At 49.8% G+C, this 143,236-nt stretch overlaps 1 protein-coding gene across 2 annotated transcripts; it reads left to right on the top strand.

Annotated features, from left to right (window-relative positions):
- Positions 1-42,053: 42,053 nt before the first annotated feature.
- On the top strand, positions 42,054-129,997 carry ST3GAL1 (ST3 beta-galactoside alpha-2,3-sialyltransferase 1). Of its 2 annotated transcripts, none has more exons than XM_061172273.1 (8): positions 42,054-42,350; positions 86,672-86,726; positions 112,850-113,758; positions 119,476-119,672; positions 120,835-121,014; positions 122,321-122,366; positions 123,490-123,609; positions 125,529-129,997. In XM_061172273.1, the coding sequence occupies exons 3-8, from the start codon at positions 113,447-113,449 to the stop codon at positions 125,700-125,702; spliced, it is 1,029 nt and encodes a 342-aa protein (XP_061028256.1). In that variant the 5' UTR covers positions 42,054-42,350; positions 86,672-86,726; positions 112,850-113,446; the 3' UTR covers positions 125,703-129,997. The 2 variants fall into 2 exon arrangements, with proteins under 2 accessions (XP_061028256.1, XP_061028257.1); XM_061172274.1 differs by lacking the exon at positions 42,054-42,350 and adding an exon at positions 42,911-42,987.
- The last annotated feature ends 13,239 nt before the right edge of the window (positions 129,998-143,236 follow it).

The following is a 143,236-nucleotide window of genomic DNA, read 5'->3' as shown; positions in this document are numbered from 1 at the left end:
AAGAAACTGTCCCTCCTTGAAGTCTCATTTGCTTCCAGGATTGGGCAGCTGGACAAGTTCCAGGGGCAGCACCTGGAGACCTCAGAGTGCCTTCTCCAGATTGAGTAATACCCCGAGGTCTCTTTCCAATTAGCGGCGTTAGAGCTTCCCTCCCAGGTTAATTGAAGGACAGAGTGGTGAGATGAAGTTTGAAGGTCAGTTCTGGAAGACCTGTCCTGGCCTTGAGTAGCTCTGAGACCTCAGGGAAGTTATACAGTCTCTCTGAGCCTCAGGGTCTCCATGTGGAAAATGGGGATGGGAGGAGCAAGATGCCTCGTAGAGTCGGTGTGAAGATCAAAGGACCAAGGACCCAGTAGCAGATGGGCCCTCAGGAAGGTCTTGTCTCAATGAGCAAAGTGTGGCTCCATCACTGTCTTCTGGACACACCTGCTTTGGAAATACGCTCCCTCCTGGTTCAAATCTATAGCAGAGTAAGCAGGTGTGTCTCCAGTGACCTGGGGCTGGGTCTCTGTGCTGCAGGAAAACGAGGTCTTCCATCTCTCTGCCAGGGGAGCCACTCCAAGAAGGAAGTACCAGACATCAAGGGGAGAGCCCATAGGATGCTGGCTAGACTCTGCTCTTTGATTTGGTCCAGCAAAGGCACAGATGACAAATAAAGCCCACCTGTAAACTGTGCCAGGATATTTTTACAGATCATCACATATTGGGGTTCTGTAGCAGCCACTGTCAGGGCTCTGCCCACATCCCCCAGGAAAACTTAACCATCTCAAGACCCCTGGCTCCTAGCATGTTTCCACTCCCAACAGCACCTGTGTCCCTCCATCACTTCCTTGGAGGGCTGCCCCGAGGCAGCTGGAGCCCACTTTGCTGGTCTGCGTAGAGAGCAGAGTGTCTGAGAAGAGTTTGAAGTTCATGGGTGCTGGAGTATCAATACTGCAGCTCCCTGGCCCCTGGGCTGGACAGCTCTAAAGGATGACCTGCACTGTCCCCAGAGGTCTCCTGCAGAGCTGAACCGAAGTCATGCTCTGTGGGACTTTGCTTTGGCATCACAGCTTTATCTGACCTCCTCCCTCCACAGATCCACTTCCCCACAACCACACCAATGTTTTTATGCAAACACTTCCTAATACACCACTTTCACATGACTTATTCCAAGGTCTGCTTCTGGGGAACACAAACTAAGACAGAATCAAATTCAGATGCTGAGTATTTAGCACCTATTCTGTGCTAGGCACTGAGTTAGGAAGGTTTGGGGTTTTGTTTTGCTTTTGGATACATTATCTCATTTAATTGTCACAATTAACTTTGGGGATATTAGAGGTAAAGAAACTGGGACTCAGAGATTTTAAGCCACTTACTCCCAATTGCACACCTGGCAAATGATGAGCTTCTGCACCTGGGAGTCCAGTGCTCTTACGTCTGCCTCTTCTACATGATGGTGGGGGCTGGGAATGGGGAGGTAGGAAGGATAAGAAGGTCACCAGGTCTACTGAAACCACATGGCAAAACTTTCATCTGTTCTAGATACTGAAGGGTCCATAGAATATTTTATTTTCAGTGGAGATTCTGTCTAAAAAGAGCAAGTTGAAAACCATTGCCTTATATCTTCTCTGTGGGATAACTATAAAGATTAAATGAAATAACGTATGTAAAGGGCTTAGCACAGAGCTTGGCACACGGCATACAGCTGACAAATGTCAGCAGACAGGATTACCTATTTATAACCTGCACTCCCAATTTATGTGTGCTTGTTATATATAAATATGCCACCTATAATTTAAGAAAACAAATAATTGATACCTTTTCAGTGGCTGCAAATAGTACTCTCAATGTCTAGTTAGTAGAAATAAATTATAGAAACATACATATATGCATTATTTCTATGTATAGATTTAGAGTGCGCGGATACAAATGATTTAACGCCAAGCTGTAGGCGTATGGTTTCTGGGATACATCTCCTAAGAAAAGTGTGAAAAAGCATGGCTATATGTATATGTATAAATGAATCACTTTTGCTGTACACCTGAAACTAACACAACATTGTAAAATCAACTATACTCCAGTATAAAAAAAAATTAAATTTAAAAAATTTTTAAAAATTAAAATCTTAGCACAGCAAAAAAAAAAAAAAATTAGTTTGATACTCCCACCCCATCCCTACCTCAACCCTACCCCCAATTCCACCCCCATTGTCTGCTGTCTATGTATTTGTCAGGAAGTGAAGGGAATTCGGCTCGCCGTGATCAACTCATCCCAGCCCTTTGCTGCTGGGCATCAGCAGAGAGGACCCATGGACAACTATCGCTGCCCATGCAGAAGCCAGGTGCAGGCGACCCATGCACCAATCCCAGAGCTGCCCTTCCCATTCATTCACTGCAGAGCAAATACTTGGGAAGACCTACTATACATGCCAGGTTCTGTGATAAGCTCTGGGACAGACACAGTGGAGAAACAAAAACAACGATTAAACAGGCATGACCCCTGTCCCCATAGTGAGGAAGAGTCACACTAGTGTATAAGTATATACTTATTTGTATATTTCTACACAATTATACAAATAAGTGTATACGGCCAACTGTGATAATGCTACTAATGCTCTATAGAAAACTGCCTCAGGAATCTGAAAAGACAGAGAAGGTTTCTCTACAAAAGGGAGATGTGAGATGAAATCAACAGGTGTTAGTCAACTAAGTGAGAGAATAGTCGGGTGGGAAAAGTCCCAAAAGCTAAGACTCTAAGATGAACAGAGCGCATAGACTTTTCTGGGCAGTGAAAATATTACAAGGGTGGATCCGTGACATTATGCATGTCTCAAACTCATAGAATGTACAACACCAAGAGTGAACCCTGTGATAAACTATGGACTTTGGGTAATTCTGATGTGTCAATGTAAGTTCATCCTTGGTAAAAATCTCACCATTCTGAGTGAGTGATGTTGATAATGGTGCAGGCCATGCATGTGTTGGGCAGGGGGCATATGGGAAATCTCTGTACCTTCCTCTCAATTTTATTGTAAACCTAAAATAGCTTTAAAAAATGAGGTCTGTATATTTAGAAAAATCAGTTATCTCTTGTAACTGAATTAGGAGGCCTGTACTTATTAAGAGAAACCATTCCCTTTGGTTGCCAGGGCTGCTCTGCGTGCTCTTAAACAACTTCATCTTGAAGGGCCCAGAGTTTGAGTGTCCTCGCCCGGGTAACAAGAGCTGGGGTGTTGAGATCATTAGCCACACCTCTGCCCACAGGAGCCCATAGTCTAGTGAGGGGGATGGATCGTGTTCAACCAGATATTTGCCCATTGGGTGTGCTGGGCACTCTGGCTCCCCACGTCCCTTGATGATTTCCGACACCATAGCTCTGGCCATACTGCTCTCTAACTGCCCTTATTTATTGCTCTTGGAGTGAGAACAGTCGTTCTCGACTATATCTCTATCTCAGTGTCAAGCTGTTTTCAATAAATATTTGTCAGGGAGATTAGGGGCCGTTTGGAGACGGGTAGAGGTTCGAAGGTGAGAGAGAGGATAGACAGATGGAGATGAGCACAATGTAAGTTGAGTATATTCAGTGTGCCTGGAGAGGTCAGAAAACACATCCTAGAGAAGGGGATATTTGCAATGGCTCTTACAGATTGAGTAAGAGTTTGCTGACCAGAGAAGGAGAGAAATAGTGATCCAAGCCGAGAGACCGGCGTGTGTCACTGCAGAAGCCTGAATAACCATGAATTCTCTGGGCAAGGGATGTGGGGAATGGCTAGAAATGAAGCTAGGTGGGACGCAGGCCGCGGCCAGCTAGGGAAGACATCGGTAACATAAGTATGAAAGCTGGGACTCCAGCCTCCAGCAGCGGGGGCCAAGAAGGATTTGCAGCAGGACACTGATGGCTGCCAGCGAGCTAATTAGGTTAGCAGGTCCAGGAGTTAATAGGGATAAGTCAGGCCATAATCCCTGAGGCTGAGGACAAACCCAGGCCAGTGTACACTGCCTTTACAGTTGAACAGTTCCCAGGTGCTCCCAGAGACAGGCAGGACCAACCAGCTCCTCTTGCTGTAGGCTTAACAGTTCTCTCTCCCTGCTGCTAGCAGACTAATCCCTAATGTTTATGTGAATCAATTACAATAGAGAGAAATCCCATGGGCGGAGAGGGGTCTTAGAAGTCACTTTCCAGGGCAGTGTTCTACCTGACCAGAGTCTAGAGGCTCATGATTTTGCCAAGAACACACAAAGCGGGTGGCAGAGCAGAGGTTGAAACCCTGTCTCCAGATCTCTACTGCAAGGGTCCTAGAGCTCTTGCACCATCCCCTGTCCCAGCCATCTGTGCTGGGACTCTTAGAAACAACTCTTTGGACTTCCTAGGCACAGGGAAGGTGAGGGTGAAGGGCTGGGGCTGCTCCCTCCCCGCGAGAGAAGGGACAGCTGATGGTGTTTTCTGCCTCTTTCCCCCAGAGGAATCATTCTGCAAGGAGTAGAGGATGCCCTGACTCTGAGACCTGCTAAGTCTTGAATTAATTTCAAGTTCCTCTGGAGGCTGTTGATATTCTTGTGCCCCTGCTGGACTAGGCTGGGAACGGGAATGCCAGGGACTGAAAATGGAGCCATCTGCCCATCAAGCCATGGGAAGATGGGAAGGATTCCAAGCCAGGAGCTGCCCATTGCTGTGTTGCTCAAAACAAGACAGGCTCCCCCATCACTTTCTCATTGATCTACGATTTAGGAGACTGAAGCCCGCCCCTGAAGCATTAAACAATACCCACCCTCCGACCTCCCCCCGTCCAAATATAATTCGCTGATTGCCACTTAGGCCATGTGAACAAGTATTAATAAATTATTCCCCCACTCCCAATTTTCCTTTCATTATGCTTTGAAAAATAAAATCAGATCCAGAATATGGAACAGCTTATTAAAAACATAAACTCTCTCTTTGACTCTGCGTGTTTGAAATAAAAGGTATTTTTTAATCCAAAGGAATTTCTAATTCACTGCAGGGCTCAGTTTGCTGAGCTTAATGTTTGAAATGCCACTTCTCTAAACAATGTGGGCTGGGGTCTGGTAGAGAATAAAGCAGCCATCTCAGCCTGTTCTGCATCGGCTTTTCGAGAAGTCACACGCACTTGGAAAGACATCAGGATTGGAGAAGTCTGCTGAGGCCCCCCAAAAATATTTGAGTTAGATATGTTTGAAAATAGAAGAATACCTAAAGGAAACTTACCCAGGGGAATGAAATGGGCTAATTTCATTCATTCAACTGTTCATGCAACAAATATTTATTGGGTACCAGCTATGTACCTGACTTTGTTTTAGGTATGGGATGTCTAAGAATGACTCATGTGTGGCCCTACCCTCAAGGAATGCCCCGACCGGTGAGGATTGGACAGGCCGATAATACATGACAACACAACGATGAGAGCCACCAAGGAGAAATATGCAACGTGCAGAGCAAGAGAGGAGAAAGAATGAACACCTCGTCTTCCAGGAGGATCAAGGGAGCATTTTAACTGAAACTAGTCACAACTCTTTCTGTTGCAAGGGGCTTAACTCAACTTGGCTTAAGCAAAAGAGAGATTTCATTGGCCCGAGTGAACACGTAGAGATGCAGGTAGAGGTAAAGATTCAGGTATGGATGAATCCAGGAGAGTTAACAGGAAGAAGAGCTTCTGTAAAGGCCCTGAGGCAGGTTTCTCTCCATCTCTCAGCTTTGCTTTGCTCACCAACCTTTCTCCTTGGGCCCGTTTCCCTAAGTAACAGTAAAATGGCCTCCTTTAGCTGGGAGCCCATATGTTGTCAGTTCAGCACCTCCACAGAAGAAAAGAGCTTCTTTCCCTGTAGCCCCTGGGCTGACTCTTACTGGCGTGACCAGGGCCTCGTGCCTCCCTGGGCTTATCCCTGCTTCCAGCGGGTAGAAGATGCTGCCTGGTTAGGCAGGCTTGGGTTACCTGCCCATCCCTGGAGTCGGAGGGATGCATCAGGCCTTTCCAAACTACATTCATTCCAGAACATTCATTCAGGAACACTGTGACCTAAGCACTGCTCTGACAGATGAGGATGCATCAGGACAAACAAAAAAAAAGAGAACTCCCTGTCCTCAGTGAGCTTTCAAATAAGAACACATCCGGGCAGATGCATAAGTGCAAATGCTGGAGAGCAAAGTAAACCAAGGAATGGGGGTGTGGTGCCTGGGGGAGGGGCAGCGGCTGCTACATTAAAAAGGTTGTCTGGGGAGATTCCCCCCCCCCAAAGAAAGAGACAACGTTGTACAGAAGCCGAAGTTGCTGAGGACTAAGCCGAGCGACTCTCTCAGGTCAGAGGGAACGCAGCGGTGGGAAGAGCCTCCCCGAGGCCCTGGGCAGGGATGGACTTGACAGCTTTGAGGGACAGCACCTGTTCCGCAGCTTGACCCTATTGAGTGATGGTGAGGAGAGCCCGTCAGAGGAGGGCGGGACGTGAGAGCTAGCGAGACCTGAGGAACCTCGGTTAGGACCTTGGCTTCTGTGTCGAGGGCAGCAGGAGCGGCAGGGGTAGAGCACGCGCCCCAGGTGGTGCCGGAAAGGAAGATCGGGACCCCGTTGATCAGAGAGCTGAGGAGGGATCCCAGGTGAAGAGGACCAGAGACGCCCTACTCAGAGTCCGGGATGGAGTGTGAGTGGACCCGGGGGATGGACCAACCCTGAGAGGCAGAATGGCACGGAAGAAGGACAGACATAAAAGGCACCAGCCGCTGTGTAGGCTAGAACATTCGGAGAAAGAGACTACGTCTGGGTCAGAGCCACCACGAAGAAGGCACAGGAGAGGGACCTAGGGTGGTCCAGGCCCAAAACTGGACGGTGTGGGTGTTCAAGAGTATCTCTATGGAGACAGTAGAAGCCTCACAGAGTCAATCACTCCTCCTAATCTTCCTCCCGGGAAACTTGCAGATATTAAAATGACCACTCAAGGGGAACTGGATTTGACTTCAGGTTTAATTGAAAGGCATTGTGCAAATGCGGAGACTGAGAGAGGGAAAAGAAATGTTTCCTGGAGACGGTTTAATTTCCATTTCTTTTTAAAAATACAGCAAACTGCCTATTAAAAATGTTAGATAAAGGATGTTGCAAACAACCATTCCTCTTCCTTCCTGGGAAAGGAGAGATGACATTTGGGATGCCCGTAGCAGACGATAATATTAGCGAACACGGGTGAAGCTCGAAAATTGGCAAAGCACTGTCCACATGTGCATATCATGAGCACAGCAGCTGCAGCGAAAATGTAATGTGGAGTTTCACTCCACATCGAGTGTGGAGGCCTAAAGTCTTAGGAAATCAGTCCCACCTGGAAGACACTTATGCAACTCAGCAAGCACACAGGGAACCCCATCAATGTGCCACATGCTGAACCAAGCTTGGGTGTGACCTGGCTTCTCTTATGTGTCAGGATGGTCTTAGAAGCCAGAAGACATGGACCCAGACAACCATGACAATGAGTACAACCATGAGCTCTGACCTTACCTTTGTGCTCTTCTCACGTACTAATCCTTCTTGCACTCACAGCAACGCTGTGCAGCAGGAATTAAGCCAGATCTATATGACTTCGGTGTTTTGGTGGCTAGGACTTAGTCCTTGTCTTAAAATTCTGGACCACCCCATAAAGTACCTCCTTCTACCGGCTTTCTCAGCTTCTACTCTTGGGCTAAGAGCTGTATTTTGCATACACTTAATTCTCAGCATAGCCTACAAAGTAAGTCCTGTTACTATCCCTATGTTCAGATTAGGACACTGAGACTTAGGTTAAATGAAGTGCTTCAAGGTCACTGCCTAGACTTGACCCCAGGCAGCCTGGTTCAGGAAGCCACACTTAAGCACCCAGCTCTGTGCCTGGCATCAGAGGTCAAGGAGGGTTGAGTGTGAATATGGTTTCACAGTAGAAGATTATTTTTAATCCTCAGTGCAATCCCTGAAAGCTTTTGTCATAGCCCTATTCTCAGATGTGGAGATGGAGACTTGGAGACGCCAAGCCAACCCTGATGTCTGGGCTTCCTCACTTAGGAGGTGCCAGAAGTGGGATCTGAACCCAGCTCGGCCCCAGTCAATCCACTGAACCTGTGTGCCTCCACAGGACTTGTCTCCTGCTAAAGGTTCATCACGGTACCTCTCGATTCATCCTGACCTTTCTTCTCTTCCCCTCTGAGAAAACCCAACGGGTACATCCCTGAAGCTTCCACTGGGGCAGTGCAGGTGGAATTCCGGCCCCCGACTTCCACTGCTGCTCCTTGACTCCCACCAGGACCCCCAGAACCTGAAAGATCCTGGGAGAGATGAGGTCATCAGGATTTCTACACCTGCACACGCACAACCAGTCTGACCACAGTGCAGCTAAATGGGTCCAGTGGTCAATCAAGGAAATGACAGCTGAAGGGCTGTGTGAGCAGCCAAGTTAGGGTAAAATCAACAATGGTTTGAACAACCAGTCCGTTCTGTCAGGGCGGGGGACTTTACTGGGGTGAAAAGGACACGGGACACAGAGCCGGGGCATCTGGCTCCCATCCTGGCCATGATACTTGTTTGCCCAAGTAACTGGACCCCTGCTTCCTCAACTGTAAAATGGCCATCACCCACCCTGACGGAGGTCATGAGGCCTCAGCAAGGACAAACAGGGGAAAGCACCTAGAGTTCCATTTGCTCGTAGTGTATGCTCACTAAACACTCGTTAAATATACCGGTTGTGTCTGGATGTAACGTTAGCTCATGAGGGAACACGTATCAGAGTGGCTGGATAGATAAGAGAAGCAGTTAAACGTATTTTTTTCTGTCCTTGGCCATCCACGTTTTCAGAGGGGCCTCGTAAAGCCCAACTTTGCAGTGGCCTTAGCAGCCCCTGGGGCAGGGGGGCCATGTATGCTGTTGGCTTGTATCTCCTGCTTTGAAATCCACAAAGAAGCTCCATGGCAGCGATCCCAGAAGCCACCTGAGGATTTTCCACTTCCCAGTGCACAGCTGCTAGGAAGGAGACCCAAAGCGCCCCAAGCTGAGTGCTGGGAGCTTGGGACCAGGGGAGACAGAAAACTCCCTCTTTCAGTAAGTGGCTGTTTGGCTTTCAGAAGCCACTTTCTCTTCCCTTTGGGCTTCCTCAGTGAGTGGAAGACTTGGGTTAGAAATCTCTCCACCACAGTAATTAATTAGAAGGGGAAATACTTGCTGGGCTCAGAGGAGCCCATCGTGGTCTTAAACATGTAGCATTCACCATCTCCTCTGATCTTCACGACCACCCTACAGATTTCGTGAGCTGCCCCATTTTACAGACAAGGAAACCAGCAGGGAGATGAAATAGCAAGCCCACCATCACAGGGAATGAAGTGGCGGAGACCACCCGGGGGGGCTGATCCGACAGGGTCCAATGTCTGAACACTTAATCACCTCCTCCTGGTTCTTTGATTAGGACCATCTCTGAGCGTCAACTCGGACATATTAGCTGGTGTTTCTCAGCCAAGCTTGAATCACAGTCTCTGCAACGCTGAACACACTTTCTTCTGCCTTCCAAGACAAGCATCAAGCTAACCTTCTGGGAATTTAATTTCAGTGTTTCCATCCAAGTCAAGAGGAGTTTAGGAGGCCAGGGAGGATACGCCCTGCTCCCACCTTCTCTCCCAGCAGGACCACGCCCCTGCTCCCACCTTCTCTCCCTCTCAGAGCACGGCCCCCCGATCCCCCGCCTACCCAGTCAGAGACCCAAGGTCTGCCCCATGCCTCCCTCATTCCCCCCAGATCCAATGAGCCCCCCAGTCTTTCCCACTGCCCGTGGGAGGACCCAGCTCCCCACCTCCACTCTCACGGGCTCTTACTGGTGTTCCCTCAGCAACTGCCCTGCCCCTGGTTTGCCCCTATAAACACATGCTCCCCACCCACCGTCTCCAAGTCTCCAAGGTATTCATTCAGAAATGTGCATTGGATATTACTGTGCCCCCACGGAAGCCCACCGGCTGCTCCCCAAAGCCGCAGAGTAGGGGGCCAGCTCCCAGGAGAGCTTCCAGGACCCGCCATGATCCGCTGCCCCCTCCATCTCCAGCCCTATCCCACCACCCACCCCACGCAGGGCGATGCTGGGCTGCCCCTCTCTGCAGGCCCCGGGGCTTCCCGCTGCCGCCCCTGTTCTTCCACTTCCCAGAACTCTCTGTTCACCCTGGTCACATGCTCACAATGCTTCATCTGCCAGCTCCTCCTTGACCTTCAGACTCAGCTTGGCATCACCCTCCCCGGGGTGCCTTCTCTGAGCCCTGGGTTGGGAGGCACCTCCGCTGTAGGTGGTGAGGACCTGAGGACCGCAGGTAAGGCACCTACCCCATGGTGATGCCCCTGTATTTGCCTGGCTCGCGCACCCGCAGTGACTTTGAACTCAGCATTGCCACTAAGGCTTCTGGGGTGGAGCCCCGGAGTCTGTGCTTTTGGCAAGTGATCCTTGTCTCCTCTGGAAAGCATTGTTCTAACCTCGCTTTGCCTTCCCTGGTTTAGACCAGGGTTTGGCTGAAAATAGGTTCTCAGCGATGAGTCGTGAACAGGACTGAATCAAAGTGTTAAATCAGAGTCTCTTGGGGCCCCTACTACTTTGCACTTCTGCTGTACCAGTTCTTTGCCATTAAAAAAGACTGCGTGTCATTCCTCAGGCCCAGTTTTCTCCTTCCAGTACACAGTTCCCGTTGAAGGGGCAGAGAGTGTGTTGGGAGACTTTCTGCTGTTCGTTCCTGGTATTTCTTGTTATTCTTGTTGTTCCAGGAGTTTCCAATGCCCACAAACCCTCCCCTCATAGAATCAAGAGGGCGACGGAAAGACAGCAGCCACAGGGCCTTTGGGTAACTTTAAAAGGGTGACTCTTTTTAGAGATTTGATGATTTGAGGAAGGAGAATGCTGCTCTGTGGCCACAGAGATGCCTGTGACTAATTGTCTTTTGACAAGTCTGAAACAGCAAGGTCAAGTGGAAAATATCTCTGGCAAAACTTTTGGTGCCATGCGGAAAAAGAAACAAGCATTTATCAAAGACCCACTCTGTGCTGGCCGTGGGTTCTGTACTTGACACACACTGTTTCATTGAATCCTCTCAAATGCTCCCATTTCAGGCATGAGGAAACTGAGTCTCAGAGAGGAAAACACGTTGCCCAAGACGGTATGGTTGTTACCTAACAGCAGCAGGGTTAAAGGTTGGTTGCTTAAGGCCTCATGCCTGTGGGCTTTCCACCGATCATATCTGAGCTGGGATGGGGGCCAGGGAACAAGGGTCTAGAGCAGGGTGCACCGTCCTAACTGTGGAGCCAGGGCCCTCGGGCCACCTCTCTGGACCACAGTTTCTTCCCTTGCCAGTTGTGAGGCTGGATTTCCTGGGTGCTTTCAGGAAAAGAGCCTTGTTCTAGGGAACAGGAGCTTGGGGTTTTCTGCTCAGGTTATGGCAGGTCACTTGCCCTCACTTTCCACCTTCCAGGTGAAGTTTTCTGACGATGTTCCTAGGAAGTCCTGAAGCACCATGGAGGCTGTACTGGGGCTCAAGGTAGTTGAAGGGGGTGGGGTCCTGGCCAAGAGGTGAGGTCCTGACTCCACTTTGGATGGTTTACATATGGCGATTACATGTAAGAGTTCTTATGAAGAAAGATCCACGGCTACATATGAATGAGTGTAGAAGTGAGTAAAAGAATGAATACAAGGGCTTCCCTGGTGGCGCAGTGGTTGAGAATCCACCTGCCAATGCAGGGGACACGGGTTCGAGCCCTGGTCTGGGAAGATCCCACATGCCGCGGAGCAGCTAAGCCCGTGAGCCACAACTACTGAGCCTGCACGTCTGGAGCCTGTGCTCCGCAATGGGAGAGGCCATGACAGTGAGAGGCCCGTGCACCGCGATGAAGAGTGGCCCCCGCTCGCCGCAACTGGAGAAAGCCCTCGCACAGAAACGAAGACCCAACACAGCCAAAAATAAATAAATAAATTAATTAATTTAAAAAAAAAAAAAAAGAATGAATACACATAAAGCCCGACGATTACAAAGTCTCTATGGCCCCATCTCTCTCAAGTTCAACAGCCGGGTGTTTTACTGACCAATGGCAAGCTCTACGCATGACTGTGGTGTCAAGAGTGGTAATGTCTCCACCCAAAGCCAACACCTCCCACGGATTTGTAGAGCCCAAATGTACCAACATGCAAGTTACTATTACTCTGCTTAGTCATCTCATTGGTCATCCACAGGGTGCTTCACAGTTTGTAAAGCACATTCATACACATGGTCGTATTGTGATGTGTTGTCAGTTTTACCAGGATTGTGGTTTCAGGGTTTGGGAAGCTCCATTTTAATGGCCCCACCTTCTCACTGACACCCTCACACCAGACCCTCTGAGGCTCTGGAAACTTCCATTTGCCCTTAAAGGCCAGCTCCAATGTCACCATCTCTGGGAAGCCTCACACCCTCCCTTTGCTGTTTGGCCCTTCTTCCTCTGGGGCCCATCTGACTCTGGCCCTGGTGAAGCATGTTCCAAGTTTTGTTGCTATTTAGCTGTTACTCATCTCCCCTCTGATCACAAAAGCAAATGGTTCAATTAACACCTAAAGGGATAAAGAATGAAGAATGCATGAACGAATGAATGGACCAATGACTAAATGCATGAGAACCCAGTTTCTTACATTAGTCAACTTCCTCTACCTCCCTGATTCCCTAAGTAAAGTCGGTCCCGCCCTCATGCTCACCATACAGCAGGTTTATGAGGGCCTGCTATGTGCCTGGGACCACACCAGGTACAAGGAACACAGTGGTGAACAGGAAAGTCAAGGGCCTCTGCCCTCATGGAGTTTCTACTTTTCGTGTACACAGTCAGAGCACTTCTCACAGGGAATGGTCTGCCCCGGTACTGATGTGTGTCTTTCCAAATCTCCGTGGAGACCAGGACTATGTCTTGTTAATCTTCATACCCCCAGCACCCAGCTCAACACCTAGTGAAGGTTAGGTGCTCAGTAAATGTTTGATGGATGAATGTTGACACCCATCACAAGCCAGGTTCTTTGCTCGATCCTATTTCTGGGTCATATCCAGGACCTAGGACTAAACTGTAAACACATTTCCTAACATTCCAGGAATCTCAAGCGGCACCCTGAGCAATGAATATTTTTATTTTTCAATACTTACATTGTTTACCCTCAAGACAGGGGCATTAATAAATCCCATTCAGTGTGCCTACATGAGTGTCTGTGTGTGTGTGAAGCTATAGTTTCTGTCACCTGGGACCATTGTGGAGCCCTTGTGTCATGACATGTGTGATGTGTCTGGTGTGTGGCAGGGGCTCAGGAAATGCCAGCTTCCTCCCCTTGGCCATTCTCAGTTATAATAGCAGCAGACAGCAACCCCTCAGTATCAGCCTCCTGGCTTGGGGCCTAGGGAGTAAGAGGTGACTTGGAGAAATTTAAAGCCAAGCTGGATCAACCTTATGGATTAAAATCACCACCCATGCATTGGAACTGATATTGCTCCTACAAGACAGAGCAGAAGATGAAAACAAAAAACAAAAAACCAGGAAAGAAGATAGTCAAGAATATTAGAACCTCAATGTTCACAGCAGCACTATTGACAATAGCCAAGACATGGAAGCAACCTAAGTGTCCACTGACAGAGGAATGGATAAAGAAGATGTGGTACATATATACAATGGAATATTACTCAGCCATAAAAAACAATGAAATAATGCCATTTGCAGCAACACGGATGGACCTAGAGATTATCGTCATACTAAGTGAAGTAAGTCAGACAGAGAAAGACAAATATCATGTGATATCACTTATATGTGGAATCTAAAAAAAAAGTGTTACAAGTGAACTTATTTAAAAAACAGAAATAGACTCACAGACATAGAAAACAAACTTAAGGTTACCAAAGGGGAAAGTGGGGGAGGGATAAATTAGGAGTTTGAGATTAACAGATACACGCTGCTATATACAAAATAGACAACCAACAAGGACCTACTGTAGAGCACAGGGAACTCTACTCAATATCTTGCAATAACCTACAATGGAAAAGATTCTGAAAAAGAATTTATATATATATATATATATATATATATATATATATATAAAATTCACATTTTATATATATTATATAATCATATAATTTATATTTATATATATAATATATATACATCTGCGTCACTTTGCTGTACACCTGAAACTAACACATTATAAATCAACTATACTTCAATAAACTATAGTTTTTGTTTTCTTCTTGCTTGGGTAGGATCGAGTCTGAATCTCCAGCCACTGCATAACCAACTCCACTTCTTCAGTTTAAAATGCTGATCTGATTCTGGAAAAGACTCTCTGCCATTCATCCTTTCATCCCTATTCCTTTATTTAAGTGAGTGTTGGTTGAACATTTACTATGTACTTGGGTAGGGTTGGCAAACTATTTCCACCAAGGGCCGGACAGTAAATATTTTAGGTTTTGCAGTTTACAGGGTCACTGTCACAATTACTCAGCTCTGCCACTGCAGCAGGGAAGGAGCTACACAGACAATCTGTAAATAAATGAGGCCGCTGTGTGCAATGAAACTTTACATATAAAAACAGGTGGAGGGCCAGATTTGGCCCAGGGGTCACCCCTGCACTGGGACCACTAGGTACTGGGGAAGCAGAGATGATCAGTTCCCCTGGAGAAGTTCACAGAGAATGAAATAGGCAAATGCAGCGCCCTGTGCTCAGGCTTCTAACACAGAAGGTCCTTTGAATAAGATAAAGGAAGCGAGGTAGGCACTTCCTGGGAGGCACAGAGAAGGACTGACAGAGGAGAGGACTTTGACTGGGTCTTGAGAGGTAAGTAGGAGTTCACCAGGCTAAGGGCAAAGAATATTACAGGTGGAAGGAACAGCATATACAAAAGCATGGCGGCTGGAGAGAGTGCTGCGAACTCGGCTCGAGGTCACCATCTCAGCATCCTGCTCCTGCCCTGCCTGCCTTCTGGTGTATTCTCTGTACTTTTGGTGTATTCGCTGATCATTTTATTTAACCCACTTGTTTATGGATGGCCCTACCTCTGGAGTGCGAGTTCTACGAGGGCAGGAATGACCTGCACCATGGGGTGAAGTGTCACCTTTATGTTTTCCCAGTGCCCATGCCTGCTCCCACCACGGCAGTCATCATGTTGGGGACAGTTGTCTGTTCACCCTCCCTCCCGCCCTCCCCATCCCACCCCTCTAGGTGGTCACAAAGCACCGAGCTGATCTCCCTGTGCTATGCGGCTGCTTCCCACTAGCTATCTATTTTACATTTGGTAGTGTATATATGTCCATGCCACTCTCTCACTTTGTCACAGCTTACCCTTCCCCCTCCCCATATCCTCAAGTCCATTCTCTAGTAGGTCTGTGTCTTTATTCCCATCTTGCCCCTAGGTTCTTCATGACCTTTTTTTTTTTTTTCTTAGCTTCCCTATATATGTGTTAGCAAGTACTTGTTTTTCTCTTTCTGACTTACTTCACTCTGTATGATGGTCCCTAGGTCCATCCACCTCACTACAAATAACTCAATTTCGTTTCTTTTTATGGCTGAGTAATATTCCATTGTATATATGTGCCACATCTTCTTTATCCATTCATCTGTTGATGGACACTTAGGTTGCTTCCATGTCCTGGCTATTGTAAATAGAGCTGCAATGAACATTTTGGTACATGACTCTTTTTGAATTATTTTGCACAGCAAAGGAAACCATAAACAAGACCAAAAGACAACCCTCAGAATGGGAGAAAATATTTACAAATGAAGCAACTGACAAAGGATTAATCTCCAAGATTTACAAGCAGCTCATGCAGCTCAATATCAAAAAAACAAACAACCCAATCCAAAAATGGGCAGAAGACTTAAATAGACATTTCTCCAAAGAAGATATACAGATTGCCAACAAACACATGAAAGAATGCTCAACATCAAGAACGAGGCTTTAGGAAAACACAGAAGTGGCACTTCGTCCCATGTTGTAGGTCATTCTTGTCCCCAGAGAACTCGCATCCATGTCCCCCTAAACTACGGAGGCAGGCCTGCCCCTTGGGGACCGAGGACATACAAGCTGTGACGTGCAGCAAGTCACACCACTACTTAGCCCCTCTGTTTCTCATCTGAAAAACAGAAATAACCATGACACCCCTGTCCTGGCTTGGGCTCCCTGGGAAGCAAACTCTGAGGAAGAGATTTAGGCGCCGGGTGGGGCGTTAGGGAGTGGCCCCATCCATCCCGCGGGGAGGAAGAAAGTGGGAGGGGCCGCGGGAGGAGCTGGACGGTGATGCGGTCACAGTGAAGGCTTCCGGGCTCTGGGCTGCATGGTCCTGAGGGGATGAGGACCTCATGGGAGTGGGGCCATTTCTCAGAGAGTGAAATGACTCTCTCTGGCTCCACCTTGGGAAAAAAAAAAAAAAAAGATCTCCAAGAAAAATCAGGGAAGCTTGAAGTTCTCAGTCTTCAATAACGAGTCTGTCACAGGCACTCGTAGCATTACAGCAACCGGAGGACCAATCCAGCCCTCCCATTGAACAGATGGGAAAACTGAGGCCCAGGGAGAAAAATGGCAGAGCTGGGTCAAGGGTACAAGTCTCTCGACTGTCAAATGGGTGTCTTTTCGTGTCAGCCTGCCATGTCAACATGGCCTCTTTTTCTGCCAAGTTTCACTCAAAGGTGGAAACAAGTCAAACTCAATCCAGCAAGGCATCTGAAAGTCCTTAGGATGTGGTCTAGGGACTGAGCTGTCTGGTGTGGATTGGAATAAATCTGCACACAGATTCCAGCTCTATCACTCATGTTGTGTGATCTTGGAGAAGCCACTCACCTTCTGCACCTGTCCTCTCATCTGTAAAATGGGCATGGTGATACCAACCTTCCTCAGAGAATTGTTGCAAGAATTTAATAAATACTCTGCAGATAAAGTGCTTGGCCTAGAACCCCGCTCACTGGAAGCACCCCAAAATAACAGCTGCTACCATTATTATATGTTTTTGGTGCTGGCCCGGCACTGAGAAGGTTGGGGCAGGTGAATGATCTCTCCCTTCGTGGGACTTAGGATAAAGAGCTAAGATTTAGAGTTGGGGATGAATACTTAAAGGCAAAGGTCAGGGAGGGTGTAATTAAGTGACTTTGTATGAGGCAGTGAGTAACACAGAGCTTATAGGAGAGGAGGAAATGCATAGGGTTGACTTCAGACTGACATAAAATGTACATTTGACATCATTTTATTTCTTATTAGAAATATCTCTTGTAATCATCTGATATTAGATGCATTTTCATCAAAATGTCAAAGCAGTTCAGCAAGGCTGGCAATCATTCCCATTTTACAGACTAGAGGACATGGGCTCGGAGAAACCAAGCGACTTGCCCAAAGTCACACAGTTAGACATACTCAGGACTGTTTTTAATGAAAAAAGAACGTTTATTGGTATTCTTTAGTTCTTCTGATACTTTTTTTCCATTGAGGTGAAATTAACCATTTTATTTAAAGTGTACAATTCAGTGGCATTTGCTACATTCACTATGCTGTACAAATTCCATGTCTAGGTAGTTCCAAAGCATCTTCATCACCTCAAAATAAAACCTCTTACCTATGAAGCATTTATTCCCTATTTCTTCCTCCCCTAGTCCCTGGCAGCCACCATTCTGTGTTCTATTGGTCTGCTTTACCAATTCGAGATATTTTATGTAAATGTAATCATACAATATTTATCCTTCTGTGACTGGCTCGTTTCAGTTAGCTAATGTTGCCCAGTTTCATCCAACTTGTAGCATGTATCGGAACTTCATTCCTCTTTATGACTGAATAATATATCTCATTGCGTGTATAGACCACAATTTGTTGATCCATTCATCCACTGATGGACATTTGGGTTGTTTCCACCCTTTGACTATTGTGAATAATACTGCTATAAACATTTGTGTACAAGAATTCGTTCAATTCTTTTGGGTATGTATCTAGGAGTAGAATTTCTGGGTGACATGCTAATTCCATGTTTAACTTTCTGAGGAACCCCCAAACTGTTTTCCACAGTGGCAGAACCAGTTTACATTCTCATCAGCAGTATATGAGGGTTCCAATTTTTCCACATTCATGCCAACTCTTGCTATTTTCCTTTTTGACAATTTTTACATTCATCCTAGCAGGTGTAAAGTGGTAGCTCGTTGTGGTTTTGATTTGCATTTCCCTAATGCCTAACGGCATGGAGCATCTTTTCCTGTGCTTGTTTGCCATGTGTCTACCTTCTTTGGAGAAATATCTATTCCAATCCCTTGCCCATTTTCTAATTGAGTTGTTTGTCTTTGTGTGTGTGTGTGTGTGTGTGTGTGTGTGTGTGTGTGTTACATCATAAAAGTCCTTTCTATATTTTGGATACTAGACTCTTATCAGATATATGCTTTGCAAATATTTTCCCCCATTCTGGAGGTTGTACTTTCTTGATAATGTCCTTTGATGCACAAAAGTTTTTCACTGTGATGAAGTCCAAGTTCTCTGTTTTCTTCTGTTGCTCATGCTTGTGGGGTCATCAGGGCTGATATTTAAACCTGGGTCGTCTGGCAGAAAATTGAGGTCCCTTCTGTACAACACAGCAGCCTTTGGAGGGGCGGTGAGAGGAACTTACATTGGACGTGAAGTGAGCCTGGTCCTGAGGGAGTAGGGGGTTGCCAGTGGGAAAAGCTGTGTGAACAGAAAGACTGAGGTGAGGGGAGGGCTCCCTGAGCAGCTTCTGCCCTCTCTGTTGGGCTGAGGAGGGGTCCCAGTTGCACATGCTGGAGGGAGCTGTGCAGCAGGAGGGCCTTGGAAGGGCCCTGCCCAGACAGGAGGGCAAATCTCTAAACAGAACCTTGGGGGCAGGGAACTAGGGGCAGCCATGAAACCACGCGGGGGAGGTGGCGACAGCAGAGGAGAGGGGAGAAAGGACAGGAGAGAGGAAGAAGAAGGGGAACATCCGGGCTGGGGAAGGGACAAGAACAGGTGTGGGAAAAGAAAGTGCTTTGCCAAACTCTCAAGCACCAGGTCCGCATTCCACCTGGGACAATTAGCGAAACAGGGGACCTCGGGCTCCAGCCTGTGGCCGCCAGGGGTGCCCCGAGGGGGCTTGGAGTGAGGACTTGCCTTTGAGAATAATTTCAGACCCAGATACATGTACAAACGTGTCGTGTCTTTACACACGTTAGCTCGTTGAATCTTCCCGCTAGCTCTATGGAGTAAGTATTTATTTTCTCTACTTTACAGGTAAGGAAACTAAGATGCTGAGAGCCAAAATAACTTGCCAAACGACACATTACCGACAAGGGACAGACCAAGATTTGGACTCTGATATCCTGATCCCTAGCCTCGGGCTCTTTCTGCTATAACCCAGCTACAGTCAAATCCACAGTGATGCTAAGTAAATCCTAGAGGCCATTTGGATGCAGAGCGCTGTGCACACAGGTGTGGGGTGGAGATGCTTGCTACTCAAAGTGTGGTCCGTGGACCACCAGCGTCTGTATCCCCTGAGAGCTGGTTAGAAATGCAGAATCTCAGAACTGCTGAATCCGAATCTGCATTTTTAACAAGAGCCCTGAGGGGTTTGTATAACAGTTTGGGAAACATTTGTCAATGCCATATCATTTCAGACTTTCAAGAAGAATTGTTACCATTAGAAATAAAGATAATAATAAAAGTAATCATCATACTTAAGCTTAGCATCCTGAGTCAACCGCAGACCTCCCAAACTTGGAAATATCATTTAACCAGAAAAGATTATAATCTGTTTTGCTTACCAGCCAACAGCTGACCTCAAAGCCTTTGGCAAGACAAGATGTTCTGCTCTCCCAATGAGATCAATAGTACGCTTCTGGTGGTATATTTATCTAGCTAGCATTTCTGACAGATGTTATGTAAAACTGCCCCTCTTCTTTCAGCTATCTCTGCTTTATCTGAATTTCTGACTTAGCTTGGCCCTAGAGCACATTGACGCTTATGCAAGAACCCAGTGTTTCTCTTTGGAAGTCCCCTGTGTTCCCACAGTGGCCTTGCCTCCTGCCCTTGCCCTGCAGATAAGACAGCTGTGTCCCACCTGCAATTCTCTGGGCGAATTGGGATCCAACATTGGCTGAGTCCTTACTGCCTTCAATTCTTTGAGAATTTTCTGGACTTGACTGAGGTCCTTTTCAGACCTTCTTTGCCAGCTTTGCTGGGAGTAGAGACTGCTAGGTGAGTAGACCCACTTGTCTCAGCGTAAGTGTAGGTAATGCCAAGCAGACTTTTCCTCCGCTCTCCAGGATGGCAGGGGAGGAGTGTAGCTGGTGGGTTAGGACCCAGGATGGGACCCCAAGGGCCACATGATTTGTTAGAGGCACAATTCAGAGTAAAACTGACCCCTATGTTTGGCAGGCTTCCCTCTAAACCCTGCAGTCTCTGAGAGTGTCTCTCAAAATGTAGGAAAGAGGACAACGAAAGTAGGGGGTCGGGGGTCTTTCCCCAGCTTCACAAACCGTGACTGGGCTGCAGGATGGTGCCATGTCTTTATGACTTCTTGGAAACTCAAATTCCCTGTAGTCAGGAGTCTCGCAAATTCTTCATAAATGGCATCATATCATTGATAACTATATTGAGTACATGCCCAGTGAAAATAATAATAGCAGCAAAAGCAGCAATAAATTGGGGTAATTTTCTAGTCAACTTCTATTTTTCGAATATAGTGCTACATTTCAAAGGTCTTTTTTATAGAAGCCAGGGGTAATGTATACTGGGTGAAGAGGAATCAGAAGAGCGGTATTTCCATCAAGGATCCCTAGAATGGAGTGTGCTGGGATGCTGGGAATGTCATATAGTCTGATGGAGGTGGCATTTCTGTACATAGGTGCATACACATGTAAAATGCATTGAGCTTTACACTGAAGATTCACGCACTCTATATAAAGTGTACCATACAAAAAGGGCAAACGTCCCTTCGACGTGTCTTTCCACCATAGGCAGTTCACATGTCTTGTCTGATTTCATCTTCACTGCACAGCTGCGTAGAATTGTTGATGGGTTTACAGAGGAGGAAGCTCAGCTCTGCCACTCACCAATGCAAGCTCAGACACTCTCCCGGAAATGCCGTTTCTTTATCTGAAAGTGGTTCCTGCTAAATTAGATTATAGGGGGTTGTCTGTAAACCCTGCTTTGTCTGCACGTCACCCTAATCGAGGTGGATGCCACTGTGCGCTGATGCACTGAACCACAGGTAGGCTGTTGGGATATTAGGGTGGATCCCATCTGGACAGCGCTCGTGTCCCACAGTTAGCAAGTCAAAGCTCGTACTGCTTGCCCCACGACAGGCCAATTAGTCGAGAGACCAGGCATTAGGGCAAGGAACAGCGACTTTATTCGGAAGGCCAGCAGACAGAGAAGATGGTGTCCCAAAGAACCATCTTACCCGAGGTAGAATGCAGGCTTCTTTCATACTGAAAGAGAAGGGGGTGTGGTTGGTTGGTGCAAACTTCTTGGTGCTAGAATCCTTTGTTCTTGCCAGCTGTCCACCTAGGTCAGGTCACAATGTTCCTATAAACCTCCAACAGGACAAATGTTATTCTCTGTTCTGCAACTTTTTATCTCTATATGAATGGAAAAGTGGTATACCTTTAAAGGTCAGAGGCTTGAAAATGGGTGATCCTGTATATTTCAGGCTGTAGGCAACATTCTTAACTTGTAGCCAAGGCAAGAGAATACAAAGGTTAAAGGAAAAGAATCTGAATTTTTTTTATCTCTATATGAATGGAAAAGTGGTATACCTTTAAAGGTCTGAGCCTTGAGAATGGGTGATCTTGTATATTTCAGGCTGTAGGCAACATTCTTAACTTGTAGCCAAGGCAAGAGAATACAAAGGTTAAAGGAAAAGAAACAGATCCCATATGGAGTCGGATTTGTTCTTCCCTGTTACACTGTCTTCTCCCTGTGCGGCTGCCTTTCCCTGAAACAAGTTGAGCACTTAGAAGGGTATGCAGGGAATGTCCCTCCCGATTGTGTGAAGTGTTCCATGGCAAACCTCGATTAAGCAGTCATAAAACTATTTAAAAACCCCAGCTGGAAGGACAGGGCAGACCCACTATTTTCATGCTACTTGAAATGAGATTGCTTCCTCTTAATCCTGGAAAATATAGCGCGTATGTAAGTGAGTGTGTGTGAGGGAGAGAGAACAAGAACATGGTAGGCAAGCACCCCAAATTCCCTTTTATCTTGGAGCCTGTGCGCTTCCTTTTTCCGCTGAGCTGTTAGTCTGGGCAAAGGACATGGACAAACGTGTACTCATTAAAAATGCTTCTCACGTGGCTAATCTGTGCAGGGGTTTGGAAGAGCTGGCATGATGAGCCCAGAAATTAGGACAAGGCTGGGTGTTCTCCAAGAGCATCAGGCTCTGCCTCTTCCCACTTCAGGCTCACGGTGGATGTAAATGAAATGTTCGTTGAATTGAACTGAGCAGAGAGAAGCTGAAAAATAATCCCTCTCGACTATGTTCCCCTGGAGATCAATCCAGGCACGCACAGGTACAACCAAGTCAAATCTCAAGTCACTGAGTCATTATTACTCTCCTATGATGGACCAGAAGAGGTTGCATTCAGTTATTCATTTGTTTATTCAACAGACATTTATCTGTTGAGCTCCTGCATGTGTCAGAAACTGTGCTGGGCGCTGGGGTAGTTACAAAGAGGTAAACCATCCACCCTCAAATAACTCAGGAAGAGGACACATTCTGTGATAAATGTAACACAGTGTGTTCACTCCCAAGGCTCCTGAAATCTGCAGGAGGAGCATTTTAGCTGGGGGCATGTGCGAGGCATGCAGATAAGTTGCAAACTTATCTCTGTTTAAGTTCAGAAGAGCAAAGGGAAGAAAGTGGGCATTGGCTAAATTCCATCGTGTTCCTGGCTTTGAACTAGGGGTTTTTACATAGTTTGTCTGGTTGCACTTCGTAAGACCCTTGCAAAGGAAAGGGTTTTCCCCTCATTTTGCAGCTAAGGACACAAGAGTTTTAGAGAGGTGAAGATGACCTGTTCAAGGTCAGAGAACTAGAATGTAGCCCATCAGAGTTTGAAGGGTAATTTTCCTGGCACCATTGAGGGGCGTAGAATGGAAAGGGTTGGTGGGTTGGGAGGATGGCTGGGTAGCCCATCCCGCAAAGAGTCTGCACTTTATCCTACAGACAGCTGTGCTGCTTGGCGGCTCAGGGGCCAGATTTGGGTTGTGGTAATTGTCAAATAGCAGCGAGTGGAAGTGTAGAGCATGAAGTCTAGAGCCAGATGCCTGGCAGGTAATGTCAATTCCACCTCACACCAGCTATGCCATGTGGGGCGGGTGACTCAGCTACCCTGAGCCTCATTTTCCTCAACTGCAAAATAGAGATAGTCACACCACTTCCTCTCTCCCAGGGCTGCTGAGAGGAGTGAATGAGTGGCACATTATCCTGTGAGAAGCAGTGCCCAGAACAGAGAAGTGCATAATGTATGTTAACAATTCTAATGAATATACAGCACCTAGCACAGTCTTTGGTACCTAAGTGGTATTTAATAAATGATCATTTTTCTTATCTTGTGTTTTACGAGAATTATCAAATATCTACAATGCTTAATTGATCTGTAGCACAATAAGGTAAAGAAGGAAGTATTGGTCAGCTACTGATGCCATCTGGAGACAGGGGCATCGTTTATTCATTGAGAATAAACCTTTTTGGACAACTCAGAAGTTAGGGACCTAGGAGAACGCACTTTCTTGACTCGAGATGAGTTTCTGTGTCCCGCTGTGTGGCCGTGATGTGAGGGGCTGCACAGCCATTCACAGATCGCTCATGTTTGTAACAGGGGGGTCTTTTCCGCGGCTGGCTGGCTTGGACCTGGTTAAAAGTTTCTTATTTTAGAGTGCTGCTTGAGAAGTACCCCAATTTTACTACAAAATCTAGATACTTTTCCTTTGGCTCTACCACCAACCCATTGTGTCATCCTGGAGGTGTCCCTTTCCTGTTCATTTGCTTATTTGATCTTCATAATATCCCATTTAATAAATGGGAAAGTGAGAGAAATGAAGAGACCTGCCTCAAATTACAGAGACAATTAGACTATGGATGAAATAGGAATGAGAACCAGAAACTGGGAACTCCTGGCTAGATTTGGCTGTCAGGAGAATCTAACAGCTCCACAAGGCAGGGGTATCAGACGCCCTCCACCCCCAGGACCCAGACCAGCTCCCCATGGCCCCCTCTGTGCACCCTGGGCCAATTTCCCACCCCAACTCTGCAGGGCTGCAGCCCCTCCCTTCATGACAACCTTCTCCAGGGGTCTCTGCTGCTGCAGAGGTGAGAGACACCTGGAGCCTGGCCAAGACCGCATCAGTAGCCCGGGAGTGTAGGAGAGTGAATGCCCCAGGGAGCAAACCTTTGACCTATGGGAAGTGGGAGCCAGTGGACACGTTCTTCCCCCTACCCCCTCCCCTCCCCAACTGTCTGTTTCCTGGTGCGGTACTTCATAGGCCTCTTAGAGACAGTCCCTCATGAATAAACAATACCAAATGGAGGCCAGCTCAGTGATGCACCTTGGGATGCATCCCCCTCCTTCCCTGCCCCCCACCTCCCCTTTTCTCTCTCTCTCCAGCTTCTTTAGAATTCTCTCTAGTCAAGTAGTAACACATAGGCTTTTGCTCAGCCTCCGCTCAGTGGGATTCTCAGAGAAAGTAATTTCACTCTCTTTATTATTAATTAGGATAGATAAAAGGCTGGAGGGAAGGAGGGAGGGAGAGGAGGGGGGAGAGATGGAGAGAAGAGGTGGCACTGACTGTAGATGAATATTGAAGAAGCATGATGAGTATTACAGGAGTTGAGACCAGTACAGTGGTTCAGGTTCAGTGCACAGACTCTACAGCCAACTGTCTGGGTTACATCCTTCTTTCGTTAATTACAAGCCTGTAATTGGGCAAGTTACTGACCCTTCCGTTTCCTCATCTGTAAAGTGTAGATGATAATAATTTCTGCCTCATAGGGTTTCTGTAAATATTAAATGTTCTGATAGTTGTAAAACACCTAGAACAGTGTCTGAAACAGTATAAGCATTATGTGTTTATTAAACAAGCAAATCAACAAATGCCTCTCCCTTGAACTGGTATGCAGGACTCTAAGGAAGTTAGTGAGTTTCTCTGGGCCACAGTTTCTTTAGCAATAAAATAAAAGGCTTGAGTTACAGTCGAGTATCTGACCAGTTCTGATCCTGGATATTTTAAAGAGAACCCAGGTACTAATGCAAATCCAGCAGGGATGGTCTTAATGATCTCGTATAAATGGTCTTAAGTTTTATGTAAATTTTGCCATAATCAATCCTCACAAGAGGTCTATGAGGTTGCAGTGAGTTCCCTGCATTTTACAGATGAGAAAGAGAAGGCTCAGAGAGGTTAAGTAACTTGTGCGTGGTTACACAGTGAGCTGTGGGGGGAGAATGCAAACTTGGATCTGGTTGACTCAAAAGCCCTACCAAGTGATATCCTGTTCTAGGGCTGACAAACTATGACTGTATAGATCTAAGTTCTGGTGTTAAACATGTGAAGAGTGGGCTGGTTGCATCTTGGCAATTTGTAGATTACTGACTGGGTGTCCTTCTGCATACTTGATGGCTTATGAGAAAAAGGGGGACAGTTGCCCAATGGTCTGGGGTCGGAGCGTGAGACGAGATGGATTGATCTGTGGGCTGGAATATGAGGGTCCAGATAAGGAATGAAGCACACATTTTGAAGGGAAAATACCATTGGGGTTAGAATTCACTTATTTCTCTGTCTGCCAGATCCCATGTTGAATCTGGCCCATGGTGGATGCCCAGCACAGGTTTCCGTGGGACTACTTCAGCTTTCCCAACAAATTTGGATAGATGAATGGTTTGGGTTTCTTAAAGTTTTTTTTTTTTTTTGGCAAGATGTCTCTATGTTACTATGAAACACTTCATATTTTATTAAAGGAACGATTGCATAAAATAAATAAGACATGGTTTCTTTTGTCACCTTCTTAGAAGAATGGCAGTGGCAGAAATTCAGAGCCCCAGACTTTCTCTCTAGATTTGAAGGGGGACAAGGCTGAGGGGTCATTGGAGGATGGAGGGGGTCAGGGGAGTGAGGAAGAGAGACATGCACCAGTAATAGCATCTGCCTGCTTTGGGTCTCATTTCTGCAGAAGCCCAAACACTTCCCTTCAGTCCAAGCTAATAGCATTTGCTGTGAGTTTATTTTGATATTGTCACAACTGTCCCCAGAGAGTGGCATTGACAGGCTTTCTTTTCTTTCTGCCTTGGTATCACAGGACCAGATTCATTGCTCACGGGTATCAGAATCATTTCCTCTTGACACCAAACCCTGGCATCTACAGATTCCAAGAAACATGCCTCTGCTTCTCGAGGAAGCTCAGACAGGTCCTTGCGTTGGGGCGACCAGGACATGACAGACCATCTGTTTGGCAGAGATTACTTTAAGGGCAGGGTGGGCTTGGACTCAGATATGCAGAATGCGTAGTAGACGGATTTATTATTCTATTTAATGCAGGGTTATTTGAGTACCGTTTTAAGCATTGGAGACCCAGCAGGGAAAAAGGATGATAGTCTCTATTCTCAGAGAGCATCGTTTAAAAGGAGATTCAGAAACTGAACCACTGCTTCCCCCAACAACCGATTTCCAGCAGGGGTGATGCCCTAACAGCCGGGCACAAGGAAGGAAAGCATATCAGAGAAGGACAGCGTGGTCTGGGGAAGACCCTGCTCAGTGAATATTCAGGACCACCAGCTCTGGGTCAGGGACTAGGCTGCAGTGGGTACAACATGATGGAGAGACACACACACCCTGCCCACAAGGAGGTCACATCTGATGAGTGCAAAATGAGGTTACATATAAGGTGCATAGAGCAGTAGGGACAGAGATTCAGCGGCATGCTTGGGGAAGTCAGGGACTGTTTCAGGGAAGACAGAGTGTGATCTGAGGCTTGAAGATGAGTGGTCCATGCCAGCTGGACAAGACAGCAAGGAAGGAAGGAAATACACAAAGATGTGGAGGCATGAGAGAGCGTGGAATAAATAAGATGTAGCGGGAGTCTGGTACTTATGAAACACAAAATATGACTGGAAGAGAAGAGAAGGGGCGGAACTGGGAGTGGGCAGGCAGCCAAAGGCAGTCCTGGGCAGTCCGCACGCCATGCTGTGGAGTTGTCACCTTTATCCCGTAGATGAGGGGGGCTCATAGAAGAACACATTGAATGGTTCGGTGGAACATCCAGGAAGTCCTGAGACAGTGGTGGTGGTTTTCTTCTTCCCCTTCTCCATCTCATTCTTCTTTTCCTCCTCCTCCTCTCCTTCTAAAGTTGACTCTTGTTGAATATATTGTACAATTACGAGTTTATTCCTCTGTCTTAACGAGACTCTTGTCATCACAGACCCTCCTTGGATATTTGTCCAGAAGTTGAGGTCACTATTCAGTACATGATCCTTATGGCCAGGGTGACAGGTGGGACCGGAGAAGGGAATCAGAGCACACGAACCAAGGAGGAGCCCTTAACACGACTGGATCCAGTGGGTTTCAGGCCATGTCGCACAGAGGTGATCTTACGCAACTGTAGCAGGTACAGGGGCCCAAAGGGTCAGCCCCCTCATCCACTGAGGATATCTATTTTTACACTGGGGTTTTTCCAGCCAGAAAATGTTGCTTGCAAGGAACAGAAATAGTCCATAGTTAAAAAGTAAGGAGGACAAAAGGAATCCAATGGAAAACCGTGGGTTCATTCATATAATTGAAAGGAAAGCTCAGCAACTAGGTAATAATAATAATAAACATATATTGAGCACCTACTATATGTCAGTCGCCATTCAAGAGCTTTACATGTATTAATTCACTTACTCTTTACAACAATACTCAATACTAAAGAGGACATTAGTATGATGCTAATTTTATACATTAGGAAACTGAGACTCGGAGAGGTTAAGTAATGAACCCAAAGTCACACAGCGAGGCAGCATCAGAGCCATGATTTGAACACACAAAATCTGGTTTCTGAATCAGTGCTTTTCACGCCTGTGCTAAAAAACAGGAAGTAGGAAGGTAAAACTGAGTGTTCTAGGTAGAAGGAAATAAAGAATGATTGATGTCTTCAGAGAAGTGTCACATGTGACGGGCCTAGCTTGGGATGCCTGCCATCTTGTAACTGAGGAAGGAGAGGGTCCCTTATCTGAAAGGTTCCCCAGACTACTTGGAATAAGGGAGAGTCATTTCTCAATACAAGCCCAACACTGGATTCCACATAAGATTTAATTTGAAGCAACAAACAAAGAAACAAACAAAAAAGAACTCCACTACTAAAAGAAAAAAGAAATTATCACCAGAGACCTCTTATTTGTATGTGAATAAATAAAAAGTTTTAAAAGTTGAAGCTGTCAGTGTTTATTATTATTATAATTATTATTATCATTATTAGGCAGCTTTTGCACATAGAAAAATATTTAAGGTTGATTTTTTAAATGTATTAATATGAAAAAAATTTAGAAATCCATTTTTTTCCTTAGGCCTTTGAATTCAACTTACAATTCTCTTTTAACATAGACTATATTTTAACAGTTACTATCAGGGAGATGCTTATTCAATGTTTAAAGAAACCTAAATAACTTTAAACAATGGACCCAGATAAAACAACTCAATTCATTAAATCTCCTTCAATATTTATACCGATGTGATAAGCAAAAGCCTTCCTTAAGTATTCAGGGACCTCCCTGGTGGCACAGTGGTTAAGAATCCACCTGCCAATGCAGGGGACACGGGTTCGAGCCCTGGTCCGGGAAGATCCCACATGCTGCGGAGCAACTAAGCCCGTGCACCACAACTACTGAGCCTGCGCTCTAGAGCCCGCGAGCCACAACTACTGAGCCCGTGCTCCACAACTACTGAAGCCCACGTGTCTAGAGCCCGTGCTCCACAACAAGAGAAGCCACCGCAATGAGAAGCCCGCGCACCACAACGAAGAGTAGCCCCTGCTCGCGGCACCTAAAGAAAGCCCACGCTCAGCAACGAAGACCCAACACAGCCAAAAATAAATAAATAAATAAATTTTAAAAAAATGCCTTCCTTAAGTATTCAAAACATCTAGTGAAGCAATAAACTTAAAACCAAGTTTAAAGACTCAGATTCTTCTAAACAATCAAACATGGCAAATTTTCTTCCTTTAAATTTTCCAATAAAAATTTACAAGTCTAAATTAAACTGCTGCTTGGTTACATTTTAAAGTGGCGTCATCAAGCTAATCTGTCTCTAATATGTCAAAAATATTTTTTATTACACCACATACTTCAAATACCAAACATGTGCTGATTTTCCCACAAGTATTATTTCTGTGATTTACTTTCCCATCACTCGGTGTATTTCTACACTTTCCCAGGGTGAAAAAATGTTTAGCACTAGGAGAATAAACAAGTTGTTTTAACATCATAAGTAAGTACCATCCTAAACTTAGGAGCTTATCAGCCAGAGTTTTCTGGCCAGAACCCAGGATCGGAGATGCAAGGACAATTTTTTTCTTCATGACAATTGGCATGTTCAGTCTTTTCTGGTTACTATGGCAACAAGCAACTCCAAGTCCATGCTTTGCACATGGGATTAGGTTCTGCACTCTTGGCCCTGGTCAAAATTGAGTGATCTAACCCCTTTTAACCCTGCAGCACAGACTGCTAATTGTCCCCACATAGCCACTTCTTTCAGCATACATTCCCAGGATAAAGACTACATTACCAGCATCCCTTGTAGCTAGGCAGCTGGGAGTGGCCTGGGGCATGAGATGTAAGCAGATATTGGTGTGGGCAATCTGTTGGAGATGTCCTGAAAGGTAAAGGACATGCTCTTATCTCTTTCTAAATGCCTGGAATAAAGATTTGATGGCTGGAGCTGCAGCAGCCAATTTGAACTAGGAAGTAAGCTTATGGATGGATGGTAGGCACTCTTGAGGAACAAGATAGATGAAGCCTGCGTCCCTGAAACAATAGAATGCCATATCAGCCTTCCTACCAGGACTTGTAAAAGAGAGAAATTAACTTCTATCTGATTCAGCCACTGTTATTCCAGGTTTTCTGCAGCCCAACCTCATCCTAACCGCTACAGATACTGTCATCTGATTTGCATAGATAAGATTCTGAATCTTTCCTCCATCAACAAGATTTTTCACCAGTCAGCTATTTTACTGCCTGATGGAATTCCACCCTCTCCCATGTCTGGCTATGGACCACAGTCCTAAGGCACCCTAATGACTTAAATAATTTTACCAAATTGGCAGCCCAAATTAGTAGCAGATGTCACGTCTCTTAAAACTGATGTCATAACTCCCAACACAATCTCAAGGTAGATATAGCTGCCTCCAGAATCATTAAATGCAGATTATTAAGTGCAAGAAGCTAATATTAATTTATATTTTATGAGTTTGCAGTTCAAAATATATGTCAACATCAAAATACTTAGTACATTGATACACATTAAAAATAGCAATAGCTAACTTACTATACACTTTCTATGTGCATGGTGTATTTAATAATTATCTTCTTTAACCTTCCCAACAATCCGAGAGGGTTGATCCTATCACTATCCTTGTTTAGACACAAGCAAGCTGAAGCTAAATGTTTTGCCCAAGTTCGTACATGCAGCTCCACCCCATAAACCACTGAGTTATAGAGGTACTCCAGCCCTTGTACATTTTCTGTATTGTTTTAATTACCAAAAGAGGGGGGAAAAAAGATGTTTGCAGATTTAGTCTCAAGGAAAGTTAACCTATTAAACTGCAAAAAATACAGAGAAATAATTTCAGGGCCTCTTTTTTTATTTCTCAATAACATATATTGATGCCATCTTCATTCTTTTAAAACGTGGAACACTTATATCCCAAATTTGAATATTTAGGCTTGGTTTCAACTGGGAAAAATAACTCACTCTCCTTTGGGGGCAAAAATAGGCAAACTCAAATTTTGAAGGCCACCACCATGGGCATGTATTTTAAAAAAGGAAGAATTACAAGGCTTTCTTCCCTCAGAGAGATGCTGCTGGCCTGGCAGAGCCCAGATACTGGGCAACTCTTAAACTGTGTGACTTTCTATTCTCATTTATAAAACATCTGCAGGAATGTTGACAAGTATCGTATGCATTAGAAAGATACTTAAATTAATAATGGTCATCATTTATTGAATACTTACTAAGTATCTGGCAGTGAAACAGCAATTTTTTATATATAATCTTTCTCCTTAAAAGGTCTCTGAGAGGCAAGTACAACATGCCCATTCTGCAGATAGAAACTAGAAGGCTCAGAAGCATGAATCATCTGACAAGCAGCTTCAGCACACGTATCGGAGTCCAGAGCCCCGCCCTGCACCTCTATGCTCGGCTGCTTCCTTTAGCAAGCAGGGCTACGTTTCACCCTTCTCGGTCTGTTCTTTCACTCAATTTCCCAGGGTAAGGTGCTGGTTTTTAAATGTCATAAAACCATGATACAGAACATTTTTGATCCCTAAAGAGCCCCATAATTTCTTTTCAAGAATGAACGTGTTAACCTTGGGGTCTTGGACAGCCTTCAAATCCAGTAATTGCATTCTGCCTGTTTTGACTTTACTCCGAAGTAAAATCATTGAAAAGTATCATAGAACAAAGGTTTCTGGTTGCATGGACCCTTAGAGATCGCCTAAGCCAGTGGTTTCAATCCTGGGAAGGGTTTGCCCAAACGGCAACCCAATGGGAAGCACACGTACGACAGTTTAAACCACCTTTGTCGACTCCCTCTCTTACCCCTTCTTGGGCTTCTCTTTTGAAGTACCTTTCATAATGGTAATCAGTCACCGATTGGGTCATATCCCCAGTATCCAGCCCAGGGCCCAGCCTACAGCAAATATTCGCGAAACGGATTAACGCAGACGGAGACCCAGCGTGGAACCCCTTAGGTCCCCTACAGCACAGTTTGAGAACATTGCTTTAAATCAGCCTCCTAATTGTACAGATGAGAAAACTGATATCAGAAGAAGGAAACTGATGGATCTAGAGACTGTCATACAGAGTGAAGTAAGTCAGAAAGAGAAAAACAAATATCGTATATTAACGCATGTATGTGGAACCTAGAAAAATGGTACAGATGAACTGGTTTGCAGGGCAGAAATAGAGACACAGATGTAGAGAACAAACGTATGGACACCAAGGGGGGAAAGCGGCGGGGGGTGGTGGTGTGATGAATTGGGAGATTGGGATTGACATATATACACTGATGTGTATAAAATGGATGACTAATAAGAACCTGCTGTATAAAAAAATAAATAAAATAAAATTCAAAAAAAAATAATGTATTGATATTGGCGCATTAATTTTTTCAAGTGTACCATACTAATTATTAACATGAGAGATGTTATTAATAGGAGGAACTGGGCATGAGACATATGGGAAATTTCTTACTATTTTTGAAACTTTTCTGTAAATCTAATACAATTCCAAAATAAAAAGCTAATTTAAAAAAAATAAAAATAAAGAAAAAATTTTAAAAATTTAAAAAAACAAAGAAGAAGGAAACTGTCAGAAGTCAGGTGGCTACACAGTAGCAGAGCCAGGACTTGGAACTAGGACATCTTATCAAAAAGATTGTCCATGGATGGACTTAGAGTCTGTCATAAAAAGTGAAGTAAGTCAGAAAGAGAAAAACAAATACCATATGGTAACACATATATATGGAATCTAAAGAAAAAAAATGATTATGAAGAACCTAGGGGCAGGACAGGAATAAAGACGCAGATGTAGAGAATGGACTTGAAGACACGGGGAGGGGGAAGGGTAAGCTGGGACGAAGTGAGAGAGTAGCATTGACATATATACACTACCCAATGTAAAATAGATAGCTAGTGGGAAGCAGCCGCATAGCACAGGGAGATCAGCTCAGTGCTTTGTGACCACCTAGAGCGGTGGGATAGGAGGGTGGGAGGGAGAGGCAAGAGGGAGGGGATATAGGGATATATGTATATGTATAGCTGATTCACTTTGTTATACAGCAGAAACTAACACACCATTGTAAAGCAATTATACTCCAGTAAAGATGTAAAAAAAAAAAAAGATTGCCCATGGCCCCCCTGGGATTTATGGCTGAGTGGCTGAGTACTGTAATGCCCTCCCAGGCCTTGTAGCCATATTACAGATGGAAGTTGTTTAAAAAGGCAGATTTCTGGACCTTACTGTAGGTCTGCTGAATTCCAAACCTCTGGGAATGGAATCCCAGAAGCTTTGTTTAGAACAAGCCTCCTGGAGTTATCCTCGTGCCCACTGAAGTTTGAGAAGCAGACTCTAAGAGTTCCTTGTTTGGCTCACGAGATAACTGGATACTCAGGTAACTGTGGTCCTGCTTGGGGCCAGATTGAAGAACCGCAGACCTGAGGGTTATCTATAGAGAGTCATGCTCTTGAACAAATTATTCATTCCGGAAGCATTTACTGACCATCACCATGTTGTTAGGCCTCCGTGCTTATCCCTCTTTTCATTCTCCACAACGGCCCTAAGTGATCTCATCCAGACCTGGTCTCTGCCACCCACTGTCGCCTGTGAAACTGGCAATCCAGTCCTAAAAACGCAGCTGCCTGAGGCTGTGTGCCTTTCTAAAACAGGGCGGCAAGCTGTCACTCCTCCCATCAAGGGGCAGGGTCTAGAACCCCTCCCTACTGTCTGGACAGGCTTGCGACCGCTTCAAGGCTCAGAGAGTAGAGCACGAAGAATGATGCTATGTTATTTCAGAAGCTAGGTCATAAAAGGCATGCAGCTTCTACCTGGTTCTCCTGGGATGCTCCCTCTCAGAACCCAGGGGGTAAAAAATTGGACTCTGTGGCAAAGACAACAAAAGAAAAAATACCCGTAGGATTTGGATACCAAAAAATACCCCTTAAATGCTAAAAGGGAACAGAAACCTGATATACCCCCTTAGAGCAACAGCTCCTAATAACATACACAACGCTCCTCCAGAAACATGCCATAAGCACTTCCCTTCTTATCAAGGGGTGGGTTGAAGATATGTTCCACTGATCCACCTCTGATGAAGTGGCATCAGTGCATTTACAACAAAGGAACACCCTGCCCACCGGCACCGTTATCTCTAAATACGCGGGTGCTACTAGGCCCTATAAAATATGTAGATCCTCCAAATGCCCCGCGCCTATTCCCAATGTGGCCCCTACATCCAAAAAAAATTTTTTTTAAATTCCCACTGATGCTAGCATGTATGGAATCCACAACCAGGTCAAGTTCCTAAAGCAGCCAACCTCCCCCTCCTCAAGACCAGATGGATACATTCTGTTTTCCACTCGTGCAATCAGTTGGCCTGGCCGCCATCTTTGTTCCCGCCACTGGTCTGGAAAACATTATCACACATATGAAACCTCTTACTAAATTCACCCAAAAGCCTTAAGTTATAGCCAACAAAGCCTGCCCTTACCAAACATTAACATCTCTCTAATAAAAAAAGCAGTCCTCCCAAATAAAATGGCCTTAAACATTATTATTGCCTCACAAAGAGACACCTAGGCCATTATCCAAACAAAATAATATATGTTCATACCTGATAAGTCTACTAATATATCATCTTTATTAAATCACAGAGAAACACAAATAAATGCCCTCAATGACCCTATCCCCAGCCTAAAAAAAAATGGTTCGGATCATTGGGCACTTCATTAAAAAAAAAAACTGTTACTTATTTTAAAAATCATTATCTTAACTGTGCTTTTTTTTACATGTACCTTTATTACTGCTGTAGTATCTGCTTCCAATACAGCCAGGCAGCCGCCAAACAGTCCACTTTCATGCCAGCAAAACTCATTGCTGACCGCTCAGGGCATATTACAAAAAAAAAAAAAAAAAAAGGAAACATATAAAATTGTAAAAACCGGTCACAGAAAAGAAAATGTTGGAGGAGTTCATCAAGAGGACATGACCTCGGGTTGACCCGTGAGCTGGACCCAGGCAATTGGAGGCTCCTCCCCCTCCACTGTCCTTGGGATGAACTCTGCCCGTCACGCCCACAGTGGGAGCTGTTTTCAAGGATGTAGCCTTGAGAGAGCATGTGTGGTTGAGACCCTCTGGATGGTGTATGTCACTGAGCCCCTTTAAGACCTCTCTGTAAACTCATAAGATTCTGACCTGCAAGTGCAGAAATCTACTGGTCTTGGTGCCCGAAACAAACTTCGTAAGTTTCCATACTCATTAAACCTGCCACCTACCAGTCTGGTGTGTTTGCCTCTCTCTTTGGTCTCTTCTTGCCTCCACCTACGGGGCTGGTTTCATATTTCACCCAAAAAGCTCCTGAGGTTGCAAACCAACAACCTGTTTGTGATCTCACCATACCCACTTGTTAGCTTATCACGGTGCTACCCAAATGTGGTGAAATAACCAGCCACCATCAGTCCCCTGCAAAGTGTGGGCTCCTTGGGGGCTGGAACTATGTCGTGTCCACCTCCTCGTCCCCAGCACTTGGCACAGTATCTGACACTTAGTAAGTGCTCCATAAATTTGTGTTGGGTGAATGAAGGATTGCACCTTTTCTCCAGGACTTTTCCATCTTATTGGAAATGTAGCTTAATACGCAAATAAACTACAAAGCTACAAGGAATAACAGATTCTAAGAAAGACACAGGATTTCATAAAGGGAAGAGACAAAAGCTACACAGGGGATGACAGTAACAGTTTCATGTGGGGACAGTGAGACAGCAGGGGTCAGGCTAATGGAGAGCCTTCAAGGGCACCGACTGTCCATATGCAGAGCCTGGTGGTGGGTTTTCTAGGACTGGTGATGTGTGAGACCACAGGTATGACAGGCATGGCAGGACACTCTATTTACCTATTAGTGGGTTTTGTCCCCTTTGTGTTCCTATTTTCCCCATTTCAAACCAGGCCTTGGATGTTTCTTTGCCTCAAAGACTTTTGCCAAAGGGAAAATTAGAAGTAGGAATTCTTTGAAATCCTGTTTCAATCCATTTACAAAGGAAAAGTAGAGAGGAGCGTACTTCTGAGAACACCAGGAGGGAAAGTGACAGAAAGGATCTCTGAGGCTGGAGGTCAGCTGGAGGTCTGCAGAGGGGAGCCACCACTCAAGGGCAGCACCCTAAAGAGGGGTGAGCAGGAAGGTCAAGTGTCCCTGGAATTGTGGGTTGAATAGTGTCCTCTAAAATTCATGTTCCCCTGGGAACCTCGGAATGTGATCTTATTTGGAAATAGGGTCTTTGCCCATGTAATTAATTAAATAAATTAAGATGTGGTTATATTGGATTAGGGTGGGCCCCCTAAATCCTGGTGTCCCTACAAGAGGAGAAGATACATACAGACACACAGACACACACTCACAGACACACACACATAGCCAAAGGAAGATAGACGCAGAGATCAAAGTGATGCTTCCACAAGCCAAGGAAGGCCAAGGACTGCCAGAAGCCACCAGAAGCTGAGAGAGAGACAGGAGACAGATTCTCTCAGAGCTTCCAAAAGGAACCAATCCTGCTGACACCTTGATTTCAGACTTCTGGCCTCCTGAACCGTGAGAAAATAAATTTCTGCTGTTTTTGGCCACCCGGTTTGTGGCAATTTGTACTGGCAGCCCTAGGAAACTAACACATCCAGGAAGCCTGGACCGCATGACAGGGTTGTTTAGGAGCCATGGTCCTTTATGGGTCGGGCAGCCTAGACCAGCAGGAGGCTGTGCTGATACAGTGAATGCTGCTAAGAAGCAGAGTTTCCTCGTACCAGGCCCTGTGTTAGAACTCTGGACCTTTGCACACCTCAGGGGTTGAAGAGTCCTGTGATGGATATTAGGGAAATCTTTACCAACCCAGCAACAGGGAGATCTATGTTGATTTCAAGGACACAAAAACGTGTAATTTAACCAGAGCTTCTGGGCTGAGTCATGTTTGCTATAATAGGGTTCACAAAGAGGAAGAGTGGAAGGAAACAAGTGAGAAACATACATTGAGACCATATCAAGGAAGACCTTAATTGTTAGGCTCAGAAGTTTGGATTTACTTCCCAAGGCAATGGGAGCCATTGAAGTTTTAAGGGTTGAAAGCTTGGAAGTGACTTGGGGGAATGACTTTCTTGAAGGGCGACTTCAGGAAAATCACTCTGGCTGTAGTTGTATACAGGTTATCAAGTGTCTGGCTGCAAGTAACAGAACCATGACCTAAAGTGGCTTAAACAAAATAACTGTATTGACTCATACAAAAGAAAGGCTAGAATGTAGGCTTCAGGTACAGTGTGATCTGGGCTCTGGATCTACTTAGCTTCAATTTGGCTTCCCGCAGGGGCATAAGATGTCTTCCAGAGAAACTGAAATAAAAATACTTCCTTGTTCATATCCAGCTGGAAATAAAGAGTAGCTTCCCAAGGCATACTTTTAAGAACTTCTTTCCTAGAAGACCCAAGTATATTTCTATCTTGTTGATCCAAACAGGGATTAAAGCTACTTATTCCTGAGCCAATTTCTGGCAAAGAGATTAAGGGAGTCATGATTGGACAAGACTAATGAGCTGCCTTAGCTGTTGGATCTAATATACGTGAGCAGTGTAGTGTATGGCTCTGTTTACTACCGCTGACTCAAATGCCTAGAGATTTTCAGGGTTGGAAGGGGACTGAAGAGTCATGGGTCCTACGTTCCCTGTAATGCAAAATCTCCTATACAGGTCTCCACCCACATATTTACTTTTGAGGTGGGCACATGCAGCCTAGTCACAGTTGGATTGTTGACCTATAACGGAATGAGACCTGTCAATCAGAGTCCTCTCCTGGAAAAACTAAAACTTGGAGTGGATGAACAGTTGCCACGATGTAGAGGGGCTGGGGCCATAAGCATACAGAAAACTTTTAGGGCGACCCCAGGACTTAACAGGGAATGCCTATAGGCGAGGAGAGAGCAGAGAGAGAGACAGGGAAGGGAGAGAAAGAGAAAGACAGAGAGGGCCACAGAGACAGGCTGTCATTCTCCTTCCGGGTCCCCACTTTTAGTCAGTCTGTACATCCCTAGATCACTTTTTTTTTGTTTGTTTTGTTTTTGTTTGTTTGTTTGTTTTTAAACTTTTTTTTGGGTTTAGTTATTTAGTTATTTAGTTACTATTTATGGCTGTGTTGGGTCTTCGTTTCTGTGCGAGGGCTTTCTCTAGTCGCGGCAAGTGGGGGCCACTCTTCACCGCGGTGCGCGGGCCTCTCACCATTGAGGCCTCTCTTGCTGCGGACCACAGGCTCCAGACGCGCAGGCTCAGTAATTGTGGCTCACGGGCCTAGCCGCTCCGCGGCATGTGGGATCCTCCCAGACCAGGGCTCGAACCTGTGTCCCCCGCACCGGCAGGCAGACTCTCAACCACTGCGCCACCAGGGAAGCCCACTTTTTTTTTTAATCTAAGGAAAGTTGGCCCAGGTCCTCACAGCCTCAAGAACCCAAAGTAAAACACTGCCCCAAACCAAACACCAAGTACCCAGCAGCTCTGAACTCACCTTTGACAAGCAAGGCAGCTCTTTCCTTTTCTGCATAATCACCCAGATGGCATCAGAACCCATTAGGATCTTTCCACTCTGATGCACCAAGAAAGGGGATGGGGAAAGGATGAAATCAATTTCCTTAACCATCATTACTAAGAGCTTTGCTGTTGCTCTGAAGACATTGTGGGGCTGGGTGGGGTGATGGTGAGCATTAAATCAACGTCGGGGCTCCCAGGGAACTCATTGCGCAAACACTCCAGTCATGACTGTTACCGGCCGGCCATGTTGGGAGACACACTGGGGGTGAGGAGGAGGAACGTTCACCGACACACAATCCTGACACATAGCCCCAGATCTGGGCTCCTGGAAACTGGCCAGGGTATCAGAAGTGCTTTCATAAAATGTCACAACTCTAGGAAAGAGGCCTTCTGTGCTACCTGATAAGAAATACATTGCAAAAATAAAGAAAGTGGGGCTAGAAAAAGCCTTGCCAGGTTAACCCATCAGAGACTGGGAAAAGATGTGTCTGATGTACATCTTTTTATATCGATAAGCTGATGATTTATGCATGTTTCACCAGAGTTGCTTAATAAGAAATTTCCATCTCACTGTACAGTCATCTAGGGGAACTGCCAAGAACCCAGAGGTGAAACTGAGAGCCGACTTTGATTCTTGGCTGCAAAGCAGAACAGCTGGATGATCTGGGGCCACTTACTTGCCCAATCTGACCTCTCTCCTGCCAGGATATAATAGGATAGTCTTAATGACGGAAGCATTTTCTATTTTGCAAAGTGCTTTTCTGTACATTATACTATTTGATCCTTGCAATAAACAACATTTCTTTATTAATTCATCCAGGAAGTCTTTATTGAGCATCTAGCATGTAACTGGTATGAGATGGGCACTGCAGTCAGCAGGGGGCAAAACACAACGCATTCCCTGCCTCCAGCAAGCTGAAATCAAATCAGAAGGCAAAGGCCGCCAATTATATAATCAGGAAAATCAACAGGGCACTGCAGGCAGTTGTCCGTGTGAAGACAGCAAGATGACCACTCTTACATTTTGGATACTTGGACCTGGTTGATGTTCCAAGCCAGGCCCTCAGGTGCTGAGTCTGAGAGGTCCATGTCAGAAGGTTCCCATGGCTGGAAGACGCTGCCACTGCAAAGAACAGGAGTTGATGCTCCTAGGAACCCTCTCTGCTCCCCTCGTCCCGTACACTAAAGCATTCTGGGGAATGCCAAGTGCAGTGGACGCCCTGACTCACATCTCAGAAAGAGCAAAACCCACACGATGCTTCCAGGCAGGCCAGAAGGCTCACCTCCACCCCCTCTCTAGAACTGAAACAGGTTCAGGCAAGAGATCTCAGGTCACGAAATACCCAAAACTTTTCTCGCAAACTCATGGAGGGCAGGAAACTTAGCCAGGCAGCAGGGCCCGGGTGCAGCTTGGCAGGGCTCCTGCTCCTTGAAGAACTCTTGCAGATCCGCATGCTTTTTGTTTCGGCTTCCCCGCCACCCCCCCCTCTTGCCCTATTCTCTCCATTCCCCTTTTCCTTCCCCTTCTAGTAGGGAATTTTCTCTCTCTCCCCTGCCCCTTTAATCGTTATCTCTTCTACTGCTCTGAATATCTTTTTCTCCTTCAACTCCCAGAAGTCTTCTGCATACCACCACCCCATTCTCTAGGGCAGGCCTCCCCCAGCTCTGGGCAGGGACCTGGTGCCGGAGAAATCCACCATTCACACAAGACACTTTTATTGAGCACTTACTGTATGCTAAGTAGAATTTTTAGTGTTGGACATATATGAATTCACTTAATCATCACAGCAACCTTGTGGGACGGACAGTATTAAGACCATTTGCACAGATGAAGAAACTGAGGCACAGAGCTAGTAGGCTTAGGGATTCTGAAACTAGCCTAATTTTGTTGCAGGAAGGGGGACCCCTTCCAGGGCCCGAGAGTGGGCTCTTAGTCTAACACTCGGAAATGAACTGTCCGAGGAGACACACGTGCTGACAAAGCAAGAGACTTTACTGGGAAGGGGCGCCCGGGTGGAGAGCAGGAGGGTAAGGGATCCCAGGAGGACGGCTCTGCCACGTGGCTCGCAGTCTCGGGTTTTATGGTGACCGGGTTAGTTTCCGGGTTGTCTCTGGCCAATCATTCTGATTCAGAGTCCTTTCTGGTGGCGCGGGCATTGCTCAGCCAAGATGGATTCCAGCGAGGAGGATTCTGGGAGGCTGGTAGGCCGTGTGGACTGGCATCTCCTTTAGACCTTTCCCGGATTCCGGTTGTTGGTGGCTTGTTAGTTCTGTGTTCCTTACCAGGACCTCCTGTGGTAGAATAACTCATGCAAACTGTTACTGTCTTTGCCTGGCCAGGGCTGGTGCTTTCAGTCAGTGTTTCCCCTAACGATTTCACACATCCAGGGAGTGGCAGGTTTGAACCAAGAAGTCGGGTCCAGCTGGTTCTGGTCTGAAACACACACTACACATCCCTCTGATGAAAAGCTAAGGAGCTCTCTCCGACCCCACCGCAGAAGGCTGACCTCTCCGACTGGGGCAAGGGAAGCTAAAAGAATTAACTGACCCCTAGGCCAAACTGTGCCTTTTTCCTCTTAGCATTCCTCAGGAAAATTGTGAAAGAGCACAAATCCCAATAAGAGGATAAGAACTGTAAAACCAGATTTTTTGGTAACGCCTCTTAAATCGTGTGTCCTGCACGTAGCCCTAGGACTGGCATTCTGCCATTGAGCAAGACGCCTCCAGCGCCCACACTTCCCTGTAAAGAAGGAAGGGCAAAAACCGCGCAAACCTGACCCCGAAAGGGGGCCCGGTCCTCGAAGCCCCAGCCCCAGGCCGCTTTGGGGCTGGCTCCTGCCTGGGGTCCGGCTGCCGAGAGCTTGACCTGCTCTGGATCACGCTGCAGCCTCCGCATTTGGGAGGAAAAAAACAGCGGCGGGCCCGAGGGCCAGGGCGGGGGCCGGGCCGCGGTGGTGTCTCCGCGGCTCTTATCTGGGCCCCCGCCCGAGCCTCACCGGCTCCCTAGCCCCGCTCCTCCCCTCCCTCTCCCTAAATCCCACCGCGAGTCCCGCGCTCTTAGAGGAAGGGGGTGGCTTTGCCCAGCCGCCAGCAGGGGGGATCGGCCCCTTCTCGCTACCATGCACCCGACTCGGGCTCTTCAGAGCACCGCCACGTCCTCTCGCAGGGCGCCGTCACCTCCTCCGCGGGGCTGATCCCCCGGCCCCCCTGGCCTCTCTTCCCCAGCCTTCCCACTCTGAAGGCGGCGGCCCCGGCGCGAAGTGTCGCCGAGCCGTCACCGCAGAGCCCCTCTCGGGGCGGCGATCCGGTCCCCGCGCCCGAGCCGACAGCAGTCCACGTGGCTCGGAGCTCTATATTCGGCTCGCAGGCAGCCCAGAGCTAGGGGAAAGCCGACCGAGTCCGGGAGGAGGGAGTGACGCGGCGAGAGCGCCGGGCCGCGAGGGGCGGGCGCTGGGCGGAGGAAGGGGAGGGCCGCGCGCAGGAGAGGCGCCCGCCCGGCTCCGGCGCGCGCCCCGGCTCCTGGCCGCGGCCGGCCCCTCCCCGGCCCGCCCGCCTCCCTCTCCCGTTACACCCGGGGGAAGGTGTTCCCGAGACCGCTCCCATCCTCACCCCGCCTCCCCGCTTCCCCGGCTCCAGCCTCCGCCGGCGGAGCTCCACTATGCCAGACAGTTTCGACACTTTGCAAAGACAAAGACCAGAGAAAGGAGAAAGAGGAGGACGAAGAGGAAGAGGAGGAGGAGAGAGAGGAGAAAGGGGCGATACGAGCTGGGAAGGGGGCGAGTGTTCGGGACACCCCCTTTTGATTCTCCTCCGAATCCCCTCATCCCCCGAAGCCCAGGAAACTTTCGCGTGTCTCCGGCCGCGGTGAGTGAGCGCGCGGAGCCGGGGGTGCGCGGGGGGCTGCATCCACCGGAGTTGGGGCTCCGGCAGTTTCGCTTGTGTTCTCCGAGTGGAGGGGCGATTGTCCGCGCCCGGGGACAGAAGTGGTGGGGAAGGATCCAGGAGGGTGTGACAGGAGGGTGGAAGTGGCTTGAAGACCTCAGGTGCCGGGAGGGAGGAAGGCAGATGTAGGCAGACCCCTTCCTTAGCAGCGGTGTCGCCGGGGTCTTTGGGAGAGGAAGGAGGTCGGAGAAGAGGGTCGGGCTCAGGGGTTTACAGCCGTTTCAAAAGCAGCTGCGGGGTGCTCAACGGGGAGCCTACACCGGGTCTGGGGCAGCGGTCCCCGGGGTGGCCCCAGTGACATTGCACTCGGCGCCGGGCTGGCATCTCCCCGGTGGGGGCCGCCGGAAGGCGGAGTGGCCAGCGGGGTCGCCCTCCGGCACTTTAGAGCGGAACCAGGGGTGCTGGGGCGCGCGGAGGCCGCCCAGTGATCCGGTCGGGCGGCCGAGGGATGGTATCCGGATCGTGCTTCCAAATCCGCTGCGAGCAGGCGCAGATCGAGGAGGTGGCCATCGCCCCCGGGGACACCGCAGGCCCGCATTGCTCCGGATACGGTGGAGAGGTTGGCACCCGGGACAGGACGGTTGGACGTGGCGTGGTGGGCAGGGTGGGCGAAGGGGAGCGTGGCGGGGGTGGTGCCCGTGGCGATTCGAAACTCTGGGTCCGCCCCAGTCCCGGTAGGCGCCGCAGCTGCTGCGAAATAATCTCACAAAAGTTAGCAACTTGTCTGCATCTCGGGTGTGTAACCCGCGCGGCGCAGGGGCCACTCCTGGGGAGAGCGCAGGAGCGGGGAGCGGTGCCACCGGGCAGAGCGCCCTGATGGGGGTACAACCTGATTCAGAATCGGGACAGGGGCGCAACTTCCAGCTCCTCTTTTCACTAAGCGAGAGTGTGTTTGAACTTGACCTTGCGGGAGGAAGCGCAGCTGAACTTGCCGTGGGGATTGAGGCTGCTCCCCAGCTGGGCGCCTTCGCTGTATCCCGCGGCCTGGTCTCCTGGGAAGGGTGTTGGGATCATCTGGGCTCTGCTCTTCCGCCGGAGACCTGAGTCTCTCCTCCCTCCCACGCGAGGGTCCCAAACCGCACCTTCCACGCGCGGGGCTTGGTGGGGTCGCTGGGCGAGCGGACACGTGCCCGCTCAGAAGTCTGCGAGTGGTTGGGGGCTGGGCGGGTTCTGCGTGTCCCGCAGAGGGAGACAGCCTTGACCCTGAGGGCAGTGACCTGCTCGCGGCGTCCTCGCCGCATCAGGCATCCGCCGGGCTTTCACGCGCCCACGTCCGGGGATCCCTCGCCTCTTCCGGCTCATCCCCCTCCCGGGTCCCACGCCACGCGGATTTGTGCAGTGATGGTTCCCCAGGGAGACAGCGAGCACCCGCTCCCGCTCTGCGGCTGTGTGTGCGCGTGTGTGCGCGTGTGTGTGTGTGTGTGTGTTGAGGTGGCGGGGGGCGGTACTCGCCAGCGGGGAAAATGAGGTCGGCGGGGAACGAGGTTGTACAGCTGTCGCGCCTGGCACACAGTAGGTACGAAGGCTGTCTGAAAAGGCTTCTTGAGGGAAGGCGCTGGCAGAGGCCGGGACGCCCCTTGCCTCTTTCACCCCACGTTTACTATTCATTTCGCATCCATCTACCCAGCCCAGCGCTTTTGGCTTCTAGACGTACCTTGCGCACCTACTATGTGCTGGGCTCAAAGATGGGCTCTTCCTAGACGCTGGGGCGAAGCCGCCAGGTTTTCTTTCCCGGGAGCTGCGGGAGAGCGTTCCCGACGTTCGGAAAAGGCAAGGTGCACTGCCCCCTGCCGACTACTCTGGAGATTGCCTCTTGGCTCCGAGGCTGGAAGGGGCGCGGCGGCAGGGTGCCTGGGGTCGCTCCCTGCACCTCCGGTTCCTACCCCCAAACACCATGGCCTGGCCTTTTTCTGAAATCCTGCGGTTAGCTGAAAAGACCGACCCGAGAGTTCACCATAACATGCGCCGATCTGGGTGCGGAGTGGGGGTAAAATGGGGTCATTGCTCTTACCTTACCAATATGTTACCCAAGATAAATATTGCACATAATTGAGTGAGTGTGTGTGTATAAGTAGATATACATACATATGTTCACATACTACATATGTGTATGTGTATATTCACATGCTTTGATTTCAAGTCTCGGGGAAAGGAATTTCATCATAAGAAAAATTTATTTTGCTGAATACATGACCGAATAAGTAGGGGGTCCTCTCCCGACCTTTGAACGATCCCACACGCGTGGGAATATGCTGTCCCTGTGTTGTGCTAGGCCTGCATTTGCTGTCCAGGTCTGCGCTGGGGCAAGGCCAGGGCCTGGGCCCCAGCAGAGTCTTACCTTCACTTCCCTCCGCTGGCGGGGGGTTAGCACCCCCCTGGAGCACCGGGGTTAGAGAAGAAAACAGGAAGTGTTGCCAGAAGTGATGGCGGAGGAATTTCTTTAAGGGCTGAAGGTTATGCTCCTGCAAGCTCTATCAGCAGACGGAAGCTGGCTCTTAAGCAGCCTCCTGCTGGCCTCAGGACTGTTTCCACTTTGGAGGTACAGGCCGGGCACTCCCCGGCTGGGCTCACCAGCACCTGAAGTCGGGGACCTGCCTAGTACTGGTTGTCGGAGCCTTCGGTGCCCCAGCTTTGGTGGGCTGGATCCATCGGTGGGCCGAGTGGTTAAGGGTTCCTCGGAGGTCCTGGGGCCTCGCGGGTGCGTGGGACTCTGTGCCAGGTGGGTGTCCCTCTCCTCTCTCCACCACCAGCCCCAGGAACATCACCTGGAGACAAGCTGTCCGCAGCCCCGTAGGAAGGGGTCCCTTAATCTTCTGGTCAGTTAACTCTGTCTGAATCCGTTGCTGACTCAAAGGCATTATATTTGGACAGGGCTTTTGCCTTGCAGGATCTAAACCTTAACCCTCTCCTAGGCCCCCTCCCGTACCACAAAAAGCAGCCAAGAAGGCAAAAAATAAAATCGACCAGTTATCTTGTCCGTACACGGCTTCCCAGCGAGTTCTCCGTATGCATCGGCACACACACGCCACAGGCCGGTGGAAGAGCTGGCCTGGTCACAAAGAATTACTCTAGAATAAGGCTTCTATACACTTTGGTCAGTTATGGAACCCTGTGGAACCTCCAGCACTGCCAACCCCCTTGCAGAGCGGAGGATCTGGGCGCTCTCTCCTGCTCAATTTGGTCCCAGGAGCCCAGCCTTGGGCCCCAGCAAGAGCCTGCGTTCTAGCCCCAGGGCCAGCGCTCAATTATGTGACCACTTGACACCCAGACTGTTTGAGGCTCTGGGTCTGTGTCACTCTGGGCGATGAGCAGTGTGGAGCTCTGCTGACATCACCTCGGGGCCATTAGGGCCTTTCTTTGTGAAGACAGTGCCCCCCTCCCATGTGCTTTTGCCTCCAGCTCCATCCTCAGAATGCTCCAGGCATCCCTGGCATCACAGACAGCCCTAGCCCACCCCATGCCAATTGTGTACCCCCTTTCACTTCTGGAGCCTTGAGAAGCCCACCCTGACTTGGCAAAGTTATTCTCCAGCAATTCTCAGCATTGGGTATGGAGACAGGGACTAGAAGTTTCAGGCTCTGGGGTGACATCTGTACGGGCTCTCCAATGATGCATATTGCAAATAGGAACCACAGGGACCTAGGTGGTTCCCACTGTAAGAGCTGAGATGTTCTTAGAAATCATTTTGTTCAACTAACTCTTTCATTTTATGCAAAAATACTGAGGCCCCGTGGGGAGGTCACAGGGACCTGCAGTGACAGAGCTGATCTAGACCGCTGGCTGGTCTCAAACTTTAAATAGATTAGCTGTCTGGGCTCCCCCTTCCCCAAGCCCACTCATTTCCATACACTTATGTCTCTTTTTCATTGTTGGAGACAAATATATCCTTGGAGATGAAGCTAAATCCGGTCTCTGTACCCTGACACTGAATTAACTCTCGGAGACGGAGTTTTGGGTGAAGTAGAAAAGAATAGCTTTATTGCTTTGCCAGGCAAAGGGGGTCACAGCGGGCTAATGCCCTCAAAACTATGTGTCCCAACCTGGAGGGGGTAGTGAGAAGTTTTATGGTAATGGTTCAAAGAGGGCGTGATCAGCTGGTGGCCATTCTTCTGACTGGTTGGTGGGGAGGTACGTGGGAGTCAGCATCATCAACCTTCTGGTTCCACCTGGTTGGATTGTTTCGGTTGAACCAACATTTATTAGGAACTTATTGTGTCCCAGGCACCATGCAAGGTGCTAGAACTATAGAGATGGAAGGACATGTGGTCAGTCCTTGTCCCCTCCATCCCCACCCTGCCAGAGGTCACGGTGTCCTGGGGAGGTGCATGGGGACATGAAGAGTTACTCTACAGTGGGGTTTGCACTAGAGCAGAAATATGCACCGGCCGAGGCAGGGTTTCGACAGAGAAGAGAAGGGATTTCTCTACCTGGGGGACCCATGGAAGGATTCATTGAGGAGACAACCCACGGGTACCTTGGGGAATTCTTCCAGGCATAAGTCAGACTGCAGGAGAGCAAGAATATTTTCTTGAATGCATAGAACTGGTATCGAATCAAAGTGGCGTGTGCCCTGTGTGCGCAAGAAAAATAAAGTAAAATAACAGAATGGCCAGAGGTTTCTTGTGCATGGTTCAGCAGAGGGGAGGGAACTGGGGATTTTAGGGGTTCGGTGCTTTGGCCCCCGGTTCCTGTGCTGATCTCCAGTTTGCTTCTGTGGGATTCACCGTTGCTACTCAGCCAGAGTGCAGGTCCCTGGACTCGGCGATCCTCCAAAGGCTCTGGGCTTCAGAGTGATGGCGTGTAAGAATGCCAGTGGCTGCTTTGGCTTTAAAAAATAAAATTCGATGCTTTCTCTCTAATGCTCGTCCTTAGACGAGTATCAGGTTGGAGGAGCCGATTTGGGAGAGTGCAGTGAAATGGCACAGCAGGCAGCGTGGGGGGAAAGCGCCCAGGTTTTCAGGATCACGCCGCCCAGGTCGAGCTGGGTGAGCTCTGGCAAGCCCTGCACCTCCGTTGGCCAAATCTGAGATGGAGGTGGGCGATTATCCCCTCAGGAAGTGGGCCACTTTGAGGATGAAGCGAGGTCATGCGTGAGAGGATATTGCCTGTGGGGCTGGGCTCCCAGAGCCTCCCGGGACCCAGTTAACAGTCTGGTTCCAGAGGGTTCTAAGAGGAAGTGCTGCTGGCTGGAGATACTGCCTTGGGACAGAGCATGTGGGAATAGAAGAGGTGACTGGAGGTGGAACGTTTTGGAAAGCTCATGGAAAAACACTTGAAACCCTAGGCTGCCTTTAATGTTCAATGGTGGGTAAAAAACCTACCCTGGAAGCAACAAGGCAGAATGGCTGGGTTGGGGTAGTAGCATTCTTTTCTCATTCCTGCAGGTTGCGTAAGCTTTTAAAGTTTTCTTTTTCCCTCGGGCATGACCCGGAGTGTTCCCAGGAGCGGTGGCACCTGGGTTGGGGGAGAGGGATGCTCTGCGCCCTGAGCCTATCCTGGCTCAGGTGGCGTGGCTGGTCAGCAGGCCGTGTGGCATGTGTCGAAGTTGAAGGCACCTGGAGTGGACTCTGTAGTGGTCAACCCAGGGACAAGTGTGAGAGAGATGGCCCCGGTGTCAGGATATTTCCTCCCGTTAGGGGGACCCCTGGCCCAGGATTCAGAAGTGCTCCACCCTAGTCCTGAGCCTGTTCCACCTCCTGCCCATGACCTTGGGGACATCATTTGTCGATGGAAAAAAAAGGCATAACCTAAAAGTCGAGGTTGATAATTATGGTTTTTTTGGTGGACTTTCTGAGGACCTCAAGCAGGGGAGACAGCTTCTCAGATAGCTCTGAGGGACTGCTCCAAGTAGGTCAGGGAGGAAGCAGGATATAGAGGGGTTTTTGCCACAAAGACCAGGTAGTTCGAACATCAAAAGATTACCATTAATGAAAGAAAACCAGACATCTCAAGTGAATGAATTTGGCACTTTTCTGTGTATGGGAAGATGCAAGAGTCTGGGCTCATTGAAATCATTTCTTTGATGTGCATCTCAGCTATCTAGGGCCAGTATCCTGTTCTTTCCCATCCTGAGTCCCCTCAGGATGTACCTTTAGGGGTGGCTGCAGGGTCTGAGGGTTTGTTGCCATCCTGAGTTCCCTCAGGGGTGGCTGTAGTGGCTTGATGGCTGCAGCATCCTTTATTTGCTGATATGGCAGGCAGCATTTTTCATTCACACACTTAACCTCTGAATCTCCATTTCCTCAACTAGTAGAGGATAATATAAATCCTCCAATACAGGATGAGGCTGATGAACAGGCCTTCTTGATTATAAATTAAGTAACATCTACTTTTTATTAAATGTTTAGTGTGTGCCCAGCGCAGTGGCAAGTATTCTAAACTTCAGATCATTTTGTGTTCCGGTAGAAAAGATGTACACTCAAATTAAGTGGAGAGTTTAGTAAAGAGTGTTTACAGAGCTGGGAGCAGTATTTAGGGAAATCAGCAAGGGATGTAGCAGTACCTGGGCCCAGTGACCACGCCCCACCATTCCCATCCCCCCCAGAGGAGGCAAAGGGAGGGATGGGCGAGAGGAACCAGGAGAGCACGGCAGTGGGAGCTGATAGAAGCTTGTGGAAGAGCCTCCCCCTTCCCCCTGGCAGGGAGGGGACAGGAGGATACACTCTGCCACCTGGCTCTGTCCTGCCTGCCCCCCACAATCCCTGTGTCACCAAGAGGCGAGCCCTCCCAGCAGCCAGAGGCCGAGGGCTTCCTTGTTGGAGCCTCTCAAGGACATGACAGGATGAAGACAGATCACCTCCGCACTCACAGCCGTTGGCATCTGACCCTATTTGGACCTCCGTTCGTCTCTTCTGTGTGCTCCACTGGGATCAGGGCCCTCCCCATTTTGTAGACTTACCCAAGGTCACATGGTGTTGCCCACACCCGGATCTTCTGCGTGCCTGGAATTACCCTCATGGGAAGTAGGTGACTCCTGGGGAAGGAATAAGCCCACACTTCCAGCCGCCTCGAAGCCCCATCACACATCTTCCTCCGCTCACCCTTTGGAGCTCCCACCACCCACCCTTCCCACCTTGAACTGTACAGGTGAGGAAGCTGAAGGTCAGTCAGGTGAGCAGGTCCACATGGGCTTAGGATATGGCCTCTGACCTTGGTGGAGCCACCTCCCTGCATCCTGGCCCCTCAGGGCCTTGCTGTCTCTACCTCGCCCCCTTCTCCCTCCATCCACTTGGCTGAGTCTGAGGACAGGGGCAAAAAATCCCATAAACTGAGTCTCAGCATTCCAATTAGATCCTAGAGTCAACTTAGGGAACCAAAACTTTATCATCATAACAACACAATACAACACAGCACAACATAACACAACACAGCAGCACGTAACAACCACAACTGCCATTTACAGTTCATGCAAAGTAAGTATGGATGAACCGGACCAGAAACAGACTTGGCCAAGAACCAGCTTTAGCATTATTAGAAAGCCAGAGAGTGCCACCCCCAGGGGAGGCTTAGAGCATCAAGGTGGGGTTCTGCTGGTGAGACTCAGGTAGGCAGATAACAGTGGAAACTCCAGAAAGGAGCTGTCAACCAATAACTCAGACATTTTGCTAGATAATTTCCCTGCTATTTAATTATTTTGCCTGTAAATGATTTTCTCCCAGGGGAGGGAGTCAGCTAGTACATGGAGTTAAAGTCCTAGAACAACTGCATGAATAGAGTTTAGGAGAAAGGAAAGAGGAGAGAAGAAACCTGCAGGCAGTCTGGGAACAGGGAAGCTTGCCTGCACATTTTTGGGGGTAAAGTGATGAACTGTCAGTGAGCAAAGAGGTTACTGTGTGTGTTCTGTCCTTGAGTAGGATTTCAAAGACTACAGTTTCACTTGTTGGATTTTCTAGAAAACGCCGAGAGTTCAACCTTGGAGCCTAGTGATAGGTGGTCTCTGGGTTCCCCTGTGCTCAGGGCCTGCCATCAGCACTTCTACCTCCACTGAGCTAAGATGTACACATTCCCTCCTCAGTTAGAGCTGATCATTTCTTTAATATTAGATCCCTAGTCTTTATAACAGCCCTGTAAATCACTGTTTTGTACTTTTTTCCTAACCCATTTTACTGATGTGGAAACAGGCTCACAGAAGTGAAGCCACTTGCCCAAGGTCACATAGCTAGAAAGTGGCAGAGCCAGAATTCATGATTGTTCCATATCTGCCCGAAGCCCAAGATCTCAGGCAGCATGCTGTGCGATTGCCAGGATCATCCTGTGTCTCTAGATCAGGGGAACCAGGAAGGGGGGCAGCTGCCTCAAGAGGTGCAGCTATGAAACACATCATACCAGGTATCTGTTCCCAACCGTAGCCTAAGACATGTGCCATCCCACCCGACAGGCATGACAAATGGACCCAAGTTCTGTAACATCCTTTTTGGAAGGAGGTTCTAATTTTTCTCCACATGCTATTTGCCGAGGCTTGGGGCTCCAAGCCTTTTCCCTGATTCACCATTTGGGGCTGGTTGGATGGGTTTATTTAGCCCTCGATAGTCTGGCTGGATTCTCAGATCTCCATGTGGATCCCTGCATTGCTGATTGCAAGCACTCATCCTTTGACTTGTCCGCATAAGTTGAATTCAGAGAGCCCCGCGGTGCCTGGGGATTGAGGAAGGACTGAGCAGGAAGGCTTGGTATAAAGTTTGTCATCAGGGGGTGGAAACCTACCCAGATCCCTAGACCGGTGTCTCTCGGGCAATCTGCTTCAAGAAAAATGAACAGTAAAAGTTGCTGTTGCAACACTGAAAACTTGCCTTTTAATAACATCTTCACAGTGGAGAGAAGTGTTTGTTGTTCCTGTTACTTGAAAACGCTGTTAATCCTACCACCTGGTGGAGAGTTTGATGAATAAAAACTGTTGCTTGGGAAACATGTTAGTTGCCACCAACAAGAATGTCTTAGTAGGGGGTATTCCTGGGTGTTTCTGAAGCATATCCTTAAATTTTAAACTTCAGTCTTTTGGCAAAAAAGGAAATTAAAACGAAAAGGAGAGATTAGAAGGTAGTGTGGCTGCGCACCACCACCTGAGGGAAATTTCAAATGAAAAACACACCTTTCAGAATGGTTTGAAGAATTGGTTCCAACATAAGGGCCGTTTCTATTTTTCTGTCTGTAACCTATAAAAGGGAACAAACTGAGCTAAGTGAAAATCATTCGTGAACTACAGGATTATAGAAATTAAACTGATGTCTCTACAATGCCAAACATCCAAACAAGGAGAAAATATGTACTGGCCCTGGGGACAGTTTGGAATATCAGAATACCCCTGCATCATTGGGAGGGAACCTGCCCCTGGGATGGAGTAAAGGGGTTTTCCCTTTTTCTCTGAACATAAGCTGTAACCATTATAGCAGAGGCTGGGAGGAAGTTGTGTGTGAGTCGATTAAATGACAGCAAGTTACAAAGGTTGCACATTTAAAGAGCGTGAAATCAGAAGGAATTGTAAAATCCGAGCATTTGCAAAGATCCTTAGCAGCGCCCTTGTTCAACCTTCCTCTCCCAGACTTCAATTATTTATCGACAGAGTCATTCACTGATTCACTCAATAGAAGTACTGGCTCTGCCACTTCCTTGCTGTGTGACCTTCAGCGTGTTTCGTAACCTCTCTGTGCCTCCATTGCCTCATCTATAAAATATGGATGATAATAGTACCTACTTCCTGGTGGGTACTACATGAGTTAATACTTGGAAAGTGTTTAGAACAGGGCCCTGCAGCGTGCCTACTTTAAAGTGCCTGCTGAGTACATGCTATGATCATCATCATCTTTCGAGTTAGGAAATCACTTGCTCAGCTTCCCACTGAAGTTTCCTCACTTCAACTCTACAGTGTGGTTATTTCTCCTCTGCTTGAATGCTGCCAGTGATAGCCAGATCTCTGCCCCACACAGTGGCCCTCTGACCTCTGGACACCTCTGTGGATTAGAAAGCTCTTCCTCATACAGAGCTTCCAACCATGAGGACTTCCTGGAGGAGGTGGTAGGGTGGGGGTCTCCGGAGTTGTCTAAATTTAAGGCTGGGAAAGTTGGCTGGGCTTAAGGAGCTATGGTGTGGCCCCTGGACACTAGTGGTAGACAAGGTCCACCTGAGACTTTGGACATGACATTTTAGCCATTCCCTGTCCTGTATTTCACTGCTAAGACAGCTCAGACGGAGGCCTGACCCGTGTGATTCCTCAGCCCATTAGCAAGTAGAGCCAGGGCGAGAAGCCAGCCCTTCGTTCAAGGCTGCCATGGCCGACTTTCACCGCTGGCTTTTCCGCCTGACTTGGGCAGCTCAGGGTGTCCTAGAGCTTCTGGTGCCCATCTGCACGCCAGAGCAGGGGACACGGCAGCAGGCACGAACCCGGGTGCCAGGACTCCTAGATGACCCCACTGGGCGGGCCCCCTCCTCTAGGGACCCCCATCGTGTCTACACCTCAGCCTCCCAGACCACCCCCTGACCCCCAGTCTCCCTGAGACCTCCCTCTGAGCAAGTCAGGGTTGGCTTTTGTGAATTCTGCCATCTCTCTGCCCTTTTATCCTTCCCGAGTTTCTGCCCAGGAAATACTGGACATTCTGGACTCGTTTAACCTTCTAAACAGGGCTTTTCGGTCCTTCTTGTTAACAGTGTTTCGACAGTTGAGAACACTGAGGCTCATGGAAGTGTCCCCCCGGGTGGGGACCGGTCCCCTCCCAGCCACCCCCGCCCTGCCAGTGTCTGACCTCACGCCATCCACGTTCCTCCCACCCTCCCTTCACATTGTTCTGAGAATCAGATAAGAGGCCGAAAAGAATGAAGTCCCTCCTTCACTAAACCCTATTTCGGGGGCTATAAATAGGACACTTAATGGTGGCACTCGGGTCACATCCACCAGGGACAGAATCTGTGTGATGCCAGCATGTCCTCCAGCCCAGGGTTTTCACGGTCAGCACAGGATTCTTCCCTCCCTTCCTTCCTTCCTTCTTCCCTCCCTCCCTCCCTGCCTTCCTTCCTTCCCTCCCTCTCACTCTCCCTTCTTTCTTTTTCTTCCTTCCTTCTTTCCCCTCATCCACAAAATCTTGTCCCAAAGTACATAGTTAAGCCTCCTCAATTAGGCCGTGGTTGCCTAGAAGACAAACACATGCGTATTTCACGATTCTTCCCAGTTCTGGCAGACACAGAACAGTGCCCATCAGGAGGCCCCGGGGGAGGCTGCCCAGCCTGTCAGCATCTCCCTCCTCTGAAGGCAAAGTCAGTGTAGCCAACAGGAAGGCCATGAGGGCACCTCTCACCCGGAGGCCAAGGGGGCAGAGAGGTCAGCAAGGACCAGGGGGAGGTCAGGTCCACTGTTTGTTAGGTCTGGGGCAAGTGCCTTCTGTGTCCAAGCCATGTCAGTTTCCCCACTAGTGCTCTGGGGACACCACCACCCATCTTTCCGGCTGAGAGTTGAGATAAATCAAGCAGGAGAGGGTTGGGGAAAGCCCCAGAGAACAGATGGTCTTCAAGCTGGAAGATGGGTGGGAGCTGCTGACAGTAGCAGTGGGGGTGGGAGAGCCAGTGCACGGGGGACCCTGGGGAGCAGCCCACAGACGGAGCCGGGGCACCTCCCCAGTTGTGTGGTTGATGGAAGGAGGAAGAGAGGAAAACAAGGCGCCCGCCTGGGGGGTCCTAACCGTCCTGACTTCTTCCAGTCGTGAGGAGTGATCAAGGTGTCTTTTCCTGCATGCAGAAGGAGATTTAGCCAGACGAGGCACACAGTGATGCTAGAACGTTCTTGAAATTCATATCTAAGTGATGCTGAAGAGTCACCCTGCCCCCCACTGTCAATTCCACCGCCCACCACATTTATTTAACTGTGGATCGGGTCCTATTTCAGACCCTTTCTTTGCCGTTACTGCTCACAAAATGCCACTGGCCCAAGTTCAGAGGAGGAAGCAAGAATCTGAAAAGCTCATTAACTGGTACAGAGTGATGCAGCTACTGAACAGGGCAAGCTTGCAGAGAGTGCCTGTCTGCTGGTTGACATTTGATCAGATGGCCGTGGGAGACAGTACTGTCCCAGAACAAAAAAAAAGAGCAAAAGGTGGGGGAGCGTTTGTCCCCACGGACCTGGACCTGGGGTCTCTGGCCCTCCAGCAGCAAGAAAGGCAAAATACGTGGGTGGACGGCTACCTCCTTCACACCCAGGGAGCTGTGCTTACGGTGCGTATCACTGATGGAATCACATAACGTACAACAGGGTGTGCAGAGATGCGTGTGGTGGAAATGTGCATCTGTGTGCGATGGCCGGTGTGTGTGTGTTTCCGTAGGGGGTGGCATGTGGCCGCTGTCCAATGCTTGCAGAGACCTTGATCAGGTTGAGGGTGTGATTATGGAACTGGGGAGAGGGCATTTCCTCTCTTGCAGTGGGGTTTTCCCCGGGCGAGCGACTTACGCACAGAGGCGTTAACGTGAACACATTTGTACCCCCAGCACCCAGCAAAGTATATGCAGAAAGTGCGGTGGGTAAATGCTAGTGTCATTTGTGCATCAACAAATATCTCTGAGATCTGTTATGTGCCAGGCACTGTTCTAGGCAGACAAAGACCTAGGGAGTTCACATCCTAGCAAACAGTGGGGAAAGGAAGGGATTGGCCGTGAGCAGGAAAAAATAGCAGGATGGGGGGGCCGGCAGGGGGGACCCCAGGGGAGATCACAGTGTAGGTGTGGTGGTCCAGGAAGGTCACTCTGAGGAGATGTTTATGGAACCACGTCCCACTGCTGATAGGAGAGAACAAATGGTGAGGGTGGGGAGAGCGGGGGCTGCCGATCAAAGGACAGGCAGGGGACTCATTTACTCTCCTCCAGGGGCTGTGGCCTGCCCCCTGCAGAGCCAGGCCTGTCTTCTCCAGTGCATCCTTTCAGGCCTGAAGAGTCACATGCGTGGGCTCTCTCCCTCAGAACTCAAGCATTTCCTCCCCCAAAATAAATGTTATCAGCTGGACCACAGACAGACTGCAGGCCAAGGCATTCTGCGTAGATAAGAGCACAGCCTGGCAGTCTTTAGATATGAAAATGGACAGCAGTGGAAAGCCTGGTGGTGTTTCTGTTGCTGATAACCTTTAAGAAAAGAGCACTCGTTACAGGAACGAGGGTTGTTTTCCTGAAAGAGAGGAGCCATTTTTGAATATCTGAGAGGCTGTCAGGTGGAAAAGGATTAACTTGTTCTGGGCGATTTTGAGGAGGGAATCCAAGTGGAATGAGTAAAATTAACATTTCAGTTCACGGAGTGTTTTCCTTCTCATCCCCTCATTTATTCATTCATTCATTCAGCAAACACACCTAGGTGCCCGGCACTGTGCCGACACTGGAGGTGTGACAGAATAAGATAAGGGCTGTGTCTTCAAGATGTTAATAATTTAGTGGGAGAAACAGACAGATTAACATATCAGTGGTATGTCGAGATGCACTTCCGAGTTCTGTGACGCCTGAAGCTAATACAATTTGGGAGTTCTCTTTAAGAAGAAGAATACAAGGTTAGGAGTTTAAAATGCAAGCCCTAGATTAATGGGGAGCCACTGAGGGCCCCTGGTGCTTACCCTTCCTTGGCCTGGCCCAGGCCTCCTCTGGGAGAGGTGGGAGGGCACGAGGGTTTGTTTCCTGCAGGAGGCTGTATGAACACTTGGCAGAAAGGCTGGCAGTGGGAATTCTGGAATTCTGGTGGTAGGGCAGCCTCATCTTCTGGGTCCCCCGAACCCTTGTTATTGGGCTAAAGACCCTTTTTCTCTTAGCGCTGCTGAGATTTTCAAAGGTGCTCTCCTTAAAGTTCTACAGGCTGACCTTGTGATCCCACTTCCGGGACAGTGTTCTGTGGAATCGCCTGGCCTTCAGGAGCATAAGTGCTGGTGGAGTGGCTGTGAGCACTTACAGAGGGCTCACCGGGGCTCATACACTCTCCTGACAGCCCCCAATATTGACACCTTTAACCCTACAGCTACCCTGCATGCCAGCTGCTGACATTCTCCCTGTTTTACTGATGATGGAACCAAGGCACGGAGTGGTTAGGTACCTCACTCACAGATGCACAGCTAATAAGTGAAGGAGCCGGGCTTTCAAGCTACATAGCCTGCCTCCAGGGCTCCGTGCCCTTGCTACATTGCCTCTCCAGGGTCCTCGCTGTTTAACTCTTTTCTAGCAACACTCTGGAAACATCCGGAGGGGCCAGCATGGGAGAGTGGCTACCGTACATCCGTAGAATGGGCTAATAAGCGTTTGATCCATACAAAGAGTTCTTACCAGCACGCTGAACTGCTTTGATTAGGTGCGAAGGTGGGATACATAAGAAATAACACTGTCAACAGCATTAGCAGTGCTTGACCCCCCTCTCAGCCTTTGTACCCTCTCCTGGACGGCGATTATAACGGCTCGTTTCGTTCACGCATCCATTCAATAGGTTTTAACTGAGACCCTGTTACGCGCCTGGTACCGGGAACATGGTGGTGACAAACTCAAGCATGGTTTCTGCTCCCCTGTTGATTACTTTTTGTCCGGCTTCTGGTTGCACAGTCTGTCTGTGCTTTCTCCCTCTTTGTTGCCCTACGCGTCACCTTCCCGAGGCCCTGATTGGCCCCCGGCCCCAGATCCAGCCCCGCCCAACAACCTGTTGCCTCATTTGTAAAATGAACCAGGGACCCACAGACCTCCTGGACTTCAGAATGGCCCTTCACAGTTGTCAGCGGGCATACCTCACATCATTAACATCTTCTAGAAAAGGTCAGGCTCCTGACAGCTGCAGGGAGTGCCCTCCTCCCTGGATGTTCAAAGATCCAGCCTCGGTGGACAGCCGGGCTGGAAGGGAGGAAACAAGGGCCCTAGATTCCAAAGAAAAAGCTTCAGGACAGCTCTCCGGTTGCCAGCTGTGCGTCCTTAACCTGCTGAGCTTTGTTCTCTTGATAAAGGGGGCCAGTCCCACCCACCAGGGGAGATGGACCCCACGGGGACATGCAAGCTGTAGCAAGTTCAAGGCCCTGGAGTGGGGTCCGCCTGGCAGGCACTGGCGTCTGTCCCTCTCCAGCTCTTGGGCAGGCATTTTGCTTCTCTGGGGCTCAGATTCCCGGTCTGTAAGAAAGGAGGCAATCACAGTACCCCACCTACGAGGGGTTGTGAGAATTAAATGAGACGATGATTCTAAGAGCTGGGCACGGTGCCTGGCCCATAGCCAATGCTGGATAAGTTACAGCCGTGTTATTATTACTATTACATTAGAGCTGAGCCGCACTGGTGAGACGTGTGTGAGCTGTGAGGGTAGGAGGGAAAGCTGTCCAGCTACAGCAAAGACATCTCTTCCGTGAAAGGATGGACATCCCAGGGGTAGCTGCTGCGAACAGGCCCGGAGGCCTTGACAACACTAGTGTCACAGGAAGAGGGCATCCACCCAATGCATGGATGTTTACTACGTCCTTTTAGGAGCCAAACCCACAGACTGAGTCATCCTCCAAAGATTAATTTCTATTCTAATCAGGCCCAGCTGATAAGCATTTGGGCATTTACAATACCCTTTGTTCCTGAAGGGTATCCAATTGTGCCTTTCCAGCTTGCAGTGACCATTTCCCTTACGGCCTCGGCCTCGGGACCTAGTCCAAATTCCATAGCAGAACGGAAAAGGCCACTACCACCGGAGACCCCGCCCAGGTCCCTGGCCTTCTCACTGCTCTCTGGTTCTTGTGGTTCTTATTATGATTGCAAGATGCACCTCGGCAAAGGCCATCAGGGAACTTCGAAAGAAACCCAAGGTTTATTGGCCGGGGCCGCACAGGGAGGTGGAGGTGTGCACACAGACCTGGGGTTCTGCCTTTACTGGGGCCAGGGCTGGGGGCCTGGTGTTTTGCAGGGTCACTCTTTACTGGCAGATTTAAAACAGAAGAGCGAGAATTAAAGCGTGGGAAGGGAGAAGCAAGGCCCCTCAAAAGGTCAGTTATCTAGGCTACCCAGGGCTTTCTAGAAAGAGGAACTTCACGGGTAAGGCCACCTGGCTCTTTATGTAGCTGTGTAGCTGTGGCAGTATGTTTATTCGAGATGGGTGCCTTTCAAATATCAGATGTCTCGGCAATTAAAAGGTTAATGTCAGGCACTTACATTACAATCAAAAAAGCTAACTGCCAAGCATTTACACTACAGATGCATAGATAAAGGTGTGGCTGTAGATGCAGACTTAGATGCAGACGCATCCTATGTTCTCATCACCCTAAATAACGTTCACCCTTAATGAAGTAACTTTTCTGTCTCCAGGACTTGGACTCTGCGGTCTGCATCTGCTCTGCTCCTCCACTTAGAACACCCTTCTTTTACTTTCCTGCTTCAATCTTCTCTCCTTCAAAAAACTCAATTCCAGCATTGTCTCTTCCAGGAGTCCTTCCCCGCTCTGCCTTCTACGTGCCCCCAAACACCGTGTGTGTGTGTGTGTGTGTGTGTGTGTGTGTGTGTGTGTGTGTGTGTGTGTGGCTGGCTTTCATCCCACTGACCCCACTGCTTGTGGTGCATGGCCCGTGTGCGTGTCTGTTTTCCCTGTTGGCCGGGGAGCTCCATGGGGAACAGGAATGTGAGATTCATCCTTCGTGGGGACTTACTGAGAAGCCACCTGGGCCGGGTGCATCTCTGCATCTTGAGGGCCGAAAATGGGCATTTGAAAGCGGGCATGGTTTGTCCACTTGTCTCAGCCACAGAGAGCCAGCCCCGGCTGTTGGTTTGGTCAACACAATGTCCAGCTAGCTGACCTCTCTGCTGAGCTGGACACAGGCCTGCGCCTCCTTGGGGATCATTTCTCTCTCCTTCGGCCCCCCTCGGGCCTCACTCAGCCTGCCACACTTCCTCTGCCTCCAACTTTTGGAGAACTGGAGATGGGGGATCCCACGTCTGGAGGCTCATGGCTCTTTAACGTTGGGACTGGCCACCACCTCTGTGTTGCTCACAGCTCGGCCTGCCTGCTTGCAGAACACCTGCTATTTATAGATCTGCCTGCCTCCGCCTAAGTTAAGCAAGCATGTCCTGCCGGGATAGCCCACTGCCCTTTTGGGTCTGGACCATGAGAAAGAGGAAGAAGGACATGGGAGGGACCCAAAGCCAGCCAGTCTGAAATCCATTTGGCCAGCATATCCTGTGCACTGCGCAGGGAAGAGAGAGACACGTCACCATGTGGCTCAATGGCCTTCATGTAAACACTTTCTCACAGGCGCTAAAAATATCCTCATTGCTGGGGGATTGGCCATCAGAACAAGAGAAGGACGGACGGGAAGGCCTTTGGGGGCAGGGGAGATGGATTTCTTCCTTCTAGTGGTTGGGTGTATGGAATTGGCTCCCTGTACCAACCACAGGGAGCCACAACAGGCGGACAGTCGCTTAACTGGGACCTCCTTGAGGGCAGGGGCCACCTCCTTCCCCACTGAGTCCCCGGTACCCCAGCCAAGGAGGTGGCACTCAGTGAGTGTTTCTGGAGTTGTCCTGAACAACTGTCATACTGTGTGGCTGTGTAGTGATCCATCAAGTGGCAGTACCATATGACTTAGCCGTCTCTGTGACTGCATATTTCTGTGTGATATGTGTCCGTGTAGGTCATCATCATCATCATCATTATTGTAAACAACGCTGCACTGAACATCTTCCTGCTTTTAGCATTTTCCTTCATTTGGACTGTGTCCTTGGGATAAATTCCCAGGAAAGAGGTCCTTGCCACCTGTTACCAATTGTGACTTTGTCATGGAACAAAGAGGGGAAGGCAGACGGGGGACAGGAGCCGGAAGAGACTTTTTGCTGGGACTGGGGGAAGAACCAGTGCAAAGGCCAGAGGCAGCAGCAGTGGGATCCTGTGAGGGCGAGCGCACGTGCTCTCAGCTGGGGCCAGCGTCCACCCACCCCCCAATACACGCACACACAGACACACGCACTCACACACACAGGGAGAGGCATGTTGGCTGTCATAGCACCTGTGGAGTCTTCTGGCGTCATGTACATAGCAGTCAGGGATGCTATACATCTTGCAACATGGCCAGTCCTTCCCTGGGCAGGAAGAATAGTCTTCTCCAAATTACCAAGATGCCCTCTTCAAAAACCCCGAGGGAGGACTTCCCTGGCGGTCCAGTGGTTAGGGCTCTGCGCTTCCACTGCAGGGGGCACAGGTTCAATCCCTGATTGGGGAACAAGGATCACGCCTGCGCGGCATGGCCCAAAAAAAAAAAAAAAAAACACCCAAGGGAGATTTGGTATCGAGTAGCATAGCAGCAGTTCTTAAACTTTTTTGTTTTCAAGGCCTCTTTACACTCTTAAACATTACTGATGGTCCCAAATAGCTTTTGTGTCTTAATCTTTTAACGTGTATTGTGTTAGTTATTAAAATTGAGAAATTCTTTACATGTTTATCACTTTAAAAATAACGATAGGGACTTCCCTGCTGGTGCAGTGGTTAAGAATCTGCCTGCCAGTGCAGGGGACATGGGTTCGAGCCCTGGTCCGGGAAGATCCCACATGCTGCGGAGCAACTAAGCCCGTGCGCCACAACTACTGAGCCTGCGCTCTAGAGCCCGCGAGCCACAACTACTGAGCCCACGTGCCACAACTACTGAAGCCCGCGCGCCTAGAGCCCGTGCTCCGCAACAAGAGGAGCCACTGCAATGAGAAGCCAGCGCACCGCAACGAAGAGTAGCCCCTGCTTGCCGCAACTAGAGAAAGCCTGCACGCAGCAACAAAGACCCAACGCAGCCAAAAAAAAAAACCACAATAGAGAGGGTCGGTACATGATGAAAAAGGTTCAAATTATCCAGAAGTTGTAATAAATCTAAATACGTATAAAAAAACAACAAAAAAAACGATAATAAGTCCATCACATGGTAACATAAGTGTGATGAAAACCAGCTACTTTCCCAAACAAAAAAGAAAATTAGTGAGAAAAGTAGTATTGTCTTACAGATCTCCTCCATGTCTGTCTTAAAGGAAGTCAGCTGGGTCCTCAGTCGGCTGTTGCCTTGGCCTGCGCTGAAATCGCACGCCACTTGCCTCTGGGAAACCCCTGAGACTGAAAAAGCAAATGATGTCTTATTATCACTATGAAAATCGATTTGGTATTATGGACTCCCTGGAAGGGCTTATTGATCCCCTGGGGTCCCTGGAACATAACTTACAAAGCATAAGTACAAGGTTAAGAATATGGCTTTGCAAGCAGGCTGCTGTGGGAGGAGGGGAGGTCACGTCTCAGGCAGAGCCATATCCATATCCTAGGAATAGAGTCACGTGTATTCACCCACATCCTGCTAAATAAACTTGGCCATTCTCATACAATGAGTTAATGCAAAATTCCACAAACAATGTGAATATTCATTTACTGGACAGTGGTACCAACATCATTTTAAGATGTCAGTATTGTCCAGTACTGTTACCAAGGCAACAGCTCTAAGCCTTCTAATTTCTCATTATTTTGGGGAAAAACCCACAAAAAGAAGGCAGGTAAACTCAATAATTAACTAGTTTCTAAACAAAATGTTTGCCATTCCAGTGTCAGCAATCTTGTGCTCTGTTCCAATTTAATCATTAATCTCTACCACAGTTTTTCACCCTTTTATTGGTTCGGTGCCCTTGAGCAAAAGCCCAAGAGAGTGAGACTGAAAAAGCTAATGATGTCTTATTATCACTATGAAAATGGTTTTGGTGTCATGGACTCCCTGGAAGGGCTTATTGACCCCCTGGGGTCCCTGGTACATAATTTACAAAGCACAAGTACAAGGTTAAAAGTATGGCTTTGCAAGCAGGCTGCTGTGGGGTGAGGAGAGGTCACATCTCAGGCTCATCTGCATGCAGTTGGGTGACCTTAGGCAAGATATGTAGCTTTTCTGTGCTTCACTTCCATCCTCTATAAAATGGGATAATAGTACCTATTTCTCAGGGTTATTATGAGAATTAAATGAGCTGATAGGTATGACGCTCTTAGAGAACGGTACCTGGTACTCATTAAATGCTATGTATCCATACATATGCACATACATGCTATATGTGTATGCATATGTGTATATGCATACATATGTTCTATACGTACTCTATATGTATGTATATGTATACATGTCATACTGTATATACACTATATATGTGTATGTGTGTATGTATACATATCATACTCTATACATATACTATATATATACTGAAGCCAATAAAAAACAATTTTAAGTCTCTACAGCAAAAGTTACCCATTTCACTTCATTTCTAAGAATCTGAATCTTAAACTGAGCCGTATCTTAGGGCAGCATTTCTGTCCCCTCACGGCGGTGGGGCACTGAGGGGACAGTCACATTGTGTTCAGGGTCTGCCTCGTGGAGCACGACCAGCAAGGCGGGACCCGGACGAGAGCTCAGCTGTGGGGCGCGGGGGCCGCGTGTCTGTCCCAGCTCGTGCCCCCTGGAGCCCCGATGAAGGGCTTGGTGACAGCTCCCAACTGTCCTCATTTTCCCTTCCTCCCTTTGCTGGTGAAGTGACTGTCTTCATTTGGCCACCTGACTGAGGACATCCTGCCGCTGGGGCAGAAATCAAAGCAGGAGCCCCTGGTGCCTGGCCCCAGGGATTCCCCAGAAACCCCAGGCTGCTCCTGACGGCTCACGGGATGCTCTGTCAGCGGCGTGGTGGCTCACACTGGGAGTGTTCTCCTGAAATGCTTTTTGTCTGGAAGCTCTCAGTGTGAGCTTTACAAAGGCATATGCATTCCCTTAGGCTTGGAAAATACGCATCGGTTCAAAAAAGAAAAAAAAGATAGAAGGTCAGCGTGGATTATCCAGCCACAGCTTTTGAGCATGTGAAGAAGGAATGGGCAGGGCGGGGGGGGGGGGGGGTCTCTTACTAAAGTGCTGGCTCCGTCTCTTCCGCCTGCTTTATTCATTGATTCTACTAACAAATATCGATTGGATGCCCCCTTGTGCCAGGCAGGGTGCAGAAAGCTGAGGCTGCCTCAGTCACCTGACTGACAGCAATCCCTTGTGAAATGTACATCTCGGTGGGGATGACTTCTGATAAATGACCAAGTTAGCAGATAGATTCAGGGGTCTGTAGGAAGATGGGAAGTGCTGTGAGAGAGAGCGAGAAGCTAGGAGAGGACTTGGGAGTGCTGCTGGTGGAGGTGATGGGCTGGCCACACTGAGAGCAGAAAGGTGAGCAGAGACCTAGAGGCAGTGAGGACCTGATCCAGGTGGGCAGCTGGGGGGACAGCTGTGGCCAAGCCCTAGACTGGGAGGAGTGTGCCTGGCGAATCAGACCAGCAGAGCACTCAGGAGGCCCTGCAGAGTGAATGAGGGGCCGGTAGATGGTCAGGGGGGAAAGGGGAGGGCCGATTGTAGGGGCCGCCTTGGCCTTTGGGTGACACTTGTCTCCAAGGGTGACCCTGTGTGTCTGGATGGACTTCAGTGACTTCCTGTGGCTAATTCCCTATGCTCCTCCAATTATTCAGGTTCCCGTCCTCTGGGAAACCAGCCCTGAACCCCTGCCTGGGCCTGGAGCCCCTCCTCCGGGCTCCCGTGACAGCCCACATTGGCCCCTAGCCTCGCGTCCCCAACCTCAGACGGAAATTAATCTGCCTGCCAGGTTAAGACCCATTAGCTGGGTCTTTCAATTTTCTATCTGCCAAGTGGGCGGCAGCGGGTCCTGGGTTTCATGACCTCTAACCCTTGTTCAGGAGCACCACCCCCAACCTGTAAGAGACCCGAGGGCCTTTCTCAAATTCCAGCTCTCCTGTAGGACCCTTTTCATCTTGTCCCCAAGCGGACTGACCTCCGTCCTTCATCAGAACCCGCTCAAATTCTCTCGTGCCCCTCCCAGGCACTCAGCACATTCTGCCTGGCATTTGCCAGTCACATTCCCCCACTAGACGCTAAATTCCACAAGGCAAGGAACGGCAGCCTGAACTCTGTGTGTGTCATCTTCGCTGCGGCTGGAGAGAGCTGGGGATGAGTACCCACCGCTACAGGGTTTGCCCCCGAAGCCTTCAACGCCGGGCTGTGCGGTGCATTTGCGCACCCTTACCCCGCATGCGCCCATCTACCAGCTCAGTACCTACAGTGCCCATGCGTCCTTGCAAGGCCATCCCTCTGCCAGGAGTGCCCTTGCCCTATTTCTCCACCCAGCAGGTCACCTGCCGGCCATTACTAACTCAACGAAAGGGCCACCTCCTCGGGAAACTGTCCCCGTTGACCCCTCCCCTTTAGCGCTGGCCCCTCCCCATCTTGGTGGCTGTTTTCATCTCCCGACAATGGAGGAAGAGGCTCTGATGTGCCAGAAGGATTCACGTGGCCCTGTCGTCAGAGCCCTTGCGGTCTAGAACGGGGGTAGTGAACTCTTTCTGTAAACGGCCGGAGATAGTAAATATGTGCGTTTTTGTGGGCCAGATCGTCTGTGTTGTGTCTGCTCAGATCTCCCACGGCAGCGCAAAAGCAGCCACAGGCAATACATAAATGAACAGGCGTCGTTGTGTTCCAAGAAAAGTGCATTTGCCCAAACAGGCGGCCGGCCAGATTGGGCCCACGGGTGGTCATTCGCTGAATCCTGGTCTTAGCCTTGGCTGTAGAGGAAAACAGCTTGAGTAGCGCACGTATGCATTGTTTGCTAATGCCTTGGGTCCCCCTCGCTGGGCAGGGGCTCTCCCTGAGCAGAGAGTGTTTGCACTCAGCATCGCATCCTCAGGGACGGGCACGTGCCTGACACAGGGCTGGCCGCCGGGACGTGGGACCAGTCAGTGAGAGAGGGAATGACATTCCTGCGGGTCCTGAGCCTAGCAATCCGGGCTGGACCCTGCCTCTTCCCTGCCAGCACCAAATGCTGAGGAGGGGCTGGCCGTGGGCTCTGGGGCCCCTGGGCAGGAAAGCAAATCCCCTCCTCCAGGTGCACCGTTTCTGCACTGATTTTAATGGGGTGAGGATGGGTGCCATCTGCTCGAGGTGGCCCTGGGAGGATTCAGGTCAGCCCTCCAGACTCCCGACATCCTAGGAATGCCTCCTTCCTGGCCATAGCCCACAGACTTCTAAGCCACCCGGCCTTAACCACAGAGCTGAGAGCGGGCTGGGGGCACCTGGAACTTCCTGTCTGCTGTCAGTCCCTGAAAAGGAGGCATTGAGGTGCGAGACCCATCTGGAGGCAAGCTGTTCCCTTCCTGCATTGGGATGGTCCCTGGCTCTGCGTGGCCTTGGCTTGAGTCCCGACATGCACTTAGGCAGCGCCTTGTATGCTCCAAGTACGATTCACACACGTTATTTAATTGTCCTAACTGCCTATGTTGGGGATGTTATGATCCTGATGTGTCACAGGGGTTACACCACATGGGGGCGAAGCTGGGATTTGAACCCAGCAATCTGCCACAGAGCCCTAGCTCATAACCTCCATGCCAAGCTGTGACAGGCAGTAGGAAGGACAGAGCTTGAGGGAACCAGAGTGGATCAGACTCACCCACCACCCCAACCCCCTTTCTCCAGCTGGGACACCATTGCACAGAGAACTGAAGTTCTCAGTTCAACCCAAGATCACACAGCATTGGTAGCAGAGGCAAGATTTGAAGCAGGGTTTCGGTTTCCAATCCAGTGTTTTTTATCCACAAGCCCAAACCCCTCCTTTGGCCTGGGACCTGCAGAAAAACAGAGGCGAGCTCTCTCCTCCCACTCAGAGTAATACAGCCTCTCACCTTACCCTTTGTTAAAAAGCAGCCCCTTCTCCAGGAGGTGGCAATACAGACGCACACATTCGTTAACGTGGATGGGTTTCTGGGCCCGGAATCAGCCAGATCTGGGCTCAAGAATCAGTACTGTGATGGGCTGGGGCAAATCTCTGACCCTCTGGTTTCTCATCTGGCAACTGGGGCTACAGGCCCCACTTGGCTGAGTTGTTCTGAGAACCAAGTACACTGATGTATCTGAGTGTCCAGCCATCACAGAGCCCTCAGCCTTCAGCAAGTATGGCCTCCGGTCCCCTCTTCCTCATTCGCTCCCTGCAGCTCCCTCACCCCCTCTGCACCAGGGAACTGCAAGCACCCCTCCCATTGCACTCAGCTGCAGAACTTCGTCCCATGATTCCTCTTGTGAGTGGACGCCCTGACCTCATCTTGGGCAGTATTGCAAATCCAGGAAACCACGCTGGGCTATTTCTACCCCATGGGCCGTGGCAGCTCACTTTTTTGTTTTTGCCCTGTAATTGCAGGGTTTTACAGTGGTTTCTCTGTTGCCCGAAAGTCCCAGTATTCGCTCTGTTTCTCTCTGACACGTAATTGTATCTCAGGAACCTGCAGCAATTAGGCCCCTGGCCCCTCGGTGGATGCCTTTTTTCTATGGAGACAGATGTCTGGATGAAAAGAAAGATATTAGCTGGTTGAAGCAAACGGTGATTAGACAACCCTTTATTGAAGACTCTGCATGGATTTGCTGGCTCTGAATGCTTGGGGAGCCTTGAAGTCTTCATCAACTCTTTCTAGCTTCCTTCCTCTTGATCTAGGACAATCTGTAGGAACCCAGACCCTGGATGCTGGCTGGGAAATGAGTGATGGAGGAGGGAACGGCAGAAGGTGAGGGTCTCTGGTGCCCAGGGCTGGGGAGTTGTCAGGTCTGCAAAGGTGGGAGAATCTTCAGCTTAGGAGCTTGTCAAAATGCAGGCTGCCTAGGGTCCAGGCCTGCCTTCCAATGCAAGGCTACCTTTGGGAGAACTAAAGGAAGTGGCAGGGTCCACTTACCTGCAAAACAATGATGTCGGCTGGAGGCGGCAGTGTTGCCTGGTGGTTAAAGCTCTGTCCTGGGAACACTGCCTGGGTTTGTGTCCTTACAGGCTGAGTGAACTTGGACAAGTTCTTAACCTCTCTGTGTTTCAGATTTTCATCTGAAAATTTAGGGTGATAATAACTTGCTCAACCTTCATTAAAAACAGATACATATTTTTTTTACCGGTCATAAATGTTACCCGGGAAGAGCACTGACCCCAGTGCAGACCTTAGGGAATTCCTGGGAATCCCATGAGAGTTGACTGTGCATTTGACACAGAGCGGGAAACATGGCTGGTCTCCGTCTATGGCATGACTCTTCTCAGTCTTTACATAAACTCCCGATCCATCCTTGCAGGGCCCCGTTGAGGTAGGTGCTAGTTTTAACATCACAATTCTTGCTTTACAGAGAAAGGAGAAAAAGGCACAGAGAGGTTAAGAGGCTTGCCCAGGGGTGCCCAGCAAAGATTTGGCAGAGCCAGATTCAGACTCAGGCCACTTGGCCCCAGAGTCTATGTGCTTAACCGCTAGGCTTTCCTGCCTCTCAGCGTGGAGGGAGCAACAGCTGCGCACAGGCGTGTGACATGTGCTGTGACAGAGGCGCGCACAGGGGCAGGGCAGGGTGGGCCTGTCTGTCCTTTGGCTTATGTGGGCCTGGACCTCTCAGTCTCCGCCCCTGTGGTGTTCGGAGGACTGAGCAACACCCCCAGGAAGGGCTGCGCCCCCCCCTCCCCAGGAGGCCGGGCAGCACCCCTCTGGTCTGGTCCGAAGGCGGGAGGCCCGTGGAGGAGGTGGGGAGAGACTGAGCAGGGTGAGGGCGGGGCACAGACCCATCTGTTTGGAATTAGACACGAATTGAGCACAGTTGGCCAGGAAGCAGCCACATGAAGCCAAAAAGCAGAGTTTGGAAATGCTCCGCAAATGTCTCAGCAGAGCTGACCTTCCTCTTGTGATTCTGTCCCGGTCTCTTTACTCCATTGCTCGTTTGCCCAGCACGTTCTCCATGCTGGTCTGGAGATGGAGCTGGGGAGGCCCTTTCCTGGGCCTGGGAGGGTGGAAGGAGGGGGGCAGTGTGCTGGGGCACACCAGGAGGCTGGAGAGGGACCTAACTCCACGGAGGACAAAAGTGACAAACAACAACAATAATAGTATTGATTGTGTGCTTACAGGGTAGCAGCGGCTTAGCATTTGACCCCTAGGGTCAGTATTAGGTTTGTCTCCCATTCATGGATGGAACCTGGGCTCCTAGGGGTTAACTAGCAAGACTCCCACAGAGGCTGAGCGACTCTGCTGGGATTTGAACCCAGGCTTCCAGATGCCATTGCTGGGCTCCTGGGCCAGCCGTGGTGTGGGGTAAAGTCCTCTGGGGGTCAGAGCAGAAGCCGTGCCTTGCTTTGTCTCTTACCAGCTATGTGCCCTCGGGCAAGTCGGTTGACCTCTCTGAGCCTCAGACCTTCTGCTGTGGCGTATAATACATGACACTGTAATACATTCCCACAAGGATAGTGCAAGGAGCTTCGCCCATATTGAGCCAGGGACGGTGCTTTGAAAGGCGAGGAAGGACCTCTCTGTGCTCCTGGGTGAAAGTGACGCAGTCCCCACAGGCTTTTAGCTGGGGTTGGAGGGGGGAATGGGGGCTGGGCGGAGCCCTAGGGAGCCTCAGAATCCAGGGACAGTGTTCCCAAGCCCTCTTTCCTGGGAGTCAGGTCCACCCTGGCTGGGTCTGCATTCTGACACACCCTTGCTGACATCCTGTATTGCTTTCTATTTTTCCTTCTCTTCTTTGCGTCTGAGCTTCTGGAAATGAAATCCCAAATCCTAGGAGGCTTTCTCATTAAATACAGCCTTGGGAGATTGCTAGGTCAAGGTCCTGGAGCCCAACGTTGGGTGGCTGGAGAACGTTTTGAAGGTGCCACCATTTTTTAGGGTTGGGGAGTGTTGGTAGTTTTATTTCACGATCATAAAAGTAGCCATGATCACTGAAGAAAATCCGGAAAAGAGAGAAAAGTGCGAAGATAAAAAATCCTACAGAACCACTTCTCCCAGAAAGTAGCTATCTTAGCATTTTAGAGAATTTCCTTTCACTGTATGTTTTTCGATTCCTCTATTGTTAAAACTGTCATTCTGATTCTGATATTGTTTCCTTTGTCTTTTAACAATTTAACAGTATAGCAGATGTTTTCTCCTGTTTAAATTCTTCATGAGCATTATTAAAGATGCAGACTTTTCCATGGTATAACAGATATTCACTCGTACCGTGATGCACTTAGTAATTTCCTTACAGTGGAGCGTGTTGGAGCTCTGTGGCGTTTTGCTATTAAAAATAACATGATGATGGATAAAGAAGATGTGGTATATATATATACACAATGGGATATTACTCGGCCATAACAAAAGAATGAAATCTTGCCACTTACAATAATGTGGGTGGACCTAGAGGGTATTATTTAAGTGAAATGAGTCAGACAGAGAAAGAAAAATACTGTATGATTTCACTTATATGTGGAATCTAAAAAACAGAACAAACGAACAAATATAGCAAAACAGAAACAGAGTTATAGATACAGAGAACGAACAGGTGGTTGCCAGAGGAGAAGGAGGGGAAGGGAGGAAAGAAATAGGTGAGGGAGAGTAAGAGGTACAAACTTCCAGCTGCAAAATAAATGAGTCACAGGTATGAAATATACAGTGTGGGGAATATAGTCAGTAACGATATAATATCTTTGAGTGGTGACATATCATAACTAGACTTATCGTGGTGATCATTTTGAAATATATGGAAAAACATCACTAGGTTGTGCACCAGGAACTAGCATAGTGCCGTAGGTCAATTACACATCAAAAATAATCAAACATACAAACAAACCCATAAAAAAGAGATGAGATTTGTGGTTACCAGAGGGGAAGGTGAGGGAGGGAGAATTGGATGTAGGTGGTCAAAAGGTACAAACTTCCGGTTATAAGATAAATAAGTACTAGCGATGTAACGTACAACACGGTAAATATAATTAACACTGCTGTATGTTATATATAAAAATTGTTAAGAGACTGAATGCTGAGTTCTCATCACAAACTGTTTTCTATTTCTTTAATTTCGTATCTGCATGAGAGGATGTTCACTAAACTTATCATCATTTCATGATGGATGCAAGTCAAACCATGGCTGTGCACCTTACACTTACACAGTGCTGTATGTCAATTCCATCCCAGTAAGACTGGAAGAAAAAAAAATAACATGATGATAAACCTCTTTGGGCACAAAACTCTGTCCACACGTTGAGCCATTTCCGGGAATAGATCCCTAGAAGGGGACTCCAGGGTGGAAGCTGAGTACTTGTTGAGGCTTTTGATGCCGAACGTGAACGTCCTCTTGTTGGAGACTGTGGTGAGAAGAGCTGGCAGGGGCAGTGCCTCTGCTGCAGGGGGCTCATGCTTCTGCTGAAAAAGGATCTGAAACCATGTGTTCCTGACTCAAAGGAAAGGTACCAGATGGACCAGACTCAGTGTCTCTTCTCGATGACTTCGAAGCAGCTCGAGTCCTCAGGAGCTAAATGAAGTTTCACCTGAAGCTGGTACGACTAGGAGCCCTAGGAGAGCAGACGTGGCAGGACGCAGAAGCTTTGGTGCTGCTGGCGTAGGGGGCTGCCTCTAGCGAGACGGGGTTCACTGCAGAGTATCCACAAAACCGTCCAGCTGCGTGTGCCCACTCCCACTCCCTGCACTCTCTGCCCGTGCCCCGTCCTTTATTCTCCATCACTGGTCTCTGGACATCTGACCTGTTACGCATTTACTTCTTTGTCGATTCTCTCTTGCACCTAGAACTTAAGCTCCCTCCATCTATTTTGTTCCCTCCTGACACATGACCTGACATTTAACAGGTGTTCAGTAAATATGTATTGAATGAATGAATGGATGAATGAATGAATGGGGGAAAATGTAAAGATCAGATCAAAGCTCCCCAGAACATGATTGTCAGAGGTAACAGGACCTGAGCACATTGATTTATTGAATTGAGTATGCCTGGCATGTAATCCTGGACACTTCCCGGGTTACCCTACAAGGTGACTCTGTTCTCAGCGCATGTATTTCCCGCCTCCTGCTTCCTTGGCCTTACAACAGAAACATTTCCGCATGTTTTTAAAAATTCTTTGTGAACCAGAATTTATCTTCCTTTAACATACATAAGAACATTCCAAAATTTGCTTGATAGATTCCGTAACACTTTGGATAGGTGGGAGTGGAATTGCTGGGGCATAGAGGATGCCTATGTGTAAGTTGCCCCGGTACTGCCAGGTGGTGTCCTAGGACGGCTGCCGAGTCCACCTTCCTATCAGCAGGGCACGAGTTCCCACGTCTGCAGCCACCCGCCGACAGTTGGCATCGCAGTGCCTGATGATTTTTGCCAAGCTAATAGGTGTCAAGCGATGTCTCATCCTGTTTTTATTGGCATTTCTCTGATTACTAATGAGGCCCCAGACCTCTGCACCGGCCCAGCCCTCAGCCTGGCCCTTCGTCCACCTCGGGCTTACTCTGTCTCCTGTGTGTCCTTCAGGATTCAGGACAGACTTTCGTCCCCTCAGCGGGCTCTGCTCCCCAGTCTCTCCTCTCTGCTCCCCAGGCTGCCCTTCAGAATAACAGACTAAGGCTGTGTTTACAAACCCAGTTCTGGAGTCTCAAATCGCTGGGATCAAAGCCTGCTCCAACACCTATAGGCTGTGCAACCTTGACCAAGGGCCTTAACCTCTCTGAGCCTCGGACTCCTCACCTGCAAACGAGAGGTTAAGGATACCACCTCCTGAATAAATACTTGAAATTCATCACTTTGTTATTGCTTTAGTACATATGAGTAATATCTATACTACTGGGTTACTTAGGTCTGTTTTACTGTCTGTGTAAGCACTATATAACGTCTACTGTATATCTCTTTCCAATTCCCTGTAGCTTGAAATCGGCCATAATGGGAATATTTTCACATGGAAACTGACAAACCTACACGAATCATAGTTTGTTGATTGTCTAGGCTTCAGAACGTGATGGAGAAAATGTTAACGTGTGGTGCATGTTGTAGTTATATTGTGAATAAAACAAAAAGTTGAGGAAATAAAAAAAGAATAGCACCTCCTGGGAGAGGTTTCTTGAGAAGTAGCTGAGATTGTTTATGCAGAGTGTTTGACAAATAGTACGGCCGAGTTCCTGGTAGCTGTTGGGTGTGAAAGCCCGTGCCATCCTGCATCCTCATTGTCTGTTTGCCACACTGGCCTCCACAGCCTGGGAGGACTCGCAGTTGAGGCTGCAGTTGCTGCTTTTTTATATTTTCAGCTCCTGACGGTGCCGGGCATATAGTAAGACCTGGAATGAATCTTGTCAGCCTCTCTGGAGGAGATTTAAGCATCAGATGATGGGTCTAGATGCTTTTTTAAAGTCCCTTCCAACCCTGAAATTCTGTGATCAGGAAATTACCCAGGAAACAGTTCTCCTTGTGGGGTCCTTCCTAAGGTTTTTAAATGGGGCTTTATTACACACTGCAGGTAATTATAGGAGGCTGCAGTGGCCGCAGGGAGCTCCACATGGCCTGATGGCTGGTAGGTGCATTCCGGAGGCTATCATCTTTCCGCTGACCAGGGGATCGGAATCCTGGCAGGGGCAGGGCCTCTCCCTTCAGCCAGGCAGTGGGAGGAAGCCCTGGAGGTCTCAGCCTCAAGCTGGGCGGCCCTCCACTCTCTACCCCAGGGGATGGCAGGGTAGCGCTAGTGTGTATGAATAATAGCAGGAAAGTCACAGAAAGCAGGAGCAGCGGAGACCTTTAGGACCTCCAGTCCAGGAGTCCTAGTCCCCTCGGTTCATAGGGACCAGGTGGGTGATATGAACAGATAAAGAGACCTAGTAAGACAATAGGGAAGAGTGGGGCCTGCAGCAAACTGGAAAATCGACCAGGTTCTGACCAAAGGAGATGGCTGCTGCTCAGCCGTGGGGATTGGGGAATGTGAGCCCAGGGTTCCTGGATCTTCCCCTTCTTTTTTTTTTTAAAAAAAATAATTTATTTATTAATTTATTTATGGCTGCGTTGGGTCTTCGTTTCTATGCGAGGGCTTTCTCCAGTTGCGGCAAGTGGGGGCCACTCTTCATCGCGGTGCGCGGGCCTCTCACTATCGTGGCCTCTCTTGTTGCGGAGCGCAGGCTCCAGACGCGCAGGCTCAGCAATTGTGGCTCACGGGCCTAGTCGCTCCGCGGCATGTGGGATCTTCCCGGACCAGGGCTCGAACCCGTGTCCCCTGCATTGGCAGGCAGATTCTCAACCACTGCGCCACCAGGGAAGCCTTCCCCTTCTTTATCAAAAGAAGCTTGAGGTCCAGATTTTTATGTAAAGCTTTCTGATTTTTGAAAATTATAGCTAATTCAAAGTTTTGTCAATGGCTGTATGGCACAGACAGAATCGGTTTGTAAAGCAGCAGTTGCCGTATCTTCTGATTTAGTACAACATTTGACTGATTGGGAAACTGAGGTTCAGAATTTGGGAACTTGCCAGAGGTTCCTGGGGAGGTAGTGACCCTGAGGGACGTAAAACATAGTCCAACATCCCAGTGGGCTCCTAACCCCACCTTTTTCCAAGGCAGGAACCGAAGCCCAGGGAAGGAAAGGGACCAGCTCTAAGTCACACAACTGGTAATGGCAGAGTCTGGGGTAGGGCCGGGCTTCTGGGCCCTCCTCCATGGGATTGTCCAGCGACCGTGTTGCCAGAAACAACCCTGGAATGGTTTCGGTAAAAGCCTGACCACGAGTGTGGCACAGGGCAAATTCTGACTTGTCATTCGGCAGGAAACGGTTGGCACGCAGTGGGGCAGGAATGCCAGGGCGCTCCTGCTGGCAGGAGAGCTGTTTGTGCATTTGCTGAACTAACACTTTCAGCTGTGAGGGTGCAGAGATCAGCTCTGGCCTCTTTGTAAAGGGTCTCTTGGACTGAATGCTTGGAGTCTGATTGCCCTTGAACTGGCATCCTTAGAGTCTGCCTGTGAAGTCTCAGGCGGAGTGGGGGGATGTCTCCTCTCGTTTGTGGTCAGACACATGGCTTAGGGAAATGAACCTGAGCTTGGAGTTGAGAGTGAATAGCAGTCCAGTTCACGATGTCCCAGTTCTGACACTGGGCTGCCCGTGTTCATCACTGTGGCCCTGCCGCTATCACAGAGCTATTATGAGAGTGTAATCAAGTGGATGGATCTAAATTGCCAACGAAAAGGCTAGAGAAACGTGAACTACTTTTGCCCTTCTATTCCTTCTCCCCAAAGGGTGGCATTTGAGCTGGGAAAGGAAGGAGGAGAAGGAGTCAGTACAGTCAGGAAGTGCAAAGGCCCTGAGGCAGAATGAACCTGGAGAGTTCAAGCACAGATATGGGGTTAGCAGGATGGGAACAGAGAGGGCAGGGGAGAACATGTGAGGGTGCAGCAGAGAGAGGTGGCCGAGGACGCCAGGAGTGGGTGTGGGTCTCTGGAGGGAGGGCGAGCTGCCTGGCCTTTCATGATAGGTGCTCTCCCCCAAGATGGTGGCAAGGAACTCACCCTCTGAGACAGGCCCTTCTAGCGAGGCCAGGACTGTGGGGTGGGGGGGGAACAAGAGGTCCAGAAAATGAAGAGGACGGTGGGGAGGAGGAGGCTGGATCATCCCAAGAAACATCAAGGAAGGGAGGGTAGGTCATCCGGGCTGTGAGGTGTGAGTAGGGTTGGCTGGACAGTGAGGGGGGATGGATTTTGCCAGTAGGGCTTCGGATTGGCAGAGGGGCCAGCGTGGAAATGGGTAGCGTGGCCTCCCTCTCTCTATGAAACTGTGGGCAAGCCGCAGGATTGAAGAGAAGGCCCTGAGCCCTGGACTAGAAAGGCAGGGTCTTAGCAGGCAAACCCATGTGATGTCTGGACCCCACGTCTCCATCTAGTGCCCCAGGAATTCAGAACCTTGCCCCCCCATTCCTTCCAGCCTCGCTCATGTGCTCAGAGGTCGGGGCTCCAGGAGCGAATCTCACTGCCCGAGAATGCAGACGTCTGAGGAGTCTCCAGGGACCCCTGTGCTCATGTTGTGGTATTTACCATCCCATGGAGGGCACGCGGAGGAGGAGAGGGACTCACCAGAAGGAGACTGGGCAGCAGTTGGAAGGGAGAAGAGCGACCAGGTGGCTCTTACTCTTCCTGATTCCGCCCATTCATTCCTCTCCCACAGCACGGAGGGCGCATCCACTCTATGCATCATGCTGCCAGGGTGATGCTGAGCCAGTGCGTGCAGCGCTGGTCCACTCTGAGCGTGTCTGTGAGCCCGAAAGCACAGTGAGTCAACTGTGGGTTGCCTGGGACTGTGCTGTGCAGGGCAGGAGGGGTCATGCAAAGAGGGAACTAGGGGTCAGGGGTCGGCATCCTTGAGATTCTGATGGGCATCCTTGAGATTCTGATATGTAAGAAATGACATCTCTTTGCTGTTTGAATGACTTCGGTTAGTAGTGAAGTTGAAATGTTCTTGATAGTTGATGGGTCACCTGCCTTCCTTTTGTGTTGATTTGCCTTTTATGTCCTTTCCCCTTTAAAAAAAAAAAAAATTAGTTCAAGGAATTTGGGTCCCATAGGTCAGGGATCCAAAAAAAAAAAAGCCACCTTTTTATATAAAGGGACAGGTAGTAAACATTTTAGGCTTTGAGAGCCATACAGTCTCTGTTACAACTACTCAACTCTCTGCCCTTGGTGCACAAAAGCAGCCACCGACAATACGGAAATGAATGTGCACAATGGTGTTCCAATAAAACTTTATTTATGAAAGCAGGTGGCCAGCCTGCAGGCTGTAGTTTACCAAACCTTGCCTTAGAGAAGTTTACATTTCTCGTGTGTTCAGCCTTTTCCTTGATGTAAATATGGAGTTTTACACTAAGCATCGACCTTCTCCATTCCAAGATAAAATGCAAAAACAAACAAACAAACAAACAAAAACCAAGAAAGAAGTACTCAAAAGTGGTATAAACGGGTGGTTCTGGATGAGGCATCCTGGATGTGCTGGCATCGACCTGCATCTTGGTCAGTCTTAGGTCCCCAGTAGGAGAAGTGGGCAGGGCACTGATGCAGGCAGAGGCAAAACCAGAGCCTGGGGGCCTGGTGGGACCTCCGAGCAGGGGTGGCTGAAGTGGGGACAGCGCTGTCCTCATTCTGTGCTTCTCCCTGACCTTGAAAACTGTGTTCTCAGGGGTTACTGGGCCCGTCATGTCCTGAGAGACCTGTCCAGTCCACCAGCCAGTCCTTGGCAATAGGACCCCAAGTGAGGACCCCCTACTTCCACAGAAGCCACCAGTTCCTTCCCCCCAGTCTGGACCCTTCCATGGACTGGGTTGTCAGCCTGATCTTAAAGAATCACGTGCGACTTTTATACTAAGCGAAAGGAGCCTCCTCCACCCTTTTCTTCTGGTCCTATTTCGAAGATGTCCTCATAGCCAGTGCTGTGCCTAAGATACAGATTTCCTGTTAAGAATCTTAATTATTCATTTGAAAACCCAAACTGGTTTGGCAAAGGGCAAATAGGGAGATGCATTTGGTTCTCTGAATTTGAAGAGGCCAAATGGCTTTGTCTTCCTTTCCTCCCAGCTCACTTCCCACCCACCACTGACTTGCTTAGCCTCGGGACACACAGCAGAAATGAGGCTTGGGACCTGGACTGTCCCTGAGTTGCCTCATATCTGGCCTGTGACCTGGGAAAAGCCCTTCTCCTTCTGCAGCGTGATGGACTTTCCTTAAGAATGGAAATGATGATATGTCACTGTCAAGGTCTGTAGCTAAGAGGAGGGGAGATACCTTAGGATAGTTTGTCACTGTTGGCGTCAGCTCCGGAGCCCGGCAATCTGGATTCTGGTACTGACTCTACCATCTACTCGCTGTGTGACCTTGGATGAGTGACTTCACCTCTCTGTGCTAGCCTAAATATGGGGTGACAGTAAGGTACCTAATACTAGGCTGTTTGGAAGATTGAATGGCTCTATCCACATAAAGTGTTTGAAACAGTGCACATCCAAGTAGTTAGTGAATGTTCTATTGTATGTAAAGTGCCGGGCAGATAGTAGGTGCTCATTAAAGACAGTCACCCTTCTGTGTTATTAGACGCTCCAGAACAATTCCATATGTTAATCTTGCACAGGGACTGCAGATTTCATGCGTATCTACTTCCCCACACACTGTTAATGAACGTTCCAAGCCCAGATAACCTTGCTTTTCCGTCCTTAGCAAGCATCGGCTTGATGAGAATTTTCAAAATGTGTTTGTTGATCTTTTAAAACCCCTGAGATGAGTATTTACTGCCAAAATGTACAAGTATATCAAAAGGATTTAATTCAGGCATTGGATAATAAGGCTGGAGATGTAAAGAGGGAAATGACAAGGTTTTCCTTTCTTTGCCCTCTATCTGCTGTGGCAACAAGCACTTCCGTTTATCACTTAAAATCCTGTTTGAAAAGGTCAGCGGTTATTTGCGTGAATCACACAGTGTGAGGACTCAGGAAGGATGCACTGGAGACAGGTGTCCTCAGATTTCCGCTCCGTGCCCTGTCCTTTCCCCATGATGGACTTTGCCCCGTGTCCCCACGCTGCTCCCAGCTGAGGTGGGCGCCCTGGGCAGAGGAGGACCTGAGTCCAGTCACGTGACTCTGTCAGTGATGAAGACCAGTCACCTGTCCTCAGCGTGTGCCCAGCATGTGAGCCGCCTTCAGTCCACTCTCTCACGGTTCCTAGCACGCCCATTTTCCAGAAGAGGACCCTGAGGCCCCAGATGCTTTCAGCACTGGCTGCAGGTTGCCCGGCAAGCAAGCAGCAGGACCTGCAGCTGCCCCCCCTCCAAAAGCGCACGCTCTGCCCTGACTCATCTCTCCAGCAGGTCCTCCCCATGCCTTCCGCCGCCCCTTCATTTGATGTGAGATGAAATGAAGGACGATGAAATATTTATCGGTCTCGTGCCTGCCGGGCGCCTTCACATGAAAGCCCAGAGAAACACTTTGGAAAGTGGAGGTGATGTTCCAAAGGCCACTAATTGGTTTACTCACGAGCCTTAATCTCTGGTTTTGAAATATTCGACGTGAGAGACGGGCTTGGCCTGGAAACCCCAGTGAGACTGGTGTGCCGCTAGTGTCCAAGGACAGAGCTCACCCAGTGGGGGTGACTAGGAAGGGGGTCGTGAAGAGTCTCTTGCCTTTGCTAATTTGCTGAGTGCCAAGCCACTGCCCTCCCGGGGCCACATGATCAGGCCCTGCTTCCCTCTCTGACCCCATCCTGTAAAATTATCCCTCAGCCAGTGTGCTTGCACCGCGCTGGCCTTTGGGCTAAATATGCATAGCTCGTTTCTGCCTTACGATCTTGCACGGACTCTCCCCTCCGCCTGAACTCTGGTCTCCTCGCCCCTGCCTTTGCACGGCCGACTCATTCAGGAGCTCAGCTTGGAGTTTACCCCAGTGGCACCTTCCTTGTCATCCACTGTCACGCCGCCCCCTCGACTTTGCTGCTGAAGTGTTTCCCGTGATCTGCTCTGTTTGATTTGATGCCTAAGCTTCCAGGGGAGAAGGCTGTTTCCTTGTTCACCGTGGTGTCACCAGCATCCAGAACAGAGCCCAGCACATTCTGGGCCCCAGTCAGTCTTTGCTAAGTGACCGATGGCTTCTGCTGCTTGGTATAAAGCCAAGAGTTTGGACCAGATGGTGGTTGGGGAGCCTCCCTACTCTGGAAAAAGCTCTCTGAACTTGAGAGCGAGTGCTTCCCTTTGAGGCTTTCTCTTCCTGACGGTCACTGCTCAGACCAGCCTCATGCAGGGGGCCCAGTTCCCTCCCAGCAGAGCCCGAGGCAGGGATTTGGTGCCTGTGGATTCCAGAAGGCGGTGAGGGAGGCTGGACAGGGCAGGGGGAGGAGAGAGGCTGGGTAAGGAGGTGTCTCGGCTGGAGCCAACCTTCAGCCTGACCCCACGGGACCCCGGAGCATACAGGGCACCCACCACAGGGCTGGTTCCACGTGGAGGCAAAGGGGGTCAGCTTCGTGCAGCCCCGATTCCCTCAGTCATAGTCTGGGGGCAGCCCAGGGTGGCAGGGGCCAGAGGTGGTCACCTCCTGGGCGAGGCAGCTCCTGTCTGGCCAGGGCAGTCCTCTGGAGGAAGGGGCAGCTGCTAGCAGCCAAGAGACACAACAGCTGAGGGGTGTTAGCGGCTCAGAAAAGGCTCTCTGGACGGGCGCCAAGAGCGGCCCCTCTCCAGGGACGTGGCGGCCCCTTCCATGTAGCCTGACCCCAGCTGAGGGAATTCAAACCTGAGACCTGCCCTTCCAGGTGAGGTGTCTCCGAGGGTCACTGGGAGTAATCTGCTACCCGAGGAAAGGCCAGCAGCTCCTGGTTACCAACCCCTGCCCCTCCAGGCCACTCAGGTTTCCTGCCTGTCCTCTAGGCCAGCCCAGAGAAGAAAGTAATGGATTTTCCTTTCTTAGTGTACCTACTATGTGCCAGGAACTGTTCTAGAAGCTTTAAGTGTATTATCTCATTTACCTCTCCCACCAGCCCCACAAGGTGGGGCTTACAATGCCAGTGTCTGCAAGGTGAAAGCCACGGCTCTTGAGATAAAATACTTGCCCAGGGCCTCACAGCTCGAGAGGGACAGTGTCAGAATCCCAGCCATGTCTTCTAGACCAAAGCCTGTGATCTTTCCCCTCCCGCACTGCCTCCATGAGCTTGGGTGGGCAGAGAAGAGGCCTCCCTCTGCCTACAATCTTCTGAGGCTCCCACTTGCCCTCAGGCTAAACCTTTGGGCTTGACTTCCTAGGCCTGTCTGTGTTTGTCACCTTGCTTCCTGTTCATTCGCACCACTCAATGTTGCCTGCCACCACCTGCCACTGTAGTGTGAAGGGGAACTGACATTTGCTCAATATCTAAAAACATTAGTTCCTGTTTAGGGACCCCCTCAGCAGGCTGGACTGCACACTTTGTATGTGTTATCTTGCGGAATCCTCATAAGAACCCTTAGGTCAGCCCTGTTTTTCTTGCCTTACAGACAAGGAAAGGGAACTCAGCTGAAATAACTTGCTGAAAGTCTCAGAGCCAGAAATTGTAGAAGCAAGGATTGAACCCAAGCTGGTCTGGCCCCCTACCCTTTGCCCTTATGTATTAGATCAGCGCTCTTCATAGAACTCTCCCAGTGATGGGAACGGCCCCCATCTGTCCCGTCCAGTCACTGCTAACCATACGAGGCTATTAAGTGCTTGAAATATGGTTGTTGCAACTGAAGAACTGTATTTTACATTTTATTTCATTTTAATTAAAAATAGCCACATGTGGCCAGTGGCTGTGAAGAACTGAACATCTTGAGATGTTATTCTACTTGTAAGCTAACAGATCAGCCTGTTGGCAGATGCTGGCAGAAGACATGAGCTTCCTGGATCAGATACAAAGGACTGTTTTACTCATAGCACACACAGCAGGCAGCCTGAGCTTTAGTTTGTATCATTTACTTGCTTCCCAAGTCCCATGGCTTTGCTTCGTAGATGAAGATCCATGATCTTTTATAATGGTCTGCAAGCAAACCTACCCAACTTTATTACTAATAAAAAATAATCTTTATTATAATACTGGATGGTAAGCAGACCTGGGCTCTGCTCCAGAGGGACACACTACCTCTATCTTCCATTCCCTCTGCATCCTTGAAAAGACAGTCCAGAACAGAAGCTGTCAGTGCTTCTGCTCTAAAGACACATAGACGTGCAGAAGACCCATGAAGAATTGCCTTTCAACAGTGACTGCTGTGCTGGGCAGTGTAACTCTAGACCACTTGCAGGGCCTCCTCTGGGATGTCCCACGTGGGTTTCATCCTTCACTACCCTCCAGAAGCCTCTATACAGTTGGCTGCAGTTTCCCCATTTTGCAGGTGGATAAACTGAGGCACGCTCCAGTGATGCTCCCTGAATGTTCAAATCATGGATTCTAGCGATTACTCATGATCAACTCTGCCCCCGACCCTGTGAACAAAAACAAAAACATAAAAGTGGGATGTTTGTCCTCCTTGCCCTCTTTCAAAACTTTACCCCACAAGACTCTGGAATTCTTTTTCTCCTCTACCTTGTCTTATTCTCCCCGTCTTTCTAGAACCAGTGCCAGGCTCACCTCTTCCTGAAGCCCCCCCTGTCTAGCACAGCCTGTGCTCACCTTTCCTGTCTCTTCTCTAACATACAGCATCCTGTCTCTTCTCTAACATACAGCATCCTGTCTCACGTACTCTGGACCAGCAGCTCTGAAGAGCAGATTCTGTACCTTCCCGCACCCACTCTCCCCCACAGTGTCAATCGCAAGGCTTGGGGGAAAGCAGACCAACAAACAAAGACCCCAAACCAAATCCAGTGCCCACCAACTCCTCCTTTATGCCCTGCGTTGAATTCACAGTTGACTACCCCACTTCCCATTCCAGGATCCATGGAGCATGTGAATGAGATCCACTCTCCCTGAAAGACAAGGGAGATATTTTGAAGTGACTCAAAGAAAAGTTTGTTGAATTATGTTGAGTTTTGGTAAATCCACCCACGGAGATAGAGAAACTTGACATTTGCCCTCCAAGCCAGCAGAAGGAATGAGCCACATTTCCTCGTAAAAAAGCAGGAGGCAGAGGGATGATGCTTATCTCAGGAGACCAAGGTTCTATTCCAAGTTCCGATGCTAAGTGGCTGTGTGACCCTGGGGAAGACACTCCCCCTTTCCAGGTTCAGTTTCTCATCTGTGAAGTGGGACTGGAGGGGGAGAAGAGGAGCCAGACCCTCAAAGTGCCTTCCCAGCCTTCCTTCCTGTCCAGGCTTTCTTGACTCTGGGCTGGGGAGAGCCCAGCTTTGCCTTTGCGAGAACCAAGTGCCTCCCAGTTCCTCGCGCAGCCTACTTCCTGCTGCCTTCCTGAGCGGGACCGGCCCCGCCCCCTCCTGTAGAATGCAGACTTCCACCCTATCGACATGGAGGGAGCCCTTGCTGTAAGGATGTGCTGAAAGAGGACCACTTGATTCGAATCCAGTCCCGTCCACCTTCCGACTTAACACATCACACCACCATCCCGCTTACCAACCATACCGAGCACCTACTATGTCAGACACTGTGCTGAGAACTTTCTATCATCTCTCACTGAGTCCCTGCAACAACCCCAGGATCGGCGGGGGGGGGGGGGGGGTGCTGTTATTATGCCCATTTTGCAGATGAGAAAACAGAGGCTCAGAGAAGTGAAGTGGCTTATCCAAAGCCACAAAGCTGGTGAATGGCAGAGCCTGGGTTGGAAGTCTCCAGAACACCTACTCAGTTCTTCCAAATGGAATGTTTTTTGGAAAGAGACTGGATAATTGCAAAAGGAACCATGTATGATGCTGCATAACAAAGAGTCCCCGAATCTCAGTGACGTACAACACATGCTTACTTCCTGTTCCCATCACAGGCAGACTGTGATCAACGGCAGGGTGATTGCGGCTCAGCCATGTTCCTTGAGTTTTCTCGGTCAGAGTCCCAGGCTGAAGGTAGTCGCCATCTAGGACACGCTGTGCTCACGCCAGAACTGAGCGAGCCACACAATCAAATTTAAACCTTCTGCTTAGAGGTGGCACACAGAGCACGTCTGCTCACACTCTATTGGCCAAAGCAAGGGACATGGCCAAACCCAGCATCGGTGGAGCAGGGACTTAGAGTCCCCTACGGTGAGGGGTTGGGGGCAAAGAGAGGGGAACAATGTTTGCATAATACAATTGGCCGTAAACCATTGGGCTCTGCAGCCAGATGCGTGGGTCTGACTCCTGGCTCTACCTCTTAGTAGTTGTGTGGCCTTCATTATGGTCCGACACCTCCTTGTGCCTCAGCTTCCTCATCTGCAAAATGGGGATGACAATTATAGCCCTGTATTAGCCTCCAAGGGCTGCCGTAACAGAGTATCACAAACCAGATGGCTTAGATGACAGAAATGTATTTTTTCCCACAAGTTTTGGAGGCTCAAAGTCCAAGATCAAGGTGCTGCCAGGGTTGGTTTCTGGCGAGGCCTCTCTTCCTGGCCACCTTCTCATGGTGTTCGCACACAGCCTTCCTTCTGTGTGTGCACGTCTTATAAGGACAGCAGTCCTATCAGATTAGGGCCCCACCTTTATGACCTCACTTAACCTTAATTCCCTCTCTAAAGGCCCCGTCTCCAAATGCAGTCACATTGGAGGTCAGGGCTTTAGCATATGTATTTGGTGGGGAGATACCACTCAGTGCCTTATTCTGTAGGGCTGTTGTGAATGTGATGGGCCAGGCACTTAGGGCGTCTGGCTTGGGAGCACTGAATAGGTGCCAGGTTGTTGGGAGTACTTGGTGGTAGTTTGTCCCACATTTTGGGTGTTCCCCTGTGTAGATGATCTCTCATTCCATTTATCTTTATATCCTTGGCCTCTATCCCAATTCCTGGCACACACTAGGTGCTCAGAAGACATATTTTTGGGATCCTACCATGAAGCCTGAGGCCGTTGACAGGAGCCACCCAGGGTTAGGAGGCCCTGGGCTGTTCTCCTGGCTGTGTTGTGAGCCTGCTGTGTGGACAAGTGATGGTCTCAGGCCAACCAGGATCCATCACATTAGACAGAGAGGGTTTGTCAGCAAAATCTCAGCAGATTTCTTGTGGCCTTTGTGCTTATACCAAGGTAGTGAGGCAATGTTCAGAGCCAGGGTAGACTCAGAGAGATCCTTTTTTACGACGATGTTGTTATAAACTCCAAGGTGGCCGTAATTCTCTAAACTCCCTCCCACAGATACTGTCCCCCACCAGCAAAGCACCATAATGTGACAGAGCTGGGCATGGATGGGCATCAGGAGAACTTATTCTCGCTGCTTTGGGTCCGGGGAAGTTTCTGGCACAGAACCACAAGCTTGGAATGACCTCTTGGGGTTCCATGGCAACACTCAAAAACCCTGTGTTCGTTTCTCTTTCCTCATTCATGTTACCTTTCCCACTTCTGGCCTTGCTTAGGAAGGGCTGTGTCTGAGGATGTTTATTTAGCAGATGGCGCTATTGCCTGAGGATGAAAAGGTTAAAGGACATGGGGACAGCTAGCCTTTCCAAGCCCTCTGCCTGATGTGCTCAGGCCAGCAGTGTCATGGAGAAGAGAGTACCATGTGAAAGTTCTGGGCCTCCTCCCAGCTCATTGCTAATTAATTATTGGCATGATGAATAATTCAGTGTGTGCTACCTATCTCAGGCTCAGTTTCCTCATCTGGGAAATGGGAGCAGTGACACTTCTCACGTGATGTGCAGCACCTGGCCAAGAACAGACGATGATGATGAGATGATGATGATGGTGATGGTGATGATGATGATGATGGGATGATGATGACATGACAATGATGATGATATAATTATGATGATGATATGGTGATGATGACATCATGGTGATGATGATGATAGTTTGGTCCTTAGAGAGCACTTTCTCCTTGTCACTTTATATACATTGACCTTCTTAATCTTCTCAGTAACCCTAGGAGGTAGGCAGTCTCAATGTTCCTAGTTTACAGATGAGGAAACTGAGGGTAAGTGACTCACTGAAGGAGGCACAGCCAGCAGTGACAGAGCTGGCAGTCTGGCTTCACAGCCCGTGCCCCTTGCCACTGCATATATGGCCTTGAGGCTCACCTGACGTTAATTATGGACTGTGTCTCCCATAGCTCCCTGCATGTGGTGGGAGAAGGGGTACAAGCAATGTGTGCTGCTTGTTCTGGAAAGTAATTACTTTTAATTAAACTATTTGATGATTTTTAAAAATTCCTCCTTTCTGGATGTATATCCAGAGAAAATTGTAATTTGAAAAGATACATGCACCCCAAAGTTCATAGCAGCACCCTTGACAATAGCCAAGACACGGAAGCAACCTAAATGTCCATCGACAGATGAATGGATAAAGAAGATGTTATTTTTATATGTTATTTTTACACACACACACACACACACACACACACACACACACACACACACACAGTGGAATATTACTCAGCCATGAAAAAGAATGAAATAATGCCATTTGCAGCAACATGGATGGACTTAGAGATTATCATCATACTAAGTGAAGTAAGTCAGAAAGAGGAAGACGGATATCATATGATATCACTTACATGTGGAATCTAAAAAAAAAAAAGATACAAATGAACTTACTTGCAAAACAGAAATACACCCACAGACCTAGAAAGCAAACTTATGGTTACCAAAAGGGAAGGGGGGAGGGATAAATTAGGAGTTTGGGATTAACATATATACAGTAATATATATAAAATAGATATCCAACAAGGACCTACTATATAGCACAGGGGACTATACTCAGTATTTTGTAATAACCTATAAGGGAAAAGAATCGGAAAAAGAATATGTATATATAACTGAATCACTGTGCTGTACACCTGAAACTAACACAACATTGTAAATCAGATATACTTCAATAAAAAAACAAACAAAAAAATCCTTCTTTCCTGTTGTTTCCATGGAGAGTCAGAGGCAGGTTGGGCCCATCCTGGGCAGCGACTCCCTCCTGCTGGCCGGGGCGGGTGCTATGTGATACTGATGTCCACAGGTCATCCATTATTGACGACGGGCAGAGGTCAGCCAGCTCAGGCCCATGGTCGCGGGTGTGCTCAGATGAGGGGGAGAGAAAGAGGACCCGGAGGTCTTGACCATTCAGAAAGTTGTTTTCATCGCCACCCCCAGGAGCAAGGGCATCTTGCACACCTCACAGGGGACAAGCGCTAAGACAGCATGTGGCTGAAGCAGCTGCAAGCCCGCAGGCTTATTAATAGTAATAATACCATAGCATGTCGCCCTTGTTGTTTAGGGAGGGCCCTTCCCCTACTCCACATTTAGGAAAAAGTGCTAAAGTAGCAATGACACCTCCTAATTCTCAGATTCAAGTTCTCTCTCCCTTGGCCAATGCAAAACGCTCAGCTGTTTGCTGCCAGTTAGAATATTCCTGAGTCAGACCCCCCACCCCCCCCCCACATGTGATCTGGGACCTGCCACGAATTCAGTTGCAGGTGCCACCTGCTCATGTCTGTCCTCTGTCCTCTGGGTAGAGAAGGGCTTCGACCCGACAGGTTTCCAACCCCGCTCTGACCCCACTGGGCTCCGCCTGATGAGCCTCGGTTTCCTCCTCTGTCCTATCGGAGGCTGGGAGGTTAAACCACATGTGAAGAATCTTAGCTCAGTGTGGGGCGCACAGCGGTCTCAGGATCAGAATACGCCCTCCTCTGTCTTCTGTCTAGAGCAGGAAGTGGTCATGGTGATCAGGCAGCACGGAGCTTTCATTTACAGTTTGGAACAGAAAGCCTCCACATTCAGGTCTCCTGACTCCCCGCAGGGCTCTGTAGGTGACCGCTGTTCCCTCCCCACACCGCGGCATGCCCCTTCTCGTCAGCAGTCAATATTTACTCTGTGTCTGAGCTGAGTAGGAGGCAGGCACTCTCGTTAGATCTTCACTCCCTCTCCTTAAGACTGAGTATTTTCTTCTATTTTTCAGATGCAGAAACTGAGGCTCAGAGAGGTTAAGGAACTCCCCAGGGGTCACACAGCTGGTAAGTTGCAGAGCTGGGATTTGAACCCAGCTCTCTTTGACACCAGAATCTGTACTCTTAATCGCCTTGTTTTCTGTGCCTTAAACCATGCTGAAATGACCGTCCTCCTCCACCCAAGCGTGGGAGGCCTGTGACTTGGTTATTATCATATTTCTTCCGATGCCTTCTACAGCATCCAGAACACAGTAGGCTCTCCGTACCTACAGGGTGTTTAGAAGGCAGTCCTTTCTAATCTCACGCAGTCGTGAAATGTTCAGGGATAGGGATGTGTGTCTAATCATAGAAAAGTCTTGGTTAACTAAGTGTTTCCCCTTTTTGCCACATTCAAATGCATCAGCAAGTAGCCAACACGTGCAAATAAGAAATGCGTTATAACCCCGTTATAAAGAGCAGATACTCTATGCACAGACTGTATCTATAGACTATTTTGAAGGTGAATGGGTCTTTCTTTGTGATTCCAAAAGCAGGACCCTTGACTTCGTGGTGGGAAGGAAGGCAGGGCAGGCATGGAGGTGGGTCCAGCCTGGAGGCCCCCAGCACCTCCACCCCACATCCAGATAGGCACCCACTGGGTGCTAACGCTCTCCACCAGCCTCTCTCCTGCATCCTCACTGTGGCTCTGACCATATCCACTTTCTCCTGGTCCTGCTGCTTCTCACATCCCCTTTCTTCCATCTCCTCTTTCTCATCCTTGAAACCTACTCTCTTCCTTTTCAGAAGATTTCCTAGAACTCATTTTTGAAAAACCTTTGAGAATGAACAAGCCCCATTTAGTAACATGACCACAAATAAACTACCTGATTTGGTCTCCAAAGTCCTCAAAGAAAACCCTGGAGTTGGGGTGGAAGTGGGTGTGTCATTCACAGGCTACTAGAGTGGACAGTGGGTGTGGTCTATTAAGGGCTTTGGTTTTAAAACCCCCTTAGGGGTGGTGAGGAGGCCCAGCAGCTGGGCCAGGGGTCCCCACCCTTGCGTCAACCGGAAAAGCTGAGTTTCAGTAGCTACTTTCTGCCTGGGTGAGATTCAGTTTAAAGAAAACATGAAAACCACAATCTAACGGCCATTGTCCTTGTCCAGGAGTCTGGAAAGCTGGTTCTAGGTCTGGTTCTGCCACATCACACTGTGTGGACTTTGCCAAGGCCCTCCTCTTCACGGGGCCTCAGTTTGCCCATCTGTACAGTGGGTTATGGACCAAGTGCAGCCAAGGCTGACCCTCGGCTGTGGTTTCCCAGCTGGGGCATCGGTGAGCCTTGATGATGCTCATACAGATTCCTGGTTGACAGGGAAGAGCCATGGGGGCAGAGGGCTGAGAAGGGGGTGGCATTTGATAAAAACCAACCCATCCTCCATGCATACCCTGCTCAGGACAAACCCAGAGCCAGATGCACACGTGGGTTCAGGAATGAGCCTCCCATGGCCGACAGAGGCCATCCTACTGTTCCAGGGAGGTCAGACGGAGGCTCCAGGATCTCGGGAACCAGACCCATGGGCCCCACAGTGGGGCCAGATGCCTGCTTACGAGCTATGTGCTCTGCATCCTGTTCCTGCCGCAGAGGAGCCCAGCAGGCAGGACTCACACCTGCTGGCCACAGCTCTGAGCCCTGTACAGATACACAGTGTGGTTTTTGTAGTATTTTTGGTTTCGCTGTTTTTGCAAAAGCCAAAGGAAATCTGTAGGCTGGGCCCTGACTTCCTCTCCCTGAGGATGGCTGATCTGCTTGGGCGGGGACAAGCAGAGCTCAGCTAGGAGAGGAAACCTCAAGACGCAAGGTCCAGAGTTCGGAGGGCACCTGCTCTGAGCAGGGTACTGTGGCCGGCCGTTCATGGGCCAGGCTGGTTGAGGTTGTCATTGGAATCATCCCATTCACCATATGAGGACACTGAGGCCCGGAAATGACCAAGTTCCCTCATTTTCACTGTGCCCACACCAGAATGAACCCCTGCTCCCTGAGCTTGGAGCGCTTTTCACTCTGCCGTCAGTCCATACATATTTGTTGAGACCCTAACGCTGTTCTCAGCAGGGGGGAGCACAGCAGTGAGGGACACAGGTGAAGTTCCTGCCCTCCTGGTGGGGAGGAGACAGACAAAGAAGGAATTCAGTATACAATGGAGTGTCATTTTTCTGATTAAGGCTATGAAGGAAAATGCAGCTGAGCAAAGGGATAGTGACAGCGAGACTGTCTTGGGGTGATCAGGGAAGGCCTCTGCTAGGAGGGCAGCTGGGCAGAAGAATGAATGCAGTGAAGGAGCAAGCCCTGTGGGTTCCACCTTAAGAACACGTTCTAGGTAGAGGCAGGGGCACGTGCAAAGGCCCTGGGGCAGGGCATGTGCTTATTGTACCTTTGCACCCTTGGATTCTGATTCTCTGTGTGTTTGCCTACCCACCTTCCAGCAACACAGTTCCTAATCATCTCCATTGTTCCCTCCGTCTGTCACCTCCAAGTGTCTAGGGGTGTGGCAGGGAGTAGCAGTTGTGTAGCAAGAAGAATCAAACAGAACTGAACGGGGCAGAGAGAAGGTATATCTCTAACAGGAAACCGCTTGTCTCATTCCTTCATCCTCTTTGCACAGTTCACTCTTGGGTGACATTTGAAATAGTTTCACATTCTTGCTTTGCATTTATTCTCAAAATGTGTGTTTAAACCAAGACTGGGGGTTTTCCGTGCACTGTAATGTACTATTTCAGGCATGCTTCCAAGCAGGGCAGGAATCTGGATTCCAAAATCACAGAAACAGAGCAAGAAAGTAGGTTGGAGCTGCACTGCTGACCTCAAGCTGAGCGCAGGAGAGGGGGCTCCAGCCCACAGAGCCTGGGGTGGGGACGGGGGCATGGCCACTAGCAGGCTGTGATCTCGGGCAGGCCCGTCCCATCTGGGGCTCCGTTTGCTCTGCATCTGTGTTGGTACTGATGCTTGTCTAGCTCTTGCTGGAGCAGCTCATGGGCCAGGTGTGCCAGAAGGGACATGCTTTGGGAGTGAGGGACCCCAGCTTCGAATCTTGCTGCCACCACATTCTCGTTTACAACCTTGGACAAGTCATATCCTCTCCCCTCCCCACCCCCCTGGAGCCTTAGTTTCTGCACCTGGAAAAAAAAAAAGCAGAAATGTGTGATGCTCCCTATGACCCTCTGCGATCCTGAAATGCCACAAGCCTCTGCCTGAAAGCAGGCAGCAGTCAGGCCCAGGGACAGAGAGTTTCAGCAGCTTCCCTTTGATTCTGTAGACATGGGGCTCTCAGCAGGGAGGGGCCCAATGAAGGGGGCACGACCTTGGCCGTCCTGCCTCAGGCATTCAGGTAAGGGCTTCAAATAGTCCTCACCTCCCCCTGATCTGAGACCTGGGTCTGCAGAGCCAGAAACTCATTTCTGGGAGCAAAGGAATATGTATCTTTCCTCAGGGTCCAAAAGGACTTACTAAGTCTTCCGTGAACTTAATCTCATTCAACTGGAAAAATAATAATCAGAAAGCAGTTCTGCCTGGTTACCGTGAGTTCCTTGAAAGTTTCCCATGAGAAAGGGTCAGAAAGCTCATGTACCATGAGGCTCAGCCCTCCCTGCTTCCTCCCCAAGGAGCAGGGAGCCTGGTGGTCGACCAGCAAGCCCATCAGCATCATTGGGCTATCCACCTGTCCATCTGCCCATTAACAGGCCCCCATGAGGGGCCAGGGCCAAGGACACAGCACCAGAGACACAGAACTAAATAAGGCACAGTCTGTGCTCTCAAGGGCAGTTCAGGCTCAACGTGACCGTTTTCTACATTTGGTCAAACTCTAGAGACTCCGTGACTGAGCTCGCTCTCAAGGTCACAAAAATATAAATGTTCAGAAACTTTCACTTCTCTACGTTTTCTGTTTTCCACAATGTCTGCCCCAAATTCATTGGCGAAACACGTTCTGTGTTTACTAACTAAAGCTAATGTCTCTCTTTGCTTTAATCAAATCAAATTTTCTTCTGGTCTGTTCCATCCAATACATCCCAGTCTCGTATGAATTCTGGGGAAAAGGGGAAGAGAGGGAACCAGGGAAATTCGGGGGAAGGTGATGCTGGAGACATGAAATTCACCAGCTGGGAGGGGACAGGAGACAGAAAGCCACTCCATCAACAAGGACGTTTGGTTGATAACAAAATACTTTAAGATATGGAAAGTAGAAAAGCATGGGTGTAAGGTCTGGGGTTTGATTTTATTCCACTAACAAGCTAATAAGCTAGCTTGTTAGTGTTTCAGGGATGCTGGCAGAAGACAGTAGAGTCCTGGGTCAGAGATGAGAGACTGGTGTAAGGTGGGAGAGACCCCACTCCTTTCATGCCTGGAGCCTAAGCCCAGGGTGAATTCTTCTAAATTTTAGGGATGAGTTTAGCTCAGTCAGTGCTTTCAGAGGCTGAGCTCAGGAAACAAAAGGGAGTGAAGGTTCTTGGGACCAATTCCAGGTCATGGCTTATCAGAATGCACTTATTCTCTAAGCCTGCTTATCTACCCATAAAATAAGACGGAAATTAGCGTCTGGGCGTATTGTGGAGGCCTCATGAATATAAGTTGAAACTGAAGACCATGTACTTATTATTTGCATTAATATGAGGACGCGAACTCATTCTAATAATTCAGCCTTCTAGGTTTCAGATTATTCGTTTTCTTTACTGAGATGGAAACTGTTTGATGTGCAGCTCTAGTTCACAGCACACACGCAGACACCCATGTAGAATTCACCTGCCAGTATCTTCCTTGATAAAGATGTTGGTCATTCATTGGGAGAGGGAAGGATGTGAAGGTGAAAAGGGTCAGGTTCCCAGAGGGCAAAAGAATAGAGCCAGAGAAAACAGCTGGGGCAGCCCCTCTTCAGATCTTGTTCCTATGGATGAAAAAAACTAATCAATAGTCCATCTAAGAAAGAAGTGGAAAATCTTATTCGAGCTAACCTGAGGCTTATAACCCAGGAGACAGTCTTTCAGAAAGCTCTGAGGACTATTTCTCCCGTTAAAGGTCAGAGCACAGTTATACAAGTTTTTGAGACAAAGGGTTGGACATCAAATGACGTATTATGGGCAGTTTACACAATCCAGATCTACACGTCCAAAGCAAGTAATGGGTCATGGGTCATCATGACCCCTTACCAGATTAAGAGGAAAGGTTATCTCCTAAGGAATTGTGACCCTTTATGAGATTAAGGAGGAATGTTATCTTCTAAGGAGGTCTGGATGCAGATGCACAGCACACACTAAAGGGAAGGAGGAGGTCCAAATGGGCAAAGAAAACTTGCGTTTAAATTTTTCTTGAGTTGCCATAAAATATGAATTTGATTTCATCGTCCCTCACTCCCACCCCGTGCTGTACATCTGGAGAGAGCTGTAGTTACCCCCACCCATGTCCCTCCCACAAACTCCAGCGGTCCCTGTGTCAACCCGGGATACCGCCCCGTGGCTGGGCGAGGTCACCTAGCTGGCAAAATAGAAGCGCTGGGACTCTCAGGTGGAGACCCTGACTGGTGTCAGGTGTGCTCCGCCAGACCCTGAGACACGCCTGGACTTGCCACCCTGGCCGGCCTCTGAGGCCCCAGGAGAGCAGCCAGCCTCTTCAAAGCCCGCCTCTCACCACGGCATTTTAGGAGAAGATGAAAGGACGCCTGTGTGTTTTAAAGCAAATTAGGCAGAATGAGAGGTTTTGAAAGTGCTGTGTTCCCCAAGTGGGAGGCCCTTTGATGGGCAGCAGGGGACAAACCCTGCACTCTCCCGCCCACAGCCCTCGGGAACTGGGGCAAAACGGCTCCTTCCCCGGGGCACACCTGGCCACAAGGGGGGCATTTGCCATCTGGGGGTCAGCGTAGCTCGCTCTTTCCCTCTCTCCTGCTTGACTTGCCTCTTCCATTGCATAGAGGATAAGTAGCGGCTGTGAGCACTTTGCGGGGAGGGGTGGGGGTGGGAATAGTCCTGAGTGGGGTCCAGTTGGCATGGATGTGCCCGCAGGGGAGGTGATGGGCTCCAGCCAGGACTCCAGCTGTGAAAGCAGGTCAGGCTGCAGGGCACTTTGGTGCAGAGCCCAGGCACTTGGGTCCAGATGGCTTGGATCACCTTTTAGTGTCACTCTTACAAAATGTACAGCCCTGGGTCAAATGGCTTAACCTCCCTGAGCCTCCATTTTTTCATCTGTAAAATGGGTGTATTAATAGATTCAACAAGTTTGCAGGAATAAAGCTCTTAGACCAGCTCTAAGAGCTGCACTCGCCCAAAGTCAGGGCACAGGATACGTCTGCTCTTAATCGGATTAATACAGAGGAGGGATCAGATAGGCTACTGTCCTGTATGGAGGCCAAAGCTTGTCCTTGTCTCACTCTGTTCCTTTAGGACTCCTAAGGCATGGGTTTTTACTGTTTCAGTTTTGCACACAAGGGCTGGGTATGGCTCAGTGTGGTCAGGTGGCTCGTCCAAGGTCACACCCCCTGCACTGGAGGCAAAGTCGTAACCACCGGACTGCAAGGGAGGTCCCCTGGGCCAGGGCAGTTTTATCCCAGTGGCCCCACTGGATACCCCTCTCACCCTTGTTTTCTGGGGGTGGTTTGTGCCAGACACGTGCTTGTCTGGGGTCCCCGCCCATCCCAGAACACGGGGGGCGGGGGGTGCCGGGCTCCTCGCCACTTTGGCTGCAGGGTTTATCGGGCAGTCCGAATCCCTGTTCTGGGCATCACCAGAGATCGACCCCCGACCCCTTCAGGAGCCTTCTGGAAGCCCCTTGTTAATCATTAGAGTGCAAATCTCCCCCTGAAGTTAGGGGGCCTGGGAGGAAGTTATCTCTTTAAGACCAGTCAGGACTCCAGCCACTCACTTCTGCAAAGCTCTTTGGAGTCAGGGGCCAACCCCCGAGGCGGGGCCTGGGGTGGGGATTCAGAGTTCCCAATGGTCTTTCCTTTGTCATGACTTCTGTGCCACCCAAATCAGGGAACTCCCTCTTTCTTCTGGGGACCAGTGTCCTCCTGGATGTGCTGCCTATACAGGGCAACTCCTCAAATTCCTGACCACGTTACACGCTTCGGATGTTGTGCGGATGTCTTTGGACTCCGAAGTGAGCACCCTTCAGTCTACACACATAAGAAGATTTGTGGATTTAAATTCCTTTTGTGCAGCTCACAATATGAAAATGTATCCAGCTGTTTCTCATATGACCCTAATCCTGGTTAATCATGTTTCTCGGGGGCGCTTCTCCAAAGCACCTGCTCTGAAGCACTGCTTGTGCTTCTGGGAACCTCTGCTTTCTCCTCCAGCTCTCCAGCAAAGGAGCAGGCAAGAGGTACTAGGGTGAGGAGAGGAGGATTTGCAAGCCCTGGTGAGGGTTCTCCCAACCTGCTGCACTTCTTGGATGTGGGGGAAATGGGCAAACGGTCAAGTTAGTGCAGGAGTGGGGAAACAGCCCTCCCAAACAGGCTTCCCAAGGCGCCAAGACGGAGGCAGGGCTGCTCTCCAGGCTCTAGGGGGCGCTGTGTGCACCCTCTCCAGTCCAGACTCCATATGCTAATTGTGTCACTACTGTCTGCTGCTCACAAACCATCATTGGCTCCCCATTGCCTTCATCCCAAAATTCGTATTTCTTAAGACTTCCATGACCAGGCCCCTGCCCACCAAAGTCATTCCTAAAGGCACCCTGTTTTCCATAACTGTGCCAAGTGCCCCCATCACCGCTGCCTCCACCGTGCACTCTTTGGGAGCTGCCTGATTTACCCCACCCTCTCCGTTCTCCTCCATCAGTGCCAGAGGCCCCCTGTGTTCAAAGCCCGGCTCCATGGCCACCTCCTCCACAGAGGTTGTCTCCCTTCTCCCTTCGGTTATCACCAACATGCCACTTCCGCATCCCTGGGGCCCTTGGCATTCCCTCCTTGGAATGTTGGTCCCTCACGAGCAGAGAGTTACATGTACGAACTGCCATGCGCATGATCCTGGAGCGGCCCAGGCTGGCTTCACCATCTAGCGGTGACAAGAGGCATGGCCGGTGTGCTCAGTGAGGTGTTACAGGGGTCCTCGCGTGCCCAGGTGAGAAGCCAGGCAGGCTGGCACTGAAGAGCAGGCCTGGGAATCCACCCCAGCCCTCGGTAGTCGTGTGATCCCAGCTCCCTCTCTGTAAGGTAACACTACCTTCCCCACACGACCTGCAACTGTCGCGTTCCCATCCTGGCTGGTCCCTAAGAAGCTACATAGCCTTGAAGGGTACCTGCCCCGGAGATCCTCTGGATGACTTGCCAGGTGTCCGGCACATAAAGAGTCAGATACTGACACTGCCAGATGGGCGGACTGCATGGATAAATGGGGAGACGGTGGCAGCTGCCTAATCAATCCAGAGACAGGACGAAGGAGACACTACCAGTGGCCACCAGACCTGGTTAGAGATGTTCTAGGGACCTTAGTCCGCAGGAAAAACAATGAGGATTCTCTCTGATATCTGGATATTTAAGTCCAGCAGAAGTCAGAGAGTTGACAAGTGGGAGAGAGCAGGTGAAACGGTCACAGAGCGGGGCTCAGGAGTGGGTGGGGTTCAAGCTCCAGTCACTGCCCAGAGCGACCAAGGGCTAAAGGGGCCTTGCCCTGTGATTCCCCTGCGATCCAGTGGGAGGCAGTGTTGGGAGGTGGCTGGTGGGTGTGCCCAGGGAGCCTGGAGGTGGGGCTTGTTAGCACGCCCCCTAGTGGGAACTGGAATGTTCTGAGCCTGGAACTTGAGTGGTGCCCACAGGGAGCCTCCCCGCCCCCAGTTCCGTCCCTGCCCCGGGCTGTCTCAATGGCATGAGGAGGACAAGGAAGCCTCCCGATGGGTGAGTCCCGGGCAGCGTTGGGAGCAGCAGGGTTGGGAGGATTCCAGAAAGCGCAGGAGGAGGGAGGGGAGCCGGGGCACAGGGGGATCCAGCTGGCCTGTGCCAGCTCTTCCTGCACATCCTCTGAGCTGCCAGGGCTATTCTTAGAGCAGCTTGTTTCTCTGGGGAGAGGAGTGGTGGGGAGGCAGGGCTTCCTATGGGCCAAACCTCCAGGCGGTACTGCTTGCAGGATGCAGATGGGGCACTCACAGTGGGCCCCCGAGGGCAGGTTAATGCCAGGGTGATTCTCAAGGGCGTGGTCTGGGATAGGGAAATACCAGGACAGTGTGGTCCCTGGGAGTGAAAACATTGGGGTGTTTCTAACCTTGGGGCTAAAGAGGCAAGAGGACAAGGACAAAGACCCCCAAACAGAGCCATTGCGTGGAGAGGGCCGCTTGACAGGAGTCAGAGGCCACCAGGTCCTGGCTGCCCCCCAGGGAGGGGGCCAGGGCCCTAAGCACCTGACCTCAGCCCCCTTTCTTCTTCCAGTCTCCTTTCTGCGTCCCCATGGCCCAAAGCCCACAGGGAGCCAGCCAGTGTGGGAACCCGTGCGTGCAGCCCCTGGGCACAGAGCAGGGTGCGAGAGGTGGAGGGACCATCTGCAAGGGAAGCCAAGGTGCCCGGCTCACCTCCCGAGACCCCGGAAGGCCTGGCTGCACACATTGGGCTCTCCCTGGCAGGCAGGGCAAGGACAGGGGTGGCACTGCGGGAGGTGCCGTGCTGTCACTCCTGGTTTTCCTCCAACTGGTGTGACTCAGGCAAGTCTGCACCTCCCTGAGCCTGATCAGGAGACCCCACGGCTTCAAACCCTGCGGGGGCGTCCCGTGGTGCCTGGGATGTGGCTCCAGCCCCTAAGGGGGCTGCCCGACCTTGCCTGCCCACCCCCAGCCCCATCTTGCATCTTCCTCTCTGGGTTTCTGCTTGACTTGACCTTCTCTCTTTCAGTTCCTTCGGAGTCACCTGCTCTCCTGACAGGCCTTTGCACCTGCAGGTTCCTTTGCCTGGGGGCCCTTGCCCTCTCTGCCTAGTTGCCGGCCCATCCTGCTGTCCTCTGGCCACTACCACTTTCTCGGGATGCTCTCCGGCTCATCCCATGCTCGATCCTCTGTCGCACTGAAGGAGGCCGTATCATTTGGTTCTCCAGGGGAAACAGAACCAGTACAATAGCTGTATGTGTATATGCAGAGATGAATTTTTAGGAATCGGCTCAGGCACTGGTGGGGCTTGCAAAGTCAAAATCTGGATGGCAGACCTGCAGGCCGGAGACTAGGCAAGAGCTGATGTCTCGGCCTTAAGTGTGTGAAATCTGTAGGGCAAGCCGGTGGGCTGGAAGGTCAGGCAGGGTTTCTGTGTTACTTTCTGTCATGGCCTGTTTGCCTCTCCCTGGCTGGGGCCGTGTCTCAGGCCTCACCGCACCAGGCCGGGCTTCTCTTGGATCATGTTTTCTGGAGAGACCTGGGTCTGGCTGCAGCCAAGACTGGTCCTTCCTGAGCGGGGGCAGGAGGCGGCACAGGAGCTGGTCCAGGACGGGCCAGGGGAGCGTGGCTGCCAATTTCGTGTGTGACTCAGAGGGTGGGGATGGGCCGGAGGAGCTGACCAGGGAGAAAACAAAACTGGGAAGGGAGGGTTCGCATCCGCCGCCTGCCAGGCCCTGAACTGGCCGCACGCAAACCCTGTTCAGTGCTCAGGCTGCCACCGTGGAGTGGAGATTGTCGCTGTCCGTGTCTCTCAGCTCAGACGCCGCAGGGCTCAGGGCTGGGCCACCACCCGCTGGGCTTTCCCTTGCCCAGAATCCCAGCTCCTTGGGCAAGTCAATTGACAGCTGTGGGCCTCTGTTCCCACCTCTGAAAGATGGAGCTGGTACCAGTGCCGTGTGACTGTCCAGTACCGTGGTTGAAACAGGGTCTGCAAGGAGAGACCCTCCATGAATGGAAGGTGGCCCCTGATAATAGATTAATTCGTGCCCCATGCGGCCCCCTCAGAGGCAGGGATGGTTTTTAACCCCATTTTATACAATAGGCACTTGAAGCTCAGGCAGCGCCTGTAATGCCCCTGGGTTACACCACAAAGGGCTCCGTGCTTTTAGGATTTTCCTGCAGGGTCCCACCCTTGGCTGCAGCAGCCAGACTAACTCCTGACCTCTGACCTCTCCACCTCAACCCCTGATGGCTCCATCTGGGCCCATGACGCCCTCTGAGCTCCTGCCCTGGGAGGTGTAGAAACAGCCACGCTAGGGCAGCTGCGTGAAAACAGCCGGTTCCTTATGAGGGGCCAAGCCCGTCTTGGAGTTGGGAGCCTGGTTCCCCTCTGAGCTCTGGACTTTGCTGTGTGTCACTGGATGACTCACCTCCCCTTTCTGAGCTCAGCCTCCACATCTGTTAAATGAAGTGGGGCAGAAATGAGAGGGGGCAGGTGGGAGTGTTAGTTGACGTTCCCTGCAGAAAACCGCAGGAGGAATGCCAGTAATCAAACCTAATATTCAGGGAGCACTCGCTGTGTGCCAGGCACAGACCTATGAGCTTTACCTGCACTGACTCGAGTCTTTCTCGGCCCAACCCTGTGAGGTGGACACTACCTTATCCCCACGTGATGGATGACGCTTCACTGAGGCAGAGGCTTCAGGCAAAAGGATTTGGTTCAGGGGATCTGGTGCTTACGAAGTTGTTGGAAAGGTGATGGGGGGCATATTGGTCCTGATGCTGCAGGCTGGGGCCCAGAGGCCAGGAAGCCACAGGAAGCCAGCACAGAATCTGAGGCTGCCCTGCAGACTAGGGGGTAGAGGGAGGCAGAGGGCCTGGGTCCAATGCTCAGGCCACACAGCAGCCTCCGCCCCTGCGGGAGGGAGGACAACCCGCAGTGGTTATCCTTCTCTTATTGGCCGATTCTCAACTGCATCCAGAGCCCTCCGGTCAGCGGAAGCTGGGAAATATAGTTTTTAGACATCCAGCCCCTGCGGCACAGGGCCGAGAGCACAGAGGGAGGAAAGAATCCCCAGTCCCATAGACACTAACCAGCAGGGGGACCCTGCAAGCAGAAGGAATCAGGATGCCCCAAAAGCCCTCACAGGCACACGGGTTGATGCACTGAGAATTAACCCTTTGAAGAGAGAATCTGGGCCCTGTGAATTACAGATACCCCTTATGCCTCTAGCCCATTGACTGCTTTGGGACCCCCTTCCCTGCAGGTTCTCAGAGGTAGAGCAGAGAGCAATGAAGCGCTGGCTGTCCCGTCCCTTGAGGAACGGAAGCAACTAATGAAGCGAGTCGGAATCATAATTTTCATAATTCCCCCGGTTTGTTCTTTCATGCCTGATTTTGTTTGGTCTTTTATGTAACCCTGTCAGTAGGGCAAGCCAGGGACTCTGTTGGACTTTTTACAAATGAGGAGCCTGAAACTTAGGGAGGGAAGAGAACTGACATTTATAATGTACTCTCTGTGTCCCGAAACCAAGCTGGTCACTTTTGTGCAAATAATTTTTATCCTACAGCAACCCTCCATTTGGGCATTATTAGTTCCACTTTGTGGATTCAGAAACCGAGTATTAGAGAGAGGCAGTGCCTTGCCCGTGAGAACAAAACTGGGAATGGGAAGAGTTGGGATTTGAACCCAGGTATGTCTGGGCCATCTTTTATTCCAACAGCCATTGGCCATGATCCACTGGCACAGAACCAGAATAGATGGATTCCTAGTGTCCAGTGACCAGGGGCTGCAGAACAGTGCAGGAAAGATTGTTCTTCTTTCTTTAATTTATGTTTTATTGGTCATTTGGAGCTCTTTGGAGTTTTTTTCTTCCAGTTTTATTGAGATATAATTGACATACAGCACTGTTTAAAGTGTACAGCATAATGATTAGACTTAACATACATCATGAAATGATGACCACAGTAGGTTTAGTGAACATCCAACATCTCATATAGATACAAAATAAAAGAAGTAGAAAAAAAAGTTTCTTGTGGTGAAAACGCTTAGTGTTTGCTCTCTTCACAGCTTTCCTATGTAACACACAACAGTGTTCATTATCTTTATCGTGTGGTACATCACATCCCTAGCACTTCTTTATCTTATAACCGGAAGTTTGTACCTTTTGACTGCCTTCATCCTGTTCCCACTCCTCCTACCAGAGAGGGTGGGAGGAGTGGGAACTGGTAACCACAAATCTGATCTCTTTTTCTGTGAGTTGGTTTGTTTGTTTGTCTTTGGACTATAATTGACCTACAACACTATGTTAGTTCCTATTACACAACATAGTGATTCCATATTTCTATACATTTCAAAGGGATCACCATAATAATTCTAGTTATGTTACCATACAAAGATATTACAAAGTTATTGACTGTATTCCCCACACTGTATATTTTCTTTCCCCTGACTCATTTATTTTGCAACTGGAAGTTTGTACCTCTTAATCTGCTTTCCCTATTTCTTTCTTCCCTCACTCCCCTACCCTCTGGCAACCACCTGTTTGCTCTCTGTGTCTGTGACTATTTCTGTTTTATGTTTGTTCATTTGTTGTTTTTTAGATTCCGCATGTAATCGATACCATGCAGTATTTGTCTTTCTCTGTCTAACTTCACTAAGCACGATACCCTCTATGTCCATCCATGCTATTGCAAAGCTGCTTTATGGCAGAGTTATTTATACACATCTTCTTTATCCACTCATCTATTGATGGCACTCAGATTGCTTCCGTATCTTGGCTGTTGTAAATAATGCTGCAGTGAACATAGGGGTACGTATATATTTTGTAATTAATGTTTTTGTTTTCTTTGGTTAAACACCCAGAAGTGGAATTGCTGGATGGTACGGTAGTTCTATTTTAAGTTTTTTTAGGAATCTCCATATTATTTTCGATAGTGATTGCACCAATTTACATTCTCACTGACAATGCACAATGGTTCCCTTTTCTCCACATCCTCACCAACACTTGTTATTTGTGATACTTTTTAAAAAAAATTTATTTATTTTAGTTATTTATTTTTGGATGTATTGGTTTTCGTTGCTGCGTGGGCTTTCTCTAGTTGCGGTGAGCGGGGGCTACTCTTCGTTGTGGTGCGCGGGCTTCTTACTGCAGTGGCTTCTCTTGTTGCGGAGCACGGGCTCTAGGTGCGCAGGCTTCAGTAGTTGCAGCGTGTGGGCTCAGTAGTTGTGGCGCACGGGCTCTAGAGTGCAGGCTCAGTAGTTGTGGCACATGGGCTTAGTTGCTCTGCGGCATGTGGGATCCTCCCGGACCAGGGCTCGAACCCGTGTCCCCTGCATTGGCAGGCGGATTCCCAACCACTGTGCCACCAAGGAAGCCCTGTGATACTTTTTTGGTAATAGCTTTTCTGAGAAGCATGAGGTGATAACATTGTGGTTTTGATTTGCATTTCCCTGATGACTAGTGATGTTAGGCATTTTTTCATGTGCCTGTCAGCCATTTGTATGTCTTTGTTGGAAGAACGTATATTCAGGTTTCTGCCCATTTTTTAATTGGGTTATATGTTTTTGATGTTGAGTTGTATGAGTTCTTTGTATGTTTTGGATATTAATCCCTTATCAGCTGTATCATTTGTAAATATCTTCTCTCATTCAGTAGGCAGTCTTTTTGTTTCATTGATAATTTCAAGTACAGGTCTTTTACCTCAGTTAGATTTATACGTAGGTATTTTATTCTTTTTGAAGTAATTGTAAGTGAGATTGTTTTCTTAATTTCTATTTCTGATAGTTTGCTGTTAGTGTATAGAAATGGAACAGATTTCTGTATATTAACTTTGTATCCTGCAACTTTACTGAATTCATTGATGAATTGATTTAGGTTTTTGGAGGTGTCTTTAGAATTTTCTGTGTATAGTATCATGTCCTCTGCAAACAGTGACAGTTTTACTTCTTCCTTCCTAATAAAGGAATTTTTATTCCTTTTATTATTTTTTTTTCTTTTTCTTGTCTGAGTGCTGTGGCTAAGACTTCCAGTACTATGTTGAATAAAAGTGGTGAGAGTGGACATCCTTGTATTTTTCCTGATCTTAGAGGAAATGCTTTTATCTTTTCACCATTGAGTATGGTGTTAGCTGTGGGCTTGTCATATATGGTGTTTATTATATTGAGATATGTTCTCTCTATACCCACTTTGTTGAGAGTTTTTATCATAAATGGATGTTCAATTTTGTCAAAAGCTTTTTCTGCATCTATTGAGATGATCGTGTGATTTGTACTCTTCAATTTGCTAATGTCATGTATTATATATATATATATTTTTTAAACATCTTTATTGAAGTATAATTGCTTTACAATGGTGTGCTAGCTTCTGCTTTACAACAAAGTGAATCAGTTACACATATACATATGTTGCCATATCTCTTCCCTCTTGCATCTCCCTCCCTCCCACCCTCCCTATCCCACCCCTCTAGGTGGTCACAAAGCACCGAGCTGATCTCCCTGTGCTATGCGGCTGCTTCCCACTAGTTATCTATTTTACATTTGGTAGTGTATATATGTCCATGACACTCTCTCACCCTGTCACATCTCACCCCTCCCCCTCCCCATATCCTCAAGTCCATTCTCTAGTAGGTCTGTGTCTTTATTCCCATCTTGCCACTAGGTTCTTCATGACCTCTTTTTTTTTTTTTTTTTTTTTCCCTTAGATTCCATATATATGTGTTAGCATACTGTATTTGTTTTTCTCTTTCTGACTTACTTCACTCTGTATGACAGACTCTAACTCCATCCACCTCATTACAAACACCTCCATTTCATTTCTTTTTATGGCTGAGTAATATTCCATTGTATATATGTGCCACATCTTCTTTATCCATTCATCCGATGATGGACACCTAGGTTGCTTCCATGTCCTGGCTATTGTAAACAGAGCTGCAATGAATATTTTGGTACATGACTCTTTCTGAATTATGGTTTTCTCAGGGTATATGCCCAGTAGTGGGATTGCTGGGTCATATGGTAGTTCTATTTTTAGTTTTTTAAGGAACCTCCATACTGTTCTCCATAGTGGCTGTATCAATTTACATTCCCACCAACAGTGCAAGAGTGTTCCCTTTTCTCCACACCCTCTCCAGCATTTATTGTTTCTAGATTTTTTGATGATGGCCATTCTGACCGGTGTGAGATGATACCTCATTGTAGTTTTGATTTGCATTTCTCTAATGATTAATGATGTTGAGCATTCTTTCATGTGTCTGTTGGCAATCTGTATCTCTTCTTTGGAGAAATGTCTATTTAGGTCTTCTGCCCATTTTTGGATTGGGTTGTTTGTTTTTTTGTTATTGAGCTGCATGAGCTGCTTGTAAATCTTGGAGATTAATCCTTTGTCCGTTGCTTCATTTGCAAATATTTTCTCCCATTCTGAGGGTTGTCTTTTGGTCTTGTTTATGGTTTCCTTTGCTGTGCAAAAGCTTTTAAGTTTCATTAGGTCCCATTTGTTTATTTGTGTTTTTATTTCCATTTCTCTAGGACCTGGGTCAAAAAGGATCTTGCTGTGACTTATGTCATACAGTGTTCTGCCTATGTTTTCCTCTAAGAGTTTGATAGTGTCTGGACTTACATTTAGGTCTTTAATCCATTTTGAGTTTATTTTTGTGTATGGTGTTAGGGAGTGTTCTAATTTCATACTTTTACATGTACCTGTCCAATTTTCCCAGCACCACTTATTGAAGAGGCTGTCTTTTCTCCACTGTATATGCTTGCCTCCTTTATCAAAGATAAGGTGACCATATGTGCGTGGGCTTATCTCTGGGCTTTCTATCCTGTTCCATTGATCTATATTTCTGTTTTTGTGCCAGTACCAAACTGTCTTGATTACTGTAGCTTTGTAATATAGTCTGAAGTCAGGGAGCCTGATTCCTCCAGCTCCATTTTTCGTTCTCAAGATTGCTTTGGCTATTCGGGGTCTTTTGTGTTTCCATACAAATTGTGAAATTTTTTGTTCTAGTTCTGTGAAAAATGCCAGTGGTAGTTTGATAGGGATTGCATTGAATCTGTAGATTGCTTTGGGTAGCAGAGTCATTTTCACAATGTTGATTCTTCCAATCCAAGAACATGGTATATCTCTCCATCTATTTGTATCATCTGTCATGTATTATATTGATTGATTTGTGGATATTGAACTATCCTTCCATTTTTGGGAGAAATCTCACTTGATCATGGTATATGTTTTTAATGTATTGTTGAATTGTTTACTAACATTTTGTTGAGGATTTTTTTAATTAATTAGTTTATTTATTTTCGGCTATGTTGGGTCTTTGTTGCTGTGTGTGGGCTTTCTCTAGTTGCAGTGAGCGGGGGCTACTCTTCATTGCGGTGCGTGGGCTTCTCATTGCGGTGGCTTCTCTTGCTGTGGAGCTTGGGCTCTAGGCACATGGGCTTCAGTAGTTGTGGCGCACGGGCTTCAGTAGTTGTGGCTCACGGGCTCTAGAGCGCAGGCTCAGTAGTTGTGGCGCACGGGCTTAGTTGCTCTGTGGCATGTGGGATCTTCCCAGACCAGGGCTTGAACCCGTGTCCCCTGCATTGGAGGCGGATTCTTAACCACTGGGCCACCAGGGAAGTCCCGAGGATTTTTACATCTATGTTCATCAGTGATATTTGGCCTGTAATATTTTTGTGTGTGATATCTTTGTCTGGTTTTGGTATCATGCTGGCCTCATAGAATGAGCTCAGAAGTGTTCCTTCCTGTGCAATATTTTGGTATAGTTTGAGAAGGAAGGGTGTTAACTCTTTTCAAAATGTTTGGTAGAGTTTATCTGTGAAGCAATCTGATCCTGGACTTTTGATTGTTGGGAGGTTTTTTTTGTTTGTTTGTTTTATTACTGATTCAACTTCATTACTGGTAGTTGGTCTCTTCATATTTTATATTTATTCCTGATTTAGTCTTGGGAGATGGAACATTTCTAAGAATTTATCCATTTCTTCTAGGTTGTCTATTTTATTGGTGTATAATTATTCATAGTAATCTCTTACGATCCTTTGTATTTTTGTTGTGTTGGTTGTAACTTCTTTTTCATTTCTGATTTTATTGATTAGATTTCTATTACTATTACAATTTCTTCCTTTATTTTTGTTAATATTTGTTTTGTGTATTTAGGTATGCCTATTTTGGTGCATATATATTTACAATTGATATATCTTCTTCTTGGATTGATTCATTGATCATTATGTAATGTCCTTCTTTGTCTCTTATTACATTCTTTATTTTAAAGATTAGTTTGTCTGATATAAGTATTGCAAACCTGGCTTTCTTTTCATTTCCACTTGCATGGAATACCTTCTTTCATCCCCTCACTTTCAGTGTGTGTGCCTTTAGATCTGAAGTGAGTCTCTTGTAGGCAGCATATATATTTGTTATTATTCCTGTTCAGCTTCAGTGATTTCCACAACTCCGTCTTCCAGTGTGCTGATCCTTTCCTCTGTATAATCTAATCTACAGTTGATTCCTTCTAGTGTTTTTTTTTTTAAATCAGTTATTGTATCTTCATCTCTGTTTGGTTCTTCTTTATATTTTCTTCCTCTTTGTTAAAAACTTCTAAAGGCTCACTTTGTGCATCCAATCTTCTCTCAAGTTCTTTGACCATCTTTATGATCATTACCCAGAACTTTTTATCAGGTAGATTGTTTATCTCTGCTTCACTTAGTTCTTCTTCTGGGGTTTTGTCTTGTTCCTTTGTTTGGAATATATTCCTTTGCTGCCTCATTTTGCCTAATGTGCTAATTTTATTTCTATCTATTTGGTAGGTTGGTTGTTCTTCCTGACCTTGGAAAAGTGGCCATTTGTAGGAGACATCCTATGGGTCCTAGCAGCACACTCCCCTCTCATCTCACCAGAGCTATATGTTCTAGGAGTGCCCCCTACGTGGGCTGTGTGGGTCTTTCTATTGTGGCAGGCTGACTACTGTGGGTGGCCTGGTAGGTGTGGCTGGCCCCCAGTCTGGGGGATTGCCAGGCCCTGCATTGTATGGAGTGTGCCAGCCGCTGGTGGGAGTGGTTGGGTAATGAGGCACCTAGCCGTGGGTCCCTAGGGGACCCCAGGGCTAGTGCTGGCCCACTGGTAGATGGAGCTGGGTTCCAGGGTGAGTGGTTGCAGGTCCGAGGTTCCTGGATCTAGTGTTATCCTGCTGTGGCCAGGGTCAGATCCTGACAGGGCTAGCTGCAGGGTCCAGGGTGTCCCAAAGCTGGTGTCAGCCAGCTGGTAAGTGGGGCTGGATCCCAGGGCAGCTAGCTGAGGTGTCTAAAGTGTCTTGGAGCTGGTGTTGGCCTGCCTACTGGTGGGCAGGGCTGGGGCCCGGTGGTGGGTGGGAGGAAGGTTCCTGGGTCTGGTGTTGGCCTGCTGGTGGGCTGGGCTGGGGCCCAAGGCCTCCTGGGGCTAGTGTCAGTCTGCTGATGGGCAGAGCTGAGTTCCAGGGTCTCTGGCTGCAGGGCCCTGGGGGTCTCAGAGTTAGCGTGTTGGCCTGCTGTGGGTGGGGCTGTGACCTTGCCCCGTGAGTTGTTTGGCCAGAGGCATCCCAGTACTGGTGCCCAAAGACTGTTGAGCAGGGCTGGGTCCTGGTGCTAATAAGCTATAGAGAGGATTCCAAAATGGTGCTGCCAGCACCAGCGTCCTCGTGGTAGAACGAGCTTCCCAAAAAGGCTGTCTCTAGTGTCTGTGTCCCCAGGGTGAGCTCCAGTTGCCTCCCGCCTCTCCGGGAGCCTCTCCAAGAGCAGCATTAGGGTCTGACCCAGGCTCCTCTCAAGTTACGGCTTCTGCCCTGGGTCCCGGAGCGTATGAGGTTTTGTATGTGCCCTTCGAGAGCGGAGGCTCTATTTTCCGCAGTCCTCTGGCTCTCCCCAAAGCAAGCCCTGCTGGCCTTCAAAGCCAGACATTCTGAGGGCTTGTCTTCCTGGTTCAGGACCCCCAGGCTGGGGAGGCCAGTGTGGGCTCAGATCCCTCGCTCCTTGGGGAGGATCTCTGCAGCTGTAATAACCCTCCCGTTTGTGGGTTGCCCACCTGAGGTCCTGCATATAACGTAAGTCTGCCCCACCTACCCATCTCATTGTGGTTCCTTCTTTATGTCTTTAGTTGTAGAAGATATTTTCTGCTAGATTCTGGTCTTTCTCATCAATAGTTATTCTGTAAATAGTTGTAGTTTTATTCGGCCCACGGGAGGAGGTGAACATAAGGTCTTCCTACTCCACCATCTTGGCCACTCCCCCAGAGTTGTTCTTCTCTGATGGAAGGTTTGGGGGCCCTTCACCAGTCAGTTCTGATTTCTCGCCCCCCTGTGCCTCCACGTAAAGCCAGCCAGGACCCCAAAGGCCAGGACGTGGTGGGATCCATTTTTCAGTGGTCAGCAGGTTCACAGACGCTAATTCCCCACAGCTGCTCCTCGTGTTCTCAGGACGGTTGAGCCGGCAAGTCACCCTCGCTGTGTGTCCCAAAGCTGGTGTATGAGGAAGCAAAGTGAAAGCAGATGGGGCTGGGCCTCTTCGGGGACAGGGACGTGGTGGCAGATGAGAGGCTGCAGCTGCAACCCTCTGCTTGTTGGTTTGTTTCCTTCCCTCCCACCGTCTGCTCACTCAGCTGGTGTGAGGAGCTTTGCCCTGGCACCTCTGGGGACTCTCTGCCCCTCCGCCTTCTCCAGATTCACCAAGCCCTCATCATGTGCAGGACGCCACGCCAAGCACACAGAGTGGCAGAGAAAAGATTCCATGCCTTCCACTTCTGGCTGTGGCTGAAGCTTGTGTCAGACCACTTATCCCACCAAGGACTATAAGAGCTGGATAAGATAGAAATTCAGCTCTTCGAAGGTTTTAGAGAGCAACCAGGCAGCCAGGACTTGAGGGACGAAGACCCCTGGAAGGAGAGAAATGGTCGGGGGTGAGCCTGATGCTTCCTGCCGCCTGCCTGCCCGAGGGATGCACTGGCTCGTGGGAAGCTCCAGAGGACAGACGGAGAGAAGCAGCTCAGTGTTGAGCAGTCTCACGAGGCTGGAAATAAAAAATAATAGTAAAGAAATGAAATAAAAATGTAGTGCAGGACTACCAAGTCAGCTAAAATTAAGGGGCCAAGAACCTAGAGCAACAGAAACCACAGGCAGAGAGTCATTACTCCGCACCTCTTTTTCCTTTCAAGGCATTTGCCGGAATTTAAGTTGCGTGGGACCAGAGCCTAAGGAAACAAGCAGCTGAGAAACAGCTGGAAACAGCAGCTGAGAGGTTGAAAAGCTAGACTGAGCTTTTGACAATCTCACAGTGTAGGGGAGACAGAAATTGGAAGTGAGAACGTGCAAGGAAGAGGTCTCTTGGTAGGCATCCTAGCTTTCCTTTAAGAAGGGCTATGCCCTGTAAGTAAGGGCAAGCCAGAAGTAACTAGTCATCACGAAGACAAAGTGCGGCCCCCGTCATCCTGGTCACCAAGTGGAACAAGGTAATGTGCCCGTGCTCTACCTAGCACCAGGAGCAAACAAATTATCCGTGAATAAGGACAGCCTTTTCCTCAACTGCTACACTTCCAGCACATGCAGTATCCACCATTGCCAGGCATGCCAGGAGACAGAGCCAAATGACCAAAGAGAGATAAGGAGAGAAAATAGACAACAGAAATAGACCCACATCTCCTCCAAATGTCATGAGGGTTAGACGGTCTTTAAATAACTGTGATGGATCATTGGAGGAAGATAGATGACAAGGTGCAGATTTTCACCTGAAAACTAGAACTTATTTAAAAAAATTACTCAGGTGGAAATTCTAGAACTGAAAAATACAACTGAAATGAATATAGTATATAATTTAAACAGATTAGACACAGTAGAAGAGAGGATGGACAAGGTAGTATCCATCTCAGGAAGCTGAAAAGATTACAGGTTACAAACCCAAAGAATGACAAGGAAGGAAATGAAAATGAGAGCAAGTCCTGATGAAGTAGAACAATTAGCTGTGTCTACAGAGGACAGCCCAGGAGGAGGCAGGAGCCTGGAGCAAAGTGCTGGCTTTGCCACCATCTTGCTGTGTCACCTTGGACAAGTCACTTGCCTTCTCTGAACCTCAGTTTCTCCTTTCAGGGAAATAAGCATGATGGCTCATTTCACCCAGATGACGTGAGGATCCCGTGGAGGATGGTCACGGCAGCTCTTTATTAGAAGTGCTGATATTACCGACAACCTAGCGTTCACTTGGTCATTTCACCAACAGTCATAGGGCAGGAGACTATGCAGAGAGCTAGGAGGGCATCCCAGCCTTGTGAGAACTACTGTGCAGTTCAGCAGGCATTAAATAAACATTCACAAACCCATACTGTCCGTTCATTTGGTTTTCCAAGTATTGGAAACAACTCTTCTCTCAGTGGCTGGTAATTGCTGCCCTCTCCTTATTGATGGAGTGGGGGGGTATCTTCATTAGGGACCCTCCTTCGGGGAATCCTTACTTTCTGAGTTCTTGAAAGGGCACCAACTTGCGTCAGCTTTTTGCAGTGACCCCGTTAGACCGTCACATCCACGTCCTCTGTGCCTCTCCCAGAACTCCCGTCTGTGGCCATGGGATGACTGTCTCCCTGCAGACAGGACAGGCAGCGGTGTCCTCCTCCCCCCTCCCTCTCCTCGTCCTCTATGTTTTGGGAGGCTTGGCCAGCCTCCGTCCCTGGCCGCACTCTTGGCACGCGGAGATCTGTGGCCCATGGTGTACTGGCCTCAGTTCCATCTCCGGGAGCCAGGGCTGGCGGTCCCCGTGTGTAGCAGGCTGCCTCACATCACAGTGTACAGGAAGTCACGCATTCCTCCTTTCTTCCCTGGGGCTGGGGGGAAGGTGGAGGGCTGTTCTTGCTTTTCCACTGCAGTATTTTTCCAGGGCTTTCAAAAGCGCTAATTGATAACAGCCTGGAAGTGCCTGCTGGTCGGTGGGCTCAGAACGAGCACCCTGGCTTCAGAGACGCAGCCGCCAGGACGTCCTGGCTGGATGGGAGCAGAGGGTGTCACGGTCTCTACCTCGGCAGCTCAGCCTTGCCCTCGGTCCCAACCGTCACCACACCTTCCCCTGGCCTCTGTCAGCGTCAGTGTAGAACATTAATATCTCTCGTGGAGCTGGGACATTGTAGGGAACCTAACCTCTCCTTCAGAATTTTATTCAATCAACATGGTTCAGTAATCATCTATTTCAGTGAACTTGTCTCTGCCCTTGGCATCAGGATACAGTGTCAATAAGAGCATCATGGGCCCTGCTCATGACAAAGACAAATGTAATGAGACCACGTGACTCCTCTGCTTAAACCCTCCAGTGGGTCTCCATGTCCCTCAGAGAAACTTAGTCTTGATCATGGCTTCTGAGTCCCACACACCCTCGAACCCACCCACATACATGCCACATACATGCTCCTCTCCGATCCAAGGACACCAGCCTCCTTTCTCCGAAAGGTACTGGGGCCTTGCAGATGCCTGGGAAGCTCCCACCTTAGAATCTTTCATGATGGGTCCCCCACCACCCAGCCCAGAGCCTGGCACAGCTCAGGCCCCCAGCAAATATGCAGCGAGTGAATCACGTGAATGGACAGATCTTGCTTGGTTAATAGCCTCGAGAAGTGGGCAGAATCTGTGTTGTCAGCCTCATGTTCCTGTTGAAGGGATGGTTCAGAGAGGGTAGGTAACTTGTTCACAGTCACACAGCAAATGGGTCGTGCAACCTGATGAGAATCAGAATCTTCTGACTCTTAGTCTGTGCTTTCTTGCTCAGATCTCCACTCTGAGTTGGTGGCTCTTTCCCTTCATTCACCTCTGCATTCCTTCATGCCATGTGTGTTCCTGGTTTCAGGGTCACGACAATGAGTGGGACTGAGTTTCTATCCTCCTGGAGCTCCCAGCTCAGGGAGGAGACAGATTAAGTACACAGCACAGGCAGAGTGGAGCCAGGATACTGTGGAGGCCAGGAGAGGCCCCTACTCAGGCCAGCAGTGGGCAGGCCTCCCTCCAGGATCAGTGCCAGCTGAGCCCTGAAGAATGAATCAGAGCCAAGTGGGGTGGGGTGGATTTTCCGGATGGTGGGGACAGTCTGGGTAGGTGCCCAGAGGCAGGAGCAACTGTGACCTGTGGGTCAGTCATGTTGCTTCAAGTTACAATCTGATGTGTTTTTTTTACACAAATCCCCTTTACACAATACAGGGGATTTATTCTCTCATGCCCCTGAAAAGTCAAGGTACAGGGTAGGCTGCAGGGCTGGATTGACTGGGGATTCAACACTGTTCGCCTCTTCCAGTGAGCTAGCAAAATGTCCAGTACGACCCTGACCTCGCATCTAAACAGCAAACTGGCCAGAGCAAAAGAACGTTTCTTTCTCCACCAGTGCAAAAAGTCAGGAGTTTCACTCCAGATGAATTAGGCTACATATCCATCCCTGGACCAATGACTGCGGTAGGAGGGGTGGGAACCCTCTGCCTGCCAAGTTAAATCAGAGCCCGCCCCTTGAGGATAAGCAGGTTAATCTAACTCAGATGACAGAGCTGGTGCTTGATGGAGAAGCAGGGGACAGCTGGAAGGGACAGCTCTGGACACCGTTAGGTTCTACATACAAGTCACGTTGTCACGACAAGTAGAAAGTGCAGCGGTAGGCAAGTGGAGAGACGTTGCCACCCGGGCCGAGGTGTTGAGGAAGCAGTGGAAGCAACACATCTTGAGCCCTGGCTGTCCCCAGGAAGGCACTGTGGATTTAATCTGATTTTTGAGCTGCCCCTCTTTCTACCAAAAAGGTAATCAGTCTCCCTTCCACTGTTGCTTTCCTGGAAAAAGTATATCCTGCTTGTTGATAGTCTACACGTTGAGGATGGGGAAGGAATTGATCAGACAAATAGAGATAGGGGCACATTCCAGGCAAGTACCACAGGGAATCATGTTCAAGTGCAGAGGTGTGACCACAGCTGCTCTCTGCAGAAGCCCGGAAAATCAGTGAGGTGTGGGAACTTGTGTTACCAGCATTTGAGGAGTCCTGGTTGGCTTTCTTTGATTAAATAACTCCCAGCGTTCTCTATATGCCTCCAACTATGGTCCTCTGGAGCCCAGTTAACAGACAGGGTGTCCCGTCCAGGGCAGAGCTCCTGCTCCTGTTTCCGGTACCCTGGCCCCTCCAGGCGCATGGAGTCAGAGGGTTGTGGATCTGGAGTCAGATCCTGCTTCTTACTTTCCCCGTGACCTTGGGAAAGTCATTTAATCTCTTTGAATCTCCGTTTCTTCTTAGGACAACCTGGGAAACCCCTATCTAGCTGATGGTATACTTTGTCAATCATCTGAGGAAATAGATACGTATGAATGTACCATCCTGTTGGGCTCTTAGTGGCTCATCCAAGAATATTCATCCGTACATTGAAAATGGAAAATGAAAGTTTAGCAGTTACTTAATGAATACCAGAAACTCAGCATATAGCACTTTAAAAAATTAATTAATTAATTAATTAATTTTTGGCTGCGTTGGGTCTTCGTTGCTGCACGCGGGCTTTCTCTAGTTGCGGCGAGCAGGGGCTACTCTTTGTTGTGGTGCACGTGATTCTCATTGCGGTGGCTTCTCTTGCTGTGGAGCACGGGCTCTAGGCGTGCGAGCTTCAGTAGTTGTAGCACGTGGGCTCAGTAGTTGTGGCATGTGGGCTCTAGAGCGCAGGCTCAGTAGTTGTGGCGCACGGGCTTAGTTGCTCTGCGGCATGTGGGATCTTCCTGGACCAGGGCTCGAACCTGTGTCCCCTGCATTGGCAGGCAGATTCTCATCCACTGTGCCTCCAGGGAAGTCCCAGCATATAGCATTTTGTCTTATCTTCCTAACCATTCTGTAAGTGGAGCTATTATTATCCCACTTTACAGAAGGGAAAACTGAGGACCAGGAAGGTTGAATAACTTTCCCAAAGCCGTAGAACTGGTAAACCAGTACTTGAACCTGGGCCAGGTGGAAGCCTGGGCCACCCCCTAAGCATACCATTTTGGTTGTGGTTGAACTTTAGAATCTGAGAGAGAGAGAGTGAAGGAGAAAGTAGCATGTACTTGGCAATCTCTGTGTACCTGGCACTGTACGTGCATTATTAACTCATTTCACAAACTTAGGTCTGATTCTTAAATGTACTAGGTTCTGGATGCAGGAAAGATGGGTGGGCCACCTTCCGTGTCTCTTAGCAACCGTGAAGAATAGGCGTTAACATCCCACCCCACTGTACACATGTACACGCTGAGGCTCAAAAGGGTAAAAAATTGTCCGTAGCCACCTGCCACATTGGCTTGACAACAGAACGGAAGATGATGGGAGGAAGTGGAGAGAGGGAAATGGTTTTCATAAAAAAGTAGTAGAAGTTCATCCTGTTTTCTTCCTCCTTTTCTGTGCAGATGACAGACAACCCTCAGTGCCTTTGTCAAGCCGGCTGCTTCACCGCCCCATCTCTGGTGACAGCATGGGCAAGACCACGTTCTAATTAAGGATTGTCACACACCATCTTCTCTGGAGGGCGGTGACAAAGACAGCTTGCCCCTGTCCTGTACCGCGACCCTTCCTTCGAGGCCCTCACCTCCGAGGGACCCTGGACTGTCAACAAGGATTAATTACCCCTAAACCCCCTTGGATGGGAAAGGAAATCACTGTTATCAAGCTTTGATTAAAGCTTCATCAGGAGACATTATCGGCTGTTTAAGGATTGCTGACGAAGCAGGCCGCTTTATTTCCTGAAAAGACAAATTATATGCCAGCAGAGGCACCCCGCCACAAGTGGTCCACTTAGCCTTTGAGTATCACGGGTGATGTCGGGCACAGCCTGGTGGCCGTTGCCCAGCAGCAGTGGCCATAGGAGGCTTTGAGGCTCCCTGGGGGTCCCCGCCTTGCCTTGCAGTCGATCCTCTGTCTCTGGGATCTTTCTTGGAAGTTCCTCCTCAATTAGGCGTGATTTCCTCCAGCCCATCCCTGGGAGGCCCCCCATCAGGCAAGCAGAAATGGCGACCATGAGGAAAAGGACTCTCAAAGCGCTCACGTTCCTCATCCTATTCATCTTCCTCACCTCCTTCTTCCTGAACTACTCCCACACCATGGTGACCACCACGTGGTTCCCCAAGCAGATGGTCCTCGAGCTCTCGGAGAACTTCAGGAGGCTCGTGAATTACCCCCACAGGCCCTGCACCTGCGCCCGCTGCATCGGACAGCCCAGGGTGTCCGCCTGGTTCGATGAGAGGTTCAACCGGTCCCTGCAGCCGCTGCTGACGGCCAAGAACGCGCTCCTGGAGGAAGACACCTACAACTGGTGGCTGGTGAGAGCCGGGGCTGAGTGTGGGTCTGGGGGTGAGATGTGGGCGGCCCCCGGCTGCCAAACGCTCAGGCCCAAGTGTGCACCAGGGGCCCTGCCAGGCGCTTGGCGGGATTCAGAATACTGGTCATCCGTACGTTCGTTCGTTCATGCATTCAGCCTCTGTTCTTGAGGATCTACTGTATATATTATAAATCAGAGCAGAGGGTTCTGTAGCAGTTCCCTGTGTCTGCCGTAACAGGTGACCGCACGCTTGGTGGCTTACGGCAACAGAAACGCATTCTCTCGCGATTCCGGAGGCAGAAGCCTGAGGTCAAGGTGTCAGCGGGGTCGGTTCCTCCAGATGCCTCATCTTGAATTCCTTAATTACATCTGCAAAGACCCCTTTTCCAAATAAAGTCTCCACAGGTTCCAGGGATTAGGACTTGGACATATCTGTTTAGAGGCCACTGTTTAACCCACTCTGGGTATTGAGAAGCAAAAAAAGACCAGATCCTTATTCTCATGGAATTGTATTCTGGCAGAGAGAGACAGATAAGAAACAAATAAACAAGATAGGCTCAGATAGAAGTGCTCGGAGGAGGAGCAAAGGGGTTTGGGATAGGGAGAAACTTGGGGCAGGGGCCTCTGTAAATGGGGTCATCGGGAAGGTCTCTGAGGAGCCAGGAATTGAGCTGAGACCCAAAGGCAGAGAGGGCGCCGGCTGTGGGAGGATCTGGGGACAGTGCTGCCGGTCACGGGGACAGCGAGTGCAAGAGCCCTAGGGCAGCATCAGCTTGGTGTCGTGGAGGAGGAGGAGCTCTGTGTGGCCGTGAGCTGGGGAGGTCTGGGAGTGGGCAAGACCCACAGCGAGGAGTCTGGGGTTTGTTCTAAGTGCAACAGGAAACCACTGTAGAATTTTGATTAGGGGAGGTCCATGATCTGATCTAGTTGTTGAACGCAAAATGGATTGAAGGGGAGTGAGAACTATCCATTCATTCAAGACTTATTGAGCATCTATTAGATGCCAATATATTGAGATGGAAAAAAACAGCCTTCCATTTTTAGCTTGCAGGGATGGTTGGGAGAGAAGGGAAAACAGATGATCACAAGGCAGGGTGATAGGTGATAGGCACCCAGGGTCCCTGGGTTTTGCTCCTGACTTTCTATATTTTATCAAGAGTGATTTTGAGGAAGCCTCTTCATCTCAGATTCTCAGATTGAGGTAATAATAGTCACGTCACCAGGTTTCTCTATAGCACCGCAAACATTAGGTTTTAACATTTTTATTTATTTTTGCTGGTTTAACGGGCAAGGAAAAATGAATTTGCATTCTTTCAGCACTTACGAAGGCTGAATGTTTTCCCATGTGGCTCTTACCGTTTCATCAAATTGTCCTCTCACGTCCCCACCCCAGCCCTTATGTGCAGTCCTTCTTTGCTGGAGTTTAGCCTCTTGGAAGGGATTTTGCAGGGGAGGAAGGAAGGGGACAAGTTCCTCACAAATAGAAATCAACAGAAAGGAGCAGGGCTTTAGAGCTTCTGGGTTCCTTGACAACACACAGACCACATGTTTTGAATAAAGAATCAGGACACCACATCTGACAAGCACTCCTGTCCCTCCAGCCGGAGACACAGAATATTGAAATAAAAACCACCCTGGGAATTCCAGGAGGCACCGTAGCTCTGCATAAAGGCCCCCAGACAGCCAGGACAGTCTCTGACAGATCCAGATTTAGGACCCCAAACACAGAGCCCCTGCCTTTAAAGTATGACGAGCCTGGTGGGAAATGCCCTGCAGGATGCTCGGCTGGCAGGGAGCCCGCAGAAGGTGATTGATGCCAGGTGTCAGAGGCGCTGGCCCTAGACATGCTCTTCCCCAGACCTACTCGGAGCCCTGGTTTGGAGCAGACCCCTCGTGTCTACTCGCTCTTCTCCTACTTTGTCTCCGGGACGAGGGGAAGGACTTGACTGAGGTCACTCAGCCATCCATACAGAGCCAGGCCTGGGACCCGGCCGCCCGCCCCAAGGCACCCTTGTTTTCCTGTCCTCTTGCCCACCGCTGCTCCTCCAGACCCACATGGGAGGGAGGGCAGGCGTGGGGGAATCAGGAAGAAGCCTTCAGGAGCTGGAGGCTGACAGCTCAGGTGCCTTGGGTATCGCAAAGTCCCCCGTGTCCTGCAGCAGTGGGGTGTTGCCGGCTGTCTCAGCCTCTGCCTCCAGGCTCTGCCTTAAGACGTGATGCTTCCTCAGGGAGCCTCTGACAACCAGCAGCAGCCATTGCTTGAGGGCTGATCGTAGACAAAGAAATACACCGCTTGGAAACGAGTCAGGAAGAGTGAGAGGGGAGAGGGTGTCTTTGAACTTCTGCCCTTTCTCTCCTGCGTGCATGTCAGCAGCCCTCTGGGACTTTCGTTGTCATTTACAAAAGGCAGAGAAGTCAGAAAGTTCCTTCCCAAGGAAGACAGGGACATAGCGGTACTTGACCTGCGTCATCTACCCCAGCTGGTGAGTGGATGCTTTAGGGCTCTAATCTCCAGAAACACAGCTCGATTCCAGCCCGCTGCCCCCAAGGTCTACTCAGCTCTGTACTCACCCCGTGGCCTAGATCTTTCCCTCTCTGGGCCTCAATCTCCGCTCCTGCCAATGAGGGTCTGAAACAGAGCCAAGGTTCCTGAAGTGTGAGCCGGTGGGGCAGCGTGATTCCTGGTGATACAGGGGCAGGGCCTTTAAGAGCATCGCATCACGCTCAGGGTGAGGAAGTCATTCGGCTTTAATTCTCTTTCCATCTTTGAAGTTGCAAGAATTAAATGTCGCTCCTTGTTTCATGATGTGCCTCTTTAACACCTGCCCATCTTGGTTCTAGCAAAGGAGGGCGGCTTGCCTGGGCAAGCAACAGAATGGAGCTGGAATCGAATAAAGTGGTTTTGTTTTCATTGTATTGGACACTTTCCTTTTTTTTTGGACAGATTTTTTTTACTTCTGCCAAGTAACTCTTGCTTTCCACTTGTGGCAGAGATATGAGATTTCCTTTTAAAATAAACTTACTTTTTAAAGAGAATCGTTAAAGAGGGGTAAGTCAGTAGTAGGTGGATGGGACAACGTGATGCTGCACTCCCAGCATGGGTACCCTGCCGGCTGTGAGCCTTCAAACCCCGGGGCCCCCGAGGCAAAGCAGGCACATGTGTCACATAGTAGGTGCTCAGCAAATATTGCTGAGCACTGGATTCAAGAATGCCGTGTTGCTCCCTTAACCCAGCATACAGTGTCATGCTCCCCGAGGTAATGACGTGGATGGAGGACACTCTCTGGTTCTGAGCGCATCTTCACATTGTCAGGGCTCTTCCTGGGTGGGGGCCTCCGAGGAGGTCCCTGCCGGGCAGCTTGGCTGTGGTCCTCGATCCCAGTCGTTCTCAGAGTGTGGTCCCTACATAGCAGCAGCATCACCTGGGAGCCTGTGAGAAATGGCTCTGTTGCCCAGATGTCACACATTAGCCCAGGTGATCGTGTATTCAGGAGCCCGGAGCTGCCCCAGGAGATCCTATCAGAGCAGGTGTTTAATCTGGATATAGTTTTTGTCTTATTGTGGTAAAATATACATAACATAATGTTTATCAACTGTTTATAAGTGTGCAATTCCATGGCATTAAATGCATTCACCATGTTGGGTTACCATCACCACTACCCATACCTGGCACTTAAGTCACCTCCAACAAAAGCCCCTTGTACCCATTAATAACCACCCCCCTCACCACCCCTCTCATCCCTCAGGCAACCATCATTCTACATGCTAGAATTTGGCGATTCTAGTATCTCCTGTAAGTGGAATCGTACAATATGTGTCCTTCTGTGTCCGGCAAATAAGCCAATGAAATAACACTTAGCATAAGTGTTTTCAAGATTCATCCATTGGGAGCATATATCAGAATGTCCCTTTTTTATAACTGAATGATATTCCATTGTCTGGAGGTTCCACATTTTGTTTATTCATTCATCCGTCGATGGACATTTGGGTTGTTTCCACCTTTTGGCTATTTTGAGTAATACTGCAATGAACACGAGTGAACAAGTATGTGCTCATGACCCTGGTTTCAGTTCTTTTTTTTGTTTGTTTTTGTTTTGGCCTCACCTTGCGGTTTGTGGGACCTTAGTTCCCCGACCAGGGATTAAACCTGGGCCCTCAGCACGGAGTCCAAACCACTGGACTGCCAGGGAATTCCCTGATTTCAGTTCTTTTTAATACTTAGGAATGGAATTGCTGAGAAACCACCAAACAGTTTTCCACAGTGGCTGCACTAGTTTACATTCCCACCAGCAAAGCACGAGTGTTCCAGATCCTCCACGCCCTCACCAACACTTGCTATTTTCCCTTTTTCTTTTACTGTAACCAGTGATGTTTCTAAGTAGAAGTGTGTCTGTGGTCCTGATGTCGTTGCCTGCGGCTCCCGCAGCATGTGAGTGTCTTAGGCTAGAGGAGATGCTAGGTGGTTTTATCTAGAGGACCATCCAGGTCTCCCGGTGTGCCTCTCCTTGGGGATGCTGATTCCTCCAATGCCAGGTGGGGACCAGATGCCTGGGGATCTCCCTACGCAATCCCCCCATCACTGATCTCCTAGACAGTGGCCAAAGCAGCTGCTAGCCTCACCTTTCTCTCCCAGCCCCTCCCCTGTCCCTGGGGTTGGGAGTGATTGGTGGGACTCACCCCACAGCCACCTCCCCCTCCCCAAGCTCAGGGACTGGGCTTTCCAAAGGTCAAGGTTCCAGGGCTCTGAGGCAGGGGTGATGTTGTGGGAGAGACTTCAAGGTGGGTTTATAAAAGCCTGGCTTCAAATCCTGCTTTGGATTCGGGACACATGCTCAACCAACCGACCTGGGCCCCAGAGCATCCTTTCTCGTCTGCCTTTCAAGTGACACGGCCCTGCGGCTTGGTGACACGGGCAGATGCGATGCTTCTTAGGAAATCTCTCCAGGTTTCACTCTGAGTGGGGGAGTAATGTGCATCAGCGAGTGGTCACCATGTAGCGTGGCCGAGCTCCCCCTGAGGCAGTGGACAGACGTGGTGTACAGAGAGGGAATCAATAGGGTGACCCACTCGTCCCACTTTTAGCACTGAGAGTCCTGCTTCTAGGGAAACCCCTGGGCCAACCAGGTGGCTGGTCACCCTCAGGATAAACCCAGTGTTTGCCTCTGCCTGTGGGTTAGAGAGGTCCCAGGGCAGCTGATCTTGGGTGTGGGTGTGAAAACAATTTGTTAAGCAGACATTGGACTCCTTGATGCATCCGGTAAAGCGCTGATTCTTGATGCATCCGGCAAAGGGCTGATTCTTGGGTCTGGCTGGAGCCCGGTGGTCCTGGGGCTGCGGGAGCTGAGAGGCGGGAGGGTGAGGGGAGCAGAGGGAGGGGAGGCGGGCGTGGAGGGTCACCTGACCCCTCTCCCATGTGCTTTACTCATACCAGCCAGTCTCACTGCGTCGAGGCCCGAGCTGTACCTCGCACATAGTAGGTGCTCAATAAACCTTTGTAGAATGAGTGAATGACCTCTTGCCTTCCCATCTCCCTGAGTGGCCCTTGGGCTCCTGGCAGGGGAGGTGGCTGTCTGAGCTGCCTGCATCTCCAGGTGCCCAGCAGAGAGAAGGGTACTCGGGAGGGGCTGGGTGACCAACCACAGGGGGCTCGGGGCCCAGCAGCGGGGGGCCAGAGGTAACACATCCCGGCTGACTGTGTCCTGCGTCCTCCGCCCACAGAGGCTCCAGCGGGAGAAGCAGCCCAGTAACTTGAACGACACCATCAAGGAGCTGTTCCAGGTGGTGCCCGGGAACGTGGACCCCCTGCTGGAGAAGAGTTTGGTGGGCTGCCGGCGCTGTGCCGTCGTGGGCAACTCTGGCAACCTGAGGGAGTCCTGGTACGGGCCTCAGATAGACAGTCACGACTTCGTGCTCAGGTAAGCGCCAGCCCCTCGCCCCCCAGGCCACCCCGCTGCCCCCCCCCCGGGCCCCTGGAGCTGCAGGGGGCGTCATGGTTCAGCGTCAGGAGGTCAAGACCCCAGTCTGGGTGTGCCCAGGCTTACCTGGGGACCCCGGGCCCCTCACTACCCCCTCTGGGCCTCAGTTTCCCCATCTGCATTGCAGATGGACCAACAGGGCCTCTCTGGACGGAGAGAGGAAACCATACACAGAGGTACCCAGGGGGCTGGGAGCTTGGCCTTGAGAGGCCTGGCCAGAGGGCAAGACTAACTTGAGGACTCTTGTTTAATCTTTAAAATCCATCCCTGTCTGGGAATTCCCTGGTGGTCCAGTGGTTAGGACTCGGCACTCTCACTGCCAGGGGCCGGGGTTCGATCCCTGGTCTGGGAACTAATAAGATCCCGCAAGCCGCGCAGCCAAAAAAATAAATAAAATAAAAGCCATCTCTGTTTTGCCATCTAGGCCATAACATAACTATATACTTTTAATGTAAAATATGTTTCCCTGTCACCAAGTAAAATGGATATTCCAGGAAGATGCCCCACGTCTCTCCCGCGTTTCTTGTCATCCCCACACCAGTCACCCGAACCAGGGGCACCAGTGACTCAGATGAGAAGCACAGGCACCTTCTAGAACCATCCCCTGTTTCTGTGGTCTCTGACTTTATGTCTTTAGACTGCTCACCTGGCCTCGGGGAACCTCAGTGTACCTGGTGTCCAGTGGGAATGTCCATGGTGAGGGGGAAAGAGTCAGGTTCAGGGTCAGACAGGCCCTGAGTTCAAGGCTGCCTCTGGGTTACTCTGTGTTCTGGGATAAATTCTTTGCACTCAGATTTCTTTGGCCATAAAAATAGGACCATAAAGTACGTACTGGACACCGTCATCATTAAGGGTCAATGATGTGTGTCAGTGGACCAGGACAGAGTAGGCCATCGATGGTGGCTATGGTCAGGCTCACTTGAGATCATAAATGAGAAAAAAGTAGCAAAAGCCTCTCAGCTGTGCCGCAGTTGCTCCCATTTTACAGATGAGGAAGTTGGGGCCCAGCGAAAGGGGCACAGCGCAGCCTCGCGGAGCTGAAGCTGACCCTCAGAATCGGTGCCCCAGTGTGATGCCTGTTCTCTCTCTCTCCCCGTCCCAGGATGAACAAGGCCCCCACGGCAGGGTTTGAGGCCGACGTGGGCAGCAAGACCACCCACCACCTCGTGTACCCTGAGAGCTTCCGGGAGCTGGCGGAGAACGTCAGCATGGTCCTGGTCCCCTTCAAGACCACCGACCTGCAGTGGGTGGTCAGTGCTACCACCACAGGCACCATCTCCCAGTGAGTCCCCTCGGGGCATCCGGATGAGGGTCACTGCTTGTCCCGCTACTGCCCCTTGCTGTGTGAGGGCCTCTGAGCCCCCCGCCATGCTGTTCCACCCCCTACAGCCATGCTCGTGCTGTTCCTCCCCCGGAACACCTCCCCTCCCCAGGCCTCCTCCTGGAGGGCAGAGCCCCAGTCCCCCGGCCGCCTCCAGACCCTCCGGCTCTTCTTGGTACCCCTCCTCCCATCACCGCGATGCACCCGGAGCTCCGGCCTTGCTCTTCCTCGTGACTTCCCGCTCCCCCGAATAGACCTCCCAGGTTTGCTTCCCCAGACACCCTGGAAACCCCTCGGGAGAGGGAGCCCCGCTGGAAAGGACACAGCGTGTGTTAGTTCTGACCCCGTCCTCACCTCTGGGGTGCTCCCCGTTGATGACAGCCTCGGCCCACCCCCGCTTCGCAAACCGTCAAAATGGCGCCGGCTGGGCTGGGGGGCGCGGGCGGGGAGACCGGGCGAGGAGCACGTCGGCTCCGGCTGCCTTGAGCACCGAGGCGCTCACATCTTCTGATTTGTTCCGGGCACTTGGCACGGGGCTCAGTGAATTCCGGCTAGTCCTTCTCATGACCTCCGTCCTCCAGGGAGACCCGGAGGCTTGGCCCCTATGCAGAGCCAGGCTCGCACCTGCCTGAAGAGAAGTGGCTTAGTGCCCAGATGGCCAAAAGCCTCCTTGTCTGAGGCCTGGTTAGGAAACCCGAGGGATTTGGGTGCGGGAAACCAGGGGGCTGTGCTCAGAGGAGGAGGGCAGTGAGGGAAGCGGGCTCAGGCAGGGGAGGAGCTGGACCAGCCAGGGCTCAGCTGCCGGCTCCTTCCTCCTGGTCCCACAGTCTGGAACGTGACTTGTACCCGAGGTAGATGCAACGTGAGGCCAGGTGGCCAGGCCCTTACACCGTCATCTTGGGGGCATGTGAAATCTTGGAGATGAAAAGGGGGCCATTGTGGGCCTATCAGCCAGCGTCCCAGCAGCGGGGGATGGGTGTTGTGGGCCCCTCCCCGCTCCGTGCATCTTGTGCTGTGTGCACGGCTTGGAGCAATCCCCCTTCTTAACCTTTCTGGGAGAAGGCGGCATAACGCAGCAGAAGGTCCTCGAAGTAGCCACGATCGCCCTCTGGTGTCCACAGTGGGCCACTGCGAGGAGGTGGGGTCCCTTGGGGAATGAGTGTGCTTTCCCGCTTGCCCCACCTGCCTCTCCAGCCCTGCCCCTACCAGCTGATGCCCAGGCCGCCAGCCCCCTCCCACATTAACCACCTGCCTTGTCCTCCCGCAGCACCTACGTTCCTGTCCCCACGAAGATCAAGGTGAAAAAGAATAAGGTGAGTCAAGGCTCAGGTGCCTTGTCCTCTGAGCTCAGCCTCGCTTTCAAGGCTCTGCGTGAGGACAGAGAGCACCGTCTCCCCGCTCTGCCAGCATCTGGCGGCGGAGGGCCACTGGGACCCCGGGCTGGTGGGGGTGGTGGCCTCCCACTTAGAGAGTGGAGAGACGAACCCTGGAGAGGTTCCCTAAGCCTGGACCCTGGACCTGCAGCACCACCCGGGAGCTTGTCACCAATGCAAATCCTCAGGCCACCCCAGATCTGCTGAATCAGAAACGCTGGGTTTTTTCAAACCCCCCAGGGATGCTGGTGCTGTTTGAGAACCACTGCCCTACAGCGTGAGCATCTCAAAGCCAGACCTCGTCACCTGTCTCCATATCTGCATCTTCCCCAGTGGGCCCTGGAATGGGGTTGGCTAAGATGTGGGCAAGGGGCAGAGGGATGAAGGAAATGAAGTGTCCACCACACCAGACCTTTGCATACACTGTCATGTGTAGATGGAGAGATCAGGTTCAGAGAAGTCAGGTAATTTGCCCAGAGACACACAGCTAGTTCACTGTATGGCTGGAGCTGATGTCTTCCCAATGGTGGCTGTGTGACATTGAGCATGTCACTTAGCCTCTCTGAGCCTCGGTTTCCTCATCTGTAACATGAGGAGAGGGAGAGCTGGCATGTGGGGTCATTTTAGGGACTGGAGATCATTCAGGCCCATGTTAGGCTGACAGGTGGCTCGGTGCCTTCCTGCAGCATGACAGGAGTGTCCTTGTCCCCAGCTCATGCTCTTCCCTGGAACCTTCTCCTGCAGCCTCATGTCCCACTCCTTCGCCTCATTTGATTGTACTTCAGATGTCACCTTGTCTGCAAGCCTTCACACCCCAGTGCCTTATCACCTCCTCTGCTTTGTTTTCTCTCCATAGTCTCATCATTCTTTTCTAGCATCCTCTGTGTCTCCGTGATTTAGGTCACGGTCCATCTTTTCCACTAGAACGTAACACCCCCACCCCGAGTGCAGGGTTATGAGTTCCAGTCACAACAGGGTCCCCTGAGGTTACAATAGCGTGTGGCACCTAACACATGTCTGGTATCCTTCTCCAGACCCCTCACCGTGTCCTCCCCTCCCGCAGATCCTGATTTACCACCCAGCCTTCATCAAGTACGTCTTCGATAGCTGGCTGCAGGGCCACGGGCGGTACCCATCCACCGGCATCCTCTCGGTCATCTTCTCACTGCACATCTGTGATGAGGTAGGACCCCCTCTCCCATGCCTGCCTGCGCCCCCTAGCAGGTCGGGGACCGAGGACTCCTCATTCCGTGTTCTCAAGAGGGGCGGCGAGAGCGCCTGCAGTCAGGCAGACCTCTATCCCCCCTCCCGGCCCCGGCATAGCCTGTCTCTTCTAGAAGCTCCGATCCTGTCTCTACGGTGAGGCTTGCACTGTCTCCCGTACAGGATGTTTTGGGGAGTGGCCGTGTTCTCTTGGTGTGTGAGGTCCCCAGGCAGAGCCTGGCCCAGCAGGTGGAAGCTCAGATCTGATCTGGGGGCAAAATAAGCATATCTTGCCCCCAGGGGCATATTATAATCGGGGGAGCTGTCTGGGGTTGTGGTTTCGATCTCAGTTGCTCATCAGAATCATCTGTGGAGCTAAATTCCAGCCCCCAGGCCACAGCCCAGCCCACTTCCACCAGAATTCCTGAGGTTGGGAACCCGGCACCCAGGGGTTCCACTGTTCACCAAGGTTGAGAATCAGTGATTTTGCCAACCGTGCGTTTCCCATCGTGGACTCTCCTCTCCGTCCGCCAGCCTGGGCCTGGGTTTCCATCAACGATCTGGGGTGCTCGCTGCCCCTGGACAGTGAAGCAGGACGGGGACCACAGTGCCCCCCGCTTCTTCCCTGGCCCTGGGTTCAGGCAGGGCACTCCGCTGTCCCTTCTTGTCACGTATGGCCCATCCCCGCCCTCGCCCCGTCAGGCTCATCATTGGACATTGCAGGGAGGAGGGGTCGAGGGGGTAGCAAGGTCCACCCACCGTCTCTGCTTCGGTTGTTCTGCCACCATCTTCGCCCGCCTTTCACCCCAGAAACCATACCTGCCTCTCATCTCCCCACCAAGCCCCTACCTCCAGCTGGCTGGTTACAGAGCCTGTGGGCCTCTGCCTCAGAAATGCTCCTCCCATCCCTTACCGCGTGCTCTGGGGCGGGCCCGTGTCCCTGCTGGCATTTTCGGAAAAGGCTGCACTTGCCACGGAGCTGTCTCCTGCCCCTGGTGGGTCCCCGCCCCTGAAAGCTGTCTGCCACTCTGCGGCCCACATAGCTTTCCCTCTCCCTGGAAGCCTCTCCTCCCGTCCCTTCCTGGTCACCTTCTACTCATTTTTCAAGACCCAGTTCAAGTGTCACTTGGTTGAAAGAGCTCTCTCTGCTCTCTCCGGCCTCCTGCCCCTCTGTCCTCGGTGCTGAGGGAGCCCCGGCATTAGCCCCTGTCCCCCACGGGGGCTCGGTTGGTGCTTGTTATAATTTAGGAGCGCCAAGGGCTGAGACCTGACTCCTGCCTCCCTGATTGCGCCAGCATCCGCCTGAACTCTGATGGATTTAATGCAGCACCTGGCACAGAATAAGTGCTCAGTAAAAGTTTGTCATGCATAAGAAGCACCCCACCCCGTGCTCCACCCACCGAACAGTGAGGACCCCTGGACCAGATGGGTGTTAGCCCAATGGAAGACAAGGATCAGCATCTACCGCCCACCTCACTGTGGTCATCACTCTTGGCCCCATTTTCCATACGAGGAAAGTGAGGCTCAGAGAAGCGATTTGGCACTTGCAGGGTGTATCAGCAAGAGGTAGAGCTGGGATTTGGGGCAGGCTGCTGGGCTTCGAAGCCCTGCTCCTCAAGCCTTGGAGAAGAGGTTGTGCCTCCCCAGAGGTGGACCCAGCACCCTCAGGGCCACCCACAAGCAGTACCTCCCACTGTGCCTTCTGGCATTGGACTTGACTTCTACTCAACTTGCCTTTGCTTCACCAAGCCTCTGGGAGTTCCAGGCTCCTGGAGAGGGGTTTATGTGAATCCTTGGAAGTGGTGTTTACAGAGTCTGGGGGTGCCTGCAGGCTGTCTCTGTTAGAGGGTCCACCTGCAGCCCTGCTGTCCGGTTCTCACGTTTGCTTTGCCCCGGCAGGTGGACTTGTACGGCTTCGGGGCGGACGGCAAAGGTAACTGGCATCACTACTGGGAGAACAACCCGTCGGCGGGGGCTTTTCGAAAGACGGGGGTGCACGACGGGGACTTCGAGTCCAACGTGACGGCCACCTTGGCATCCATCCACAAAATCCGGATCTTTAAGGGAAGATGATGCTGTGAAGGGCCAAGGACAGATGCACCAGAGCGCACCTCTCCACATCCAGCCCCAGCTTCTCACCGGAGCCATTGCGCTCTGGGAACTTGGAGGGCCAGCCTCAGGGGTGTGCCCAGGTGCCCCTCGCAGCCTCTTGCTCCCCAACATTTGGCAGCATCTACTCAGCAAGGTTGCCGAGCCCTGCCGGGGCTGCAGAGCAAGTCTCAGAACCAGTCTGGGGTGGGGAGACCCCTCTCGCTGCTGTTCCGGGCTGGGGAAGGTGGGGAGACTGAGGAGAGGTCCAATCCGAAGATTCCCACATTCTAAAGAAGAGGATGGTCTCCTGGGGAGGACGCACAGAGACTCTCCTCTGCTGAGCAGTCCGGGGCCAGCTCTCTGATTCTCGCTGGGAAGTTCCTGGGTGAGGATGACCCCCAGGACAGCCATGTGGGGCGCCCCTCACATGGTAGGACCACCCCGCCTTCCCTTTCTGCCCAAAGCTCATTTATGATGGCCAGAAGGGCTCCTCACCCCCTAAGGTCTTCAGAGACTCTAAATATCCAGATGTCTCTTTCCCAAGCTGCTGTTCCCTTGAGTAATCAATCTTTGTGGTTCTCATGATGGCTGAGAGTAGATCTGACTCCTTCCGTGTGCCTTTGTATTGGGGAGAGAGATGCATGCATTTGGCTGAAATGAGGCAAAAGCCCCGACTTGGGAAAGGGGACCGCAGCAGTGCACTCCCCTTATTCTGTAGCTGGGGACAGTTTTCTAGTTTTCCTGAGCCAGCGTCTGAGTTGGAACAAAGCTCGGATGATACTCGGCTCCATCCAGAGGCCCATCAGCCATGGACTGTCCATTCTTATTTTCACAGACTGCTGGATTTGGTGCCCATAACCTTCCAGAGCTGTGCGGGAGGCTGCCGCCAGCCAGCAGTTTCCCCCAGGGATCTACTCTCTGGGCCAGATCCCTCCTGGCCACCTGTGTGGTGTCCTGGGGGTTGCAGGGTCATCCTAGGAACGTGACCATCAGAGGGGAGAAGTCATACCTCATCCTTCACGTCCCAGCTGCTCTTTCTTCCTTGTCAGCCTTCCTGATTATTTATTGTTTTGTTTTTAAAATTCAGCTGACATCATCTGCACTTTGTGACTCAATTGCTCTCGCTTCAGCTGGCAGCTGGGGTATGGGCGCTCAAAGCCAGTTTTGTAGGAATCCTCAGACTTGGGGTACCGTAGTGTCTAGGGCTTGAGGGCTTGCTGGTGGGCAGATCCTGCGGTGTCAGGTTGGTAGGTTTGTAGAATGCTCTGTACCTCCTTCTCTCCCAGTCCTACCTTTCTTCTTTCTCATTATGGGCTTAGATTCAGTCTCAGGCTAGGAATCGCCAAACCCAGCGGCACTGTCTTGGGGCCGGGTGGGGAGTAGAGTCACAGGCGTAAAAGGACAGTGATTTTTGGCTCCAGTTGCTGACATTTAATCAAAACAAAACAAACAAACAAAAAAAAACAGCCCGTTTTTTCTGTCAAGAGCATTTCCTAAAAGGCCACGGATACTTTGAGGAGTTGTGACCATGTCCTGGTCTGGGAAGCCAGGGGGCTGCCTCCGCTGCTCCCTGCAGCCCTCTGGATAAGCCCTGCCCTCCCCAGCCTCACTTTCTCCCTCTGCAAATGGGGAGGGAGGAATTATGAAGGTCACGGACCACAGATGGCAACGGGCATTCACAAGCATCCCTAGAAGTCACACACCATGTTTGTTTTTCCCCTGAGTCTCCGTATATGAGTATCTTCCTGGGGAGAGGTTCCAGTTTTTATTCGATTCTCCAAGATTCAGGATCCAGAAAGTGTTTTTTAAAAGCTAACAAACAAAAACCTGTTCCAGCTTTAAAATTCTGCAAAATTGAAGACCCTCTTGACTGAGAAAAGGCTTGTAAATTGCTGTGAGGTCATTATTCTGAACATAAATCCTCAGAGGCTAGAGCTCATGGGAGTACTTGATGTGAAGAATTCAGCAAACGTGTTGGTCGGCTGATTAATCCCAGGGACAAACCTTGCAGAAGTGGACACTGGCGCAGGGAGCGGTGTGGGCTGACCCCTGAGCTCTCTCTCCCCTTCTCCTGAAAGCCAAGTCTGTTCGGGATGATGGGGTCAGAGTGCTGAGTCAGGTCCCCAGAGCAGACAGGTGTCCACAGCTGAGCTGCACGCCACCTGGGTCGGCCGCCTGGTCCCCACTCCACCTCTCCTTCCCACTAGAGATGCCTTTCAGCCCTTGGATCCCATTTTACAGACGAGAAAAGCAACGCCAGAGAAGGAAAGTGATTGCAAAAATGAGCCAATTGTGAAACAGATTTTGAGCCGAAATAGGGTGTTCTTGGCTCCACGTTATAACATCTAGAGGTGGGCTTTCCCAGCCAGGCTCATCCAGCCCCTCAAAGAACTGTAGTCGGTGTAGGTTTCGGACTACAAGCCTCTCACCACCAGGCTTCGTTCTCAGGCTGCCCACGGTGGCCCGAGGCAAGCGGTAACCTCTGCCTTCTCACACCGTCCTTCCAGTGGAGGAGACAGCATCATGCTTTCCCAGAGCTGGGGCAGACATCATCTTATGGCTTAACAACGGCCACCTAACGGAATCCAGCCAGCCATTGTGGCCGGGATTAACGCACCATTGCCTTAAACCAGCGGGGCCCATACCGGGGTGAAGGTGGCTGAGAACTGGACAAGAGTGTTTTCCACGGGGATTTGGCCATCAGCTGGAGGGCGAGAAGCACCCACACGGGGAGGCTCCTGCATGAACAGTGTACGCAGTTGGGCTCCCCGGGGCTCCAGGATCCCAGCCCAGGGCTCTGTCCGCTCTGCGGACAGAGAGCTCCTTGGAGACCAGCCCCGGGCACGAAGCAGAGGTGTTTCTGCCTGCAACAATCAATGCTGAGCCTGAAGCCGAAAGGCTGAACTGATGAGGGAGAGAGATGTCACCAACATCCCAGACATCTGACTCCCCCAGGGAGTAAGGAGACTGCTTTCTCAGCTGGAGCAAAGCAGTGCCTGCAGCCACACAACCCCTGGAGCCTCTGCTCTCACCCACCTGTAGGGGAGCAAAGGAGGGTGGGTTTGTAGTAATCTGGGGAAGAGAAGAAAGTTCTTGAATTGATGCCTTTTGAAACCCTGGCTTCATCAGGCATCGTCCAGCAAACCACGTGGGCTGGGCTTAGTGGGAGAAGCCAGATCCAAGGAAATAGGACCTAAAAGAGAGAAGCCAGGTAAGAAGGGGGGGGGCAGGCGATTTTTGTCATGGGTGGTGGGGGTGGGTTCGGGGACCTGATGGCATCCCAGGCTCTGCCGTGGCCAGAAGGGCCAGCGAGAGGCCAATCCTACCTCGACGCAATCTGGGCCTCTGGATCAAAGGTGGAACAGAATCACAGAGAATATTTAGAACTGTGATGTTTGCTTTAACTGTTCTCTTCAAGGCAGCCTGAACCCAAAGGAAAAATGGAAAACTGAAAAGAGCTCACTCTCCCTCTCATGGTTGTGGTCAGAAATGCTTTCTCCAGGGAAGCCAAAGATGGCTGGACTCCAACCACGTGCCATCAGGGACTGGCAACTGTCCTCACTCTTCCAAAGAGTTCGGAGATGTCACTGTGTCCATCATGGACATCTGGTTTGCAGCAGACGTGGCCTCAGGCCACTGGCTGGTCATCCTCTCCTGGGGTCTGAGCTAACAAGTTTTGAGCCCTCCTCGGGGGCAGTCCACGACACCTCTGCAAAAAAAAGAAGAGGGTGTAGGAGGAACAGCGGGCCAGGCAAAACAGCATCACGTCGTCTGTCCTTACCCAAAGCACTGCATTTCCTGCAAGCAGCCAGCCTCTGGCCTCCTGTTTCCCTCCCAGACCATCAGAGGTCCGTACTCGTGTTGAACTTGACCCCGTTGCTCAGTTTCTGAACTGCCCTTGTCGCCCTCCTGCCCAACATCCTGGTCCAGACATCAGCTTTAACCTGGGAGACCTCACTGGGCCCCGGTAGGATGGACATGGGTGCACCATCACGTTAGCACTTAACTGAATTCATGTCAAAGCCAAAGTTTCCTGAGCACTTTTTCCTCTTTGCAATCTTGTTGGGTTGGTTAGTGGTGTTTTAAAATCCGCTTTCTTTGCCCCCCTTTGCCTCACTCCCATGTTTTGCAGCTAAGTGTTTGTTCATCTGGATGCTTTTTGAATGAAGTTGGCACGAGTCTGCCTTCCTCAGCCTCTGCTCTGTTTCTTATTTTTAATTTATTGTTGAACATTTCCAATGATCCGAATCAAAGTGAATAAAAAAGAGCTATTTTATTGTTTGGGTGTGTCTGTCGTTTTTCTGTGAGGGCTGTACCTTGGTGCCGTCTCTTGAGGTTTCCACTCAGGAGATGTTTTCAGTCCTAAAAAGACGCCTCCTGTGTTAGTGTCTGCCCTGAACCAAGTGCCCAGATGTTCAGGACATGGAGAGATGGCCTCTCCTCAGATGCAGCCGTGCCTTCTCCCTGCTGTGTGACTGTGGTAAAGTCGCCCAACCTCTCTGAACCTCAGGTGCCTCATCTGTCCAGTGGGGACCACTCTACGGGCCAGCAGAGGGAGTGTGAAATGAAGAATAGATGCATCGTAGGAGGCTGGAGGAGACACAAGCCCGCTGCTCCAAGCGTTTGCTGAATGAAATAGCCCAATGTGGGCAGAGTTCGTGGCCATCCTTCCCAAAGAAGGCTCGTCCATGAATGGATGCAAGTCTGATCCAGAGTTGGCACAAATTGCACAATTTTTAAAATAGATCCAACCATCCACTACCAGGACTCTGTAAAGTTGGTGTAAATAATACTACTTCCCGATTTGCGTGGCACTTTACAGTTTGCACAACACCTCCCTAGGCACGATCTTGAACTCTCTCAGCAGCCCTGCAGAGCTGGTGAATGGGGTGCAGGCAGTTGAGGGCAGGGGTAAGGTTCAAGCCAAGCCTTCCCTCTCCAGATCTGGGGCTCCCTGTTCTCTGCGGTGACACCTCCCGAGTCACTTGAGAAGTTTGTCTGTGGTGACTTTCTGCAGGCAGCCCACGGAGGCAGGACGGTGCGGAGATGAACACGGGCGCCCAGGAGTCAGGCTGCCTGAGTGCCTACTTACTAGCTGTGTGAGTGTGAGCGAGTTCCTTAACCTCTCTGCATATTTCCTTATGGGTAAAGTTGGGGTGATGAAGTACCTCCCATATAAACAGGCGTTGAGGGTTAAGTGAGTTATACCATACCTGGGACCTGCTCTCATCAATTGTTAACAGGATTCCCGACCCTTCACTCCATCAGAGACCCATCTTACCCCAAATTTATTCCTAGTTGGTATCACATTAGAGCTGCAATGTGGACAAGTGGCCACGAGGTGCCGACACCTGGACCCCAGCCCGACCGGATGAGCTCGGCTAGGCAGGAACTCATCACTCCACGGAGCCCCCAGCAGGGAAAGGAAATCAGCCAGGGCCCTCCACAGGGAGCCCCGAGGATCTAAAGGCACTTCTTTGCGACCCTTCAGGCACCTGCCAGAGACAAGCCAAAGCCAGCCTGCTCTGCACCGCCTGACGCTTCCCACAAACGCAGGTCCGCCAGGATTGGTTGTGGGAACCCTGGGGAAATCCACCCAGCAACATCCCTCAGGCTGCTCCAAACACGCACTGGATTGTTCAACAAAGAGCTAATGGAATAAAAAAAAAAAAAAAAAAATATTGTCATTTACTACAACATGGATGGATTTGGAGGGCATGACTCTAAGTGAAATAAGTCAGAAAAACAAATACTGCATGATATCACTTATATGTGGAACCTAAAATATACATCAAACTAGTAATAACAGAAGAGAAACAGACTCACAGATACAGAGAACAAACCAGTGGTTACGGGCTGGGATGGGGGGGCAGCAATGTGGAGGGCACGGGGTGGGAGGAGGGAGGTACAAACTACTGGGTGTAAGATAGACTCAAGGGTGTACTGTACAACATGGGGAATATAGATAATATTTTGTAATAACTGTAAATGGAAAGTAATCTTTAAAAATTGTATAAAAATTATTTTAAAATTAAAAAAATAAGAAGTAAGTTAAATTTTTAAAAATAGATAAAAAACCAACCAAAAAAAGTTTCTAATTTCTTTTTACTTTCTACCATAAGGATCTTTACACGTACACAAAGATTGAAAGGAGAGAGTGGATGATCCCAGGTGTTAGATTCAACGATCCTCAGTGTTTTCCACATACGCCCCCTCATTTTTTCTTTTCCTTTCTTTTTCATCATCATTTTTTGTATCCAGCTGTGTTTAGGGAGCTGCCTCAGATGTCACTTTGCCCCTGTGCGTGAGTGAGTAGGTCTCTCGGAGCGTGCCTGTCCCATCTGCCTGAGTGTCACCCACCGAGTGGGGGTGTCCCCAGGCCCTCTGACGCCCCGTCCTCCAAATGCCTTTGGAAGGTGGTTTATTTACACCAGGATTCACTAAAGTCATGTCACCAAAGGTCTGTCCCTTCCTAAGCAAGGAGGTCATGTGAGGTCCTGGATGCTGTGCTTCTAAGGGCCTGAGAAGAAACATCGCCACTGATTCGTGGGTCCCTCTGTACCCACTGGGGAAGGGCCAGCTTCTCCTTCGCTTCTGCTTCGTTCACTGAGTCAGCACCCATCAAACACCTCTGGGGCTCAGGTACTAACCAGCCCTACTTCATCAATATCCATCTGTGGGACGATGATGGTGATGCATTTTTCCCCTCTCGCCCCCGCCCCGCCCCCAATGCCCACCACTGGGTCTGTCCAAACTCTGGAGCCCTGAAGAGCAAGACGATGCCCCTTCCACATGTCAGAGTCACAGCTCTTTGGTCATCTTCAGCTGAAGCATCAGGTCCTCATGGAATCAGCAAATTCCAGGTAACCTGCTTCTCAGAGTTGCTAGGCACCTCGCCACACCTTTTATCTGTGGTCACATGGAAGGATTCAGAGACTGGTTACACTCAACTCCAGTCCCACTGCTACGGACTGAATTGTGTCCCCAAAATCCATATGTTGAAGCCTTCACCCCCAGTGTGATGGTATTTAGAAATGAGGCCTTTGGGAGATGATTAGGTTTAGATGAGGCCCCATAATGGGGTTAGTGCCCTTATAAGAAGATACATAGTGAGAAGGCAGCTCAGCAAAACCAGATCCCAGCTGGGCTCTGGGAAGCACACCCCTCCCCAAATCTCTCCCCCATCTCCGGATCTCCACGTGGCTCACTGCTCAGGCTGTCCTGGCTGCTGCAATCAGGGATAGAAAAGTCAGTTCAACTGGATGGGATAAGCAAAAGGGAATTGAATATTTTGCTCCAGTTCTAAGCCGCGCTCTCCAATTCAGCTTGACCCGAAGTACAATTAGCATTTGATTTTGACTGGCTCCTGAAGCAATCTCGCCATGAACCCAGAGCTCAGGACAGTAAGGTGGGCTTGAGGCCCTAAGGCCCCAGCCATTTGGAATCACAGACCTGGACCTTGTCAGGCTATGGACCTTGGAGGTCGTGGATCTGGCTGAAAGCCTGCAGGCCAAGAGCACCAAGTTGGTAGAAACTCACATCACCAATTTGCAGTCTGCCGCGAATGAGGGAAAGTAGGCAGCAAGACGGTGTGTACCAGGGAAAGGGAAAGTGTTGCACCCAGATGGCACATGCTGCAAAGGAAGGTTTGGGGAGTGGGTGTGTGTGATGTCCAGAAACATCAGTGTGGCCAGCGGAGACATGGTCCTCACCCTGGACACTGCTGCTGAGAGCTGGACATGAATGGCCATAGGCTGGGGTGGCAGTCGTGTCCACAGGACCCTCCAGGCACGTCTCACAAGACAGGGCAACGAGCTACCAGCCTCTTTTCAGGGCCAGGCATCCCCTGGATGCCACATGCCCAGCACACTTCCTGGCTTGCGGAAGACCTCTGCAAAGGGTCCTGATTGCTATCAATTCAGAACATCCTTTCTCCAGCCCTGGGGAAGGGGTGCTTACGTATAACCTATTACTGTGGTAAGTTGAGTGCCCTGAGGGCACCTTCAGATCCACGTATGTCCAGGCTCAGCTTCCTATGGGGACCGACCAGTTCTGAGAACTCCTTCCCCTCCATGTTTTAAAACATTTGGACTGGCTTTCCTGAAACTTTATCCAAAACAGGGAGCTAGAAGTGGTGTAGATTTGTGGATCACTGGACGATTCCTTTCCTTTGTAAGTCCCCCAAGAAGGAGGCTTGTCTGGATCACAGGCACACACAGGTCCTGGGAGTCAAAGACTTGGATTCAGACACGGACCTTTTCTGTAAAGTAGGAACGATGATTCCTGATTTGCCTGTCTCACGAGAGTGTATGAGAAACTAACATACGTTATGTGCACATACACTTCATTTGATAAATATGTACCGAGAGCCACTGGGGGCTGGGCAAGACAGGTTCTGTGCCATCAGAAGGTCACAGTCTTATGGGGGGACAACAGTAACACCAGGAAAAGTGGGAGATTATTAATAATGATCATAGTTCCCTTTCACACGCTGTCTAAGTGCTTTGCCTACGTTAGTCTCATTTAATCCTGCAGCAATCCTGCCAAGAGGCACTGTTCCTTCTAGAGGAGAATTTAACAAGGAAACTGAGATTCCAGGAGATGAAGTAACTTGCCAGGGTGGGAGGGGTAGAGCCAGGACTTCAACAGCAAGGTGCTGAGTTCCCCACAAGAGTGTGAGGACAGGGGACTGTCTGCTTTGCTCCAGACTGAAGCACTTTGGAGATGAGCCCTCACGGAGTGGGTGCCCTGCCCTGGGAGCTGCCAAACTTTCACTGTGATCTTGGCCAAGAGCCTGACCAGAACACCGAGAGACAGTGGCCACCAGAGGGTGCAATGGAATCGCCTTCAGCCGGATTTTCAACACAGAAAGGGTTTGAAAACCACATGAAAAAACTCACACACCCAGGTCAGAACTTAAAAAGACTTGGCTATTATCAAGTCCACAACCTCCAGATAAGGAGATTGAGATCTTTGTCACTCAGCCAAGAGAACTGGATCAAGAGGAAAAGTCTGGACGCAGTTGGAAAAGGTCAAAACCCCAAGCAAGTGAGGACTGGCTAAAAAGCTTTACATGGTGTCGCATTGTCACACAGCGTAGCTGGGCCCAGGCCCCTGCTGTACCTCCAGACCTCAGAATTTCACTAGCTTCAAACTCCCACCCTTTCTCTGTGACTCATTAGCTTTCTAATCTATGGGGTAAACCTGATTTCTTGGACTTAGTTTCTTAATCTGTAGAATGAGTATTAAATGAAAAAGTATATGGAAAGCAAAGATGGCAGCATCACATTTTCTGAGTTCTTTCTCTGTACCAGGCATTCATCAGGCATTTTCTCATTCAATTCTCACAAGAGCCCCTTGGATGCGATAGTGCTACCGCCTTCACGGAAGATCTGAGGCTCAGAGACTCTTAGCTACTTGCCTGTGGCCACATACTCCATGAGAAATCAGAGGATTCAAGATTAGACCTGACTCCATCAGTCAGGATACAACAGCCTAGTGCTGCAGCAACAAATAAGCCCGAGAATCCCAGTGACTTAGAACAGACGACAGAGGTGTATTTCTTGCTGTGTCAGAGTCTGATGGGTTTGGCAATTTCCCTACGTGGGCCCTCCATGTGGTGACCCGGGCTCCCCTGTTGTTTTCATCTTGTGACAGTACCAGCTTCAGCTTCAATCAGTGGCCTTCAAGGTCACTGGCAAGGGGACAAGGGGATGGAGATGACTCACTAAATCTTAACTTGGAGTCCACACCCACCACTTCCACTCAAGGTCTAGTGGCCAGAGCTACCCACGTGGTCCAAACAAAACTGCAAAGGAGGCTGGGAATGCGGTGGAGTGTCTGGGATCATAGAGGAGCAGTATCTCCACCCATGTCTTTCCTTGACGTCACAGACATCAGAGAGCTGCTGGTGAGAGGCCCCCTGCCTCTGCCCTGTGAGTCCTGAGTGTACCTGGGCAGAGGACTCCATTCTGCAGGCTCAGCAAAATGCAGACAGGCCAGCCCAGACCCTAGGGAAGGACCCCAGAGACAGGGGTAGTGGAATCAAGGCTGTTCAGCCTAGTCTTCATCAATGCCTTCTATTATCCGAAGGGCTGTTGTGCATATGAGAAGCTTGGTGTGTCCAGGCGGCTGTTAGCATTACCTTTGTCCAGCTCCTTCTGGCCAAGATGGTTCTTCCCAATGTAGACACCCCAGCGATGGCCTGAGCTGCTGTCTCAGGAAGGAAGTGAGCTCTCTTTTGGTAGCTGTCTGAGCAAAGGGCGGAGAACCACTTTTAGTAGATGCTAAGAGCAATTTGGACGTCAGGAAAGACACACTGGGAAGAGAGGGTGGATTTTGCCAGTGACTCCAAGCCATTCCCATTCTTGCAGGCAGCATGGCAGCTGGACCACACGCTGGCTTCAGGGTCTCCGTTTCCAGATCTGTACGTTGGAGGATCTGGACAAAATCTACGTGTTTCAAGCCTTTATACCGAAGGACATCTAATCTCCTACTTGCCCAAAGTCACAAACAGAAGTTCCCTGAGGCCAGGAACGGTGTCTATTTCTTCCCTTCTGAATTCCCCACTCCTAGCACAGTAGCAGGCATGTAGTAGGCACTCAAAAATTCTGTTGCTTGACTAAGTGGGCCTTTGGGAATTTATTCAATTTAAATAGAATGAATGCTAACATTTATTAAGTATCTCCCATGTTCCAGTCTGTTTGTAGTGTTTGCAGGATGTCACTTACCTGCTACACAATTCCGGGGGCAAGTCTTCTTCCTGGCATGCACATTTTACAGATAAAAAAGAAAGAGAAACGCAAACACAACACTGAAGATGGTCATCAAACCACAAGAGAGGAAGGGAAGAAAAAAACCTGCAAAAACAAACCCAAAACAGCCTCTGTGGAGAACAGTATGGAGGTTCCCTAAAAAACTAAAAATACAGTTACCATATGATCCTGCAATCCTACTCCTGGGCATATATCCGGAGAAAAACATGGTCCGAAAGGACACATGCACCCCAGTGTTCATTGCAGCACTATTTACAATAGCCAAGACATGGAAGCAACCTAAATGTCCATTGACAGAGGAATGGATAAAGAAGATGTGGTACATGTATACAATGGAATATTACTCAGCCATTAAAAAGAATGAAATAATGCCATTTGCAGCGACATAGATGGACCTAGAGATTGTCATACTGAGTGAAGTAAGTCAGACAAAGAAAGACAAATATCATATGATTTACCTTATATGCAGAATCTCAAAAAAAATGATACAGATGAACTTATTTACAAGGCAGAAGCAGACTCTCAGAGAACTTGTTGCTGGGGAGAAGGGTAGGGGGGAGGGATAGTGAGGGAGTGTGGGATGGACATGTGCACACACTGCTATATTTAAAATGAATAACCAACAAGGACCTACTGTATAGCACAGGGAACTCTGCTCAATATTATGTAACAACCTAAATGGGAAAAGAATTTGAAAAAGAGTAGATACATGTATATGTATAACTGAATCACTTTGCTGTACACCTGAAACTAACACAACATTGTTAATCAACTATACACGGATATAAAATAAAAAGTTTAAAAAAACCCACCAGAACTCTGAGAGGTAAACCACCTTGCCCAGGGGCACACAGCTCATCAGCAGTGGACCCTGAATGCAAACCAGGCGGTCAGGCTCTGAGCCTGCGCTCGGAACCCCTAAGCTCCTTTCAGTGTCTCCCAAAATAGCTGTCAGACACCTTTGAGGCACCTAAGGCCGTGGGACATATAGAGGACAAGCTCCTGGAGATAAAATATGCTAGGAATGAAATGAGTCATGACTAAGGATTCTGTGTGCTCCACCCACCACCAAGGCCGTGGGGACAGGGAGCTCAGCTTTGCTCTAAACCGAGGCATTTTGGAGGTGAGCTCCGTGGGCTGATTCATCACAGAAAAGCCAGCCCAGTCCGGGGAATGCCCAGGGATGCCAGAAGGTTAATTTTCACCTTGGCCAAGAGTGTTGACCAGACTGGGGTGGAGGGTGCAGCCGTACTGGTGCAGCTCCAAAAAGAGAAGATGGTCACACTCAGCTGGGCACTGAGGGTAAAATAGGAGTTTACCAAAAAGGGAAAATAAGGGAAAGGGCCTCCCCAGCTGAAGGGCCAGCTTCTGCGGCATGCCTCCTTCCTCTCTGATTCCTTCTTGGCCCTTTGCAGGTTCCCCATCTCCCACTTCATCTTCATATATCTGGGCTTCCTAAGACACCATCTTTGGTCCTCTTCTTACAAACTACAGTCACACTGCTCCTCATTGCTGGTGCCACGACTCTATTTTTTCCCTTTCTCCTCCCTCAGACCCACATATCCATCTGTCTTCTGCATATCCTCCTTTCTATGTCCCAAAGCCCTTCACCTTCCACAAATCCAAACCAAATCCATCATCTTCCTCCCTTGCTCTTGCTCCTGGGGTCTCCACTGGCCTCCCTGGTCTGCAAAACAGACGTGCAAGGTAGCATCCCTGGGGCTCCCTCTCTCTCACCCACCACAGCTATCCCATCCCCAAACCCTGTCCATTCTGCTTCTATAACACGTATTGCTCACATCTACTCTTCTCCCCAGCTCCGTTCCCTCAGCCCCCATTAAGCCTTCCTTATTACCTTCCAATTAGATAACATCAAGGACCTACTAGCTATAAAGCCCTCTCCCTGCTACTCATCTTGTCACTCTCCAGTTCATTATCCACATGCATGTAGAGTAATCTACTAAAACCCAAACTTGATTGTATCAGTCAGCTATTGTCATACTAATGTTTGTAGCAGTGCTATTCAAATAGCCCAAAGGTGGAAACAACCCAAGCGTCTATCAACAGAAGCGTGGGTAGATTGTGATGTACACACGCAATGGAATATTATTCAGCCATAAAAAGGAATGAAGTACTGATACACGCTGCAATGTGGATAAACCCCGAAAATATTATGCTAAGCAAATAAAGCCAGACACAAAAGGTCACATATGATATGATTCCATTCTTGTGAACTACCCATACTTTGTCAATCCAGAGACAGGAAGGGCTGGAGGTGGGGTCAGGGGGAGGGCTGGGAGTAACTGCTCAGCGGGTACAGAGGTATATTCTGGGCTGATGCAAATGTCATGGAACTAGATAGAAGCGGTAATTGTACACCATTGTGAAAGTACCACATGCCACTAGATAGTATACTTTAAAATGCTTACTTATGTATTATCTAGATTTCACATAAGTTAAAAGATTAAAATAGTAATCAGTAATTGTTTTCCTATATTCTCCCATTTGATGAGCCCTATGAGGGGGGCAGAATATGGTTTAATAATCCCTTTTTATGGACGTGGAAACCAGGGCCCAACGTGTTAAAGACTTGCTCAGAGTCTAACAGGGTCTTAGCAGCAGGAGAAAGATTGGACCAGCTTCCCTGACTGTCCAGCTTTGGGGAAGAATCTAGGGGCCAGTGTTTGCATCACTGGGCCCATGGCCAGAGGTTGGGGAGACAGGGGCCCCCTCTGGGCGGAGTCTCTGGGCAGCTGTCCAGCCTTGTGTCCGATGGGTAGGGGATTCTTTTCGAAGCCCCGAAGGAAGGTGTCCAGGTTACACATTCCCCACAGCCGGGTCTCTGCGAAGGCAGAGGAGGGACGGGGAGAAGGCAGGGAGGGCGAGTCAGGACCAGAGACAACGAGAGAGAAAAGCTGGCCTTGCCGGGTTTCATTTAAGTTTCCTAAAGAAATTGGAGCCCGAGAATTGTTCCAGAAATAGAGCTGTGACTGCAGGCACGTCCTGGAAATCCGACTTCCTGTTACAAACACGTGGCTTCCCTTTACCAGTTGAACTTTCCGAATAAAGGTAGAAAATGAACAGCGCAGCCTCTCCAGGTCATAGTTGCATAAACAGTGGAAGTTTCTCCGTCCTGACGCACGTAGGCACGGCTGAGAGGGGAAGGTTAGAAAGAGCAGAGCTGATCAGGTGATGCCTCCGGTCAGATTCTTCCCCGGGGGCTCCGAGTCCCTGGGAAACCAGGTCCCAGCCCAGGTGAACAAAGCCCTGTCCCAGCCCCGTCCCCGACCTGCAGCTCTGCCAGCTGTCTCCTTGCTGGCCTGCCATGGACCACCTCCCTTCCTGCTTTGGTGCCAACTGGCTGGATGGGGACAGGAGCAGCCTTCTGGGCCACGGGAAAGTCATCCACTGCCCTCTCAGCTTTGTCTGGAGGATGGATCACCCCTTCCCTCCTGACACCCACATCTCATGTCTCATCATTCTTCCAGAGCTCCCAGGACAGCCATCCATCCTCAGGAGAACATGCTTATTCCACACCAAAATTGTTTCTTTGCGGACTTCCCTGGTGGTCCAGGGGTTAAGACTCCACGCTTCCACTGCAGGGGGCACGGATTCAATCCCTGGTCAGGGAAGTCCCACATACCGTGTGGTGCAGCCAAAAAATAAAAAAAAATAATAAATAAAATGGTTATTTTTTTTTTTTTTAAATTGTTCCTTTGCCTTCCTGTCTACCTTGTCCCATGGGCAGCTCTTAGTCAGGGTTGGGGGAGTCCTCCTTGTGTTCTCACAGTACCTGGCAGCTGGCAGGTGCTCGGGCAGTGCTAGCTGAGTGGGAAAAGGCATCACTTTAAAAATGCTGGCTGCATGGGTGGACAGGTAAACGGAAGAGATGAAGCTGAACGTGAAGGATGGGGGGCGAGAAGCGTGAAGATCGGAGAGTCCTCCCTGAGTCATTCCAGACCCACTGGAAAGCCATAGGATTGCCCTGTCCCTTCTCTGACCCTGGTTCTCTCGGCCATAAAGTAAGGGCTTTGGGCGACCCGATCCCAGAAGGCCTCTCCTAATCTGATCCTCTATGAGACTCGGAGCCTGGGGCCTTAGGTGGCATGGAGGGGGTTTTCCCAAGGCCGAAGTCTCAGGTCAGCAGTTTTGGACCAAGATACATCACCTGGAAGGATCCACCTGGAGTAGGGACGGGGGGTGGACAGATCGGGGGGTACTTTGTGCTAGGAGTCAGGGGTCCCCAGGAATATCACGCAGTATTCCAAATTCTGACTTTCCCCTTATACATTCGTGTCCACAATCATATTTGCTGCTTGCACCCGTGCTTACAGCCGGGAGCAGAGGCCACCAGCTCCACGTTTAGGGAGGAGCGGTGGCTTATCCAAGACCTCACAACACATAGCACTGCCATCCTTCATTAGGCTTTGAAGGTCTCTGTTCCCATGCAAAACTGACCCAAGAGAAAGCGCTCAGTAAGTCCGGATGCCCGGGACCCTTTGTGTAAATTACTTGGCATGCCAGCCTCAGTGCAACAAAGTGATGGCCGATTGGTGCTGGCGGGGCGAGGAAAACAGTGACAGGCTTGACACCAAGCATGCTCCTTCCTGCCCTCCTGTTGAGATTTTTCAACTTCTCAACTTGAAAAGCTTCCCTGTCACTGAAGACAGCCAGAGCTCCTTGTGAGGGCCCTGCCTCTTGCCAACCTCTCCAGCCTTCTACATCTTGCACGCCCCTTCTCCCCTCCTTCTCTCGGACACCTGCCCTCCTATGCCCCACATCTCATCACGCCCCACCTCCATGCCTACACCCTGTCTACTCCCGCCTCTGATGTCCTTTTCTATAAGACCAACTCCTTCCCAGTCCTGATGTTTATTTCCAGCCAGAACTGGTCCCTTCTGTCCTCTGTCCCCCTGGGCTAACGACAGTGCCCTAATTAGCACGCAGTACAAGTTGCTCAAACCGTGTGGTTCCCCGCCCCCCTCTCCCCTCCCCCATCACACGGTTCACGGGGGCTTTTAGCTTTGTACCCTCAGTGTTTCCCATATTGCCCCGCACTTAGTCAATTCTGTAGTATATATATAATTACAGCCGACATTTATCGGGTGCAGATTATGGGCCAGGCGCTGTACTGGTTCCCCCCATAGATGAATCCATTGAAGGTGCACAGCTATGGGCAGGGTTGCTCCTGGCCTGTTGCTTGTAGAGACAGCCTTGAGCAGCGACCGATATGCAGCCTGCACCAGTGACTGTGCGTGGTGACCCTACCTATAATGTAGACACCATCATTATCATTGTCACCATCGTTACCGTCATCATCAGCCCCATTTTATAAATGAAGAGTGAGAGGCACAGAGAGCTTCAGGAATTTGCCCAAAGTCACAGAGCTAGTAAATGACAGAGCCAGGATTTGAACCGGCCCTTTGACTCCATAGTTCAAGCTCTGAACTATTACACTCTGCTGTTTTCTACCACACCGGGCTGCCAACAGGTGAGTCTGGGGTGTTGGAATGGAAGAACTAATGGATTGAATGCCTTTAGGAAGACCAAGAAGGAGAAGGCGTTTCAGGTACTGTGTTAGCCAAAGCCTATGGACACGGATCAAGATGGCGTCCCTTCCAGGCCCAGCAGTCTATGATGAATTGATGTTGCTGTGGTTCTCTGACTCCCATCCTTTCCCCAACCTGCCCACAGGGCTGAAGTACCTCCTGCTGGTGTAGCAAAGACCTGACCCTGCCGTGTACTTTACGTGGGATTCGGGGCAAATTTCTTAATCTCACTGAGCCTCAATGTCTTCCTCTGTAAAATGTGCGAAAGAATCATGTCTTCCTCGTAGTTTGGTTAAGGATTGAAGGACATGATGCTTATGAATGGCTTAATATGATGCCACAAACATTGTGAGGGCTCAAGAAATGGTTAAAGAAGTCTTACATATATATATATATTTTTTTTTTTTTTTTCAGGCAAGGCTTTATTGGGGCCCCTGCTGCAGCAGCGGGGAGTGAGAACAAACAACAGTTTCCCTTGCTTGCTGGCTCCCGGGTTGGGGGGTGAGATGGTTCCTTATGTGGGGTGAGGGGAGGGGTGTGTCCAGGGGTCGGGCTGGAGGGGTGACTTAGGTGCTTTGCCCACCCCTTAGGTGGTGCTGAGCGCAGGGGGCATGCTCGGTTCCCCGCGTTTGCTCCCAACGCCCTGTTTTTGCTCCCAGCTCTTCAGAAGTGGCAGTTGAGTTTTTTGGTCTTTTGTACCTTTTGTCCAGAATTTACCCCAACTGCGCATGCACGCAGCTATTTTTAGTCCCTTATAGTTTCTTTGTATTTTGTTGCTGGAGGAGAGGTTTGTCCAGGTGTGAGCACTGCAGCATTGCAGCAAAGGGTCCCAGGTCCCAGCCGGTCTCATTTCCCCCTGAGAGACTCTACACTCTTATTCTTTTTTTTTTTTTTTTTTTTTAAACATCTTTATTGAAGTATAATTGCTTTACAATGGTGTGTTAGCTTCTGCTTTATAACAAAGTGAATCACTTATACATATACATATGTCCCCATATCTCTTCCCTCTTGCATCTCCCTCCCGCCCACACTCCCTATCCCACTCCTCTAGGTGGTCACAAAGCACCGAGCTGATCTCCCTGTGCTATGCGGCTGCTTCCCACTAGCTAGCTATTTTACATTTGGCAGTGTATATATGTCCATGACACTCTCTCACCCTGTCACATCTCACCCTACAGTCTTATTCTTAAGA

Source organism: Eubalaena glacialis, chromosome 17 (assembly GCF_028564815.1).
Source record: "Eubalaena glacialis isolate mEubGla1 chromosome 17, mEubGla1.1.hap2.+ XY, whole genome shotgun sequence".
Classification (NCBI taxonomy): domain Eukaryota; kingdom Metazoa; phylum Chordata; class Mammalia; order Artiodactyla; family Balaenidae; genus Eubalaena; species Eubalaena glacialis.
Note: the sequence above shows the minus strand (reverse complement) of the source record. Positions and strands in the feature narration are given on the sequence as shown.

Excerpts from the sequence above, each read along its gene's own strand:
- ST3GAL1 (XM_061172273.1), top strand. The coding sequence starts at position 113,447 with ATGGCGACCATGAGGAAAAGGACTCTCAAAGCGCTCACGTTCCTCATC. Across the intron at positions 119,673-120,834 it reads AGTCACGACTTCGTGCTCAG|GATGAACAAGGCCCCCACGG; the intron begins GTAAGCGCCAGC and ends TCCCCGTCCCAG. Across the intron at positions 122,367-123,489 it reads TCAAGGTGAAAAAGAATAAG|ATCCTGATTTACCACCCAGC; the intron begins GTGAGTCAAGGC and ends CCCCTCCCGCAG.